The 120,884-nt window shown below is 30.7% G+C and overlaps 2 protein-coding genes across 4 annotated transcripts; one reads left to right on the forward strand and one right to left on the reverse strand.

Annotated features, from left to right (window-relative positions):
• Nucleotides 1-440: 440 nt before the first annotated feature.
• On the reverse strand, nt 441-29,937 carry LOC143064947 (uncharacterized). 3 transcript variants are annotated; one of them, XM_076238180.1, is made up of 14 exons: nt 29,857-29,937; nt 16,647-16,819; nt 15,943-16,044; nt 15,068-15,166; nt 13,423-13,521; nt 12,374-12,472; nt 11,394-11,494; nt 10,436-10,775; nt 7,607-7,798; nt 5,921-6,195; nt 5,165-5,426; nt 4,759-5,074; nt 4,207-4,254; nt 441-3,084 (listed from the first exon to the last, which is right to left on the reverse strand). In XM_076238180.1, exons 2-14 carry the CDS (start codon nt 16,773-16,775, stop codon nt 2,783-2,785), a joined length of 2,364 nt encoding a protein of 787 aa, XP_076094295.1. In that variant the 5' UTR covers nt 16,776-16,819; nt 29,857-29,937; the 3' UTR covers nt 441-2,782. The 3 variants fall into 3 exon arrangements, with proteins under 3 accessions (XP_076094295.1, XP_076094297.1, XP_076094296.1); XM_076238182.1 differs by lacking the exon at nt 29,857-29,937 and adding an exon at nt 25,728-25,807; XM_076238181.1 differs by lacking the exon at nt 29,857-29,937 and adding an exon at nt 18,635-18,771.
• Nucleotides 29,938-34,532: 4,595 nt separating this feature from the next.
• LOC143062581 (epithelial sodium channel subunit alpha-like) lies at nt 34,533-66,021 on the forward strand. The gene is made up of 9 exons (XM_076234244.1): nt 34,533-34,695; nt 52,607-52,945; nt 53,529-53,923; nt 55,222-55,299; nt 56,749-56,840; nt 57,212-57,375; nt 62,648-62,739; nt 64,160-64,235; nt 65,824-66,021. The coding sequence occupies exons 1-9, from the start codon at nt 34,561-34,563 to the stop codon at nt 66,019-66,021; spliced, it is 1,569 nt and encodes a 522-aa protein (XP_076090359.1). The 5' UTR covers nt 34,533-34,560.
• The last annotated feature ends 54,863 nt before the right edge of the window (nt 66,022-120,884 follow it).

Consider the following 120,884-nt stretch of genomic DNA (forward strand, 5'->3'; position numbering starts at 1 on the left):
CATCCACGCAATTTGATTGGTGATTAGTTGAACATATTTTAAATTATTTGCAGTCGGGTTTTTTGTTTTGCCATTTGTTTTTTCGGTTTTCTTTCGACTTTATATTCTGTCGTTTTATTTCTGTTGTTCAGTTTCAAAATAAACAACATGTTTTGAACTGACAGACTAGGATTAAACCCCTGAATTTAGTAAGTAAATGAATTTCTACATGTTGAACAGGGTTTCTCATCCTTTCGGAGCACCTGATATTACCTCCATACTTTGTTGTTGGGTTTCTTGTTGTCTTCAGTTTTTTATGTTGTGGTTTGTAGAAAGTCGTTTGTCTTTTAGTCGTTTTCGATTTTTTAACATGGATTTGTCACCCTTTTATACAAACAATTGAAATAATTCTATTAATACCTTATTTCTAAATGTACACAAATAAAAAAACAACACTGACAAACACTACCGAGTTTTATTATTTCGAAATTAGAAAATAGAACACTAGTCATTAAAACAGTCTAACTCAAACAATGTATAACATCATGTTCTGTAATAACATATGAATTCTGCACAGACATGTTGGAAGCCAATTTTCAGTACGTGAGTATTCATAATAAATAATCAAATTAAACGGTACCAATTTTACTGATCCAGATGCACATTTCCTAACAATGACAATGAGATGTTCACGTAGGAGACAACTTTCTTCAAATGATTCCTTAATCTTCAATGACAGACACAAAACACCATTAAACTTTATCCGTATTTATGATAGTTCCAAATTCTTGATCGAATTTATTTACCTGGTAGGGGTACTTCCGGAGATTGAAAGCCCACAATCAGAGGTTATAGGCCCGATAGTAGTATTCAAATGAAATGGTACCAATACTTATTCACGAGATGACAATGTTATTGATAGGACAGATAACGTATGTTTACATGTGGTATACTTTTCAGGAAATGATATTAAACATATATAGAGCCATAAACAAGGAAATCATTTTGTTTTAAAAAGACAGTTATGTACAAGATTAGAAAATTCGGCCACATCGTGAATATACATTTAAATTTAAAACAAAACATGGGTCCTTCAAAAATGATACAATACTATGTTAATAATGACAGACATAAATTACAGTTCAAAATAACACAATAGCGTTCTATTAATGTTTCTGTGACATGATTGTTTTCGTTCCCCCTTTCTTGAATAACACCGTTGTTATTAATTAATTACTGTACAAGTTCTTTTTAAGAAATGGTTAAAATTTATTACCTCAAGCACGTTTCATAAACTTGTATATTTCATGAGTCGAAATTTACATACGGCAAAACAGATTAGTCATCTATTTTATCTTTTTAAGTTGCCCAAATGACAATAAAGCAATATGTTTTACCCTTCTGTATTTATATATATTTAATTCAAATTATGGATTAGATGATGTTATAACTTGAAGTTGATACTTTCGAGAACTAGATGATGTATTTAATACAAAAATCATTACACAATGTTAAGAACAATCCTGCCGTGAAAAAAAGAGTCCATGAGAAAGCTTTCCAATTTGTATTGATGAATGATATAAAATCTAATTTTAGTACAACTTCCATATAAAAAAATGTGGTATGAGTCCAAATGAGGCACTTCTCAATCCAAGTCACAATTATAGAACAAAACCATAGTCGGGAGCTGATTGTAGATGCATTGTAAAATGCTGACAACTGAAAAACAAATATTAAGTATAAAAAAAACCACGAGACAAGAAATAACTCTCTGGTGGTAAACAAATTCTTTTCGGATGTAGCGTTAATTGAAACATTGAACATATTTTTATGTATATATACATCTAAACAATTGTGTAAAACAGTACTAATAATAAAAAAGGAAACAATAAAGAATTAACAGATATCTGTCATCAGTATGAGTATGATGATGTAAACTGAATCCTACCAATCTGTTCCGATTTAACTGCAACAATCTTTACATGTATACAATTGAATAACTAACAACGCATGTATAATAACTTTAAAAATGACGTTATTTAAGTATTTACATAAGAGACTGTAGATATATGATTCTAAACCGAAAAGTAATATGCGATATGAACTGATACAATTCTAAAATTACACAAGTGGCAACAGTTCTGTTCTTAAAAGAGAGACTGCACAGAAAACATTGTATAGTGTTGTCAGCCTTCCCGATCTGGTAATCATGTATCCTATAAGTATGTGTTTTTTAATTGTTAATTATATTACTGTTAACTAAATCAGAAGAAGAGTTTGAAAGACATCAGTACTAATATCTAAATCATGTGACATTAGACAACGACCTACAAAGCGTAAAAAAAATCTATACTTGTATTCCCCTTGTATAGATAATTTAACAAACGATTAAACAAGTATCTCTCTGTTAAACCAACGAGTACCCTTTTCATCAGTGAGTTGACATCCTTAATTTTATTCTTTCAGTTATATAGCACAATGTAGGAAGATCGGTTACATTTTATGTTAACTTGATAAATTTTACTTTACAGTAATTGGAAACCGACTAAGATAGAACGTTTGATTGATTTTCATTCGGGTGAAATGTTAACTAGCTGCGTTTTGGATGGGCATATAACCAATAAAAATATATTCCGAGTGTTCCTCAATTGGTTTTTCAATCAATATATATATATAAATGTATAAAATCAGCAGCCTCTTCCCAACTAAAATCAATACTAGAATATTATAAAATTATGAACGAAAATAGAATATCAAAATAAATAAATGGTCTCTTATGGGTTATCCATGTACTACTAAATTATCAGTCGAAACAAATTAGCCTTTCTTCTTTGTGAGCTGCTCTGACCTCTGCAGCCTCCAATGCTTTTCCACTTCTTTCTAATGCATTACCCAGAGCCAAAGCTTGGCTAGCATATGGACGCTTTCCCCTCCATTTCCAGAATACTGCTTCACAGAAGTCATCAATTTTAGGGAAATCTCTAGCAAGTGCTGCTACTTCAGCTGGGGTCAATTTTAGAAATGTTGCTACTTCCTGGGCTTCATTCATGTTAAGTCTTTTCGTCAGTTCCTTTAAAGAATTCATCTTAAGAACTTTTATTATACCTACAATCAAATACGTCAAATTTCAGAAAAGATATATATAATTTCAGTGAATATGTGTGTCTATATAAACAAAAGGCTCAGATGCTGATTAGCATAAAACAACATGTTGTGTATAAACGTAGATAAATTCTACCACTGCATCGGATGTTTAACAATATTTATCTACTCAAAGCGGTTAAATTTTTCAAATTTAAAACGTCAAGATTGGTAGAATATCGTATCACTCAAGTTTCGATTTTTGAACCAGTTTATCTGATGCCTAAAAACGAAATGTAAATAAAGTCTCTTATTATTTTCAAATGATCTGCAAAAAGACGTGATCTTTCTATGTGTCGTCGTCAAAGATGGTTATCTTTTTTCATGTCGCCACAAACATAAAACCCGTAGAAAGCAAGAAAATATTAAAATCTTAACCTATTAACGATTGATATCAAACAAACACTCGTTGATAATGAAGAAAAAAGTCATTTTGTCAGAAAAATTATAAATCTACTGAGAATTAGGGAACAGTTATATGGTACAGTTTATTCACGAAACAATCACTTAAGTTCATTGTAACATTATGGATGAGAAGATAGTTTAGAAAAACAATTAAAATTTTATCAAAGAAAGGTCGTGCATTAGAAGTTTTTCGTCATATATTTTCCATCATTTGTTTTTAACATACAGTCACTTTTTTTAATAATGAACAGATACATGACAGTGGGTATCCATTTTCGTTTTGAAATTTTTCACTATAAATTATGTCTCATATTTGACAACTTAACAAATTTCTAACTTGTAAATAATGAACATTACCATTTAAACTTTCTAGTTTCTGTAGAGTCATGAGCTATCGTCAGTTTGCAAGATTTATTTTATTTTGAATAATGTTATAGAACTTGTACTTTGGAAACCAAACTGTATTACCCATATTCATAAATGTTGTAAGCGTTTTTATAAAAATCATCATTTAACTTTTTTCACATTTTTATTGTCTAGTAAGAAATTCAAATTTTAAAGTATTAGGTGGGTGATGAGGAGTTACTACCCATAGTTGAAAATAATAATGACAATTAACCTGTCTTCATATGATTATTTTATGAAGAAAAAAACAAGAGAGCTATATATATTGCTACTTACAGTCATTATCGGTCAAAGGCTGAACTACCTTAACTTCAATGTCTGCAACTGTAAAGACAAAAAAAAATTAAAACCGGATATTAATTTATTAGAAATATATATGTTGAAATGATGTTATTCGGTTTTTTTCTTTGTTGATTTTTCTTCTTCATTTTTCTTTACTTACAATGTATATGCTGTTGTTATCTAATATAAATTATAACTAGAACTGAATAAAGTTTTGAAATAAAGTAACCTGTACATTTCTCATCCTTCAATAAAACCGATGCTCAATGAAGATGTCATCAGTTAAGCTATTCGGGATGTATAAATAATCCGCATCGGAATGAGGACGCTTCATACTAAGTCACATATTTAAAGATTGTGTTCAGCTACATTTCTGTTGCAACAGCTTCATATATGTAGATTTATAGTTGTAACCAGAGGGAATTGATGTTTATTATCAGACTTTTCCAAAACTGAAAGAATGACTATTAAACGCGCAGTAGTCTTCACATGATTTGGCACCATATGATATTATACAAAATCTAAATATAGAAACATAGTACATACTTTTACCCTCACCGGGAGCTACCTTCTCTGGAAGAAGGTGCATGGGTAAGGATGTTAGATTCGTGTAAGTCGTGATTGGATCTCTTGTTATTACTGTTTCTTTACTTTTGAAACAATTTTCACTTTCTGAAACTATGATTGGTTCCTGTTCTGTCTCTACTATTAGTTCAATTTCGATTCGACCAGTCGGAGGATTACGTTTGTCTAATAACTCAGTGCTGAAAATATGAAAGTTATCTCTGTTCGGATGAAACATAAGCCTTTGTGTATCAGATTGCTCTGTTCCTGTTATTTTTATATTCCCGCCGAACTTTACCTGTAAAAGTATAAGAAAGTTATATTAAGCAAATGGTCTCCAAATTTTTCTTTATAATGAAAATCAATATTAAACAGGTAAATTACTTACTCGAAACCACTGATTGATCTGTACTGTATGACACACCCCCTCAACTTTTTGAATGCTAAATTGCTGTTTCTCCCAGTCCTTCTTTCTCTTTGCTGCCTTTCTCTGTAAGGCACATTCTATAACTATTGCGTATTCATCACTAGAAAGCGTTTTTGCCAATGCAAAGAACTCCACTTGTCGTTCGTTGTTCAAAGCTTTTTGTACACTCTTACATACACCGGCCATATCTGTCTCAACTTTTTTCTTTGAAACACCTGTAAATCTGCAAACAAAGAATAGAACTAATTCAAACCATAGAATTTGATCTTTATAAACAAAGTCAGAAAATCATTAATTTCCTCGTCTAGGTTGCACTTTGTACATACAGTGCTATAAATCAAGCTAATACCGAACAATTGACCAAAAAGCTTATAATAGCATCGTGGACTAATATATCGCCATCAGTGGTATCGACCTTGTGCTATACAAAAAGAAAATAACACTTTATAAATGTTATGAGTTTGAAGCGATTTCTGTATCCCCTATCACAAGGAACTTTCAAAACTATATATTCAAAGGTTGTGTAATTAAAAAACCCCAAAAAGGAGCTAAAATTTGAGGAGAAAAAACGAACTACAAAAAACAGTCAAACTTATATATGGTCATTTGCTTGGAGTAGTTGGACAATTTAGTTTCTAAATAATTTCCTTGTTTTAAACGGACAAATCAAAGGAGGTATGGAAATTAAGAAACAATATGGTTAACATATAAACATACATGGAGAAATGCGAGATTCTGAAGGAAGCGCGATTTTTCTCTTTTTTGGCTTCAATGATTTCCCAATCTTTTATTTTCTCGGGATATTCTTTAGACGACGTTAAAATAACAATGTCATTATCTTCATTTGCGGTCGAATGCATTGGTAACTTTACGTCAATTGGTTGCTTAGGTTGTTGGTGGTTACTCATGGAAAGATCAATTACATTTGTAACTATAAATGATTCCCTGTTCGATACTCCATCGTCAATGCCGACATCTTTAGTCTCTACAACCTGTAAAACGTACTATACTTAAATGTTAACAATATATCTTAGATAAATTGCAAATGTCACTCATATAGCGCGCCTAAAGACAATACTATATATATATTTCAAATTGTAAGATACATGTTTTAATCTAAAAATCAATCATTTGCCGAAAAAATGCACATACCAAAAACACCCATACATTATTGAATCAATATCGAACATAATATCTTAAAATACACTTTATTTTGAAAGACATTGAGTGCTAGTGAGCTGATATAATAAAGCCTTGAACCTGTTATAGCTGACAAGGCTTTGCTCATTGTTAAAGACCGTTCGGTGGCCTATAGATGTTAATCATTGTGACATTTAGTATCTTGTGAAGAGTTGATATGAAATAATTCGTTAAACCAATTCATAATAATGACCATTAAACAGATTTAAGTTTTGTTATGTGTGCTATTGTTCGTCTTCTGACCGTTTTTGCCATTGCATCGTCAGTTTGTTTCCGACTTGCAAGATGAGTATGCCTTTCGTTATATTTTGCCTTTCATTAATTAATGTTGATTTCAGTCGTTCTTCCTCATAACTCCTTTTGATGCAGTTATGGTAAAGAAATTATCCGTTATATTGATTGGTGTTTAACGCCACTTTCAACATTAATTGTGTCATGTCGTGGTGGTTAGTTTTAATTTGTGGCGGAAGCTGGAGAGAACCAACGACTTTCGGTAGGATAACTTATCCCTTACAAATGAAATTCACGTGAACATTCACGAGCGTAAAGTGTACTTTTTTCTATATTCGATATTCTGGATGGATTTTGATTCAAGTCAACAAGTCTATCAGTAGTGCAAAATTAATATGGATGGAAAAATTGAATGTCTGTTGAATTAACAATCCAAAAATATAAAAATATGTTGTCGATCATAAAATCACATTTCAATCATCATCTTAATGTCCTCATTGTTGGCATTTTTGTGGTTCTTTTCAACTTGGATTTGTCATGACCCAAAACAAGGAGTTTGATTATATGACATTTAATAGAGCACCTGGAATAGAGGTCTTTAAATCACACACTGATTATTCCTGTTTATCAAATCCATATATAATCGCCAAAGTCAAATCTTATGGAATCATATTCAGAAAAATTCTCATTAACGGGTTACTAAACTATGATGAAGGCAATTCTAGATTAAAGATTGATACATACTTTTTAGCCTGATTTTGCATCTTAAATTTCAAACATTCAAACGGTAACGCTTATGGGTTTTATTTATTTGTTTATACCAACAATACCAGAAAACATATAAGTGTACATGTTAGACATAAAATATAGCTGATGGCCGTCTATGCATAATTTGGAGTGCATGTGTTTCTATAACAAGTTGATAAAGTAATTCAACTACTGAACTATGATAACAATTAAAAAATATCATACATTAAACAGAAGATCTCCGGGAGAATCAAACGTGTCCTTAGGTATATCTATTACAGCATCCGGCTCCAATTGTGGTTGAATGGTCACTGCCCGCTTAGTAATGCCGAATACCTCTGGTTTTTTAACAGTAACAAACATGAATGTAACAACTGCACCATGTTTGATGTTGATAGTTACAATCACATATGTGTGCTGCAAAAAAAAAATCATCAAGCGTCATTGAAAATTGTAATTTACATTAAATAGCAAACCTTCTTCATTCAGAACTAGCATGAACTATTTATAGATTATCAATGGATTTTTTTTTAAACGAGTGGATGATTCTTAGCTATAATCTCCTCGAAGGGGGACTGAATAGCAAGGGAAAAGCCTTATGTTTGAATAGCTATTGATGATATGTTTATTGCAGTATTCCTGTGCAACGTCAATGACGTAGAACATTGAGCTATACATTATCGTTCTCTTTTCTATGTAAAACGCATATCACTCGAGGAGCGTGATATAAAAGTATATTACAAAACAAGAAATATTTCACAAAGTAGCCTTAATATAATAGCTTAGTGCTTGATAGTAGCTTTAGGATCTATAGTCGATAAATACCTACAAATATTTGTAAGACAAAAGGAAATTGTTTAGAGATACTGTGATGTCGCATTAGAATGACGTACATTATAATCCTGAATTTATAATTGTATAAAAGACGGACGAAAGCTACCAGAGGGCCTGTCAAACTCATAAATCTAAAATAAACTGACAACGCCATGGCTAAAAATAAGAAAGTTAAAATAACAACCAATAGTACACATTACACAACATAGAAAACTAAAGAATAAGCAATACGAACCCCACCAAAAACTAGGGGTGATCTCAGGTGCTCCGGAAGGGTAAGCAGATCCTGCTCAACATGTGGCACCCGTTGCTTATGTGATGACAAATCTGGTAAATTGTTTAATTCGATAGGTCACATTCATGAAAGGGAAGGGTGTGTAGTTACGACGCTAGGAACATATCCGATATCATTTGTGAAACGGTTATTCCATAACGGTCAAACAACTCGTGATGGCGTCCGTAAAATTTACGAAGGGATGATTTCAACTTCACCATTTAGAACTCTTGTTTTAATATTTTCCTTGTGAGCAGCAACCTTCTATCAAGAAAATCATGATAGGAAATGCAAGCACGGGAATATCGTATCAATTGGGAGATATATACCATGTATACAGGTGCTGCTGGAATGTTGCCACTTAGAAATGGAAAGTTCACAATTGGAAAGCTGAAATCATCCATTTTGTCGTAAAGTTTTGTTTTCAACCGACTCTCATTGTCAATTTTTAGATGTAAGTCAAAATATGAGGCCGATTTAACTGTATATGTTGTATCCTTTATCTCTAGTTAGATGGGATAGATGCGTTCAACATAGTCACCAAATTTCGAATTAATTAGTGAAAGAACATCATCTATATAGCGGGAAGCAGAGTTAAAGGATATTGCTTACTTCTTATCTTTCTTCCTAAGAAGTTCCTGTATGAAATTAGCCTCATAATAATAAAGAAACAAGTCGACAAGAAGAGGGGCACAATTTGTTCCCATTTTCATGCCGACAGTCTGTTGAAAAACACGTCCTCCGAACGTAACAAATATGTTGTCAATCAAGAAATCAAGCATCTTGATAATGTTAGTTTCAGAGAATTTTTTAATTGAATCAGAGTGATCCTTGACAAAGTAGGATTTATCCCTCCCTAAGACAAGATACTTGTATCTACGTTGGCCATACTTTTTTAAAAAACAAAGCAATACCAACTCTTCCAATTTGTCTTTTAATTTAGAATATGGAATACTTATGTAAAGTGTTGAAAAGTTAAATGTTTTAATTCTATAACAAGATAAAAGAGAGTTAAATAGAATGTACTCTAAAAGATCTTTGAAATTTTTAAGGATCCACATCTGATTCACGCCACCTCTAGAATAGGCAGTTTCAGAATAACTTTGAAGCCCGTCTTTGTTTGCTGATGACATACATGTCAATAATTTGGAAAAAGGTTTCGTGGAGCACTTGGAAGACCAAGCAATGTACTGTTGTTTGTAAGGACACTTATGTAGTTTAGGTATCAAATACAGTGATGGAAGATCAAATTCTTCATCTTTGGTTGAAATTCCAAAGGAACATAGCAAAGACCTATAATTATTCCGTATTTACTCTTTGGTAAGTGTCGTGAGGGTATATGTTGAGTTTCCAAAAGAATTGTCAATACCTAATTCGTTTATCAAGCAGTTTATGAAATGAGTTTTACAAACAAAAACGATGTTGTTTGGGGCTTTATCTGCGGGGACAACAACATATTTGTCATGGAGGTAGGATAAGGTTCATCTGTATTCAAAATAGCTACTTTTCATATAATTATCAGTATGAAATGTTCAAAGATAATGAATATCTGAATGTACATTTAACTCCTGCTACTAGATATGACTTTGGAATAGCATGTAATGCGTGAATACCTGAAGATTTTTCATTTTGATTTGTGACATTTTATTAGACATATGTTTGTTTTTGTTAATCTGGACAAATGATATTTTAACCCAATTTAATTAGTACTTTAATATAATTTTTAAATGGGTTTTGAGTTATTTATATTGCATTTTTCATGTTGTCATTTGTTTGTTTTAACTGTTATCCTTTTAGAGATAACATATGTTAAGCAGAAATGAATTATCGGCATTTTAATCATATTTTTACAAATGATGTATGAAAACTATTCTAAACTGATGTTGTTTGTTATTATATTTAAGAAAAATAATTTAATTAAAAAAACAAATATGGGTTTTACGTACGTTTGTCTCTTCGTTCCTAGAGGAGCTGTCGATATTGACGACATTTCCATTTGGAGAAATGACTTTCAAGGTTTCGTTGCAGCTAGGAATTCCATTAAGTTTTAATTTCAAATTGAATGTAGTACCAGAACTTCCCCATGCTTTACACTCGTATGTATCACTGAACAATTTTTCCTCTTTATTGACATACTTCTGGACATTTATGTATTCTACATGAATTCTAGAGCAGTAGAAGTAGTAGGGTTTGTGTGCTGACTTCTTTGACATCAAAGTCGCTCCTATTTTCTTCATGTCCGTATCACATCCAGATTCGATGTATTTAACATCAAATGCTATGCCACTAATTTAACAAGAAAAATAGCTTGTATGAAACAGGCATGGAGACATTGCATTGCAATGTAGTGCATCATATTACAATTACTTTAACAAAAGCATGCATTAAGTTACAATTACATGCAGTTATCAAAGTAATGCATTATATTACAATTACTTATTTTGTAAAGTAATGCATTGAATTACACATTACATTTGGAAATTTTATTATTAAGGGGGTACAAAATCAAACAGCTTGAAAAAAAAGTCATAAAAAGCATATGCAATAACTGTTCTGTATACATATGTAATGTAAGTAACCAGTAAGAAGTCGGTGCAATACAACATTTACTTTATAACATCAGAAGACATGCATTTCAATTACAAATTTTGCATTACCCTATGCCTGGTATAAAATAATACTTTTGTTATTAATAACTTAAAAGTAATGAAAAATTTTCCATGTTCAATGACTGATCGAAATAAAAGAAATACAAAGAGAAACATTTTTGAAAGCTTGTTCAGATGTTTCATGAATGAGGTTTTGCGTTATATACAAATCTTCTCAAAATATATCCATATTAACCTAAATGGTAATTTTGTAGAATAAAAAATATAAACATGATGATAAATAAAACATACATACCCATGTTTAAATCCCAATAAACGATTATTGTGCTTCAGGAATATATCAACAATAGTTTGATCTTCTTTATCACGTGACTTTACTGCTTCCTCTAACCATTGCTGTCGAAGAAGAAGTAGAAAGATAATAAAGATATATATTGTCATTCTTGTATACATGTATTACAGATAACAAATATAATATGTACGTATTTCACCTTTGCTCAATTTGGATACAACAGTTTCACATGAAAAACAACAATTTACTACAAAAGACTTGTTCCCTATTGTTAATAAATTCCTCATGGAAACCAAAATGAAAATGTTCCCTTTTTAGACAATGCTGTTCCTGTAGTCATTTCTTACGGTATGTATATGTCACAACCTGTACGCTTTGTTCTTTTCGGAAGTCGCGTTTAAGATCTTAATGAACATTATTTATACATCAGGAATTTCTTCACAACAAATTATTTATAACCTTTATTGAACTTTTCCATTGTTAAATGGATTTTGAAAGAAAGTTTGCTAAAAAGATTTCATAATACATCACAATTCAAATGTTACTGTCATATGTTTGATTAAGCACAAAAACTTAGATATGATCAATATAAAATCATTGATTATTTGCATAAAAAACAAAATTATTATGAAGTCCATAAAATATTTCAAGAGATTATTTCAACTTATCTAATAGTAGCCCGTCTGGCACTTTTTGAAACTCATCAATAAAACGTTGTTGGCTTGGACACTTATGTAATTCAAGTATCAAGCTCAGTGAAAGAAGATACAGCCATCTATCAATAACATCGAAAAGAAACATACAATACACTTACGTTTATTCAGGATTACTTCTTCATGTTCTTTTGCTGGTGAAATGAGGGTATATGGGGATGCACGTGAAAGAGAGAAATCAAAATTACTTGTGCATACATTGGTTTTAAGCTTTTGGTTGTTGCATAAATAACGTTGGTTTCAATGGTCTATGTGACAATATATTCTTACCCAGTCTTGCATGACAAGATCTGATCCAAAAAGACATAAAGCTTCGATAATCTTTACATGTCTACCAATGACAGCTAGCTCTAAGCAGGTCTGACCATGCTAAATTAAAAATGATATTATTAGTTTGTTATTTACATTGAAAATTAAAGAACGTTGCGGAAATAGTTTATAATTATAAAAAAAATAAGATAAAATGCAATTTGATACATCCGTTCTGTGAAATCATACAGTTTTGAGAAAATATTGTTACCCCGAAATATTTGTTGCAAGGTCACAAAATACAATATTTATCACTTACGCATCCCGTTATTGTGATATTGTAAAACATTTTTGAATTTTTGTCTTTCATTTTTTGCTAATACATTTTGTCTATTTGCCGTTTTATGTTATTTTGATACATATGTGACGTGGCTGTGTACTATACATCCCGTCGTTGTGTTATTGCACTATTGAAAATTTGTGTATTCTTGTCTTTAATTTTTGGTAACATACTTTGTCTATATGCCTTTTATTACTTCTTTGTTACATATTTGTTTGTTTTGTAGTGATTAAGATTAAGATGTTGATGTTGATAGTTGTACCCCTATTTTTGACATTTTTACCAGTTATATAGAAAAAGAAAGATGTGGTAGATTGACAATGAGACAACTCTCCATCCAAGTCACAATTTATAACGGTAAACCATTAAAGGTCAAGATACGGTATTCTACACTGAGCATTGGCTCACACCGAACAGCTATTATGTCTGTTTGTTTTGTTCACACATCATTGTCAATATAATAATGGAATTTGATGCGACTGTCATACAAGTGAGAGGCATATCTAGCTATACAACCCGTATTAATCCACTATTTTCTACATAAGAAAATCCTGTACCAAGTCAGGAATATGACAGTTGTTATCCATTTGTTTGACGTGTTTTAACTTTTGATTTTGTCATTTGATTTGGGACTTTCCTTTTTGAAATTTTCTCGAAGTTCAGTATTTTTGTGATTTTACTTTTTTTGCACATTTCTTATTTTTTTCATGTTGTAAGTAAAAAGTCATACCAAGTTTAATACATAAACATTCGCATCATTTGCTACCAAAGCGACAACGGCTTTCTCATGACCCGAGCGTGCAGCTTTATGAAGCGCTGTTTCACCATTCTGAAATACAAAAAAAAATGATGTTTATCATAACATAGTGTTGAAGATTAGTAAAAGATATCTGTCTTCATCGTTGCATTGTTTGTGTCATGATAAATCTAAATTATCAAATGTATTTATGAAGGTTTATACCTAAACTAATGTTTTGATGTATATATGAAAGTAGCACAAATGCACAATGTATTTCACAAAATTGTTTTATATTTGTTTGTAAACGCCTTATATGCCTGTATAGTAACTTCTTTAAATCAGAAAATCAAATCCTTATTTTTATGGTACAGGTAGTTTAAAAATATATAAACAAAAATATGTTTTATTCATTGCATGTTATTTGTGTCTTGATTAAACTTTGAACAACACAGACTGTCTTTAAAAAGTAATTTCAATTCATTTAATAATCACACTGGTTTAATCATCAGTAATTTATTAAGCCACTTGTGTGCGTTATGTAGAGAAAGGACGACTCCGGTTCCGGTTGGGTTGCTACATTGAAGACCTGTTGGTGACCTTCTGTTGTTGTTTTTTTTTCTATGGTCGGGTTGTTGTCTCTTTGGCACATTCCCCATTTCCATTCTCAATTTTATCATGGTTATCCTTCCAGGGAACTTAAGATCCCCCCCCCCCCCAAATGTTGATGGGTTTCGTGTTACTCAGTGTTTAGTTTCTATATTGAGTTGTATTGTTTTTTGTGTGATTTTTGTTTTGTTTTTTGTCATGGCGTACTTAGTTTGCTATGACTTATAAGTTTGATACCAACCAACAGTGAGTAATATTTGCATTAAATGAAAATAATGATAACCTTTTGATAAACTGTATTTCCGAAACCTCCATATATGATATATGTTGTCGATCACGAAATAAACAAAATACCAGACTTATTCTTACGCCACAGATCCGTTCAGTATACCTAGCGTATTAACTAATTTCAATATAGAGGACGGCTTTTAATGATTCGCAACAAACACATTAGCAATCAGAATCATTTGATTAAAAAAGCTCATCAAACAACAGGACCGTTTTATTTGATAAGACTGTGCGGTAGTTTAGTTTAGATAGTCTAATAATCATTAATGACGATATTTGTGTAGTTAAGGTAGCGTGTACAAAATAGAAATTTTCAAATATTAGGAAGAAAACAAAAGCTAAGATAAGGCAATTGCATGATTAACATTGAAAATGAAAATAGGAAAGCGCCAAAAAGACAACCCGAACAAAGAGCAAAACACAGCCAAATGCCCCCAAAGGGTCTTGATTGCTATTTGGTCAACTGTAAAGAGTAAGGTCATGAATGAAGAAAAATTTATGATATTATAACCAAAAATGTATGTATAGTTGTGTTGGGTTGTTTTTGTCTTACAACCTCTACATTATTGGCTGCTTCTTCCGTCATACCCGATTATAAAATTCGTTGCAAGTACATGTAATTGATGATTTGACATTGTTCTAAAATTAGAAGTATGTGTGTACATGTTTTTTAAAACTAATTACATAATTAGTCATTGAATTTTTAAGTATACGAAATTTATTGAATGTACGAAATACTTACACAATCCTGTAAGTTAACACTGATACCTTTGGAAAGAAGTTTTAAAATCAAACCATCATACCCTGCTCCGGCTGCATAGTGTAATACATTACATTTTGTCTGAAATACAGAATATCGGAGGCAGATATGCATAATTAGTCTAACATCTTTACGATAATGTAAATAAACATTTTTTTTTTTAAATTGTGTAAACATATTTATACGTCAAGCAGTTAATAAATACATGGTTTCTTATACAAGGATTGTCATATAGATGCATCGACTGAATTGTAACTGATTAACGTTTAACCAATTAAAATCGACAGGACAGTACTCTAAGTACAAGGCATTACCGCATTAACAATTCACAAGGGAATACAGTAAAGCATTATTCAAAATAAAAGAACAATGTTTGAAGTAGACCATTTAAAACAACTATGACCTAATATGTATATTATTTGTTTATCATAGGTAATGATAATGTCTTACATTACTGATTATTTTTTTAATTGAAAAAAAACTCTATAACATAATGTATAGGAAATATATAAAAACATGTATACCACTTCATGAATTTTAGGCGGTCGGAACGTTTTCCTTCTTTTACCTTCATCAGAAACACTCATTTCCAAATATTAACCAAACAGGGACCCAAAAATAACAGTTAACGATATTAAACTAATTTCAAATACAACGTGAGCTATGAAATATAGGAATACAATTTTAAAACATGAAATATATTTACAATATTTTTAAGCCCACTGAATGAACGCTGGTGTGATCTTTAAGCAATAAAGGTATGGTTTATCACCAGGATAGACAACTTCGTTTTTCTATTTTAAAACAATTCAAGAAAGTATGTTCATACATAAAATAACATCGTGTAAATATATTACTTGATCAAGAAAGTGTATATCGGCACCACTCTCCATGAGTTTTAAAGCTGCTTGTTTCTTTTTGTTCTTAGTGGCAAACATGAGTGCAAAACCCTTATTGTCCTGAAAGTGAAACATTTTTCAATATCATTATGTCAAAATTAGATAGGAGTAAAGTATTACATAGAAATTAGATCAAAATACAATTGAAGCATTGCTGTTGTAGTATAGATTAATCTTTAGTTAACTCATCATAGATACCAGGATTGAAATTTAGTATTTGCGACAGACTTCCGTTACATCTACAAAAGACTCATCAGTGATGTTAAAAGTTAAAAAGGCCAAACAATAAAACACACTTATATAATGAAGTGATATATACAACATCGGTTACTTGTTTTTCTGTTTGCACATGATTAACATACTGTAAGGTGTATACTATAACGATAATATGTCCCGTTCTGATTTCATTAGCATCTCAAAAATTCACACGCCTCTTTTTTCACTAATATAATTTTGCTCCCTTGAAATACATCCACAGAGAAGTTGAAAGCACACAAAGCGTTTAAATAAATAGTATGTTTTCCTTTATCGAATGGAACCAATTAATACGGATTTTTTGCTTAAACATCAAATCTTTTTACAAATTAATTTTGCATTAAACATTTATTATCTTGCATTTTATAAATATACTTAAGCTAAGCAATTGACTGCATACAACTAACCTCTTGATTGTCATCTTGTAGAATAGATATTTCTTCTTCTTTAGTAGTTTTAGCCGGGAAAACCTTGGAAGAGAATTTCGATTTAGGTCTGTTTGCTTTGTTCTCAGTCGAAGCTATTTCCGTAGCCATAGTTTAGGTCATATATATACTATTCCTTTGTTTCTCTTTGATATCTGTAAAAATGGAAAGTTCTTATCAGCAGATGTGGACAATGATTAAATAGTTCAAGGACACATATTGTTTTTAAACAAAAAAAGGATTCATGGCAATGATATTTTGAATTAAGAAATCTATATATGTACGAATATGAGATTAAAAACTAGAAGTTCTAACAATAGATAACTTCAAAGCACTATATTATTTAATTTGACGAGGTTTCGAGACTTAACTCTTTGATCTAATTACACTACACTTCTACTCAATTTTTTCCTATCTAATGAAATGGTCGTTTGGTTAATTTGAAAACAAATATATTTGCTGCAACTTTAATAATGCCTTCTTCTCCAATGAGAAAGGTACATATGTTAGATACTTACTGGAACTGTAATCAGATGATTTAAGCTCTAAATTTTGTCTATGAAAATTTAATTATAAAAAAGAAGATATGGTATGATTGCCAATGAGACTACTCTAAGCAAGAGACCTAATTAATAGCTATATGTCACAGTACGGCCTGTAACAATGATCAAAGCCATCACCGCATAGTCAGCTATAAAAGTCCCCGAAATCACAAATGTAAAACAATTCAAACGAGAAAACTAACGTAGGTTGTAGTTATTCATATGGGCACTAATTCAACCCACTTTAATAACAAACTTGTTCTTATACTGTCATGAATCACAGTTTTATTTTTATCAAACTTAGTAAAAACCCGTCGAAATTGCATTAAAAAATTGAAATAACACGTTTAAAAATTTCATGCGTTGAAATCCGAGGATGTATAAGTACCGAAACAGTTGATGAGCTATATGACAAAAAAAAAACTAAATTGAATAGCCAAATTCATCTTAAGTCAACATTGCCTGTGGGAGTTTAAACCTTAGTTTCTTAATAATATCAAAATTTATAAACGGCCAATTTTAGAAAGGTTTGTTAAATCATGTCAGTACCGAAGCTGATGATACCCTCTGGGGCTGATAGTCCACCAGCAGAGGTATCGACCCAGTGATGTAAAAAAATTGAAACAACACGTTTAATAACTACATGCGTCAGCAGCGCATTTCTGGATTTACCTTCATCAGGAACGCTCAAAGTCAAACATTTGAAATCCGAGTATGTATAAGTACCGTTGAAAAGCTATATAAATACCTAAAATAAATAGCCAAATTCATCTTAAGTCAACTTTGCCTAAGGGAGTTGAAACTTTTGCCTGAGGGAGTTTGAAACCTTCGTTTCTTAATTGTTTCATTCAACAACACTTTCCGATATCTTGATAATAAATTTCGTTAAAAAATCAATAGTTTTCTAAAAAATACTGCCGAAATTTACCCAAAGTCACTTACTTTAAATACATCATATTAAAACGGTGATAACTGTCCATTCCTGGATTTAGTTATTTCAGTTTAGTTTTACACGGGAAACTCTACCCTTAAATGTGACAAAAGAGACCATTTTTGCTCCTTTTGGTTTATTTTTATAACTGGGAAAAACTTTTACTAAATTCTTCCATAGATATCGAGATTTCTTTTTTTAAGGTTTAGTACCTGAAAAAAACTTATTTCAAACAAGATAGCACATCCTTATATTTATGAAGATGTAGTTTACCGGAAATTAAAAATCAAGTTTGGTTAACTTGTTGATCCTTTAAATACATTTATTCTAAAAGGTAATCAGTTCAACAATGCAATTAGATCTTTGAATTCTGTTTTGATTGGTATTACTATTTTTGCTATATTTATAAAGAAAGGAGTGTACATGTGTTAATTAAGACCATTCAATTTCTTAATAAATACTGATAAATGAAACATGTAAAAGTAGCCACAACAAACCTTCAAACTTCAATACTGTAAATCTCGCCTTTCTATACTAATGTATACTAGTATACAAATTCGCCGAAAACAACAAAGGTAAACGTTTGAAGCTTGTGAAGAAAACCTTCCTCGATCACCAGACCATATCACATCAATACAAGGCCTTGTTTATTTGTCATTTAAAATATTTTTAAAAAACTTGTTCCATAAGTGTTACAAGGAAAACTATATTGTTCAGTTTTTTCTGAGTAAATTATATTGTCTAGTTTTTCTTAGTAAATGCCACAGCCATTTAAAATTTTAAACAATATACTTCCATAAGTATAGCAACATAAGTGTCTTCCACAAAATAGAAAAATATGGAAAAGACATCAAGGAGCCATTATTGAAGGCACGAATGACAGAAAAATCCATGACCAACTAAAGTAATAATATATAAAAACATTAAATCTCCTTACATGGTACATGTCGTGAATATAGCGCGAAATACGTTCCTATGTTAATGCACTTTTGTTTGTCTACGTCAGAACGTCAATATTTAATTTGACGAGATTTCGAGACTAAACTCTTTGATCCACTACACTTCCACTCATTTTTTTTCCTATTTAATGAAATGGTCGTTTGGTTAATGTGAAAACAAAAATATTTGCTGCAACTTTAATAATGCCTTCTTCTCCAATGAGAAAGATGCATATGTTAGATACTTACTGGAAGTATAATCAGATGATTTAAGCTCTAAATTTTGTCTATGAAAATTTAATTATGAAAAAGAAGATATGGTATGATTGCCAATGAGACCACTCTTAACAAGAGACTGAATTAATAGCTATATGTCACAGTACGGACTGTAACAATGAGCAAAGCCGTCACTGCATAGTCAGCTATAAAAGTCCCCGAAATCACAAATGTAAAACAATTCAAACGAGAAAACTAATGTAGGTTGTAGTTATTCATATGGACACTAATTCAACCCACTTTAATAACGAACTTGTTCGTAAACTGTTATGAATCACAGTTTTTTTTTCTCAGTACCGAAACAGTTGATGAGCTATATGAAAGAAAGAAAAACCTAAATTGCATAGCCAAATTCATCTCAAGTCAACATTGCCTGTGGGAGTTTAAACCTTAGTTTCTTTATAATATCAAAATTTATAAACGGCCAATTTTAGAAAGGTTTGTTAAATCATGTCAGTACCGAAGCTGATGATACCCTCTGGGGCTGATAGTCCACCAGCAGAGGTATCGACCCAGCGATGTAAAAAATTGAAACAACACGTTTAATAATTACATGCGTCAGCAGCGCATTTCTGGATCTACCTTCATCAGGAACGCTCAAAGCCAAACATTTGAAATCCGAGGATGTATAAGTACCGTTGAAAAGCTATATGACAAAAATACCCAAAATAAATCGCCAAATTCATCTTAAGTCAACTTTGCATGAGGGAGTTGAAACCTTAGTTTCTTAATTGTTTCTTTCAACAACACTTTCCGATATCTTGATCAATAAATGTCGTTAAAAAATCAATAGTTTTCTAAGAAAAATACTGCCGAAATTTACCCAAAGTAACTTACTTTAAATACATCATATTAAAACGGTGATAACTGTCCATTCCTTGATTTAATTATTTCAGTTTAGTTTTACACGGGAAACTCTACACTAAAATGTGACAAAAGAGATCATTTTTGCTCCTTTTGGTTTATTTTTATAACTGGGAAAAACTTTTACTAAATTCTTCCATAGATATCAAGATTTCTTTTTTAAAGTTTAGTATCTGAAAAAAACTTATTTCAAACAAGATAGCACATCCTTATATTCATGAAGATGTAGTTTACCGGAAATTAAAAAGTCAATTTTGGTTAACTTGTTGATCCTTTAAATACATTTATTCTAAAAGGTAATCAGTTCAACACTGCAATTAGATCTTTGAATTCTGTTTTGATTGGTATTACTATCTTTGCTATATTTATAAAGAAAGGATTGTACCTGTGTTAATTAAGACCATTCAATTTCTTAATGAATACTATTAAATAAATGAAACATGTAAAAGTAGCAACAACAAACCTTCAAACTTCAATACTGTAAATCTCGCCTTTCTATACTAATGTATACTAGTATACAAATTCGCCGAAAACAACAAAGGTAAACGTTTGAAGCTTGTGAAGAAAACCTTCCTCGATCACCAGACCATATCACATCAATACAAGGCCTTGTTTATTTGTCATTTAAAATATTTTTAAAAAACTTGTTCCATAAGTGTTACAAGGAAAACTATATTGTCCATTTTTTCTTAGTAAAGTTTAAACAATATACTTCCATTAGTATAGCAACATAAGTGTCTTCCTAAAATAGAAAAATATGGAAAAGACATCAAGGAGCCAATATTGAAGGCACGAGTGACAGAAAAATCCATGACCAACTAAAGTTATAATATATAAAAACATTTCATCTCCCTACATGGTACACTCATAATTGACAACTAAATGTCAATAACAAACTAGGTTTAATTGGTGGTCAGACATGGCAAGTACCACCTACTCCAATTTTGGCACCCGTTATATTGTTCATTACATCCCAGCTCTTTTGTTCTAACAGGACACCCCTACCAGATCACCCCAGTTTGAGTTCTTGTTTTGCATGCTTTCCTTTGTTCTTTAACATTTTGGCGGGAATGTCAAATCCACTGTAAAACTTATAATTAATTATACGGAAAAGACTATCTTTTAAAATTTACGTAGAAAAAATCCAGTGTTTATGCTGGGATTCGAACTCAAGACCTTTAGCATATCAACCCACGACACATGCCACTACACCAGGACGACTGGATACCCACTATCAGTTATTTAACATACTTAAAAGAAGAAAGATTTTTTTATAAGTGAGACGAGTTGGTAGACCTTTACTCGGTGGGGTTTAAACCCTTTTCGTTAAAAAGTAAGTTGTCAGATTGATTGTTTAATTTGATTTTACACTTTTTCCAAAAGTGGAATGAGTCGGTTAACAAGTGTGGGTCGATTCTTTTATAAAGTGGCGATCTAGTGTGGGCCGATTGACCAGTGGGGCGGGTTGTTTTATATCTATTCATCGTGTTCGGTGGGTCATAAAGGTATTCATTATACAGTAATATTTAAAGTATATTATAATGGTTGTGTGGCGTTCTAAACTAGATTTTATGAATTGTAAATGGTTTTTCGTCTAATCTTAATCAGCTGGGATGTAAAATAGTTATCCTCCGGCCATCGGAGTGATCTTACACTGACAAACCGCGTTCTCGTGGGATAACTATTACAGACAATTCATTAATTAACCTGTGATCAGTTGCTTTCGAATAAACGAGGAAAGAAGGACACGCTTATAACTGCGACAAATTCAACATAGTTATCAGTGATACATATTTCATGTAAAAGTATACCAAGTCGCATTCATAAATGTGTGAAAGGGTGCATTTAAATCTGAATACACAGGCACAAATGAAATTTTGTAATTATAACTTTTACTAAATGTTTAAGATTAATGTATTAAACATTTTATGGTTAAGAACCAAACAATTTCCAAATACTTATGATCTTTTTTTAAATTAATTTAATTTCATAGTCCCTGGTGTGACATGATGATGACCTACACCTTGCAGTAGTCCTTATAATATTTAAAAATTGAATTGCTTGAATACTGTTTGATCAATGTTCCTTTTATAAATATTGCACGCAAGTTTAGAACAAATACAAATTATCAATAAATATAAAAGTTCCTTTCAGCAAGGTAGTTGTCAACCAGGATGAAGGACGTAAAATAAGAATGCAAACAATTGTTTGCCTAAACAAAGTATACTCCTAGAGTTATCGTTATGGCTATTCGATGTTCCAAAAACGTGGTAGTCTCTCTACATGACGCATAAGATACGTCCTTTATAAAAATAAATCATTTTTTGCAATGTGTTTACACTCAATAACAAAAATGTTTTTATGTTCTTTTCCATGATGGCTGGATTTTTCAGAGAATATTTATTTCTGTAAGATGATTTCATTCGCAATATTTTTATCTAAACTAATATATGTGTTTTTACACGACTTACATTATGTAACATATTTCAATTTTGATATTTAACAAATGACAATGTTATTAAGGGCCTTTTAAAAGTAGAAATAGATTACTGTTTAAGGGTTTTCTGAACAAAAAAGTGCGTGTTAATGTTCGTTTTACTATACAATTTTGTTTTAATTAGTTCTGTGCTTATTTGTGATTGTAATATTATTTTCCAATTTTAAATTCTTACGTCAAAAATCAAGTATGATTATAAAAGCATACACATATACAAATTCACACTGAAATTCAAAACGTAAGTTTAAAAATGAAAACAGCATCTAATATATTATATACATCCGAAGCGCTTTCCTGAGTTTAGCTCGTCAAGAATACTCAAAGTCAGTCATTTGAACGCGAGGGTGTATAAGAACCAAAACAATTTAAGATCTATATGACCTAAAAAGACCTAAATATAATAGCAAAAAACATATTAGGCCAAGTATGCTGAGGGAGTTGAAGTTTTTGGATGATTTCTAAATCTAAAAACGACACATTAAAAAGATTAGTTATAAATCATATCATACTATTGAGCTGGTGATACCCCTATTTAGCGCTTTGTTTGTAAAATCCAATTTAACTTTTGTACATCTCGTCAACCTGAAAAAAGGAAAATCACAAAAATACTGAACTCCGAGGAAAATTCGAAATGAAAAGTCCCTAATCAAATGACAAAATCAAAAGCTCAAACACATCAAACGAATGGAGAACAACTGTCACATTCCTGACTTGGAACAGACATTTTCTTATGTAGATAAAGGTAGTTTTATAGCTAGCTAAACCTCTCTCACTTGTATGACAGTTGCAACAAATTTTATTATATTGACAACGATTTGTGAACAAAGCAAACAGACATAATAGGCAATCGTGTCAAAAGATGGGATACAGCAGTCTACATTGTGTTATAACCTTAATCACTATAAACACATAACCAGTATGTAACAAACAAGCACAAGCAGGCATTCAGACCAATCACATTAGCAAAATTGAAAGAAAAGAATACAGAAATTTACAATAGCACAATAACATTATGACGGGATGTACAGAGCAACGTCATATGTATCAAAAAAAGACAAAAAGGAATTTATACAAAGCATATAAGAAAAAGGAAAGACAAGAATACAAAAATTATCATAGAACAATTGCGCAATGACGATATGGTAAAGTACAGAGTCACGTCAAATGGATATCGACAACAAAGATTAAACAGTAAAAGTAAAATTCATCAAAAACAAACAAAAGAATACTATAACACGTTATTAAGTTGAATAAAACATCAACACCCATAATCTTTATTTTCAAGATAACCGTGTATTATTTGTGATTGTTATATGGAATATTTATCAATAAGATCTTGGTACCTTCCAATGATTTTTTTTATTAGAAGAACAAGGCGTTCTCTGACATATCCCTGGTTCATCAACTTTCTACTCAGACACTGGTGACGTTTCACAAAATCTGAGTTGGAGCTGCAAGCTCTTGAATACCGAATGAGATGGGAAATGTATATCCCATATGCAGGTGTAGGTTCTATATTGCTACTAAAGTGAGGAAAATTTCAAAATTAAAATCGTCTCGTTTGTCTAGATTCAAGTATTCAGATAAATGTGAATGTAAATACGAGGTATAAGTCTAAAAATGAAGTCCTTTCACGAAAAATGTCACTCTCAAAACAGTTGTGGATAAAAGACATTAATACAAATACTTTTCAAGTAAAAATGGTATATTACCGTGTGACTAGCGGTATGTGAAGCATAAAAAAATGAATTCAATGCGAATATTGACATAAAAATTATCCTAAAATTGAGCAACATGAAAATAAAAATACAAAATATGAAAAAATCTATTTTCTTCAGTGTATTTAGCAAGTTTTGAAAAAATAGGATTCCTGACAGTAAATTCCGCAATATAGGAAACTTATAAAAGAAGGACGAAAGATACCAGAGGGACAATTAAACTCATAAATCGAAAATAAACCGACAACGCTATGGCTAAAAATGAAAATGACAAACAGACAAACAATAGTACACATGACACAACATAGAAAACTAAAGAATAAACAGACCGAGGAAATCAAAGTTAAAAAAATTTGAAGCAATTACACAGAAGAACAATAATCCAATCCAGGTTTATTGTACTACCGGTATTTTATATATACTGAAATGAATGTACATATTCAGGAGCATAATAGTTGTTTTCCATTCGTTTGATTTGGTTGAGATCTTGATTTTGCTATTTTATATAGAACTTTTCTTGTAGTTCCATATTTTTGCTATTTTACTTTTACTTGTTAGAATCGCTAATAAACATAAAATGCGATCAGAAACAAGGGATTTTCTCAAAGGTACAAAAGTAAGAAAATATCTGTCGGAGACACTAATAATTTAACTTGCACTGATGAGCAGCCTCACGTTATGGTTAACGTAAAAAAAAAACCACTTTTGTGTTGATATCAAATATAATTTATTGCAAATTTTCTATAGACTTAGCGTAAAAATTGTTGAATTATTCATAACACTCATAGGTTAATCCTTATTTTGAACAAACATTCTGAATTTTCGGTTTAAAATGTTTTCCATCTTTTCTCATTAAGACTTTCAATATTAACAGGTGGGCGATTTGTTTCCGCAGGTAACTCCAGCCCAGCATAAAGGCATTCAGGTTTATAAATAGTTTGTTGTAGTCAGGGGAAAATTATGCTCTTCAACTTCGTACTTTCTTTGGCCTTTTAAAATATGTTTTGATTCGAGCGTCACTGATGAGTCTTTAGTAGACGAAACGCGCGTCTGGCGTAAATATAAAATTTTAATCCTGGTATCTATGATGAGTTTATTATTCATCTGTTAACTTTTATTTCTCTAGATACAGATTTCATTTGATGTTAGATTGCTACAATTTCAACGGTTGTCTTAGCAGATTGATAATTTTATATAATACTTATTCAATGAAGACTATCATGTGTCCATTTAATATATTATGACTATTTGTATATAAGACTATTGAATAGACAAGTACAAAATATCAACAACATACCTTCAGTGGTTAAACATGTCGTCTAATTGTATACTTATATATAAACGGATTCAAAACCTTTTTCAAAGCTAACAAAGGTATAATGTTGATGCTTTGTAAGAAAAAACCTGCGTCGATCACCTGACCATAACAAACCAATACAATTTCTAACTTATTTGTCATTTTAATTTTGTTTGTAAAGAGGACTATTATTTCGGTTTTTCTTAGAAAATGTATGAGCCATTGTATATGCATTCTGAAAATATTTTCCCAATAGTTAAACAATTTATTTTAATTTATAGACTTTAAAAATGTAAAATTTTAAGGAGTCAATAAATTAAGGAAATAAAGACTTATTTTTATATGACAATTTCATTTATAGTAGATTATCCTCATTCAAACTGATTTATATGTATTGTAATTTAACTTTAAATGTAATTCAATATTGTAATCAAATACAAATAATAATAATGTAGTGAAAGACTGTTTTCATAAATGAATTAATGAACGATTTAAGCGCTTTGTCGAAGTATCATATTGTAAACGGACTTTTTAACAAACAAATGTATTAGCATTACTGTTCCTGACAATTAACATTTGTGTTTAACCAGTTTCACACATATTTTGGATTACAGTATTTTTCTATACCTACATAGTATGGTAAATTTTAAATCAAAAATAGAGGCTACGGTGGACGAGTGGTCTAAGTAGCTACTAGCCATTCAACACTGAGGTTGTGAATTCGAACCCGCTCGTGCGGGTGCATTCGACTCCAATCTTAATTGACTAGGATTGTCACTTTTCCTATTTTTAAAAGGTCTTTTGTTTTCTCCTGGCACTCAGGATTCCTCCAACAATAAAAACTGACCGCCGATAAATAGCCCAAAAGCGGTGCTTAAAAGAGGCATTAAAAACACAAAAATCAAAATTGAGATTGAATTAAAGTTACAAAACTGTAGTTTATAATAGAATATGTATGTAAATCAGTACGTTTACAGCTTAGTTGTAAAATAGAAATTAAACCATATCCTCCTCTAGCACTTAGAAGAAAACCCATCCGTTCACGAATAGTGGCAGTATAACAAAGTTAATAGGAAAATGGAAATAATACAATAACTATGCAACCAATATTAAAAATTTCAAAAGATGACTTCTTAACCAACAATGTAAATGAAGAAAATTGTAGCAGAAGAAATAAATGCAAAAATGAACATATAAAATTATGCTAAAATGAGGTGACATGATAGTTAAGATACAAAATATTAAATTGTGGTATATCATATACAACAGTGCAATCAACAGTTTTTGAAATGAAAAGGGAGCACAAAAGGAAACATATGAAATGGATACAATTGTCGACCTAATCACCATGTGAAGTCCACAAAAAGTCATTTTTTTAAAATGAGCAAATAAAATATGTTTAAAGCACCCATTTCTTTAAAATGAATTGTAAGCATGAACTTATGTCAAATCGTTCTAAATATTTAAAGAAAATAAACAAAACATCATTTTTAAGGATGTGAATTTAAGCAAGGATGCAATTTGGGAACTCCTCATTACTGAACCATGGATCGTTTTGCGGTGTGTTCAAACCAATTTTTCTATGATTCAAGATGAATTCAAGATTAAATTGGTGTAACAATATTGTAAATAAGGATATATCTAGGTGAAATCAAACCTGCCAAAATAGGTGCAATTTGTTAGGTGGTGTTCTCTGCAGACTAGCTTTACTATTTTAAAGAGATAAATCTCCGTTAGAAATAATATCCTATTTGAATACAAAATCTTATGATAATAAATACAATCAGTTCATTTACGATAAACATTTATTTTATAGACAAATGATTTTAATTACAAAGAAATGTAATTGATGTTGTATAATTAAATATCAATAGGATGTAACATATGTTAAACACGACTCTTATGTTACATGACAAAAGACTTAAATCATTAAGATTTAATCTGACGAACTTTTAAACCTGTTATCAACCCAATGCCCGTCTCTTTTATTACATTTAAATTAGTATTCAATTGTTTTTTGTGTATAATGTAATTGTACAAAATTTTTCATTCCTAAGAATCCCTTACAGTTTGTAAAATGGACCTATCAAGTTAATAGATGGTATTTATCACAGAAAAAAACTTATCTCACAAGTAAATATCTGGCGTTATCATGGAAAACGTTAGTGGTAGTCATAATCTACAATCTTGGGATTCCCCCTCCTCCATAATTACAGAAATACGAGTCTGAATGACGCTACATAAAAATAAAATGTGCTTTCTTTATTTCATTTTTATCAAGAGATAAATACTGACAAACATTTTTTATTTTATATAAAGAAAAAATATAGTTCTTATAACAGTGGTTAGAAATCAAGTCCTCTCGTTTTACAATCAAACTAAATAAATAACACAAATAGATCACATTATAACGAATGATCACGTATAATGTAGAATAATGGAATCAGTTTTGTGCAAAAGGTAAAATCCTAATAATTCTGAACTCCGAGGACAATAAAAACAGTAAAGTCCCTTATCAAATGGCAAAATCAAAAGCTGAAACACATCAAACGAATAGATAGCAATTGTCATATTCTGGAATTGATACAGGCATTTCCTTATGTAGAAAATGGTGGATTGAACTTGGTTTTATATCTAGCTAAATCTCTCACTTGTATGACAGTCGCATCATATTCCATTATGTTGACAACGATGCGTGAACAAAACAAACAGGCACAATAGGTATAAATGTAACAATAGGGTACAACATTCAACATTGTGTTATCATCACAAAAAAACAAAAACGTAACAAAGAATCACAAAGAAGTGTACATCAAATTTAACAACCTCATTCAATGCTATTTCATTATACAATCGAAGAAATACCGTAATACTTTTTTTTATTTGACGTCATCATGCAATGATATATGTAACTTTAAAATTAAAACTTCATATCACTTTTCATAACCAGACAGGAAATAGATTTGGACCGAAACTCCAAAACAAATTTAAATCGGAAAGTTCCTCATCAAATGGCAAAAATCAAAAGCAAAAACGCATCAGAAGATATAGGAATCAACTGTCATATTCCTGATTTGGTACACAACAAACATTTCTTTATGCAGAAAATGTGTGCTATTTAAAGTTCAAATTCATTGGTTGGTAAATACCCATCCCATTAGGTTTGTTCATTGTTAAAGTATTTGAAATTTCTAATATCAAGTCAAAGTACACGAAATAATTTTGACTGCATTTAAGATTTTTATGAAATTTTATTTGCAAGTATAACATGCGTATTAAACCGAAACAATTGAAAAGGTAGCATTGATACGTCCAAACGTTGTTAAATGGATAGATTTTATCAATTTTTGAAATGCATTTGTTTCACTTTTTTTAAATTATTTTTCATTGTTTTGTACATTTTCATTACAATGATTTGATGATTACAGGTCTTTGGATTAATTTTTCAATAGAATGTTTTATACCTTCATATGAAGAGTTGGAACAGGGGCGTTCGTATAAACTTTCATATTCTGAAATTGACAATGTAACTTTACGGAATTCCCTTAACTTCAAAACGAAAAACATCACGCAATCTGACTGCAGGTTAATGATATGATGTCTACAAATATATAAAATAAAATTGAACGATTATATATATGTAAACTTCTTTACTTTCAGTTGATAGATACGTAATCTACTATTCTTAAAATTAAAAAAAAACATTGTTTTTATTATTATTTTAGTTAAATCGTTCATACAATTAAAACGAAGATATTCGACAAAAACAATATTCCATTTTCGGATTATTCTTCTTACATTACAATAATGATTTAAATATTTCATGGTTTAGTTTCGCAATGTGTCGTTATAGGTAAAACAAATCCGTTCTTTGTTATACGAAGTATTATTGTCTACTCTAGGGGTGGACTGGTGCATGTTATGCGCAATACGAAAATGGAAGTTTTGTAATATAATATCTACAATTCCAACGATAACGCATTAAGATGAAATCGTTTTATAATCTTAAATCAATTTATAAATATGATACTATATGTGTGAATAGAATATATTTCAGTCGTTTAATATAAAATTGAGAATGGAAATGATATTATATAAATTATACAAGTATAAAGATGCAACAACCTACCTTCAGACTTCATATCTGCATTTAAACTTAACGTCTAATTATATACTTGTCATATAATCCTTTGCCAAAAAAAAAGGTAAACTTTAATGTTTTGTTAGAACTTTGTAGTTCACCAGATCATATCGATAAAGATAATAATTTATGTGTCATTTAAATTGTTGTTTTGATGTGTTAAAACTAATAATACATTTTTTAAATTTTTCTCGGAAATGGGTCGACATAATTGGCACCGTTGATGTAATTGTACCACATACATATTCAGTATTGTCAATACTAGCTTTTAAATAAGAGTTATTAAAACAAACGACGAACATACAATGTAGTCGTTATTAAAGTCAATTAGGACAGAAACACCTCGACCAAAAGAAAATTTACTGAAATATAACAGTTTACATCTATTTATTCGTGACTTGGTACAGACAATGTCCTAAAAAAAAAACCACGGTGAATTAAAAATGGTTATTTTTAATTTTTTTAAATTTTATTTTAAAATTTGAAGTTAAAATAGATGCTTTTATTGATAGCTAAGCCTCCCTCTTGTGTGACAGTTGTTTGTAGTTCCTTTATAGGGCGTTACGTTTTTATTTACCTATGTATTTTATGTTTATATTAAAACAAGCGTTGAAGTATACTCTGCATCTCCTTTTATTCATGTCAAAGATTGATTAGTATTCAAACTGATCAAGAGTAATGACATATAAAAAAAGAAGATGTGGTATGATTGCCAATGTGACAACTCTTCAAAAGAGACCAAATGACACAGGTCTTTGTACGGCCTTCAACAATAAGCAAAGTACATACAACATAGCCTGCATATGAACCACATTGAATCACTATGATCCTTGGTTTTTCCCTTCTTCTTCAAATAATGAAACTTTTGATGTGCTCAAACCACTCTCGAATTATTTTGATATCCACAGACGTACATGCAGATAGGTAATTTTTGGAAAAAATATTCTATGGCGTTACAACTTTTAAAAAGGTTGTTATTGCTAAGTATAACTACATATTATTGTTATCAAACCTGGAAAACTTGTCAGATGCTCATACTCATTATTTAGTGTATTTACTTTTATTATACTTGGTACTTTTATAATTAGGACAAACAGCTTGCAATTTCAATTAATTCATAACCCTCCTTGGATATTAAATAATTAAAAAAAATGTTTGGAGGTGTCCCAATATAACGACTTGATAGTGTAAAGAATTTTGTACAAAACTTACTGTAAGATAATTTAATTTAGCTAAAAAAACAGATTTCATTCTCCACTTTTTACATGAGAAAAATAAGTGTGTCAAGTCAAAAATATGAGAGTTATTATCCATCAACATGTGTTTGAGCTTTTAATTTTGCCATTTGATGAAGGACTTTCCGTTTGAATTTTCCTCGAAGTTTGATATTTTGTTATTTTACTTTTTGCAACAGATATATCTTTTTGCATACATATACTGTATTTAAATTTCTAAACAGATTTAAGCGATAGTTCAATTTCAATTCAAAACAAATTATAGTATAATGATGGATCCGTATAATGGTAAAAGTACTGGCGTAAAAGAGAGACGAGAGATACTAGAGGGACATTCAAACTCATAGATCGAAAATAAACTGACAACACCAAGGCTTAGAAAAAATCAAACAGACAAATAAAAGTACAATATGTATAAACTCTTTTACAACTTTATGTTTTAATTAGTTAGTGCTTGTTTGACTTACTTAATCCACTTCGTCCCAAGGGGGACATAGGGCGACTACATAAGAGGGTTTCTTCTGTAGTCGTTTCTGTAACATAATATTTTTTTACAAGTTAGGGGTGTTGGCCCTAAGCTAAACCTTCTACGTGAAGGGTCGGGTTGTTCTGTAGGGGTTTTCCATCCCTTAGACGATTGCTGTTGATAACGAGTTCCATCTACCCGGATTTTCAGTTTGGATTAACTTCCATAGCCTTTGACTATTCCCAAGTCACCCATAAGGCAGTGCTTGTTTAGGATTAGAGTATTTCTCCCTTTTCAATATCGTCCGTCATTAGGTCAAATATTAAATTGAATATAGTATTATATAAAATACAGAATTAAAACATTCTCTTACGCTACGTATATAAAACCGTACGTTGAGTGCTTATGGGGAATTTTAATTAAGCATATTGAATCCTTTAACAAAAATCAATTCATTATCAGATACTGTCTCTATCAAACATTTTCTTTAGAAAAGGGAGAAAATTTGAATAACTTTTTCATACTGTCAGTCCAAAAGTGAAATATAAGTACAAAAGCATATAAAATACAGATTTCAAACTTTATCTTACGCTATTGTATAAACCTTAAACTGAATAACTTTTTGGGGAATTAAAATTGAAATGCAATCATCTAACACAAGAAGATGTCTGTATCAAATATTTTCCTAAGAGAAGGTAGATAACTGAAATGAGTTTTTCATCAATAATTATGTATGTCTAAACAATATCAATTCAAACGGGTGTGGAAGAACAAGTTGATAATTCCGATGACAAACTTGACAAAAAAAATGATATAAATTTACATTTTCCTAACCAAACGAACATTCAACTTTCATGCGTTACCTTTACCTAAAGCAGAATCAAAATATTTTATTCAGACAAAGAGAGGGTAATTGATGAACTAGAAAGGAACGTCGACCTAAGAACACAAAGTGGAAAATTTGAAGCATTAACAAGAAAAAAAGCCCGTAATTGCTTTGAATCTATTAAAAAGAAAGGCGAGTGATACCGAAGGGATATATAAAAACTCAAGTAAAAAAACAATGTCATGATAAAAGAACAAAATAAAAAAAACGACCAATTCTCTTTTTAAACGCTTATATGATGATTTTTCAAAATTATGATCCCAAACCACGAAACATCGAAAATTTTAAAAAGCAATGGCAAACAGAAGGATTGAGTATAGTATTTTTTTCTCAGATACTCAATCCTTCTGTTTGCCTTTGCTTTTTAAAATTTTTGATGTCTTATTGAATTATGTATTTTTTTATCCATTTTTCTATTCGATAAAACACAATTCATTGAATACATACTTCTTAAAAATATAACCTCTTTCCATTTAGAAGCAAAATTGTGTTTTATGTTCAATTGATTGTACTATATCACACTGATAATAACACTAAATCGACATCTATATTTACCGAGAAACAATTTTATAAAAAGCGTGACATAAATTGGAAAATCAATTTGTTTAGAAGATAATTATACGCAAAAATGAAGATTTTGAATGTGATTATGCTGTAATTGGAGTAATATTTGTTTAACCTTAAAAGTATGCACGAGGTTGACATGTAAGGAATCTTTAGTTAATCAGGATTCGTTATATTATTAAATATTATTACAGAATTGCACTAAACGTGTGCGCATTATGCCAAGATTAATAAAGTACTTACAATCAGGTGGAAAGGCCTAAATACTGCAATCCTGTATTAATTTAGTAATGTAAAGTATTACTAGATTTTTAAGTTACCCAAATACGTTATTTTAAGTTGCCAATAAATATGTTTTGTAATTCATTATAACTAATTGTAAAATACTAAAAAGATTGGGACAAAATGATGTTCATAGAAGCGGGGGAATGAGAAAACTCATTTATAGGCAACTGATTATTTCGGAAATATATATTTCCAGCAAGGAATATCTTTTTAAAAATTGATATAAAACAGTATAATGGTAATCTTAAACAGGATGGATTCCAAATGTGAAGAAGGATCTATACTTAGTCATTCGGAGAACCTAAGATCTAACCCATTTTTTTTAAGCTTCGTGTTTCTCGATCTTTGTCCCCAAAGTGCTGATTTTATTTTACAAAAATATTTTCATTATATTTGTGTTTTTCATTATTTCAATACAAAATCGTTGTATACTATTTCTATGTAATATCTCTCTTATCTGGAAGGCAGGGAAGACAATTCAAAGTAATCCGATAAGTTATGATGTGTACCATCATATTGAGTTGCAATAAAATCACTGCTGGTCCTACCCGGATGCTTTAAAACATGAAAGATTTCAACCCGAAATCTTTGTGAAACGTATTCAAATCTTTGTATGATAAAAAAAACAATATTGTGATACTTCGTTTCAATTACCACCATTTCATAATTTGTTTAATTATCTTAAATATTTTCAAGGAATTTCATTGGTTGGCATGTATAAATTGATGTGTTCTTGATCCTGGTTGACAGATATTACAGAAAATAATATTTTCAGTGAATCACTCTCTTGACGATGAAACAAAGTCATTGTAGTTATGTTTATTCCTTTATATTGTTGCAGCAAATTTGATCTTGTAATGGGTTAGTTAAAAATCCTTTCTCAGAATTATATCATATAAATATTTTTCTGTTGACATATTTGTTTTCAATAGGTTACCTGTCCTTCTTTCGCATTTACATGTCATTAGCGACCGTTATAAATATGATTTTATATCATATTACCCGAAAGATTCAGTGTCACTTAGGTTAATTGTTACTTTGAATGAGTATATCAGAAGGCATTTGTGGAAGTCTAAACAAAAGTATTTGATTAATATTTCAGTATTAACTATCTATTACCATGATTACCAACTACACTAAGATCATGGCTGTAAGGCTTCACTTTCATAAATATTGATAGATTTATTTTACAATAAATCACATTTTCTGTAAGTACATTCGCCTCGAAAACAACTATATACGACGTCGTGACTAAAATGACTTTGCAGAAGATAATCGTCAGAAAACTGTCATCTGTGAATATTCCTATGCATGCAGGAGCTGATACTTTTGACAAACCTTTATTTGATGTTCCTATTAAAAATGGATCAACTAATGAATCAACAAAAAAGGTAAAGTACATGTATTTCATTTGATAATGTATTATGGTAAAGTGTCACACCGCCGAACCACATATCATGGTACAATGGTTACTTAGTAAGTTTATACACAAAGTTGAATACAGCCATGAACAGATTCGTATATAGTATATTGCATGTTTTGGCACATATTGTTGCTACATCGAGCGGGAAAAATTAATCCTTTGGAATTAATTGCTAGGTAAAAGATACATTTTTCAAGGTATCATTTTTACGTTGGAATACGATTAACTTACCTTTTACATGAGAGCAACTTTTCCGTGATATGATATGTCTGCTAATTCGTTTCTTGCTTCACTTATATCTGCTGTAAATGTTTGTTTTAAAAATCTTACTAAATTGTATTGTTCTCCCGGATGTAATATGCCAACTTTGATCCAACCGAAAGTAAAGATAACGTTTAAATATAAGAGTAACATACATTTTGATAATAGAATTGCATACGTCTTAACCCTCATATAAGAAAATGATTCCACTAAAGGGACATCCAATGCAGCACATTGACTGTCTAGAGAGGATTCGTTTTTTATCACTATTTTCGGTATTTATCTTTTCATAAAGAAATAACTCATTTAGTTCCATTTATCTATATAAGAGGGACTTCTAAAAACAACAACAATCAGGAAAAGGCCTTATTAAATTTTTTATCGACAATTTTCGCGGTTTGAAAAAAGCACCCATTCAAATTTTCTTGAAGTATATACCATTTGTCAGTGTATTTTGTTTTTGATTTCTTTCCTTAATGAATAGATAACAAACTTTTGAACGATTAACTGAATACTAGAAATTAAAATTGAGAATGGAAATGGGAAATGTGTCAAAGAGACAACAACTCGACTAGTGTCTTCAACCTATGCCAACACTTAATAAAAACCTTTGCCTACTAACAAAATACAATAGATTTTGTTTTAACAATTATTAATTTATAGCAGGTAAAAGTAAGTATTTCAAAGCACTTAATTTTACTCTTTAAAAAATTTAAAAGCAAAAAATATTTTTTTTTGCAAAATAAGGTTGCAATTTAAAATGCAAATAAATAATAAAAAATGATTACTTCTTTGACAACTCACGACACAGGTGTCATCTACATTGTGGATGTCCCTAGGCATAAAGACAATAAATATCCTTGATCTGTGAATTACAAACAGCAAACCAAATAGCAGAAATGGGAGGAATAAGCATTTTTTTCGTCACATCATTTTTGTTTCTTTTTGCATTTATTTTTTCAGACGTAGAATACGTGTTTTCAATTAAAGATTGTAATGTTATATGTACATTTACCTACTTTTAGCATCGAATTTTTCTTCTTATTTTTTTGCAGACGTTAAAAAAAATCTGCAGCAGCAGTTCTGAATCATGATATTTCAACTATTTTTAAATGACAACAAATGACAGAGTTACTCAAGTACATTAAAGGGAAAGGAATATAAAATATATCAAACCTTTGGGTGAGGTTAGATGAGTTTGTCGTGGCGTATCTTCACATATACCAATTGGAGCCATTTTTTTTTTAAATGATGTCTTAAAAACCAATGTTAAAGTATACTATAGCACACTCTTCCCAACAACAAAACACATTATAATAACAAACAGGTCTTTAGATAAACACACTCTATAATGCTACTTTTTTTAAATCCCAAAATATAATACATAATGAAAAAAGGACGGGTATGTCGAAACGTTATCAATTACAATTGATCAGTGGAAACATAGAATTGTTCATCAAATACTGGTCAAATAATGTCGGATTTTATTATTTTCTTGCTTTTGATTTCGTATATTACTTTTTATTCTATTTTTTTTCCTTTTTTTGTTATTGGCAACATAATAAACATCGTATCACCTCTGTCATTTATTACTAAATACTAGACTTATTCCCATACTCCATTTTGCTGGTTCTATTATTTTACGTTTTGAACTCTTCGCTATTTCAAGGAGGTAAACGATTACTATAAATACTTTTATTAATTTTGTTTTCTTGCAACTCGAAAAAGTTGGAGGTTGTTATAGTTTCAGTCAGTCGATACAATTCCAAATAATAGCTTACAACTAAGTTTACTTCAAAGATTGGCAACTTCCATCAAAGAAAAGTCCATCTGGTCTTTATTGATCCAAATACCATTCATAATGACAGTAGATTATTTCATGCTTTAGATAAACCTTTTGAATTGTGTCAAGAAATCTGTTGATGGTTGTCGCTGGCAAAACAAAAAGTCTGGGTTTTCATTATGTTATTCACCGTTAAACAAGTGCGTCCCCCTCACATTTGAAAAAATAGACAGGCAATGTGAAATGATTAACATTTTTGGATGATAATTCACACATTCATGTTAGCTGTGATGAAAACTGTTGTCATCTTAGTCTATCAGTCTAAACAGAACATACAGTTTCGCAAAAAAGTTCCACTGCAATGGAGGCTAAAATTGTCTTTTTTCAAGATTTTTATTCGGAAGTGCTCCTAGGATTGTTAAATGTTATCTATCTTTCCTAATCGACGTCAAGACTTGCATTAAATAGTAATAACGTTGAAATACAAATAGTTATGTTGTTGCTGTTCCGAATACATGAATATCCCTCGCTTGCGTTTGTCCATTTTTACAGTATTTCTTTCTCATTCATTATTCATTGAGTAGCATATTTCTTAAATATTGAAAAGTTAACAAACATTGACAAGCAATTATATGACTTTATGATCAACGTCTGTTTCTTCAATCATTATCAAATGTGTAGTGTGTTAAAACGTGTTAAAACACATTTTCATATTCTATAGGGTGTACATGAATTTACGTTTGTAAGCATCAATAAAAAAAGTAAAAACAGAACACCCAAAACTTTTACTAGGCAAATGTAAAAGTGTTTGAGCATTTATGTAATACAGAATGTGATTTTTTTGTCATCATATCAATTCCAAAGTAATGTCTATCTTCGTTTTACAATTCTCTCACCTACAACAACTTTGCCAATTTAGATAAACATCCTTACAACATCCTAAAAAAATTTGTTGTAGATATAAGGTCCAATGTTTCATTATGAAATAATATCTTTGTCCGTGATATGTTGTCACCTCTTTTGGATAATGTTTCATGTGAAAACATTGTTTATAATATAAAAAAGAAGATGTGGTATGATTGCCAATGAGACAACTATCCACAAAAGACCAAAATGACACAGACATTAACAACTATAGGTCACCGTACGGCCTTCAACAATGAGCAAAGCCCATACCGCATAGTCAGCAATAAGAGGCCCTGATAAGACAATGTAAAACAATTTAAACGAGAAAACTAACGGCCTTATTTATGTAAAAAAAAATGAACGAAAAACAAATATGTAACACATAAACAAACGACAACCATTGAATTACAGGCCCCTGACTTGTGACAGGCACATACATAAATAATGTGGTGGGGTTAAACATGTTAGCGGGATCCCAACCCTCCTCCTAACCTGGGACAGTGGTATAACAGTACAACATAAGAACGAACTATAAAAATCAGTTGAAAAAGGCTTAACTAATCAGATGGACAAAAATAAAAACCTCCTTTTCATGTGACACAATTTATTTTTGAAATCTTCTCTCTTCTCTCAATATACACAATATGCAAATTGAATAACCTCCCTTTAACAAGACAAAATGGCAAACTATCAATCTATGAAATATTGTCTGTTTTTGAACATTTGTTCTTTTCTGAACATTATTTATGGACAAAATTTTATGAAGTAATGAAATATTGGCTTTGTGGTCAATATTTCATAGGACAAGATTATCCTTTACATATACAAAATAATATTTAATAATAAATATCAAATTTTAAGTAAATGAATATCTAAGCAAGATAGAAGGTTTAAAATTACAGTATGTAGTGCAAACGTTGTTTTACGTCAGACATAATGGGATAATCCAATTCAAATCTTCTTTGCAAATTAAACTTCTTTTATAACAAAACAGTTCTTAGACATAAAATCTGTAATTCTGAACTGTCTAACTATTCAATAGAATTTCATAATAATGTGCACGAGATGCTGCGTGTCAAATGTTTTTAAGTGAAAAATGCATTATACTTTCTTCATCTGATAATGGCTTTTAATACTCTAAAGTTAATGAAGTACTGAAGAAATCCAGGAAAAACACTGGAATTGTCGATGCATATAGAATGAGAAATTTGTTAAATATTTCATTAATATTTCATTGAAAGATAATTTTTTGAAAGTAAAATTCAACCTGATCCATGCTCGACCTTAAACAAATAATACATTTCATAGTACAAGCATCCAACTGAGTCCAAGAGTATTCATTTCATATGGTATTCAATCTCTTGATATGAATTGATTGTTTTTACTCTAATTAATTATAAATATGACAGCCATTAACCTTTTCCAATCGTGTATCACAATCATTTTATTTTATTGTGTGAACTAAACGAATAATTAATTGATTTTGAATTACAAATATTAATTTTCCCGTATTTAAGGGTGTAAGCATGTTAAAAGATAAAGATATATTTAAGAAATAAAAAACGAATATGAAAGGGAAAAATTCTCATGTCATAATTGATGCCTGGAAGATTTCAAAGTCAACAAGTGTAAGTAATTTTCTTTAGTTACTAGTATATAGCATGGACATTTTGTGTATGTGTGAGTGTGTGTTGTTGTTGTTTTTATTTGTGAGGAAGGTACCTGATTTTTTTATAGCAATAATTATCTAAATATCGATCGTGCACTCAAAATTCAGATAAGATTTAGAATGTCTAAATATTTCTTTTATCAACAATACATTTACTGCTGGTGCACTATCATTCCCCGGTATCGTCAGTTCAGTAGTCAGTACTTCGGTACTGACATGATTTAACAATCTTTGCTAAAATTGTCCGTTTATAAATTTTGAAATTATTAGGAAACTAAGATTTCAACTCTCTCGCGCAAAGTTGGCTTTAGATGAATTTGGCTATTTATTTTAGGTATTTTTGACATATAACTCTTCAACGGTTTCGGTATTTATACATCTTCGAATTTCAAATGTTTGGCTTTGAGCGTTCCTGATGAAGGTAAATCCAGAAAAGCGCAAGAAATTATAAAACGTGTTGTTTTCAATTTTTTACTGATAAATACAACTGGGCAAATATCTCAACGATCCGGTATTTTTGGAGAAGTTTTGTATGCATTGAGAACTCGTTAAATTGCATCTCAATATCAATGAATGAACCTTCATTATCCAAGAGGTACAATCAAGTAAAAGTAAATATAAATAAATTAATTTGATATATGCGAAAAACGGCGAAAAATTTACATTTTATGGTTTACTTTTTTCAAATAAAGACTTGGATGGAGAGTTGTCTCAATAACACTCACACATATCTATTTATTGCGTTTTTCTCGATATTTTTTCTACAGAATTTGCTTTGATTTGTAAAAAAAATGTTATTGCTGTAAACATTTCTGTTTTATGATTTGAAAAAAGGCTATGACCAGGTTCGTTTATGCTCAGGAAATTCAAAAATGGCAAGAATTGACAAATAAAGAATATGAGTTTGATGTCGTATGTTGTATTTTCCGCTATAGGTGTAAATTTTGAGTTGAAATAATTCAATTTCTTGGAAAAAGTACAGCAAGAAAATTTCAAACCTTTTACAATTTCGATGTTTGAACCGTTATATTCAAAATGTAGGTTTCTAGGTTTTATTCATCAATCAAAGAAATTGAAATTTTGGTAATGGGAGTAAAGTCTGTGTGCAATTCACCCTAGGGGGTATACAAATTGTATGTAACTGCAGATGAACTATAATTTGTCCCCAAAAAATGACAATGAAGCACAACAGAATCGGTATTGTGTGCATTAAATGCCTAGAACAACTTACATATAAATGTCCGGGCAAAACTAAGTTTGGGATAGCAAACCAGGTGACATTTTTCAGACCGCATATAAATAAAAAAAGATTCTGAATAAACAGACAAAACCTGGGGTCAATTTTGATTGGTGACGTTGCAATATTGGCTTTAGTCAAATGACATATGTACTTACCTGACATTTACATACAAAATGAATTGGTAAAATAATGTCAGTACCGAATAACAAGCTTCTCTTTTGGTATTGCCAAGCACGAACAGTCCATTACCGATACAATGAGGATATCAGTATTTGATACTGGCTTTCATCTTCACGACACTCGTATCACAACATTTGGTAATTGATGTCGTTTTTTTTTTTATCTTATTCAACCCCATTAAAATTTCCTTGATGAAACAAATATAAAATGTCTTCAACAATAGACTAGGGTCGATACAAAATGTCGAGATATAAATCACCTTATGAGTAAAAGATCATTTAAACTCCGACAACAAAAACAATGAGCTATGCTCATCAAATTCCCTAAAGGACTGGTTTGAGGTGAAACTAAACGCTCTCATTTTATATCAGTGGAATAATTAACTTTTATTCCCTTTATTTGAACTCTGATAAATAGTTGTCACATCTCCATATCACTGTTTTTACGTATTCAGAATAACGGATAATAAAAATAGGTTTAAAAATACTTAACTTTAATATAGATATGATAGGCAAAACTTACACAGGTACATACATAAAAAATACCTATCGGATTGTCATGGATACTACCAGCAAGCTTTAAGTACGTAATTTAAATATAAGAAATTGACATGTCCGTCTATACTGTAAATAGAATCGGTGGTTGTACTTCAGGCATTAATGTCGCAAACATTGAAATCTTTTCCAATGTTTTAAAAGATAAATCTAAGAATTAACTCCCAAAACGCAATGAATGAATCAATGAAATAATTATATTCTGTATCAATTGATCTTTAAAGCCAAAAGCGACAAATGATTATAGCTATATCTCTAATTTCACACATGACAAAATAACTTTGATCTTACTATGCTGTAATCTGGATATTGCAGGTTTGCATCAAATGATTAAATGTGATGCACAGTTCAATGTACTCCAACTTAAGATTACGACATGCGTGATCAGTTAACGACTTCAAGCTTCAATAAACAGCATCGTTTTGAAATACAAAATAAAATTTAGGCTGCAAGAGGTGCGTAGAATATGGAAGAAACTCTTAAATTTCTTTTTGACAGCTGGTATATACATGACATCAACATAAAAAACCGATAGATCAGAAAAGGAATTAATCATTTCATTTATATTAGTTCAAAATCTTAGTTCTAGAACACCAAAGACGAAACAAATCTTGATTCGGGTATTTGTTATATAATCAAACAGTTTTGAATTGAGTTGTAAACAGCAATACACTCATAAATTGTATATGCAGGTACATACTCTGACAAATACGCCGTGTAAAAATGGGAGAGGGGACACTTATTTTCCATATCTTAACAGCAATATACCATCTGCACCTCCATATGGGATAATATACATTTATGTGAAAGAACGTCTCGTCCTTTTTCTATTAAAGTACCAGAAGATACCAAGTTCATGTTGAACATGTTCCATATCAACATTACTTATAAAGCATGATGGTCTTGAAATATAGATTCAAGGTACTGAAGTTGTTTATCATTTAATTACGAGTTACAACAGTGCTTTTATTGGTTTTTTCATATTTCTAATCTTACTGTTTTGTCCATTTTTTGGTAATATACTTTTGAAGGTATTTATGTATCATGCCATTGGGTATTGTTCTATGATATTTATAAGTATTCTTGTGTTAACATTTTTGCTTATGGACATTGTCTATATGCTATTTTCATCTTTGTCGAAATAGTGATTTGTTATTATAGTGATTAATATTTTAGTATAATGCTGTCCCTTAAATTTTGACACTTTTACCCATTATGTCTGTTTGTTTTATTCACACATTGTTTTCAATAAAATGGACTTCTATGCGACTGTCAAAAAGTCACAGGTTTAGCTAGTTTTAAAACCAGGTTGAATCCACCATTTTCTTCATGATGAAATGACTTTACCAAGGCAGGAAGTACAGCTTTACATTTTGCTATTTGATAAAGGACTTTCCGTTTTAAATTTTCCTTTAAGTTCGGTTGGTTTGCAAATTTACCTTTAACCGATGAACATGTGCTTTAATTGTCAGCTAATATCATTTTTTATATTAGGATTTTAGGGGTCGCCTGATGTCCAAACTTTTATATTAATTATTATCTGTACAAAGAAAGACTTTATTCTGGATGATTTTAGTTAGGGGGAGATACTTCTTTACCTGAAGGGTAAAAGTTTCATTGATTAAATTTAATTCCTAGTCTAAATTGAGTTCATGTAAAACAGCAACATGGAAGGTTATAATAAGTCCTAGCCCCTTTAAGCTGTAAAAAGAAAGATAGATACACATATTCAAATATATCATAAAGGCTTGTGTAGTAGCACAATGAATTAAGTTGAAGATAAAGAACATTTTATGTTACTAGAATGTCCAATAAATACATTATTGTTACATGAATATAATTTGTTGGTAAAAATATACATGATATGTAAAAGTATTTACCAATATGTTATAACAAATAGAATTTTTATATATTTAAACTTTAAATGTATTTTGAGAGCTCGAGTGAACTCTGTTCTGGCTATGGCTTCAAATTTTATCAAATAACATGATCAACTTTTCAAAAACATTAGAAATAAGTTGTATTTCATTTTTTCTCTATTATATATATATACTAACTTGGAGGTGTTACCTTTTAGAACCATAGGTTTTTATTTGAAAATCCAAGTAGCATGAAGGCATAAAATAATTACCTGTGAAAGGTCATTATTTACCTAGAATAAAATGCAAAGTGCACATTCTTAAAACAAGATCCAATTCTATTGATGCACAAGTTTGGAATGTAATTCTATGTAGAAATAGTTTTCTTCTACCATTAACTTCTTTTAAGAAATAAGGATTCTTGAATCTTATTTATGGTTATCGTGTTGTGTTGTTAATTGTAATATATAATTTGTCATCTTCAAAAGTAGTTAACGGTTTATTCTTGACTTTGAATATTAGGCTGAAATGAACACGAAAAACGTCGTAAACAACGGTCCTTTCTTTTGCACCGATTACCATTTATTTGCACAAAATAAATGTGTCATCTGCAGCAAATGAATAAAACAAAAATATTATGTGTATGATTATTTATTAATAAATTAAGCTGTTACATTAACATTATAAATATTTCATTTGTGCCAAAAAATGTATTTAGAATAAATTATTTAGAATTACTGTTCTCTCTTTTCTTTGCTTTATGTATTTTCTGTTCTTCTTTAAAAATTGACAATTAGAATAGAATGTTATATCCCAATTAGAATACAGGACTGTTTAAATATAGAAAATAAGAATATTGGGTAACACAGGATAGAATTTTATACTTCTATTAGATTACATGACTGTTTAACTATAGAAAATGAGAATGTTTGGTAATTTGATGATGGAAAATCACGAACTAGGACGAAGAAAAAAATAAAAAATCGTAATAATCATATAACACGAAAATTGATATTCATAGGTCATAGTACGATTACCGACACGATTTGAATCAACAGAATTGTATACGTTAGCTTTTTTCCAAATAAAATAAAGCAATATGTGACATTTTCTATAGTTAAACAGTCATGTAATCTAATTGAAGTATAACATTCTATACTGCGTCAATTTTTTAATAAGAAACAGGAAAAACATAAGAAGAGAGAGAAAACAATAACTCTGCATAATTTATTTTAAATTGTTCAAAAAATCAATCTTTTTTTCTGCGATAAACATGTCAAATAACATTATTACTTAAATGATGCTACGATAATAAGTTACTTGGAAAGTGACTTGTATTTCTCATACACCGCAACAATTCATTTAAGGCTATGTAACAATTCAGTTTATGAATTGAGAAATGTTGGATTTACCCAAATATCAACGAATTTTATGGATTGTTGAAATACTATTTTGATCGAAAAGGAAGAGAAACTGCTGCTTTAGTCAGAGGTATGGCTAGCTAAAATAACAGGTTCAATACACCATTGTCTACATAAGAAAATGCCTGTACTAAATAAGGAACATGACAGTTGTTCAGTTGATGTGTTTGAGCTTTTGATTTTTCCATTTGATTAGGGACTTTCTTTTTCGACTTTTCCTCGATCAGTATTTTTGTGAATTTACCTTTTATCTCTAAATCATTACACATGTATACGTTTTATGTTACTATTCATTGTCATAATATTTTGTTAATGGAATAAGGTGTTCATTTAACTGTACAGGTTGTATAGACCTTTTGCAATCCGTTCAAGACATTTGAGTAAACTACTTTGATATTATGTATTCTTCTCATTTAGCTTCTATGTAATGTGTAAATATGTACATGTATGTGTCTGTTACTCGTAAACGCATGCATTGTGCATCTGGGTGTATTTTGAATAAACAGTTACATCTATAGTGAGTTTTATCTCACGTTAGGCGTGGTTATACCTCTATATATTAGAAAATAATATCCTACTTTCAAGTACAATGGGATAGAATTCTCCATTTATATATGACAATTCTTTTTTATATTTTTTTTTGTATAACTCAAATATAAGTATTAGTATTGATCAAAGAAGTAAGACCTCCCCATCTCGTAGCTGTTATGTGTACACCTGTTTTCAATTTCTTAACATACACGTATTCGTATAAGAACTTGGAGAGGGTTCATTTTTTTTCATTTTGGTCAACACTGAAAATAGTACATTATAAAATATTGTCTTGAAATCATTAAATCCTGGTAGCCGTTCTAATAATTTAAATATCAGAGATTTTCGTTTGTTTATTCCAGCCCTTGCTTCATTTAACGTCTTTTCTACAATGTTATTTTCTACAACATTGATATTAGAAAACATAATTTAACCTTTTTTATTATATGACACCAGTCACTATCCAAAAGGCAAAGGTATGCCTGGCACAAAGAAAGTCAGAGTATGATTGTAATTGTACCCTAAGTATGTTTTGAAGTTATGTTTACGTCAAATTGTAGATTTTTCTAGTCACATTTGTATTTAGTTAATCAATTCGAAATTAATCAAGTTGCCGTCCTGATTTTTTATGGAAGCTCATATGGGACCTATAAAACTTTAATTGGTGCCATCAAAATTTCTACTTGCTATTATGAATGATACCCTAGAGTTAAACAATAACATATTGATAGTTATAATAATGAATTCTAGAAATAACAGTCCAGAGAGGTCTAATTGGGATGTGAGAATATATGATAGGGGATAAAAACTACCAAGATACAAAGATAACAATCAAAAACCAATGATAGAACGAAGGCAGAAAATTAGATGACAACAATTGAAGGCCTAACAAAATTAACAAAGTCCATTACGCAGACAACTTTATACAAGTCATTAAAAAGGAAAACAGGACAAGATTATGTAAACAACTATGAAAGTAATATAGACAATATAATAGTTCCATGTTATAACAAACGGGATACAACCATTAATTGATTGCTTGTTCGACTGATGTTTAATGTCACTTACAGCACTTTCGTCGCGGTTTATGGGTGGAGAGAACAACCGACCTTCTGTACAAAATAACTGACAGCATAATCTATTATGACTGCAGTCGCGCATACCTTCCACGTGAGGGGCTTGAACTCACATTTCCTGTATGACACGCTTGTGATACAGTAGTAAGAATGTTTTTTTCTTGAATTAGTTCGACTGCTTAGAACACCGTTATTAATTAGAACACCGTCATTAAAGGTATACAATGTCAACTGACAACGCCAGACAAATAAAGGCAAGAGAAGTATATCGCTGTTCAATAGTCATAAAGCGAAAACAATTCCAAGTTACAATCGTAACGAGGGAAACACATCAATTTAAAAAGGAAAACAACGGAACAATATAAACACTGAACTGCAACTACAAAAAAACACTCTCTTACATAGAAACGGGCTATTCATTAACTGTTATATTCCTGACTTTGTACAGGATATTTAAAGAAAAATAGTGGGTTGAACCTGGTTTTTAAAATGACCAATATGGTACTTGTAATCCCTTCCACCCCCATAATATATTTCGAGTATAACATAATTCGAAAGAGTTGAATTGGTGTTACAGGTATGTATTAGCTTTCAGATATGAATGAATTCATATGTGTCACAGATAAGAACAACCCTAAGGGTTGATGGATTGAGATATTTTGTCACCTGAAGTTCTTACAAGTAAACAGTTAGTCACATGCTGAAAATGTCACATGTATGTATGTGAGGTGTATGGATACCGAGTATTTATACTTCAAGACTTGTGAAGTTGATATGGAATATTTGTTAATAATCTCTTGGTATCTTCCGATGAGTTTGTTAAGGAAAAGGACGAGAATCTTTGACATTGGTTCATTAAAAAGTAAAATCCCAAAAACTCCGAGGAAAATTCAAAAATAAAAGTCCATAATCAAATGGCAAAATCAAAAGTTCAAACACATCAAACGAATGGATAACAACTGTCATATCCCTGACTTGGTACAGGCATTTTCCTATGTAGAAAAGGGTGGATTGATCCTGGTTTTATTGCTAGCTTAACCTCACATTTGTATGACAGTCGTATCAAATTCCATTATATAATTTACGATTCGTGAACGGACACAATAGGTAAAAATGTCGACAATAAAATAATGTGTTATCATACATCAGATGGTAAAAATGAAAAACAGTTAACATGATTTAAAAAGAGTGTGTTCTCAGCGTCAAAACCTGTGTATTACTTGAAGTACATACGATAAAACCAATGAAACGTCTCCTCACCATATGCATAGACTGACCTACCGACAAGTGGAGCATTATTTAAATAACACATGGCTGTGAGGGTGATAAAGCTGATTGTTATCCCAAGAAAAAATTGTCAACCGCGGCGAAGCCAATGTTTGACCATGCCTTTTCAAGAGGTACCAATCTGCTCTATCACCCTCTAAGCTATGTATTATTTAATTTATTATACTGAATGTCCTATCATTATGGTCTTTTACGGATTAATTTTATTTTACAGGTATTTTCTATGAAGTCACGTACATAACAACATTGTTTTTAATATTTGATGTAAATTCAATTCATTGTCCTTTAAATTATCAATTTTTGCTTGGTCTGAACGAGAGAGTAACTTTAAAAAAAATTGTCACCCGCTCAGCTTGGTGATAGAATAACGAGAAGTATAATAAAACTTAACGTTCCGTTGGTCGATTTGCAATAAACAACATTACTACTAAAACAAATGAGATTTTTACATACGAATTTTACAATTAACCTGTATCTAAAAATTGGACAGTTTGTTTTGTTTTTGTATAAATTGGACAATTGTTTTTTTTTTTTTTTTTTTTGTATTAATTGGACAATTGGTTTTGTTTTTGTTATTAGATTTTGTATGGAAACACAAAATTATTGCATACTTAATCAAATGTTTAAATTTGATGAAAAGGAATATACTGTTGACTTGGGAAAAAAAGTTCAAAAGACATTATTTATTCATTTTAATTTTCACATTATCTGAGAGACAAATTAGTTTCTCTTTTTAATTTCCCATACTGTTGAGTTTAATAAAAGAGGGACGAAAGATACCAAAGGGACAGTCAAACTCATAATCTAAAACAAACTGACAACGCCATGGCTAAAAATGAAAAAGACAAACAGAAAAACAATAGTACACATGACACAACATAGAAAACTAAAGAATAAACAACACGAACCCCACCAAAAACTAGGGGTGATCTCAGGTGTTTCGGAAGGGTAAGCAGATCCTGCTCCACATGTGGCACCCGTCGTGCTGCTTATGTGATTACAAATCCGGTAAATAGTCTAATTTGGTAGGTCACATTCATGAATGGTTATATGAAAAGTGTTGACAACGTCTATAGGGATAACTATAGAAATGTTCTATGACAATAACATTACAATCACGTAAAACATGGTCTACTAGTCATATCACAAATATTTATTGTTTCTTTATTCATGATACATAAGATATATATCTGGTTATTCGTGTTTTTCAACAAAGATAATTGATCTGTAACACATTTCCATCATTGAGTCGTCATTGTTACCATATAGTGGATATGCTATTGTTCTAAAACTATAATATGGCATATGGATTTATTTCTGCTTTCAAACAATAAGCACTAATAATTCTTTTTATTATGCATCCGAATAAGAATAAAAGTTCTTTTGTCTTTTGTTTTATTACAATTTCTAATACAATAAAATCGGACATGCGTTTGCAAAGAGGATCAAATACATGTAGTATTACGTAGGAGGTATATGGTAACATTCCCATATCCAACTATCTTGGTCATCACGTGACTTTTACCCTTAAGTTGTATATCATTAATGGCCGATGAAAGTGAACTGAATACATAGATAAAACGGTCATTACTTTTTTGTTATAATGTATATTTTCCCTCCCAACCCCGCGTTTAATAGTTAATAAATTTTTACAATTAACTATGTTTTAAGTTTCAGTTCAGAAATATGATTTCGTGCTTCGAAATAAGTTTGAAAATTGAGGTGACATAGCCAATCAGCTTCCGTTGTCATCTTCGTTAAAACTCGATAAAGTTGCAATGGGTCCTTTTTGTAAAATCAATTTTATCAACTAATTTATTGTTACTTATATCCTCCCAACCCCTAAAAAGATCGACAACATATTCATTTAAATGAAATCGCAAACTATATCAGTTCAGGTATTAAACTTTTTGCTTCAAAATTTGATTGAAAAGTTCATATTTTGGCAGTCTTCAGCAATATTTTCAAAATGGCGGCCACTGTTGGAAGTTCACAACGACAATACATGCCGATATTCATTTAGTTATCAATCAAAAAGTAATGTTTCAAATATTTATCAAAGTATGTCTTTTTGTACATAAGAAATTTCTTTTTTCACATGTTCTTCAACATATTTATTAGAGACAGTCTCTCACACTAAAAATAAAGATTTACATGCACGAAAAATGCAGTTCACATGTACATTGATAGCTTGGGGCGACATGGGAATATATATGTTTGAAGATTTGTACGATGGAAATCGAAAAATTGTTAGATGCATGCCTTTTCAATAATTGTCTTACCTTAATGCAGAATAGAATTAAACATTGTTTCCCTCTGTTAAAGTGGATACATGCTATTTTTTTTGATAAAATTTCGAAGCTACATATAACAAATTGGCGACGAAATAATTTTCAAAGTAGACGATGTTCGACACTTATTTTGCACATGCAAATAATTCAATAAGATTTGACTGTTTATATTGCAATTAAATATGACACGTTATTGTAACTCGTATGATAATTAATAATAAAGCTAGATTGTGGAGATATTAATTAAGTCATTAACGTGATCAAAGAAAACAAACATGGCAACGTGGCCTAATCACGATGTAAGTTTTGACAAGACTTTATATATATATTAGTTTTATACGATTGTTTATGAAGTCATGTTATATTCATATTTTATATTAACAAAAGGAAACCATGGATGAATGGTAACAAAGATGAAATAATCGAACCTAATTATGACTTTAATAGTTGCATATGATTATTATGTATATTTCTGAGTCTGCGCTAAGTAAAGATATATCAAGATTTTTCACACGGTGTTGTTTACAAAGCGAAAGAAGCACGTCATATTAGAATTATAGATAATTAACACATGATTGGAAGTACATATAGTATTGATATGACATTCTGAAATTTGAAACACTTTCCTGTCATTTAATTTGTTTTTTCTTTGGGTATAAGTTTTATAACGACTTACTGTAGGTATACATGAATTAGTTTCTAACGTCAAATCTATGTACTTTCGAAGTTGCAAATATTTTAGATATGTGTTTGAGATGGGTTTAAGGTTGCAATTTTTTAGATATAGACAATGCAATTTCCCATTGGGACTGGACTCCTTTTGTGGCTAAACTTGTGTCACCTTTACCATAAAGTTCATGAAAAATTCCCAAGTTATGTCTCTATGAGATTAAACACAGAGATGATATCTTGGAACCAGTACGTAAACAAATAACATATCTATGAATATATCTCCCCAAAAGAGGAATGGCTTGTAAAACAGCTGTATTTACAAAGTGCCATCTTAATATGTATACATTTTAGTCATGTTTTTTTAATAAAAGTTTTATGTACATTCATGTCGTACTTCTTTACTTTTGTCGCGTAAGTTTTGAACAATTAATGATTTTATAAAAAAAACAAATCCATTCTCAATTGTATTCAACCGTGTATCTGTGCATGCATATTATTAGTTTCGATTTATCTCTTACTTCTTCTAACATGATAAATCCCAGTGTCCTTAAATATCTCTTTTGAATTCTTAATCTTTTAGTAAAATAGTAAGAAAAAAATAAATAAAAAAAATTGAATGTGTTTCTCAATCTTTAACATGGATATTCCAATAAATTGCATGTTTTATTGTAGAACAAAAGTGTATCTTTATTTGTTTTTATCAGATTGATCATTCTAACTCCCAAGATATCTGTATCCAGTACTTCATGACGAATAACATCGACATAATAAACACTTATACTTCCAGACATATTGTAAATATTTACGATGTATCTAAGATATTAAATTACTATTTAACCTCCCCATTTATATTTCAATTTAGGATTTTTTCTTAATCACACTTGAGTAAACGACGCTTAAATATTGACTATAAGTATTCCCCATATCAGTATGCTTGGGTAAACGACGCTTACATATTGACTATAAGTATTCCCCATATCAGTATGCTTGGGTAAATGATGCTTAGATATTGACTATAATTCTATCCTATATCAATAAGCTCATATAACAGATCCCATTATTACTTCCTTTCAACAACAAAAAAACGGTTCAAACATACCAGCAAATGCCAGATGATGGTCTCTGTCGTATCAACGTATTACATTACCTTCTGACACGAATAACACGGTTTATCAGATGGATCTCACAAATCACTTTAGGTTAACCCATCCGACCAAAGTTACAACTTAGTTACAATTAACAAGAAAAAGATCAGGAACAATCTGAAGTCTAAACTAACAGAAAGATATTGGCACTACCATTAAGATACAATCTACAAATAAATCTGACAGATTACATCTATGATTAATTAAAAAAAAAACAGCTAGTTTTTATACACAGATTCATAACGTTACCAGTACCATTTAGAAATTAATATTGCTGAAAAGAAGTTAGGAGCCTGTAATTCAGTGGTTGTCAATTAACAAGGGAACAAATCCAGTGACAAGATTCCAACAAGTTATAAAAATGATATCGTTTACCTTACTCAATCATGGATAAACCATATGAAGAAGTAACCAATTGCTTTACATGCATTGGATTACTTTTCCATAAAATAGTTTAGATAGAAAAATCAAAGGATTTGCTAAATTTTATAACATATGCTACTTGATCATAACATTATCAGCTGGTGCCTGGAGATCTTTTAATAAATTATTAAGAAAAAGGAATGAACAAGACGATAAATAAAAAAAAAATTGTTTTATTTAGATTTTTTATTATCCTTTAGTAAAAATTTCCAATAAATGATATTTAAAAATTAGTTTGAAGATGCTATTGCATGTATTTAAAGCAGAAAGAGAGGTTTTAAACATTTTTTTAAATATAAGAAAATAAAAAAGAAATCTTTAGTTATTTCGCTAAGGAATAAAGTTATTTTCATTTAATAACACTGATTTTTTTTACCATGTTACTTCGACTAAATCAGATTTGTTTAAATGTATTTGTCGTGAACCAAGGCCAAAATATATGTATTCTCTATATGCATACTAAGCAAAGTATATATGTTCACAAGTGTGTCAGGAATATAAACATTTTATTGTTTACGTTTATGTTTATGCGTCGTATGTCTAATATTTCAATCGATTTTCTTAAAAATGTTTTTTGTTAGATCAATGGCAATGGTGGACCTAAGGAAAAAACTTCATTGCGGAAACTTCTTTCGAATCTAGCAGGGCAATCAAATGTACATGGTATATCTTTTCTGGCTGGATCTAAATCAGCCCCTTTGAAATGTGTGTGGACAGTCGCTTTCCTTGGTCTTTTGTCGTTCGCCGTATACCAGCTTTATACCATTGGAATGATTTATTATTCGTATCCAGTAAAAACCAACGTGAAGATGGAATTCAAGCCTCTTCCCTTTCCAGCAATTACTATTTGTAATATGAACACAATACGCATGTCCAAAATACATGAAATCAAAAGTGAAACATTGCAACAGATTCTCAATGTAAGTAAAATTGTTGAATTGACTTAAAATGAAAGAAAAAAAGCTACACAGGTAAGTTTCTGGACTTCTTGATTTTTTTCAGGTTTTTCCAGGTTTTTTTTCAAATAAACTTCGGGTTATCTCAAATGAGGATATTTTTACCTGTTTAAAACACAAAATGTATTCATTTTATCATTTAATTAGTTCTACAAGGGGGGATAAACAATTTTATCTATGATGACAAATCGGACAGATTAATTATTGATCATACCAGTATAATTGTCTTAGACAACCTCAAAAGAGATTCTCAAACGTTCAAAGTGTGTTTATTTTTAAAATTACAGATATTACATACGATAGACATAACAGACTGATTCCTCTTTCTTGTGTGAGGAAATAGGTAAAGGAAAGTTAAAAGCGATTTGTTTGATTCCATCCATGAGATCTTAGATACAAAGGCAAGATATGTCACTAGCGAATGAACAATATAAACACATTTCAAATTGTAGTCGTGGTAGAATAAATGTTATATTCTTGTTTTAACATTAGAAATTAATTTGAAAGTAACATCGAATCTAAACAGATTATAGTTCTATTATATTAGGGAACATACGAACAGCCATCACCAAATTATTCAACGCATAGTTCCAAACAGCAATCAAAGACTACCTCGATTACCACATCTGGTCGTACTGCATCATTAGCATCAAAAACAACTGCCTCAACAGCTACACAAATTACCCCTTATTTTGACTCTACATCTGTAGTTCAATCACCTCATGATACGTCTAAATCCCATAATTTTACCACAACCACAATTGAAGCGGATCACAAAGATTATGGATTTGATAGTGACTTCTGGGATTATTGGGATTATGGAGTTAAAGATACAAATTATGATTACTCTTGGGATCTGTGGCAAGATTACTACTCATCTCCCTTGAATCACGATGCTACTCAGTATGAATATTTTCTAGAAGAATACTTGCAGATTGACAGGTACATGTGTAGCTTTGTCAACGTATATTTGTTCCGCCAAACAGAAGTTCCAATGGAAACTTTGTTGTAAACATTGTCGTAATTATTCCTGTTGGAACAAAAGTTATATACCATTTATTCCGTTAGGAACATATACTGTAATATTTATTCCTCTGGAAATAATATTCCAGAATATTCTTTTCTTTTGGAACTTATGTTATGAAGGAACTTCTATTCCGTGACAGCTTGTATACATAATCACATTTCATAGAATCACTTCTAACAATTAAAGGAGACGGACAAAATGCATTCATAGAAAAGTAGCCTATCACAAACACATGTGTAACGTGAGCAACACGACGGGTGCCACAAGTGGAGCAGGATCTGCTAACCCGTCCGGAGCACCTAAGATAACCCCCAGTTTTTGGTAGGGTTCGTGTTGCTCAGTCTTTAGTTTTCTATGTTGTTTCTTGTGTACTAATATTTTTCAGTTTGTCTTTTTAGTATTTAGCCATGGCGTTGTCAGTTTATTTTCAAGTTATAATATGACTGTTCCTCTGGTATCTTTCGCCCCTCTTTTACACTCGAACCTTAAACAACACCACTGGTCAACAAGTAGTCTTTACAATAAATTCATGTTATTTATCTTTTTGAAAAAAGATGATTCACACGCTAAAAAATGTCGGGAATGATTTTTCTTTCACCCTATTTGATTTGGATCAGTTGACTAAAATATAAATAGAAGAACTACAACAAATGTAAATATGAAAAAATACTCAACCATACCGCATCATACAAATTGAATGCCTACAGTTTCTGAAATCTATCAGATGACATAGTCTGTTGCTGTAGAAATTATGACGCCTTACACAAATTATATTTCGGTTGTTGTAATAATATTTTTAGAAACAGGTGTAGCCAATATCCAACTTGACATTTTTAAGTTTAATCTTGATGTCTCTCGAGCTTACATTTATTACTTCTTAGTTAGAACTTCGAGATGGCAACTTGTAAACCAAATTACCTGTGTATGTAAATTTTGAAATGAGAAATGCCGAGTTGGAAGTAAGAAATATAATGTTTGAATAAAAAATGTCGTAATGAAAATAAAAAAATAATATCCTTATCGGTTTCTACTTATTTCCGATTTGTTTCTTACAAGAATTTAAAAAAAAAAAGCACCTGGATGAACATGTGTACGCTAGGTATTACAGTGCAGTATCATAAAACGCAATACGTATAGAAGAATTTTAATGTGGCATAGTTTTGATATAAATGATACATGGGAACTGGTAATGAAAATTTGTATCTCATTTAAGGAAAGAAAAAAAGAAAGTTGGTCATCAGCTTAAAAATATGCTCCTTGACTGCCAGTTCAATGGAAGAAAATGTGACCCGTAAGTTTTAAATCATTTTTGCAAACGAGAAAAACTCATAAACATAAGAGGATGCATGTCTTTTATCTGTGAATACTCTAACGACACAATATATGCTTTCTCAGTGAACATGTTATGAGTAAGTTGGTAATTCAATTAAACGAAAAAAAACTGTACATGTTCTAGGAATATTTAAAAAAAAAAAAAAAAACATTGAAAATATAGACGCTTTGTTAGATTAAAGATATATTCTGTTTGTTCTAAATTTAAAAAAAAAAATAAGAAGTCTACCTTTCAATATACAAATACGTTAATTAGAAAGTAACATTATTAAAACGGCCTAATATTAATATTCTCCTTGTACGTTTCGGCAAAACAGAAATAAAGTTATACGACACATGTTGCTCACATTCTTATCTGAAAAAATCGCGCAACGTGATTGCCGATTTATTTAAGCATTGTTTTGTTCATTTAAAAAAATACAATGAATAGGTGGTAGTCGTTCTGCCTCGTCTGTATTTTTTTCTAAGCGTTTAATGTTCAAAGAATGTCCCTTATCAAATAGCAAAATCAAAACCTCAAACACATCAAACGAATGGACAACAACTGTCATATTTCTGACTTGGAACAGACATTTTCTAATGTATCAAATGGTGGGTTTAACTTTGTTTATAGCTAGCTAAACCTCTCATTTGTCTGTATAAACATACTTAAAGTTATATAATGTTGATGAAATATTGGCCTTAGAACGGAAATGTATGAATAGCAGGTAGGGACATTTTTGCTGTTACTGAGATAGTTCGACTAGAAACTTAGATAGTTCGACTTGGAACTGAAATAGGTCAACTTGAAATTGAGAAGAAACGAAACAATGTATAGATAAAAAAAACATAGTACCAACATAAACACTCTAAAGTTTAGAGCAGTTATGAATTTTTCACTGCAATCAAAACTCAAAAATTGTAGAAGTTCAATAGCATCGTAAATCAGAAATGGATTTTTTCTGATTAAATGCACATCTACATAGACATTTCATTAAATAAAAATATATCATTCTGAAAAAAAACCCTTAGTAAAAACATTGTGATACATAACATAAGGAGCTCCTGCATGACATCAGCTTCATATGAATAAAGGAACAGGTCGACAAAAAGAGTAACACATATTTAATCAATCAAGAAATCGAGTCGATAATGTCAGTTTAAGAGTTTTGTTTGATCGTGATGTTTTACAAAGTATGTTTTTATTTAACAAGGCAGGCCCACTTCTTATTGTGCCCTTAACTTGATTAAAATGGTCGAAATATTGATTTCTACACTTTCAACATTAACTTCTCATGACAGTTGTTGTCCATTCGTTTCAAGTGTTTAATCATTTGATTTTGCCATTTGATGAAGGACATTCCGATTGAATTTTCCTCGGAGTTCAGTATTTTTGTGATTTTACTTTTTTATCAATCTACCTTTACAGATCAATTAAAGATGTTGTTACATATGAATACGGTAACTGTTTTACAATCCAGTCATCAAAGTTTATTGCTGGAAGTACCGGACCACGAAGCGGTTAGTTGTTTTTGTACTTCTAAAATCGTTTTATTTAATGTACTAATGTTCCCACAAGTTAAAGTTAGGTTGTACACAAGCGGTATGTTACTTGAAATAAAGGAAAAAAGTAGCGAAAAAATAATATATAATAAGCCAACAGAAAATAAAAGCAAAACATGACACACCGATACAAATAATAAAAAATCATACTGTTTTCGGTGCAAGTCCTCTCATAGAATAGGAATAATCAAAGTGGAAAATATTCTGAACAGTTTGTTAGTGGGTTTTTATTTTACTGCAAAGAATATTATTCAGAACAGTTATAACAATATAAAGCTTTTTGCTCTGTAAAACACCTTTATTTTATTCGATATTGAAATATGTTTTAGGAATGGTGCTTACAATTAATTTAGAAAATCACGAAGCAATAGAAGATCTTACTGAGGGATATGGTATGAGGATGGTTGTTCATGAACCTAAAAGCTTCCCATTACCCCTGGAAGAGGGATTAACGGTATCAGGGGGATATGAGACTTCAATAGGATTAAAAATGGTAAACACAGACAAAATATATAATTTGAAAGCTTTTAAATTTAGGCAATAGTGCTTTACAAATGTTCGAATCTTTTAAATCGATGAAGAAGAAAATATAAGTCACAAACAGAAATTGAGGAAATCAGAATAATTCCAAATGGAGCGAGACAGGAATGTTCAAATCTAATAAATTGATGAAGAAGAAAATTAAGGTAACAAACATAACTTGAGGAAATCACATTAATTCAACAAGAAGCGAGCTGGTTGAGTATACATGTTAACCCTCTCCTGCTATGCTAAGTTACACCCACCATTAAATAATACTTTAAATGTCTAAAGCTTGAGAGTGCACAACCCTAACTATACACGCATACTGAGATCATTATTTGGGTTTTGCAACGGTCGTCTTTCTCACAACTACAATAGCCAAGTCTGTATTTACAGTTATATGCGGCTCAAAAATTCATCCCAGTTCTCTCGTCCATCTTTACATATTTGAACTTAGTTGGGTTTCTTGGGTTGTGTTTTCATGTTTTCGATCTTGTCGTAGTGATATATTGATAGAAAAATATTAAAAAAAAACATAATAGAAGTCGTATTATTCATGGGCATGTTATGGTTAACGATTATTCAACATACAGATGTGCTACATATTCAATAAAAGTCGTATCTTCTTTTAGTTCTTGAATTCATCAACTAATCTTTTTAATATTTCAATTTCATCCTGATAAAATTTCAGTATTCACAAATTTTATTATTTCGGACGTTCTTATGTTCATACTAAGTTTAGCATAAACCAATATTTTCGTTTCACCTTTTTGTTCCAGTTACTTTTTGTGATTTATTTCAACTGTAGGTTTAGGTACCACAAAAAATAACTTATTATTTTTCTTGATACAATTGGTGTCACTATTCAACAAATCACGAACTAAATACTTTTCAACTGTTCGACAATGAACAATTCTGTTTAAGTGAATGTCGGTAATGTGATTGTTGAATGATTCAGGATTGCCATTTGTCGCCTTAATTCACTGTAGTATTTTCCCTCAAATATGTATAGTGACAGCTTTATGTCCATGTACAATCGAAGCAATACATTCATTTCAGACAAGAATCGAAAGGAAAGGTCAACCTTATGGAACTTGTATTGATCCCAAAGAATACTTTAAGCAGAATGGAATACGCTTTTCAACACAGGTATAAAAGTCATACATCATATTCATATTATAGACTATTTATTGATCGTTGTTTCATTTATTTGTACGTCTGTATTGGTGGATGTTGGTGGTTAAACTCTTTCTGTGGTCTGTCCTGATATTCTTTTATTATACGAACATAAGAAAACTATTGGAAAAGAGAGAAAATTAGTCTGATTCTAATTAAAAACATTGCAACAAATGTTATGTTCATTTTCATCACTTTCAGATAATTATCAACTAAAACACACCCGCGAAATCGCGGGCATTTAGAGCTTGGTTGAAAGTATGTAAACGGTTGTAGGGAGAATTTTTTCTAAAAGATTTTATGTTTGGAGAATTTCAGAAAAGGTATCTAAATTCATAAGTATTTGGAGACCTTTTTTAAGTCCTCTCCTTTTTTTCCAAAGTCCGGTAATTTTTTGTTTTCTGTTAAATTTCATCATTTTCGCGTTTCTGTATACTATAAACATGCGTTTACTATAAATAAAAAGTATTTGCTATTAACTATCAATTTCAAGTTTCTTCTCCAAGGCGATAGCTGCTATATTATAATAAAGAGTCTCTATCAACGCGAAAATAATGGTCCGGTCCCCGAGTACTCTTATAAAAATTATGTGCAAGTTAAAACCGTATTTGCTATTAACTATCAATTTCAAATTTCTTCTCCAAGGTGATAACTGCTATATTATATAGAGAGTTTCTAACAAGGCAAACATTATTGTACTGTCCCCGAGTCACTCCGAAAGTCTTGTATGACTTAAAAGTTGGTCTGATGACGAAACAATATCCGGACGCCTTTATTTTCGTTTTTTCCCCAAAAATAACCAAAACTGAATAGTCAGAAGAATAGATGACAAATTCGACTATGCATGGTACCTATAGAACACAGAGGCATGATGATTAGTTTATTGTGAAAGGAAGAGAAACGACACACAAAATGAGGTTTTCTCGTTTAATAGTATAGATACATTTTTTACTTAGCTTAACCAAAGATTTACATCAATATACGAGTAGCCGCTTGTATGAGTTTTGCACGCAGAAACTTGACAATGGGTGTTGTTGCTTCTCCGCTACTCATAATGCTTTGGAACATGAGCCAGGACTAAATTTAGGTTGGCATGTCATCTACCGACCTGTACATTTGTATAATTGCATGTTTAAACTACGGCTCAGTGTCTCGTCTTTAGTCAACAACATGATATTTATATCACATTAACACGTTCTTCTCCTGGTAAACATGTACGTAATGCCACTGGAAGTTGAACAAAAACATGCATAAACAAGATAACAAGAATATACACCTCAAACAGAATGTTGAATCTGTCATTTCTGGTACCATGTATCAATTTAATGAATAATACCATAAATGAACACAAACATTACCCTATCATGGCTTGTTTTATACAAAACAAAATAAAAAGGGCAACAAAAAACTTTGTTTTGCTTCTGGTAAGTACCGTACTTAAGAAAGAAGTTGGCCAAAACCTGCTCTTGGTCATTCAGTGTTCCATTATAACACTTTAGTACTCATGTATTATGTACATATCTCATATCTCATCTTCAATTATTTATTTTTAAACAGGCATGCATTCAACAATGCTGGGAGAATCTGGCATATGCGAGATGTGATTGCCAAGTTGGAAATGTTCATACTGAAATTGGTCGTTTCAATGACCAAACGGAAGTAAAAATAGAAACACACAAAGGATGTTTTACTGAATCAGGTGTGTACTTATACCCAAAGGTTGTTTGTTTATACTCTAAGGTTGTTTTTAGATATTAAAATTGAGAAAGGAAATTGGGAATGTGTCAAAGAGACAACAACCCAACCATAGAAAAAAACAATTTTAATACAGTATTGTCATCAATACAGTTAGTAAAAAAGTGTAATTGACTAATTTGGAATTTTGTCAGATTTTCGGAATCCTGTGGTTTTATCCATCTGAATGCCTAAAAATAATGCCCATTGACCCCCATTTTTTTTATAAATCTTTTACATGTGTGATAATAAGCCATCTGTGAAAATCAATTCTAATCATTTATTAATACTTTTTGAGAACTTAAACTTGTCAATGCTATGAAAAGTCAAGAGAGAATATCTTACCGCCAAAATTTCTATAGCTAATATCTCGGAAACAAGCATTTTGACCTATATATTTGTTTTGCTCTTTTTATTCCTTTATTAATCCCCTATCAATATAAACTAGTGTTTTGAAAAGCTTATTTTTTTTAAACTGAGAAGCGAAATACCTTAAGTGGTCCGGGTTTTTTTTTCAGAAAAGAGATGCTCAATTGATGTCAGAAGAGATTTGTTATCAGATATAAATAGATATTGTAACTGTCCACAGCCTTGTCTGTAAGTATTACTTTTATTTTGATTGCATGGATTGTTTTGGTTTTTTTTTTAAATAACAGCATACATTTATGACAACTTCTAAATCCCTCTGTTCTATATATAAGTACAAGCTGCCAAAGAATAGAATTGCTCTTCTGAATTTATTTTTCCCAAATAGAAAAAAACTATGCTTCTATCAAAACCAAAGTTCGTGTTCAAATTGAGTTACTGTCCTTTTTTAGAACTAAAAGCATATTATTTCAACATATTTGTTTGAATTGATTGAAAAAATACATATTTAAGAATTTTAAGATACACAAAAACTACTTAAAACTTCTTATAATAAGTACACAGAGTTTAGTTTGATCAAAAAGAAAATATTCATTGATATTTTCCACTTGTATTTAATGTTTAAAATTCCCGAACGAGATTTCAACGAGACTGAAACATAAAAAGAATGCATTCTTTAAGAATAATGATAGCAAAAAATGTCTAAAAAAATACTGGATTACATTGGGTAAATATACTGTCTAAGCAGTATTGGAGAATTATTGTTCAGATATGACTTTAAAAGTTAATGTTCAGATTGTTCAGTTTATGTGATAGTTAAAATTGCTATATTAAGATTAATTGCTTGCGCTATTGGTGATTTTATGTTAACTCATATGGGAGTCTTTTAAATAAAACTCATGAATATTTCCAACAGGGAAAATACTTACACTACTACATTCTCTGGGCGGATATGGCCACATGACACTAAACTGGTAATTATATTATGTATTGAGTATGCATTACACAATCAGAATTGTATTACTTACTAGTATTACATTAATATAATGTCGCCAATTCTAGAAGAGTTTAATTTAAATCTTACCATATGGATGAACCGTTATCCCAGTATGTATATGCGTATCCCGTATCATCATATTATATTTAAAACAAAACTGATCTTCTTTCAAAACTTTATTACCTTAAGTTACATCAGAACCATATATATTTTAGATTAAGCTAACGACTTATCATAAAAACAAAAAGACCATTTTACAAAATACAGCTCTGGTTACATAGACCCATTTTAAAATGGCACTAGAGTATTTCTTTATGGCAGCCAGGGCACTCATTAATATTATATATCATATCCCTTACACAATAAGAAACCTTGTATTTTTATGAGTAATTGCAACCGAAAATAGAAAACGCTTCCGTTGGTCGTTTCAACTCCTAGAATATCAATTTTCAATTGTATGCACTAGTGTATGTTTAGATGATTTATAATTGATATGGTCATTGTCTGTTAATTAAGTGTTCATAAAAAAGCTATATTTGATCGACTTTTAATATCTATGTATATCTATGACTATGTTTACTACGGGTTATATAACCGTCGACAGTCTTCGGAAGGTCACCTTGGTAGTTAATTAGATGGCGACTGAAATAAAATGTTGATGCATAATTTCGAGTTTATCATTTTGAATTCTTTATTTTTGACTTTTTCATTTGAATATACGTTTAAGTATGTTTTAAATCGAAAATGAGAATTAGCGTCAAATTGGTGATCATGAATTTGACGTCTAGTGTCCCTTTAAATTTTTGAAGAAAAAAATATTTCAAGGGAGCTTAAAGTAAGAGGGCTAACTTATAAAGTCAAATGATCAATTTATTACCAATACTTGACAATTATCATTATAAGTAGTCCGTTCATTGAGAACATATTATTATATCTATATAGTATACTTATTTACATTTGTCTTAACTAGAACGAACTAACTGATCAGGCATGTGAAACCTACGAATTATACAATACAACTGGGAGTAATCATTGTGATTTGAGACACTGGCACAGCTTAAGGTAATATACAGTTATTTTATATTACTATTATTATTGCATCAAATGGATGATAATTATTGTTTTTTTTTTTTGTCAAAGTCAGATTTATCGCAAGACAGAGTAGGAGATATAAACAAGAGGCTCTCAAGAGCCTGAATCGCTCACCTGGTAAACAATGCCTTATTGAACAGCAAATATGATGAACAAATTGTGAAAAATTGTCATTAAAGGACATTTACCCCTTAAGGGGTCAATTGACAATTTTGGTCATATTAACCTATTTGTAGATCTTACTTTGCTGATCATTTTTGCTGTTTACAGTTTATCTTTATCTATAATGATATTCAAGATAATGACCAAAAACTGCAAAATTTCCTTAAAATTACCAATTAAGTGGCAGCAACCCAACAATGGTTTGTTTGATTCGTCTGAAAATTTCAGGGCTGATAGATCTTGACCTAATGAACATTTTTACCCCATGTCAGATTTGCTCTAAATGCTTTCGTTTTTGAGATATAAGCCAAAAACTGCATTTGACCCCTATGTTCTATTTAAAGTAAGGGCGGCCATGTTTTTTGACGGATCAAAAATCGAAGCACACACTTTGTGCAGGATAATCTAAGGTACTATCATGCTAAGTTGCATCCAAATCCATTCAGTAGTTTCAGAGGAGAAGATTTTTTAAAGTTAGCAAATATGATGAACAAATTGTGAAAAATTGTCATTAAAGGACATTTACCCCTTAAGTGGTCAATTGACAATTTTGGTCATATTAACCTATTTGTAGATCTTACTTTGCTGATCATTTTTGCTGTTTACAGTTTATCTTCATCTATAATAATATTCAAGATAATGACCAAAAACTGCAAAATTTCCTTAAAATTACCAATTAAGTGGCAGCAACCCAACAATGGTTTGTTTGATTCATCTGAAAATTTCTGGGCTGATAGATCTTGACCTAATGAACATTTTTACCCCTGTCAGATTTGCTCTAAATGCTTCCGTTTTTGAGATATAAGCCAAAAACTGCATTTGACCCCTATGTTCTATTTTAAGTAACGGCGGCCATGTTTTTTGACGGATCAAAAATCGAAGCACACACTTTGTGCAGGATAATCAAAGGAACAATCATTTTAAGTTTCATTCAAATCCATTCATTAGTTTCAGAGGAGAAGATGTTTGAAAAATTGTTAACGACGACAGACGACGACGACGACGACGACGGACGCCAAGTGATGAGAAAAGCTCACATGGCCTTTTAGGCCAGGTGAGCTAAAAAAAAGAAATTTAAAGAAAATATAATTAAAAATAGAGAAAAATCTGTTTAAATAGCAAAATGAGGGACATTCTTAAGGATATTATAGTGAGAGAACATTTGTATTCAATGTATATAATCATAAAGTAACGAATTAAATCAATTAATACATTTTTCTCTTTTTAGTAATAATTTTTTGAAAGTTAATATATACTTTGAAGACTTAAACTATGAAGTTATTTCTGAAGAGCCATTATATGACGTAAGTTATTTTCTTTTCTGTCTTATTTGTATTGTCGTTTTAGTCACTGGTATTTTGTTTGGAAAATGAATTACAGTTTCTTCGAACTCACACACAAATGTAAAAAAATATGTCAACCAGTTTTAGTTGTATCATCAGGGAAGTCAACCTGGATATGGATCCGAAAATTAAACAACGTTATGCATTACATACGAGCCTTTTGTAGACGAAACGAATGTTTTGTGTACACAATTTTAATTTATATATTTAGGATGGGTATATTTAAAAAAATAATTAAAAGCACCAAACTTACCGAGATATAAGGAATGATAGTTATATGTTGATATTGATATATTTTATCTAACTGATTCAACGTTTAAGCTAAATAGTCTTGTATAACGTTCTACATAATCATTATGCTGTTTTTAAAACTAATGACATGATCTTATATAAATCATGTATGTGAGAATAGCTGACATATAATAACTGAACACTTTTTTTATGTCGTCTAATAAGTCCAAAAAAGTAAAGTAATAGAAAAACACACATGTTTGTTATACATAAATGTGACGTTTAAATTTTCTGACTCTAAACACGCAAAGCAATAAATGTGTTTTTTTAATTTGATAGATGCTTTTTGTGCTTATTGTAAGGTTTGTTTGTTTTGAGATTGTAACACAGTAATGTAAACATATTTTGACTATTTTACCGATTATCTTTGGGTTTTTTTACGTATCGTTGTGAAAATACCAGAATTTGATGCGACTGTCATACAAGCGAGATGTTTAGCGCTATCAAGCCAGGTTCAATGCACCATTTCCTACATAAGAAAATGTCTGTACCAAGTCAGGTAGACGACTGTTGTTATCCATTCGTTTGATGTGTTTGAGTTTTTGATTTTGCCATTTGATTAGAACTTATATCTTGAAATTGACTATGAGGGTCGGTTGGAAACAATATTTTACGGCAATCGAGATAATTTCAGCTTCCCAATTGTGACCTTTTAGATCAAGAGTTCCAAACGGTGAACTTGAAGTCATCACAACGTACTTTTTACGGACGCCATCACGAGTTTGTTGACTATTATGGAAGATCTGTTTATAGATGATATCGGATATGCTCCTTATGTCGTAACTACAATCCCGTTCCCTTTTCACGATTGTGACCTACCGAATTAGACAATTTACATGAGCGACACGGCGGGTGCCACATGTGGAGCAGAACCTGAAATCACTCCAGTTTTAGTGGGGTTGTTGTTGTTCTCCTATTTTTGACATTTTGTTCACGCATCATTGTCAATATAATGGAATTTGATGCGACTGTCGTGAAAGTGACAGGTTAAGCGCTATAAAACCAGGTTAAATCCACCATGTTCTACATTTGATAATGCCTGTACCAAGTCAGGAATATGACAGTTGTTGTCCATTCGTTTGATGTGTTTTATTATTTGATTTTGCCATTTGATTAGGGACTTTCCGTTTTGAATTTTCCTCGGAGTTCAGTTTTTTTGTGATTTTGCTTTTTATCTTATTTTTGTCATTCATTTATCTTATAAGCTTTTTATTTATCTTTATTGTTTTGTACTATAAACATCCGATTTGAATTATAGGCTACACAGTTGATATCAGATGTCGGTGGATCACTTGGACTGTGCCTTGGAGCTTCACTGTTATGTATCTGTGAAGTGTTTGAAGCTCTAGTTATGATAGTTGTGGTGATGATTAGGAAAATCCGTGGACATTCAACCGTTTCCATGGTCAATTTGGAGAGAAACTCATTGGATGAATTTCGATCTTCTAAAGCGTAATGAAATACATTTTGGTTCAACATTTCGGTATAAAAGAACGTTTTTACATTAAAACTTACTTGAGCGAGGTCAATGAATCGGTGGCATGTATTTTCATTGATTGGTTGTGTCTGTATTGGTTTCTTTAATTATGTATTCTTATATATATGATACATATACTTACATCATGTATATGCTTATAAATAATAAGTTTGGAGCCTAGCAGATGATTTATAACCATACATTGTTATAAAATAAATACTATTTAATTTTAAAGTCTTTCAATCTTTAAAAAAAAACTCGAAACAGTGTATAGCCTAACTCAATTACTAACTTTTCAAACTGAGTGTAATTTGAATATCAACTTGCAATTCTACCTTTGAGAAAAAATGCACCATATTCTTAATATCTGATACGACTGTTCAAATGCTTACAATGCATTCCTATAAATTGGTTGCCTGTTAGCTCACTAAAGGAGTAGGTCCGGTAAGGACCGATTTTGGCCTCAAATTTCAGGTTCATCTGACGAAAGATTTTGACCACTTTTTAAACACTTAAGTGTCTATTTCATTTGATTCAATTAGTTTATGTGAAAGATTTTATCTGATTTAGTCATTAAAAACGATCCTCAAATATGAAAAATCTACCAAATATGCCGAAAAATGTCACTTTTCAGATGGTTTTTGTCAAAAATGAAAGTGGCCGCATCCGTGTTCATCCTCAACCTTTATATATGTTATGTATTATCATAAAATACAACTTGCATTTCAATATTAAGGATGAACACGAATGCGGCCACTTCCGTTTTACACGAAAACCGTCTAAAATTTAACTAAAATGCTAGAATTGTGAAGATTTCAGTAATTCAGCATGACTTAATGGTGCTAGTACCCGATATATGTGCATTCTATTGTCAAAAACAGCCCATATTTATGTAGCAGAAGCATTCTACTGTCCAATAAATAACTAAAAGTTTACATTTTAACAATTTTGTAAATCTGCTATTTTTTGGGGCCAAAAAGGGGTCTTACTGGACCTACTCCTTTAACCACAATCATTTCTGAGGTATCTAAATGTGTCCGATGACCCAGCCTGCCAACCAAAAAAAGAAAACACAAGCCTAGGGTAGATACAAGTTGTGTCTATTATTTTGAAAACCTGATCAGAAAGTCATTTACTACAATAAAGATGTTATACAGGAAATAGTCCACCTTATTGGAGTTATTGTTTTTGTAATGTCGATTTGCACTATTTTGTGGCATTTTTCTGTATATGGAAATTTTAATACACTTTAGATCACACAAATGACCAGCAATTCAAGATCCGCTAACAACTTAGTTTTTGCTGAGAAAGTTAGTAGACCTTCATTCTTTCTATGAGTGATTGTTCTGAAATACAGAATGTTCTACATTTGAAAATACCTGTACTAAGTCAGGAATATGACTGTTGTTGTCCATTCGTTTTTTATGTGTTTTGTCATTTGAATTTTGCCATGATTAGGGACTTTTTGATTTGTTTTTTCTCTTAGTTCAGTATTTTTGTGATTTTACTTTTTACCCTTTTGTGTTTTGAGCAAATACTTAAGAAGATAGCTAGAAAATAAACAGATTAAATGATTATCAATACAAAATCAACAAAACAAAAGATTTTTGTCATAAATTATATTCTCGTCTATAATGTTGGACAGTGTCCGTTATTGAATTTGCACGTGTTTATTTTGAATGTGCACATAGTCCAAGATGAGAGATGAGCTACATAGGCTCTTTAGGGCATCTAGTTTTTTTGTCTGTATTTTTTTATCTCGGTGGTAATTACCAAAGTTTTTAAAAACAGATTTATGGAAATTTTAATACACTTTAGATCACACAAATGACCAGCAATTCAAGATCTGCTAACAACTTAGTTTTTGCTGAGAAAGTAAGTAGACCTTCATTCTTTCTATGAGGGATTGTCCTGAAATACAGAATGTTCTACATTTGAAAATACCTGTACTAAGTCAGGAATATGACTGTTGTTGTCCATTCGTTTTTTATGTGTTTTGTCATTTGAACTTTGCCATGATTAGGGACTTTTTGATTTGTTTTTTCTTTTAGTTCAGTATTTTTGTGATTTACTTTTTACCCTTTTGTGTTTTGAGCAAATACTTAAGAAGATAGCTAGAAAATAGATTAAATGATTATTTTGTCATAAACTATATTCTCGTCTATAATGTTGGACAGTGTCCGTTATTGAATTTGCACGTGTTTATTTTGAATGTGCACATAGTCCAAGATGAGAGATGAGCTACATAGGCTCTTTAGGGCATCTAGTTTTTTGTCTGTTTTTTTTATTTCGGTGGTAATTACCAAAGTTTTTAAAAACAGATTTATTTTCCAGTCAAATTATCATAACCTTGGCATGAGTCTATGCAACAGGTTTCATTTCAAGACAACATGTAAAACAGAATGTCAGTGACGTCATGCTGTTATGTTCTTAGAAATTGATGACCAAAATAGTGATAAACGGTCAATTTCGATTTCAAAGTTATTTCATAATAGTTTCAATTAAATGCATTGTATTCCATAATACATTTATAACAACTTCTTTCAGATATATGTTTACTCCTTCTATTGAAAGTGAATATGAGAAGTACGTAAACATCTACGAGACATTAACCAAACAACACAAAAATCACAAATGACATCATTAGTGCAATATACGTTGCAAATAATTGACATGTTTCTATGCAAAAAGGCAAGGTGTAAATAACCAATATACGAAGTAAAAAAATTTAGAGAGCATACGAAGCATCTACCAAAGTACAAAATTCTAATTATATCTACAACAAAATCTGTCACATTTAGATAGCATGTTCAAAACGTCTTCTCTCGGCATATAAAGGTAAGTTGATTAAATGGGACGTACAAAAATTCAATTCAAATGTATAGCAAAGCTTACCGTTTAAATGATTGAAAGTGTGAATATACCTATGGTATCTTTCGCCTCACTTTTCAGTAAATTTTTAAAAATGGTTATTGAAAGTTGGCTTGCAGTCGACTGAGATTCTTTGGATATAGTAAAAAGATATTGCAGGCAGAGTTGAACGGCAGCTCAAAATGTTGCATGACTAAACTCTTAATGTGTTATTAATCATTTAACGATATGTTTGGCACTTGCGACCTGATACTTTCTCTGCAAACTACAGTTTTAATATTCAAACTGTAAACAAAAAATCAACAGACATAATTAAATCAATATTATGAAAAATTTACAGGTTACATCAATTTCTCATTTCAGAACTCATAACCGTCTAAAACGGGTGACTTACACGAAATCACTTTAGCTGGTGATCATTAATAAATCTTCCCACAAGAGACCAAAGGATGCGATTTAAATCTTCTTAATAGCGCCTTTTGGTCATCTATAATGTACAAAATCCATACCGTAAAGAAAGCTATTATAATATGATCAGGCGTATTCAAAAAAGAATAATAATAACGGACTGATATAGGTTACACAAAAAGACATTTTATTCAATGAATCCGAATATATCTTTTTTTTATTGCCTTGATATGCACATGAGGAGGGAAGGTTAAAAATTACACTCCTTTTTTTCTAGACATATAAACGGTTTATTCCTAAATATTTCCTTTATACAACAACCTTAGCCGTCCAGGAACAAGCTAAGGATCCCTGTTTACAAAATGAACCATCTATCCAGGGGAAATAGAAGGCAATAAAAATGTAGTCCACCCTTTACCTTGGATTTACAATTAGTGTAAAAAATATATCCATATAATGTTAGAAGCATCTAAATGTTCTATTCTTGATTTTCAAAATAATAAGTACATGTAAATAATAAGATACCCACAACAAAGATGTGCATTTACTACAATAAACATGATAGTTTAACTTTTTTATAATGTTTTTTTATGTTCAATTGAGAAAGGAAATGGGGAATGTGTCAAAAAGCATCAACAACCCAACCATAGAGCAATCAACAGTCGAAGGCCACCAATGTGTCTTCAAGGCGTCCTTCAGCTGGCCCCTTAAAATATGTATACTAGTTTAGTGACAATGGACGTCAAACTAAACTCCGAATTATACACAAAAAAAATTAAATTAAGAAGCATACAAGACTAACAAAGGCCAGAGACTCCTGACTTGGAACAGGCGCAAAAAAGCGGCGGGTTTAAACATGTTTGTGAGATCTCAACCCTCCCGCTATAACTCTAGCCAATGTAGAAAAGTAAACGCATAACAATATGCACATTAAAATTCAGTTCAAGAGAAGTCCGATTCCGATGTCAAAAAATTTAACAAAAGAAATAAACAAAATGACAATTATACATAAATAACAACAGACTACTAGCAGTTTACTGACATACCAGCTCCAGACCTCAGTTAAACTGATTGAAAGATTATGTCTTCATCATAGGAATATCAGACACATTCCCTCCCGGGAGTTAGGGGTTTAGTATCATACTATCATAAAATATATGAGAAGAACATGACCCGTGTCATGTCAACAACTGTTTTTAGATAAATGTGAATAGTTCCGGTGCTAAGACCCTATAAGTGAATCAATATTAAAGCCACAATATGCAATCTTTAATGACCTGACAACAGCTTCGTTACTATATCGCTTCTTAATAAGTCTGTTTAAAGGTTTTGTAAGCTTTTGAGGTGAATACTGAATTTGTGCTTTGTAAAGAATATTACCATAAAAGATTGGATAGGAAATACCTGTACGTTTAAGATGTCTGCATGTTGAGTTATATTTACGAATTATTTCCTTATACCGATGATTAAGTTTGTATAAATTGATAAAATCGATATTCTTATACGATAAATCATGAAAAATGCACTTAGACATAAGCTTATACTATATTTACTGTCTATATTTTTCATTATTACCGACTCCAATTTTGTCTTATCAATGATGTCAACGCCTTTCAAAAGAAGAACAAATTTTAGATTATTTTTCAAGTTTTGTTTCCAGATTTTATAAATATCTTGCGGTGCTTTAGGCGTTTTGTTAAATGTTATTGAATTCCTAATTTTCCATAGTGTCCATTTAAAATATATGATAATTATGTTTAGAAAGTTATCATATTTTAGTTCTCTCGTGTTTTTACCTAACAGAATATCCTTTTCAACAAAAGAATATTTTTTTCCTATGTTTGATTTGATAATTATTTCTTGGAGATTTTTTAAAATTAACTGTGATGTACTACAACTAAAATATAGGTGTTGCAGGGTTTCTATAGTACTGTCATTTTGACAAATGTAGCATTTTCAATTTGAAATCTTCATTTTGTTAATCTTTCTTCAGTATATAAAATTTTGTGCATGGATCTCCATTGAAATTCTTTTACTTTATTTTCAATTTTCAAATGTTTTAATCCCGACCATATATTTTCCCACGGTATATTTGTTCCAAATTTTTTGGAGATACATTTTTATTTAAAACCGTACGAATATATTTGAGTTTTAACTTTGATGGTTTAATTGTTTGGTTGATTAAGTTAATGATCTCAAGGTTATTTAATATCTTTAATTTACTTTCATAATGTAAATTCTGGTTTCCGCAAGATTTCAAAATTTGCACGAAATCTTGAGGAATTGTCAGTTTAATTTTTGAACATTCGGAAATACAATTTCTCCGATCGATCAGCTTCCTACAAATTTCATTACGGCCTTTAAAATCTGTAGTTTCTGAATTCCAAATGTCCTGGATAGTTGTGATATCGCTTTTTAAAAAAGAAGAATAGAACAATAGTTTATTTTTGAAACGAACAGAAGAGTTTCCAAATATTCTCGTATTTAAAATATCACTTTTATTTGAAGGTGTATCAACATTATGAATGAATCCTGACCACGTATTTATAATTTTCTGATAAACTTGTGGCAGTTGGTTCATATCTAAACACTTACATACAAAACAGGCATCATTATATTTTTCATCAAATTTCCGCATTCCAGCTTTTCAATGGCGTCTGCATTAAACGATATACAAGTTTCGTTTGTTTACTTTTGATAAACGTATCTTTACTTACCATTCCCATTCCCCCTTTTATTTCAATGAAACAGCAGACATTTCGATCTACCTGATTATCTTTTCCGTTCCATATAAAGTTCCAAATTATGTTAATGAGCTCTTTGGTATATTTATCCGGAATTCCTCGTATTTCGATCTCGTACGAACAGAGAGAAAGTATCATATGTTTTACTATAAATGTTTTACCTGTAAATGTAAGCTTCATACTTTTCCATACGTTTAGACAATTTTTAACTTTAATTTATATTTTTCTCCAAATATCATAATCATTGTCATCTATTTCATAACCATGACACACCCCTAATTTTTTAACATTGCCTGTGATCCATTTAATTTTATCAAATTTAATCGTTTTCTTATAGAAGCCCCTTAAAGTAAGCCATTTGTTTTCTCATAGTTTATTCTAGAACCCGAAGCTTTTTCGTATAAAGACAAAATTTTAAAAGTATTTTCTACATATTTTTCATTTTTATTACAACAATTACACTACTTTAAATTTATAAACGTCACAACAAATTGGTCGATCTATACGAAGAGTCTGTGTCCTAACTAAGTAATGACATGTTTACCACATCTTAGATTGTGGTTTAACATCTTTATAATTAACAAATGTGACCTATCTCGAATATGACTGTTTTGCCGAGTGTGAAATTGTATTACTATACAACATGTCTCGGTATCTTATACATCCAACAGTAATGTCATTGTTTATAATGTTTCTGTTGTGGTTTATGGTTAAATAATGTGGTAAGTCTTATCGTTTGTAGTCCAATTAATTATACAATGCCTTTCAATACCGTCATTTCCATGATTATTGTTTGGACTAGTGAAAATAATTGAATAATAATGAATTTCAAGATTATATATCCGGTACAAAAATACGTCACTGTTTGTAATGTCCTGTGCGTTTTTCTGTGATGAGTGTTCTTGCGTGTGTTTATGCTGCATTTCTGTCACGTATTGGGGTCAATTTGAATATTGTCATATCAGCGGAAGGTTTGGCTAGCCATCAACCAGGTTCAACCCACTATTTTTTCTTACAATTTCCTGGACCATGTGAGCAATATGGCAGTTGTTATTAAAAAGTTAAATCACAAAAATATTGAACTCCGAGGAAACAGTCAGAACGGAAAGTCCCTGATCAAATGTCAAAATCAAAAGCTCAAACGCATGAATAGATTGTTTCTTCGTATGTTGTCATTGTTTTTGTTGCTCGTCAGTATTTCTGATATTTCTGATATTTCTTTGTTTTCCTCTTATAGTTAATGTGTTTCCCTCGGTTTTAATTTGTTAACCGGATTTGTTTTTCTCAATCAATTTATGACTTTTGAAGAGCGGTATACTACGGTTGCCTTTATTTAGGGAGCCCGGTGGACAAAGATACGAGCATTGAAAAGAAAGAAAAAAGAAAGAGAGAAAATGACTAATAATACAGAGGAGACAACTAAAATTTCAAATAAAAGGCAACAAATTTTAAACGACGAAAATGAAAAGAGCAATAACGAAAAATTACACAGAAAAAAAGGATAATAAATTACCGATCTCATTGTAAATGCAAAAAAGAAAAAAAAACACATATAAACGGACACAGTCAAATTCAAATTTAAATAATTACGATATCAAATGTTTACAATCAACAGAAAAGTGGAAAAAAAAAACTGTCTCATTCCTGACTTGATACTGGCATTTTCCGAAGAAAATGGTTGGTAAAACCTGGTTTTGTTTTGTTAGCTAAACTTTGTCATTCTATGATAGTTGTTTGTCTGTTAATTAAACTAGGAGAGCAATTCAAAAAGACATATAGGTTAATTTGAGTAGACTATGTCATATATCACAAAGGTATTACACAATGGACTTAAACGTTTAAACACACATACAAATAAATCTAACAAAGACTCGAACAAAACCTTGGTAATTGATAGTAAATTTGACAATAACGTCGACAAAAAAAGTTTATGTAATTAATTCAAGTCCACGTATAATGTTTCCCAACTATCTACTTATATGTTATCAGTTATTTTTGGTTGAAAGTTTATTAACAAAATTGCAGCTAAAATAGTTTTGATTGTTTATGGTACATACCATAAAATATGTAGTATGTACTTTCTTTGTACAGTAGAATTCAAGTGAAATATAGATACAAGGATGAACAAAATGGACATAACACTGTAAAAACCTATTGCAACCGAATAACAGACGAGGCCCCACCTGCACCAGCAACGCCCAATGTAAATAAACACAATAGCGTGATGCATGAATACCCTATCACGTCATCCACTAAAAGGAACATTATATCACGATGACAAATAAAAGCAAAGCGACTCGAATGCCTTTAAAACGAAGCTATTGCTCTGAAGGGTAAGTAGTTCCAGTTCAATATGTGGTATCCATCGTGTTGTTCTTGTAAGTAAAAAAATATACGTACGGTAGTAATCAAAATGATGACAAAAGGTGAGGTTTAAGTCAACGACAATTTGAACATAAGAATGATACTTTCCGAAACATATATTCTGTAACGGTAAACCAAAACATGATGACTTCCGTTAAACTGTCGAACGGATGATCTAACCTCTACCCCTGGTACCCGATATGCAATTCTTTGAAAGAAATTGCCCTCTATAAAGGACAACATTGTCGGGAACGCAGTTCCTGAAATATCGTATCCACTGAGAAATATCTACTCCATATGCCGTCACTTCTGAATGTTGTTACATAAAAATAAAAAGCCCACAAATGAAAAATTTAATCGTCCTTTATATTGTATAGTTCGTTTCTCTCCATATTTTCAATCATTAATTGCTTTCTAAGATAGGAGAGTATCCTGAAATTTAAGTTCCTTTACGGTTAGATGCAGTCAATTATTTCATAAATGTTGAGTCACTCAGCGACAGAACATCAGCTGCATATCAGAACGTGGAGATAAAAGATGATGTCAGCTGGTTTTTTTTTTCCTTAGAAGACATTGTACAAAGTCTGTCTTATGGAGAATACAGGTTGGTAGGCAGATGGGCACTGTAATTTCCAATAAGAATTCCGATTGTGTGATGGAAACAAGTACTCAAAACGTAACAGATATGTTGTAAATAAGTAAATCGCTAATTTTCGTGATGTTTAACGCTTTGACTAACTCGGCTGTGAATTTTTATTTGCTGGTTTTATTCTGTAGTTTAGTCACCAGTTCGGTTTTATCATGTATATCTATTATATAGTCATTTTATAAAAAAAAATCTGTTTGCTAAAGAATGAATTATTCTAAATAATAAGGATGTTCTTATCCCAGGCAGAAAACCCTAGCCGTATTAGGCACAACACTTTGGAACGTTTGGTCCTCAATGCTCTTTAATTTTGTACTTGTTTTGACTTTAGAACTTTTTTTTCATCTGAGCGTCACTGGTTAGTCTTGTATGGACGAAACGCGCGACTGGCGTATTAAATTTTAAACCTGGTACCCTTTGTTAGTTATTTTTCTTGTGTTTCTCTGTCCTATATGTTCTCCCATTTATTTGTATTTTAATCCAGTCATGTAATGATGCCATTTTAATGTTATATTTAACATTGCCATAAAAGCGCGAGATTTGGCATGCCACAAAACTAGGTTCAACCCATCATTTTTTGTCTTCAAATGTCCTGTACCAAGTCAGGAAAATGGCCATTTTATATTATAGTTCGTTTCTGTGTGTGTTACATTTTAATGTTATGTTTCTGTTGTGTCGTAGTTTTCTTTTATTTGATGTGTTTCCCTCAGTTTTAGTTAGTAACCCGGATTTGTTTTTTTCTCAATCGATTGATGAATGTCGAACAGGTGTATACTACTGTTGCCTTTATTTCAATTTCATTGAACTTGTTGTTCGAATCATTTTGGATTTTACGACATATTAATTTTTCATTCTTCTTATTTGTATTACTTTTGGTTTCAAATATGTTGATCTAGAGAATCATTATTTGTCGAAATATGCATATGGTGACGTAAGTTGGTACCGTTTATCTTCTTGTATTTGCGTTGGCCATTCTGAATGAAACAAAGTAAGAATAATTGTATCACTCTGTTTTGCATGAAAAAACCTGATATTTGACGAACATAATTTGATGTAAGTTTTCCAGCATATATTGATTATTTTAATGTCCATTACTGATTCATTCCTCCCCTGTAGTAGGTAGTTCAACGGTAACTCTAAATCTAAGTTTTGATTTGCTGATAACATATAAGTAGATAGTTGGGAAACATTAAACGTGGACTTGAATTAATTGCATAAATTGTTATTTCATCCCTGATAGTATCACAAGTCCTGGAGTCAACATTAATGTGTTGACAGGAGAATTTATATGTTTATTTTAGGGATGTCAGCGAGTGCTCGAGTATCGATTACCAAAATGGTACTCGACTAATCATTTTACTATTATACTGTTATTGCTTTCTTAAGTTTAAACAAAAGATATTTTTATTGAGAGCACCACCCTGGACGTTATATATTATTCAATTTTTTTTTTTAAATTAGAATACGATTCGAATGTTTGCATTTAACTGTCATTTAAAATACCTTAAAACAGAGGTATATGTAGGATATATGAACAAGAGCATGTTTCCAAGGCTTACAATTTTAGCTAATCTTTTTTTTTTCACTCGCTAATATTCTTACTTGTCCACATAATAAGTACATGTATAAAATATGCTATTAGTTATGGTCTAACATTATTTAGACTATAATCCAGTCCTCGGTAATAATGTTAAGGGTTTAACGATCATACGACAACGACCTACAGTACATATAATTGATCTAACTTTGGGTTTCTATTTTGTTAATGTATTACCGAGCAAGTACTCGAGTATCGCTCGGTAAATCCCACGAGCAATCAATAAGTAAATCTTCACCGAGTTGACATCCCCAGTTTATTTCTGTTATATTTACTTCTGTAGACATGCTGAATAATTCGAAACACTACTATTTTTTTCAACCACAGGGAGAGATTGCCTTAGCCGTATTTTGGCATAACTTTTTTGAAGTTTGGTTTTTAATGTTTTTCAACATCGTATTTGATATTGCCTTCCAAAGTTTTTAGAATTTTCCGCGGAGTTCAATATGTTTTTAATTTTACTAAGAGTGACACGGATAATTCGTATCGCATTTCTGGTCTATCCTATTAATATTTTCTACCCCTAATGACTTAGCCCAAGTGAAACACATTTTTTGGGACTCTCTAGTTGAGTGCTTTTTAATCTTTTAAGTGTATTGTGAAGTGTTTTGTTTATTTAGCAACTGATGGGAATAACACCGACATAAAAGACCGACTATATGTTTTGTGTCCTGAAGTATAAGTCTGGTATCATTTATTTTTTCCTTAACAAAACTTTTTTATAAAGGTGAGTGAGATCGTTGAATATTGCTTTTAGTGCAACTAACTAGTATTTGATTAAAGTTTATTACCTTGACATATAAATAACATAAGATTGGTATCCGGTTATATTAGAACTTATGGTTCTCCATCCTATTGGTACTTTAAAGAGGACGAAAGATACCAGAGAAATTTGCAAACTATGTGTCCGAAGCTCAGGTACTTAAAATTGCGATTTTTTTTACATTTTGAAAGAAATCACATTTTTTTTAAAAGATACAGCATGCAAAATTATCAGTTCAAAGTATTATTGGAAATATTTTACTTCATAAATGTTTTTAAATATTGTCAAAACATTGTGAATGGTAACTCAATATTGTAATGCCACTGTAGGTAATCAACCATCTGTAACCTCTGCTCCAACATTTGCACCACCTCTTCCACAAGTATATGAGTAGCTATGCATTAATCCATATGTAATATCAAGATATCTCCAAAACCTACTCCACATGCAAACCTTATAAATTCAGTTAGAAAAATGAAATGAAGATATCTCCGAATGTGTCTGTGCATTGCTCAAACATGGCAAACATGTCTGTGTTTACTCAAACCACATTATTATTTCTAACAACCAGACTTACGAAACTGCAAGTTTAGTTTATTTTATAACCACTATTCAGCCGAACTGTGGTATTCAATAAGAAGGATTCACTGAACATGCTTTGTATTCACGCACACAAAAACATAATGCACCGCTTCCAAAGACATTAATGTGTCGTTTTACAAAACAAAGATTAAGAACAATTATAATATTGAATTGAAGCTAACATTTTTAAATTGGTCACCAGATTAATGAACAAACAAAATGACAACATATAAAATCAGGAAAATTAGATTAATTATTCCTTAAATAGTCGAATGATTGACATGTTCAACACTTGTTTGTTCATACGTTAATAATACTGAATTATATATTATGTCAAGCAAAAATGTCTAGCTGAAATATAATTTGAACTATACATCCATTCCTTCCGATGTTCATAATTTTGTAAAAGAAAACGTCTTAATTCTTGACACCATGAAAATGTTAGATTAAGCTTATTAAACAGCTAAACTTAACATTGTCCAAGAGCGTGAGAAAATAATTTTGATTGCTGACATATTTTCCATCATTACATTGCAAAACTGTCAGCAAATCCATATCTTTCTACTCAGAAGTGAGTATTGTGACTAACAGTGTGTCCATGAATGAATTAAATATTCGCAAAAACTATTTAACTTCATATGAAGCGAGTGACCGGTGTAAAATAATGTTAATTCAATTCTGAAAACATATATCATAAACTTAGTTTTCTTTGAACGATTTTATCATTATTTTCCCTTAAATTTTGTACAATCGTCAAAAAATATTTCATTCGGTCAGTGCTGTTGTGAAAATATGGCAGCTAATTAATGGTCGAGTTTTGAGTTGGACAAATTATAGAATTGTCTTGAGAAAAAAACTATATGTACATAAGTTTTATAATAAAAACTAGCCATTAAGTTATAAAAAATAAATGCATATTTTTTTTTAATTTGAAATTTCATATGACTTTAATTTATGCCTAGTATACTTGATAAGGTGGGCTTTTTTATCTGTGGATGGACAGTGCGATTTATAAATTTCGTACATCTGAAGCGCTTTTCTTGGTCTATCTTCATTAGAATCGATTAGTCAGTTCATCTATGTTCAACTAGCCTGAGAGTTTAAACATAAGTTTTTTATTGATTTCTTAATTTACCTATTCCTTTCTTAATTTACCAATTGGAAGTGTTGGGGTGCTTACTTAAGATGTGTCGTGCAAGTAAGTTAGGCATAATTTAATTTTCAACATTTTTTAATGAGAATGGGAAATTTAGTTTGTTATATGTTTTCTTTTTTATTAACATTAAAAGATTATAATTGATACTGTAAATACCTACACATTTTATCCACCGACGACAATGTATTTTTGTGATATGCATATCTAGACATTTTGTTTTGCACCTTAATATTGTCTCATTTTATCTTATTTTGAATAAAAGAAACCCAATAGGATCAATCGAGATGCTAATCAAACAAATTGAGGATTCATTAGAAAAAAAGGAAAATAAAAAATGATTCATGACTGCAGATTGATATTTAATGTTAATCGTGACTGTGAATCACTTATCTAATCCCATTTGATATACTTCACTTGGTGGTTTTCGTGTTGCCTAGTCTTTAGTTTTCTATGTAGTGTGTACCGTACCAACTTTTTTCTTTGTCTTTTTTAGCCATGGTGTTGTCAGTTTATTTTGATATGATTGGACAAGTTGAAATCATCCCTTCGTACGTTTTATGGACACCGTCACGAGTTGGTCGATCGTTATGGAATCTCTGTGTCACATATGACATGATAGCGGACATGATCTTTTATTGCAACTAAAATCCAGTCCCCTTTCCGTATGTGACCCACCGAATTAGACTTATTACCGGATTTGTACAAAGATGAGTAACACAACGGTGCCACATTTGAATTATGATGTGCTTACCCTTCCGAAGCACCTGGGATCCCCCCCCCCCCCCCCCGTTTTTGCTGGGATTCGTGTTGATGGGTCTTTAGTTTTGTACTGTTTGTTTTATGTACTATTGTCTTTCTATTTGTCTTTTTCTGTTTTAGCCGTGGCATTGTCAGTTTATTTTCGACTTATGAGTTTGAATGTCCCTCTGGTATCTTTTGTGCGTCTCTTAAACGAAAATCCTATCAAAGAACAACAGATTGTCCACAGCAGTAAATTATCAGAAAATATCAAAGGATCAATAAGAGGATATTAAATCAAAAACCATTATCTCGCTAAAAAATATCTTCATAAAGAACTTTTGAATATAAATCTCAGACAAAATAACTGAAACTCTGTTTGTTATAATACTAGCTCCAACGACTTTCGTTCAAAAGAATGGTCAGAGTACATGCAAATATCAAATATGACTTATCCCCAGATGTGTTCTTGTCACGAGCAACCCACGTGAGCCATTGTAGGATCAGTGATTTATACGTTCCTGCGTACTCGAAATAAGGATTAAAATTGTTTTCAATCATTGGTGTTTGTATAATTTTAACTAAATTATATTCTATGTATTCTTATACCATACAATTTGCAACCATTAAATTGCTGATTTAAATAAAAACAGTTCCCAATGACACATATGTATATTTTCAAGAATAATCGAAAGAAAGTTGTATACATTGTAATATATTGTGGGTCTAATAAGCGTTTTATAAGAGATAGTTCAGTCAATCTAGCATAAATTTGACCCTAACCCGAAAGTAATTGCAACAGAAGATTTTTAAGTTTTAATCTTTAGCAATATACCCCAAATAAACAATCAACACAGAAGAATGGATATTCAGGTAAGCACGTGTATAAATTTGTAACAGGTACAATAAGATATAGTTTATCTTGATGACGGCGCGATGTTTACGTTTGGTTTTCCATTCGTACTTACGTATCGCGGAGAACGCAATTATACGAGAAAGTTCACGCTGCATACGAAAAACATATCTAAATTTGGACAAATTATAGAATTGTCTTGAGAAAAAACTATATGTACATAAGTTTTATAATAAAAACTAGCCATTAAGGTATAAAAAACATATGCATATTTTGTTTTAATTTGAAGTTTCATATGACTTAAATTTATGCCTAGTATACTTGATAAGGTGGGCTTTTTTATCTGTGAATAGACAGTGCGATTTATAAATTTCGTACATCTGAAGCGCTTTTCTTGGTCTATCTTCATTAGAATCGATTAGTCAGTTCATCTATGTTCAACTAGCCTGAGAGTTTAAACATAAGTTTCTTATTGATTTATTAATTTACCTATTCATTTCTTAATTTACCAATTGGAAGTGTTGGGGTGCTTACTTAAGATGTGTCGTGCAAGTAAGTTAGACATAATTTAATTTTTCAACATTTTTATGAGAATGGGAAATTTAGTTTGTTATATGTTTTCTTTTTTATTAACATTAAAAGATTATAATTGGTACTATAAATACTTACACATTTTATCTACCGACGACAATATATTTTTTTGATATAATATCTAGACATTTTGTCTTGCACCTAAATATTGTCTCATTGTATCTTATTTTGAATAAAAGAAACCCAATTGGATCAATCGAGGTGCTAATTAAACAAATTGAGGATTCATTAGGAAAAAAGGAGCATAAAAAGGATTCATGACTGCAGATTGATATTTAATGTTTATCGTGACTGTGAATCACTTATCTAATCCCGTTTGAAATACTTCACTTGGTGGTTTTCGTGTTGCCTAGTCTTTAGTTTTCTATGTAGTGTGTTGTGTACCAATTTTTTTCTTTGACTTTTTTAGCCACGGTGTTGTCAGTTTATTTTCAACTTTTGAGTTTGAATGTCCCTCGGGAATCTCAGAAGGATGACTAGAGATTCATAATTCAATATCAGGAATATCCGATTCTTAAAACGCAATTTTTTTAAAAGCGATCAAATTGTCATATGATTTGAGATGCTGAAATCATCCCTTCGTACGTTTTAAGGAAATCCTATCAAAGAATAACAGATAGTCCTTAAAATATCAAAGGATCAATAAGAGGATATTAAATCAAAAACCATTATCTCGCAAAAAAAATATCTTCATAAAGAACTTTTGAATATAAATCTCAGACAAAATAACTAAAACTCTGTTTGTTATAATACTAGCTCCAACGAATTTCGTTCAAAAGAATGGTTAGAGTACATGCAAATATCAAATATGACTATCCCCAGATGTGTTCTTGTCACGAGCAACCAACGTGAGCCATTGTAGGAGCGGTGATTGTATACGTTCCTGTGTACTCGAAATAAGGATTAAAATTGTTTTCAATCATTGGTGTTTGTATAATTTCTTATGAACTGTTACTGTTGTCTTGGTTCATTTGGTTATGGTGTTGTCGTTTCTCTCAACTTATGGTTAGTAATGATCCTTTTAATTATTTTACTCTTTTCACTCAGTGCAAGTCTTGTACGAAATAATTACCACCTATTAAAATCGTAAATTCTATTCTATGTATTCTTATACCATACAATATGCAACCATTAAATTGCTGATTTAAATAAAAACAGTTCCCAATGACACATATGCATATTTTCAAGAATTGTATACATTGTAATATATCGCGGGTCTAATAAGCGTTTTATAAGAAAATATGCGAATTATAACAGCTTATATGACGACATTGAATATCGTATTGTTGTTATCTATTGGCTGATGAATATTGACAACAATGTCTTTTGTGTGAATGTATTAGATTAGGGCCTGCACAGAGGTGGTTCAAAGTTAAAAAAAAAACCAAAAAAAACATGTTCCATGAGTTCTACTGTCCCTCTGGTATCTTTCGTCCCTCCTTTCTTTCAAAGTCATCTTATTTACATATTAAATGTAAAATGTCAAGTTAAACGTTGCTTTAAACGCCAGATGGAAAGAAATGCACAAAGTTGAGGTCAATTCCTGAAAAACTGAAAATAGTTTACCAAAGTGCAGGTACGTATCGTTTGATTACTACAATACCAGTATATTGCATTGGTTGCATGATAATAAATAAGATATGTGTTATTTTTTTTATCAATTACGTAAACCTGATTGTGATGCTGAAGATCAAACACTTTGCGTTACATAGTTTAAAAATTACTCTTCTAAATACTTATTAATATTATATAAATAATGGAATAAAATAATTTCAATAATAAATTGCTAAGTTGAATTGTGACAAGATCGTTGTACACCGTGTTGTACTACGGTAATGAAGTAATTATTATTAAATCTGGACGAATTATATTGAGGAATTACCATTTCTAATTGATTCATGCTTCAATATTGTTAATAGTATGGAACAGTGATACTTACCGAATTTCTAATTTACATTAGTAGAATATAATTGAAACTGTGAATATTTAAATATTGTATACTGCATGTTAAAAAGTAGTGCTCATAATCTTCGATGACATCACAAATATTACATATTTGACTGTCCCTTTGGTATCTTTCGTCCCTCTTTTACATAGAGGAGTTTTAGTTATTTTCCGAGAGAAAAGTAATTGTTTGGTTGGTAAAATGTAGTGCAGAAATTTCCATCTTAACATTTTGAATTTATTATCTTGTATATAATAAAAGATATAATTTAGCACTTGTTGTCTTTTGTTTGTGTTGTTTTCCAAGATAAATATGTTGTCCCATTTTTGAAATCCTATTGGTTTTTCATAATATCTATTTAAGAGGGAGATGTAAATGTCTTTGGAGGAAATGTTTTTAAGTGATACCATTTTTCCTTTTTTATCTTTAAATCTATATTCGGAGTCAATGGCAACTTTTGTTTTTATTGATTCTTCTTTAGTTAGCTCTTGTAAACACTGTTTTGGTATTGCTTTCATTAATTTAGAATATTCTTAAAACCAGTTAGCATGACAGGAAAGTTTATCTAAGATCATGTTTTGATTAAATTTTCCTTTATTATCAATAATGTCATTTAAAAAAAGAATTTTACTGTTTATCCAGTTTTTGAAAATGAGACATTTACCGTTTAATTTGATATTTTTATTGCCCCATATAAGCTGCTGTCTAATTTATTTATATGATAGATGATCTGATTCTTTTTCAGATTTTGAATTTATCCATGATATGATTATTCTTAAGTAAAATTGTGGAATTAGTTCTTTCAGTTTATAGACCAAATTAATATTCTTGAAATTCATTTTAAATATAAGGAATTCTTGTCCAAATTTATCAAAATAAAATTTTGGTAAGACTTTCCAATTGGGTGATAGATCTTCGTTATCGATGAGTTTTTTCGCCCAACTAATATTTATCGCTTCTAGATATTTATCTATGTTTATCATTTTAAGCCCGCCATCATGGTTATTTTTACTTATTAAATCCCTTTTAACTTTTTCTGATTTATTATTCCATATAAAGCTGTATATCAATTTTTTAAATTTTGCTAGGTATTCGTTATCAATTTCGGTTACAGATGCAACGTAAGTAATATTCGGTAAGATTAAGATTTAACAAGAGTTATCTTACCTAACATAGTTAAATTTCTTTTATTCCAATCTTTAATTATATTTTCAGATTTTTCGTATTGTCGTTGCAAGTTTAATTTTTTACACTCATTTTTATTAAGTCCAAAGTATATTCACAAAACTTTTAAAGGTTTTTATGTAAAATTAATGTTTTCAACTTTATCTTTGCAGGACTTTAAATTGCCGAGCCATATTCCTTCTGTTTTATTTCGGTTAAGCTTTAGGCCTGAAAGTGATCCAAAAATTTCTATAATATTCAGAGTTAATGACACTTCTTGTTTTGAATTTAAAAATAAAGTGGTGTCGTCTGCAAGCTGGCTTAATTTTAAGGTATGGGTTTTATTATCTAGTTTAATTTGAAAACCTTTAAATCTTTTATTTTGTCTTAATCTACTAGCTAAAATTTCAACAGCAATTACGAAAATTATAGAACTCGCGGGACAGCCCTGACGGATTCTGCGTTCAATGTTGAAGGGTCTTGAAATCCAGCCATTATTTAATATACAACCCTTTATATCTGTGTATCAAGTATTTATCCACCTCAAAAGAGATTCCTGGAAACCAAATTTCTTTAAAGAACAATACATAAATTCCCATTCTAGCGAGTCAAATGCCTTTGTGAAGTCTCAAAATAGGATTGCTCCATCTACATTTTTTCCGAATAATCTATAATATCTTGGATTTGTCTAATATTAAATCCAATATATCTGTTTTTTACATAACCGTTTTGATCACTATGAATGATTTTATGCAATATTGGTTTCAGTCTTTGTGCAAGAGAGTATGCTATAATTTTGGTATCTACATTTAGTAAGGTAATTGGTCTATAATTATCTAAATTTAATGGGTCGTTTTTCTTGTATATAAGGGTAATTAATCCTAGTTTCTGAGAATTTGTCAATTCTTTTTTTTTCATAGCAATTATTAAAAACATCTACAGCAAAGTTTTGTAAGTTGGACCAGAAAGCTCTATAAAATTCAATTGAGAGACCATTGATACCTGGTGTTTTATTAAGTTTCATTTTAAAAACAGATTGTGTACATTCCTCTATTGTCAGGTTGCCGTCAATGTCATTACCTTCTTGTGTACTTAATTTGTAATTTATTTTAGTTTTTTCAATATAATTTTCAATTTCACTTAAATCAGGGTTAGTTGACTTATATAAATTGACAAAGTAATTTCTCCCCGTTTCTAATATTTTGCCTTGATCTTCTGTTATTTCTCCTTTACTGTCCCTTATAGCAGTAATGTTTTTCCTTGTTTGTCTTGATTTTTCTAATCCCAAGAAAAATTTTGTATTTTTTTCGCCCTCTTCTATCCATTTAACTCGTGATCTTATTTGTGCCCCTTTTATTTTATCTGAATATAGAGTTTGTAGCGTTTCTTCTGTTTTATTTATTGAATCTATTATATTTGGCAAATTATTATTTTTTCCATCCAGGTTGTTATCATGAATTTCATTCAAAAGTATAAGTTTTTGTTCGAGTTTTGTAATTTCGTCTCTTTTCTGCTTTTAATTTACAATGTTCTATATTTTTCTCTCTTACTTCTATTTTAAAGAGATCCCACACGATTGCTAGACTTTTTTATTTCTTAATTTTTCATATTTATCTATCAAAGTATTTATTTTTATTTTGTATGATTCGTCATTAAGAATACTGTTTAATTTGAAGTATCCCTTTCCTTTGTTCCCTTGACAATGATTAATTTTAAGTGAAATCGCTAAGTGATCTGTATATTGAATAGTAGCAGGTCGTATATCAGTGCTGAGTACTCTTGGTCTCACATCTTGACTAACTAGAAAATAATCAATTCTACTAGCTACTTCATTATTTTTTCTTTTCCAGGTATATTGCGTTTTATTTGCAAATTTCTAAAATCATTTTGGGGTCAAATAAAACTATTACTTGATAAACTTAAAATAGGACATCATATCATATCAATTAAATCACTTTTGTACGGATACAAAATAAACGATACAAGTTATTACAGTATTAATGATTTAATAACAATTATTCTTTTTACTGTATACAAAGAATACTATATATCCGAACAAAAAACAAAACAAATTAATATGTTTGAAATTTTCAAAAAAGAATTTCTTCAATATCACGAAATATTGATAAATAAAGAAGGCAAATATGAAAAATTCCATAATCTGGTTGCAGCAAAAATTAAATTAATTTCATAAATTAGAATTTATAATACATCATGCTATCATATTTCTATTCCGTTACATACATGTCATTATTACTATATATATATATATTGATCACTAACAAGTACTAACTTATCAATGAAATGCTATATACTAACGTTAACGAGGCCGGGATAAGGTACCGGTACTTCATGTATCTCTAACAAATGTAAAATTCAAATAAAACATTATAATTTAAAAAAAAAAAAATAAAAAAAAATATTGTATGCTGTTTAGATAGATTTATGTCTAAATATATGAATTTTTAATTTACATTAATAGAGTGTGATTAAAACTGTGTACTTTATAAACTTATCCCGTTAAGATACTTGAAATAATTGTTAGATTATCATTTCTTAAATTTTTGATAAAAGTTGCTTCGAAAGCAGCATCATTAGAGATTCTAATTTTGAATTAAGAAGATTGGAAATTCGTAATCCAATGAAGCCGATCATAAGAAACATCAGAAGGAATCAAAACTAGTGCTTAACATTTAACTCATAACAAAATGATAAGTAAATCAGGTAGAAGACCTACTCAGATATTGAACAAGAAAGCAAACATAAAGAAAAGCTTTTCAACATCCAAGATTCAATATCTTATGATTTAGTTGATTTAGATTTTTATTAGCAAACATATAAATATATAAAATGTATTTACAGATCATTTATTGACTCTTCGGATTTTGAAAGAGTTTCTATTGAATAACCTCATATAAAACAGATAATTTATAAATATAACCATATCAATAATTATTCATTTCTACAAAGAAATGATGACTATCGGGATGATAATAACTTATCGGAGGAAACCTTGCAGTCATCCCACAAAACACATCAAATGAAAAAAAAAAAGAAGTGTGAAATGTCCCATTGTTATTCTTTTTGATGATACAGGTTTCTTTTGTTTCTTTTACAAAATATTAGAAAAAAATAAATAAAACATCCATTAAATAAGATTAAAAAAATTGAATTAGATAAACAAATACAAAAAAAATATTATGTAATATCAAACATATCACAATGCTTGGAAGTCTTGTAGGGTGTTGATATGAGTTTCAACACGAGTCAAAGTCATGATTTACTGATTGAATTTTTGTAAACTATTAATTGTCAGATTTTGACAGAAGACATATTTGTATCAGTGGTTGTATTTAAGAATTGAAAGCTTCGTTTTGTAAATGTATTGGGTTGTAAAAGCGTTGACCGATGTTCATTTTGCATGAAGCGCAAAAATGTGCAAACGGTCAAGGCTTTTACAACCCTATAAGTTACTAAAAGATACTTATAATTACATTTTTTATAAGATCATGAAATCACAATTTCTATCAGGTTTTTCTTCTATCTTTTATTTAACTGTGCACTTTATTGTGTCAGCTCGTATCTTCAATAATAATACATTTCATTTTGAAATGAAGGTTTCTTTCAGAATGACGCGAGATTGCTGTTAGCCAATCAAAGTAACGTACTATAATGAAATATATATATATATATATATATATATATATATATATATGTAATGTGATTGACAAAGTTGCATGTCATCTTAACATTAGAACACTATTTTATTTTTATTTTTATCTTTCGTTGTATAACTTTATTTTAATAAACATTTTTTTTTGTTTTTTTTTTTTTTTTTGCTGTGTTATTATTTATGCATTCGTTTTCCTTAACATTGTAACATTATATGTCATGTTCATGAAATTTAGGGTATAAACCTCATTCAAATATAAACATATAACTTCTCTAAATACCAGCACAACAATGTCAAATCTGAACATTTCCGGAAGAAAAGTTTTGGTTTTCACTCGTCGGGATACGAACTCATGCTATCGGGATATCGAGACAGCACCGCTTGCACTGTGTCCATCACTCAGGTCCACGCGGCTACCTAACTTAATAATTTATTTGATCCATTGATGGATCTGTCGTAGAGTTGTGACTTGTTTAGTCGTAATTATTTTTTTGAATATATCATACAATTCGTCTCAAAATTGAAAGAGAGTCTTCGGAAATACTTTGAAACTGTTTACTCGCAGAGTGATATTAATGGTATCAATATATCTGGATTCTAAAAAACATTACAAGGAACTTCTGGATAATTTTAGATATCGATCTTTTTCTCAAAAAAGTTCCATTAAAACTTTTGATTTTTCAACACTGTATGAGATATTGAAAAGTGGTCTAAATGAAATAATCCACAATGCGTTTGATCATAAAAATGTTAGCGTATGCTATAAACTTATTACTTAAAGAATGACTGTAATATTTTTTCTGTCTATGAAGAAATAACATAAAAAATGTGGTGCACACTGAATAACGCGCGTAGCGGGTTATTTAACAGTGTGCACCACATTTTTTATGTTATTTCCAATAGACAGAAAAAATATTACAGTCATTTCTTATAATTTAATTCTAAATTCCATTTTAAACCGTAAAAAACCATGAAAAAACGTTGATGACGTCACGGTCACATGACTAAATTATGTCTATGGGCTCATAACAAAATAATGTCAGCCAATCAGAAGACGCGTTACATCCAAAATTAAATTATTTGTTAATAACATACATCATATTTTGAAATTCGTGTTAATATACCCACTTCACCTGCATATGGGATTACATTTCCCAACTTATTCGATATTCAAGAGCTTGCAGCTGCTACGCAGTCTTTGCTAAACGTCACCAGTGTCTGAACAGAAAGTTGATGAACCAGTGTGATGTCAAAGAACGTCTCATCATCATTTGACGTGGCTCTGTACATCCCGTCATTGTGTCATTGTGCTACGGTAAATATTTGTATTCTTGTCTTTTATTTTTGCTAATGTGTTGCTTTTTTGTGTGTTTCTTTGTTACATATGAACTTGATTGGTACACATCCTTTCATTGTGTTATTGTGCAATGGTAAAAAAAATGTTCGTGTCTTTCATTGTTTATTGTATGATTTGTCTATATGCCTTTATTTGTTAAATTGTTAAATAAGACGTCGCTCTATACTTGTACATACCGTCATATTGTTATGGAAAAAATATTTGTATTCTGGTCTTTCATTTTTGCTAATGTGTTTTGTCTTTATGCCTTTTTATGCTGGGTTTTTTTTACACATTTTGTTTGTTTTTTGTAGTGATTAAGATTATAACACAATGGTGACTGCTGTACCCAAAAATTTGACATTTTACCTATTGTATCTGTCTGTTTTGTTCAAACATCGTTGTCAATATAATGGAGTTTTATACGACTATCAAGTGATATATTTAGCTATCTATAAAACAGTTCGTTCCACCATTTTCTACATCAGAAAATGCCTGTACCAAGTCAGGAATATGACAGTTGTTATTTATTCGTTTGATGTATTTGGGCCGTTTATTTTGAAATTTGATTAGGAACTTTTCGTTTTCAATATTCCTCGGAGAGTTTGGTATTTTTATGATTTTACCTTTTACTATAGATATTTAGCTAATCTGCAATCAACTCCATCAGCATATCAAATATATCATGTACTGTGTAACAACTCTAGATTCCACTATCGAGGAAAGGTAACACTAGGCCACCGAAAGCTCAATTATTTATTTCAGTCTAGTTGACCGGGTGGTGTAGAGTGATGGACACAGTTCTAGCGGTATTGCATCGATATCCCAATAGCATAAGTGCTAATCTCGGCGAGGAAAAAAGAAATATTTGCTTAAGCTAATTTGCAGATTTAACATTGTTGTGGTAACATTTAAAATAGTTATGAATTTAAATTGTGTGTTAGCTATGTATTACCTTCTCTGATGATCCAATGGATTGATCATCCGTAGAGTTGTCATTTGTTTAGACGTTTTTAAATATATATATGATTATTTATTTTTAGCATTAACCTTATGCACACATGTATCCAATTTCTAGCCAATCAATTCTGAAACGATCATTAACTCAACAACTCGGTTTGCTTTATAATTACATATTGCATAGCCTCCTGTGTGAATTGCTTTAGACATTAATGATAGAATTTATAAACGATTTGTGTTTGATTTAATTTCTGAAATGTGATCAAACTTTGAAGTGGTAAAACCTCTTAATGGATAAAAAATGTAAGGAGCTGAAATCTAGAGAGGTTTGGCAAGTTTGGCATCAACATACAAAGGTAAGAAATATTGAATAGATATGAAAAAATATTTTCCGTCTTGTAACTAATTGAAAGTTTTTGGAAAATCTATATTTTTTAAAACTCAATTAACAAAATTTGTTATCCAGGACAAAATTAGAGCCATCTTTTCATTGCTGTAAATGCAGATATTAGAATTCTGCAATGCTTAAAAATAATAATATTTTAACTATAAATAAACAGGCTTATATACTGTGATGATATCCTTTGTGCAAATGGCTCAGTGACAGATGTGAATTGCCAAATAATCAAACCTGAAATACCATTTTACCTTTTTTATTTTAAGGGAAATTGAATATGAACGAAAACGAAATCCAAAAAAAAAAAATATCTAAATCAAATTGAAATATAATTATAATAAGATTATAAAACAATAAAGAAAGCTGTTTCCCTATTTAAAAGTACATTATTTTATATTTTACCTTTTTTGTGTGTTATTTTAGTTCACACTTTGTTGTCAGTAATTGAATTGTATGCGACTGGCATACAAGGGAGAGGTTTCGCTAGCTATGAAACCTGTTTTTACCCACCCTTTCTTCACAAGAAAATGCCTTAACCAAATCAGGAATATGACAGTTGTATATTCATTTATTTGAGCTTTCTATTTTTCCATTTGATAATGGAAGAGGGACGAAAGATACCAAAGGGACAGTCAAACTCATAAATCTAAAACAAACTGACAACGCCATGGCTAAAAATGAAAAAGACAAACAGAAAAACAATAGTACACATGACACAATATAGAAAACTAAAGAATAAACAACACGAACCCCACCAAAAACTAGGGGTGATCTCAGGTGCTCCGGAAGGAATTTACGTTTTTAGTTTTTATAAAAAGTTATCAAAGGTACCAGGATTAAAGTTAGTACGCCAGACGTGCGTTTCGTCTACATAAGACTCATCAGTGACGCTCATATCAAAATATTTTACATACAAAGGTAAGAAATATTGAATAGAAATGAAAAAAATATTTTCCGTCTTGTAATTAATTGAAAGTTTTTGGAAAATCTATATTTTTTAAAACTCAATTAACAAAATTTGTCCTCCAGGACAAAATTAGAGCCATTTTTTCATTGCTGTAAATGCAGATATTAGAATTCTGCAATGCTTAAAAATAATAATATTTCAACTATAAATAAACAGGTTTATATACTGTGATGATATATCTTGTGCAAATGGCTCTGTGACAGATGTGAATTGCCAAATAAATTTAACCTGAAATACTATTTTACCTTTTTATTTGAAGGGAAATTGAATATGAACGAAAACGAAATCCAAAAAAGATATCTAAATCAATTTGAACTATAATTATAATAAGATTATAACACAATAAAGAAAGCTGTATCCCTATTTAAAAGTACATTATTTTTTTTACCTTTTTTTCTGTGTTATTCTAGTTCACACTTTGTTGTCAGTAATTGAATTTTATTCGACTGGCATACAAGGGAGAGGTTTCGCTAGCTATTAGACCTGTTCTTACCCACCCTTTCTTCACAAGAAAATGTCTTTACCAAATCAGGAATATGACAGTTGTATATCCATTTCTTTGAGCTTTCTATTTTTCCATTTGATAATGGAAATTACGTTTTTAGTTTTTGTAAAAAGTTATCAAAGGTACCCGGATTATAATTTAGTACGCCAAACGCGCGTCTCGTCTACATAAGTGACGCTCATATCAAAATATTTAAAAAGCCAAACAAGTTCAGAGTTGAAGAGCATTGAGGATCCAAAATTCCAAAAAGTTGTGCCAAATACGTAATATTAAACTTCGAGCTTACTGGCATGTAAAATGTCTAAAGATTTGAAGAAAAATGCGACACAGAATTTTAAAAAGTATACTTATTTCTGAAACATTTTGATCATCTGCAGAATGTTTTTAAACTAACAACACCGTTTGTTCAAATGTTTGAAATAACATCTATCTAAAAGTTCAAAATTTGCATTATAACAGCTTTACTAAAATAATTATGGCCACACTAGCAGTTTTTAATTGTTTTATGTGCGAATTTTAATTTTAAGCAAAAAATTGTTAAAGACTTAATTCAGGTTAGATAACCGGCAAACGTGAATTGACTTCTCCATCCTTCATTTAAGAGAATTGAAAAGAATTGGCAGACAAAGCAATGCCTCATGGTTTGTTGAACTAGTCCGACGATTTTCATTAAAAAAATGGCCAAAGAAAATACAAAATCCTTACTATGCAAATAACTCACCAATTAATTTTTTTTAATTAAAAACTGATATCACAAGAAGACTTTTTTTAATTTTACTTGTTACGTTTATTGGACGTGTTTTTTGACGGACTGTCGGTATACTAGTACAAGTACACTAGAACCTTATTCAGAATAATTGGTCTATTTGTCTCATGACGCAGAGTAAAACTGTTGTTTCTCAAGGAGAACGACAAGCCCTAGGTTTATGCTTTGGCGTAATGTTCCATATACATAAATCATTTAAGTCCCCACCATGTCGTTCGCACTAATATAATTGTTGTTAAAATAAAAATAAAAATCACAAAAATACTGAACTTCGAGGAAAAATTTAAAACGGAAATTCCCTAATCAAATGGCAAAATCAAAAGCTCAAATAAATGATACCATAGATACAGTTAGGACTGTTTGCATATATAAATTGACAGTAAGCATACATTGAAAACTAAACAAAATGAATTAATTATGATTTTCTCGTGTGAACTTCAATTTTAAATACCTACATGATACGATATTCCAGGGCTTGCTTCCTATTATACCTTGTTCACACGCAAACTGAATTAAAATCAGATATTATAAAATGATATTATATAAAGTGTTTATCAGGGTTTATCATAGAGGAATTGGATCCAGATTGCGTTTACAAGTGGTTTTAAAAACTATAGTTCTTATTGCTTCGAATCACGTTAGTTTCGTTTGATATTTACACAATCTTGAAATTATTACGAAGCTAATATTATTTGATTCTGTTGGGTTGTCTTTTATTCGAATGGTTAGAATGAGATATAGAACATGTCCCGGACAGGACATCATATCAAATTACAGTATGGGTATTCAAGACCCAATTGACAAGTATTGCTTTATAAAGGCAACAGTAGTATACCTGTGTTTAATTTGGCGTACTTTATAATACTGCCCAGCACTCTGTTCCTTGTTTTTTGTAAAGGTTGAAATTGAATGAATGTTTTATATTCAGTTTGAATACCAGGGAAATTTATAAAATTCATGAACGCACATGAATTAATTGTGCTCCAAATATTGCACGCAAAAATAGTTTGCACCCTGCTTTCGGGATCGAATATATTTTTGCGTTTATGTGTCTATTTAATTCTAGGTTCAAATCCGTTGGTAGTTATTCTGATATTTAAGAAATTATATATTTAAATATTTCGATTCTAATAGGATAAATACAGTCATTAAAAGTCTGAAGCGAGGATAGGTTTGCCTTTGCGTATTGCTGTTCTATTTTACCCCTGTTAGATAAATCTAACAAAAAAATTTAATGAATCTGTAGCTTGAATGAATTATGTTTTAGCTAGCAAAAATATTTTTAATTCTATAATTTCTCAGACACAACATTTGCCGTTTTTAATTTACATTTTTCTTGTAAGCTACAGTTAAAATCACTGTTAACATTTTGTAATTAAGGAGCCGCCATGTTGACTTGCTGCAATCAGTAAATGTTTGAATAATGTAATAGAATAGAAAAAAAACAACACCTTCCTACGCTACATAAAAACTTCAGCTTTGGAGTTTTCATTCGTATGTCGTCATATTATGAAATAACGTAATGTGCCAAAAAAAACCAGTGGAATTCCACGGAACTTTACTCAGTTTGAATGAGTACATTTTCCGAGCTCAAATGTTTTGATTCTTTTTTTCGGTCATTATTATGTACATCTCATATTCTGTGCTTAGTATAGAAATAATTTAAAACGAAACGTCCCTAATCAAATGACAAAAAAACACATCAAACGAATGGACAACAACTGTGATATTCCTGACTTGGTACAGGCATTTTCTTATGTAGAAAATATATCGAGAAATTTATCACAATTTTCTTCACAAAGCGAAAGAAGCATGCGATATAAGAATACTCTATATTTACAAATATAAAAATAGGGAGATTCGGTATGATTGCGAATGAGACTACTCTTCACAAGAAACCAAATGAGAAATTGGTCACCGTTAGGCATTCAACATTAGCAAAACCCATACCACATAGTCAAACCCATTTAATCTGGAATATAATATATGTAAAAGCAAAACTGTACTATTTATGTTTGTTGTGTCGTGATACGGAATGAGATGTGAGTATTTTTCTTATATATTTTTGGCTGTTCACAAGGAAAACAACTGTTGATCCCATCGTTGTTTAGTTTACCGCTAAGGAATACGTGTGTCATAAGTGACAGCGAGCATATTTTTAATTTGAATGTAAGCGCAATCCAGAGAGAAATCTTGTGGAAAACTCCCGTGCAAATACCGAAAGATGGACCTCTTTAATGTTTTACCCTTTTCCCGCAAAGACGCTATTAATTATAAATTCACAAGAACACATTAGTATTTTTTAATGAAAGAATTGTTGTTTTCAATACAGCTAACATTTAGAAAAGCAGGCAATGGGAGGTTTTATTATTAAAATTGGTATATATAAATTCCGTGTGTACCAACTCAATTAGTTTTACAACTGGTTGTACACCTCACTGAAATATCGAATTTCAGTTTATCACTCAAATGCATCCGATCGTTAATCCAATGTACCCATTTAGTGCGACTATATCGAGAAGACACGTTAAAAAATAGTAACAACCTATTCTTAAATCTTTGAAAAATAGATTAAAAAAAATATTTAACGGATAGCATATAAAAATATTTTAGTTTGATTTTTTAACCAGAATAGGCATAATTGAATATAATCGCTATAGTCACACGAAGATAATATTTGATTATTGAAAAAGTATCTGACAATGAGCATACAAGCGTACTTGCAACCTTAGTTCTTGAAAATTTATTTATTATCAGAGAGTTGAACTTTATTAAGAAATGTAACAAAAACTCTGGAAGTTGATGACTAGTATTATGGATTTTGTATGTACAGAAGCTTCTAAGTGTTTTTATAATTATGCAGCTAACATTTTTTAAATATCATGATGACAAGCATCAAAAGTAATCATTTCATTAAAGAATGAAAAAAGATATAATGTATTTGCATGTTTATTTCAAATAAAAGGTTAATCGATAATTTATTTGACACGTTCTTTTGTGGTCAGAAAACGACTTATAATAAGTTTGGTATTTTTCGTAAGAATAATCGCTTTTTCTACTCTTCCCGTGTCATCGGTTTTCCAACCTGCTCCTCCTTTCATCGAATGCGACTTACCACAAGTTACTTACTTGAGTAACAACACGAGAGCCACTATTGGAACTTGGACAGACTACCGGTTCGGTGAATCTGATTGGCAAGTGTTGTTAAGTTCAATAGATGTTGGTAATAAACAAGACGATTAAACAATACCCAATCGAACATAGTTAATTTTTTCCGCCTTTGTACATGGAACAATGTGCTTGTCGTTGTTCTTTGACTGGTTGGTGGTATTGTTTATTCGTATAATTTTACCTTTATCTCTCAATGAAAGTATTGTTTTAATGATGGTATATCCAGAAACCACTGGACAATTATTAGATTCGTTTTTTTTGGGTTTTTTTTTAATTTAATGAGAATGTTCTGTGTAATTTTTTTTCATAAAATATTCATTGAACTGCATTAAGATTTTTTCTTTCCCATCCATTCCTTTCTACATCTACTGTACAATCCGCCTTTGTACATGGAACAATGTGCTTGTCATTGTTCTTTGACTGGTTGGTGGTATTGTTTATTCGTATAATTTTACCTTTATCTCTCAATGAAAGTATTGTTTTAATGATGGTTTATCCAGAAACCACTGAACAATTATTAGATTCGTTTTTTTTTTGTTTTTTTTTATTTAATGAGAATGTTCTGTGTATTTTTTTTTTCATAAAATATTCATTGAACTGCATTATAATTTTTTCTTTCCCATCAATTCCTTTCTACGTCTAAACATGATTCAAATGTATATAGTGGACTTATTTATCCTCTGTAATAAATGGGAGTATAGTATCATGGGTGTTGCCGTTAGATATATTTTCGCGAAAGTAAACATCAATTATATATCAAATACTGTCGATATCAATTGTAAATACTACTAGTATGAAGATATATAATATTTATCGATCATTCCTAAAACAGTTGACAGAGATTTAACATAATTAATATATATTTAATTTCGGTAAGAATATAATTAAAATAGTTCACAATATACTCATTATATACATTGATAATTCACGAAGTCTATGAAATGGTGACTTTGTACTATTTGAAAGTTATCCGCTGAATTTTTTTGGAAAAAATACCCCTTTGTTTTGGGAAAAACAATGGCAAAATATTTTAAGTACTTTAATCTAGTATTTAAGATTTACACGTTAAGTGCCGATATAGAGACTGCAAGTCCGAGGAATGATCGCCAGCCTATAAGCCAGTATTTTGGTCCTGGCATATAAAAGAGAATTCTGTTTTATTAAATCTTAGATATCATCGTTTTTAATTTAACAATGTACCTCCTTCGTGCATATTTCTGATTGCCTTTCAGGTTTTTGCTTTATTTTTGGGTTGATGCGCTCTTCGGCGTTTGTTTTATCCTTTGGATTTTCAAGAAATTATGCCATGCAAATTCGTTAGGAGACATAAAAGAGGGACGACGCCGTGGCTAAAAATGAAAAAGACCAACAGACAAATAGTCTAATTCGGTAGGTCACATTCATGAAAGGGAAGGGGATTGTTATTACGACGTAAGGAACATATTCGATATCATTTGTGAAACGGTTATTCCATAACGGTCAACCAACTCCTGATGGTGTCCGTAAAATTTACGAAGTGATGATTTCAACTTCACCATTTGGAACTCTTGGTTTAATAGCTTCCTTGTGAGCAGCAGCCCTCTATCAAGAAAATCATGATAGGAAATGCAAGAACGGGAATATCGTATCAATTGACAGATATATACACCGTTTGCAGGTGCTGCTGGAATTTTGCTACTTAGAAATGGAAAGTTCACAATTGGAAATCAGAAATCATCTCTTTTGTTGTAAAGTTTTGCTTTCAACCGACCCTCATTGTCAATTTCTAGATGTAAGTCAAGATATGAGGCCGACTTAACTGTATCTGTTGTATCCTTTATCTCTAGTTCGATGGGATAGATACGTTCAACATAGTCACCAGATTTTGAATTATTTAGTGAAAGAACATCATCTATATAGCGGAAAGTAGAGTTAAAGGATATAGCTAACTTCTTATCTTTCTTCCTAAGAAGTTCCTGTATGAAGTCAGCCTCATAATAATAAAGAAACAAGTCGGCAAGAAGAGGGGCACAATTTGTTCCCATTGGAATGCCGACAGTCTGTTGAAAAACATGTCCTCCGAATGTAACAAATATGTTGTCAATCAAGAAATCAAGAATCTTGATAATGTCGGTTTCAGAGAATGTTTTGTTTCAATCAAAGTACAAAGTAGGATGTATCCCTCCCTAAGACAAGATACTTGTATCTACGTTGACCATTCTTTTTTATGAAACAAAGCAATACCAACTCTTTCAATTTGTCTTTCTAAGTCGTTCAAATGCGGTTCTGGTCCAGTAAATGGTTACCGTTCATGTTAAAACTACTACAAAGTTGATGGCTCTGCTGGTTGACTGTAAGTTTCCGAGGATATGACCGACCAAGAAGCTAGTAAAACGTAAAAAAAAAACAACAAAAAAAACAACAAAAAACGGACTGCCAGGAAAATTCAAAACAGTAAGTCCGTAATCAAATGGCAAAATCAAAAGTATCGAACGAACAGATATCAATTGTGATATTACTGATTTGGCACTTAATGTGAACAATGTGGATTAAACCTGGTTTCATAGCTAGCTAAACCTCTCATTTGTATGACAGTCGCATCAAATTCCATCATATTGACAACGATGTGTGAACAAAACAAACAGACATAATAGGTAAAAGTGCCAAAAATATGGGTTCATCGGTCAACATTGTGTTTTCGTCTGAATCACTATAAAAACAAACAAATATGCAGCAAAGATACACAAAAAAACATATAAACACAACACATTAGTAAACATGAAAAGCAATAATACAAAAATTTGCCAAAGCAAATAACACAATGATGGGATCTATAAGTACAGAGTCACATCATATGTAGCAAAAAAAAAACACGAAACGGCATATAGACCAGGCACATAAGCAAATAAAAAGACAAGAATACAAAAAATTTACCATAGAACAATAACATAATGATGGGAAATACACAGCCACGTCAAATGGATATCACAAAAAAACCCAGACTAAACAGTAAAATTTATATTGATAAAAACAAACAAAAGGATACTATAACAAGTAATTGGGATGATAAACAACGTCAGTTCCCAGAATCTGTACTTCAAGACCATCGTGTATTATTTATGACGCTGACACGGAATAATTATCAAACAAGGTATCGGTACCTTTCGGTGAACTTATTTTAGAAAAAGGACGTATCGTTCTTTGATATACCCCTGGTCCATTAACTTTCTTCTCAGACACTGACTACGTTTACAGAGTCTGAATAGCAGCTGCAAGCTATTGAGCAACGAATAATTTGAGAAATAATTTGGACCTGGCTAGAAAAACAAACAGGTAATAGGTACTGTTTGGTCGTAATTGTCTGGTCATCGTTCTAAATTAGGGATTTGCATAGGGTGTTGGATTTTAAAATTATTTTGGCTTCAACCATCACTAAAAAGACATTTATATCGGAATGCGCATCTGTTGTAGTAAACATTTAGAACCGTTATTGTTATTGGCTAATACTGACATCCAATTATAAAACTACACAATGATACATTGACTTATAAAGGAACACCAAACTACACTTATATAACAGAACGGTATCTCCTTAAAAAAGGTAGAACAAGGAAACATTTTCTATTTTATGTCTTTCTATGTTGATAATACAAAAAATTAACGCATAGTGTATTTCGAAGGAATAATTGTTAGACATGTTCGGTGAATTTAACAGCAAATGTACTTCTATCGCTTTTTTAATATCAGCTCAGAATAAGGAAACGTTTAAATATATAATACGATCATCATCGTTCATGAAAATAAAAACATTCAATGTTTACAATTTTGTAATTTTATGAAATTATTTGAATTAGAAAATTGTGGTAAGATAAAACTAACATTTATTTTTATGATATTGGTTAGTCAGATTTTATAAGTAATAATGTTTATTATCTTACCTCCTATACATTTCTAGGAATATGATTGGTTAAAAGCGTCCTCGTGGAAACCGTGTATATTCAATATTAGGTTAGTTGGGAGGCGGGGCTTATTCCATACACGGTTAGTAGTGGAGTTACGTCCCTTTATTTTCCATATAAGGTAATAAGGAGGCGGGGCTTATTTCATACACGGTTAGAAGTGGTGTTACGTCCCTTTAGAAAAACAAAACAGTACTGAGAAAAAATCATAAAGGTTTCAACAGACGAAGAAAGTGATAATAAAGTGAAATAAATCCAGAAAACACATTTAAATCTAACAAGTTGTCATTGTTGGCATCATGTTAACTACATGCTAACTGTATTGAAGACTTGCTCATTTTGATAGGTCACTAGTTTTACACGTTAAGATAGTCGGTAAGATAAATTCGTTACATAGTGTGCTAGTGACGTAATACGGTATATATGGGGTCAGTAAATTCCATATGGGGATTCGAGCTTCGCTCTCACCCCATATGGAATTTACTGACCCCATATATACCGTATTAGGTCACTAGCACACTATGTAACTAATAATACATTTCAAGACAAAAGCCTATTTAGGTATTGTCAAAAATATTTGTCATTTTATTGTTTCATATTTGTCCATGACAAGTATCTTCAACCTGTAAACTATTACATCAACAGGCTCAAACTTCTTCATCGTCAATCTAGATAAGTATAATTTTAATGCTCTTCAACTTTGTACTTGTTTGGCTTTACAACTATTTTGTTCTGAGCGTCACTGATAAGTCTTATGTAGACGAAACGCGCGTCTGGCGTATTAAATTATAATCCTGGTACCTTTGATAACTATTTACACCACTGGATTGATGCCACTTCTGGTGAACGTTTCGTCTCCGAGGGTATCACCACACCAGTAGTCAGCACTTCGGTGTTGACATGAATATCAATCATATGGTCATATTTATAAATTTCCTGTAACAAAACTTTGAATATTTCGAAAAACTAAGGATTTTCTTATCCCAGGAAAAGATTACCTTGGCCGTATTTGGCACAACTTTTGAAATTTTGGGTCCTCAATGTTCTTCAACTTCGTACTTGTCTGGATTTATAACTATTTTGATCTGAGCCTCACTGATGAGTCTCATGTAGACGAAACGCGCGTCTGGCGTATTAAATTATCATCCTGGTACCTTTGATAACTATAAACATTGTCAAAAGTAAATAAATCTTATGTTAAAAGGCAAACCATTTATGATAATCTACATTTTTGTCTGTTAATATTCATCTTGCAGTTTAAAAGGATTGTGTAATGATTCCTTAAAATATTCATATGAGTGTAACTTTTTAATATCAAATAATTGTTCCATAAAATTGACAAATTGAGACAGACGGCATTGATTTCGTTTTTTAGAAAACAAAGTCTATGGTTTATATAACCCATTGTTTCACTGGCTTACATAATCACTCGAAAACCACATCAATGAAACAGTTTTGTTTTCTTTATTGTTCTTACAAACCTAAATGAACAGACGTGAACTATTGAATATTTTACTAGGGTAGTGTTATGAATTATATGAAAATGGTGTTATAACAGGATATTTGAAATCTGATTAATTTGAAATTAATGATAATTATACGTTATACGTTGTGAACTTTAATTTTGACATTGTTATAGATAATAGTGACTTAAAGCATTAGCACTCTCCTAGAACCTATAAATGTCATCGACACAATGAAATATGCATTTTTTGTACTTGACGCACCAACTGCAATAATCGAGAGTCCAAGATTTATTTCCAAATCATTCATTAGAGAAATTTGATTGCACAGTTCAATGATTTGTCTATACATGAGAATTCTGTTTGAGATTAATGTCTTTCGGATGTCGAGGATGTTGACGAGAAGTGCAATACATTTCTTTACATCGAAAGGGAGAGCATGCTATCTAAATATGTTAAGGTACTTAACTGTGGCAGGCCACGGTTTGACAATGAGATAGGAAAAAAAACATTTGGAGAAGAGACCTATTTTGACAAAAAAAGGTCGTAAGACATAAAGATAAATAAGATATTAGTAGATATAAATAGCAGAAAAGAGTACTAGTAACTAATTTGAAAACTGATTAGCTACAACAGAAAAGTTAAAAACAAGATTGAAAAAAAAATTTGGAATAATTATTGATGTAATTTTGTTTGCACTATTTATATAACTGATTATTATTGACGATGAAAGAAGAGAAACTATAGTGTTTGGACACGACGAGAAATGTGAACTTTTGAATAAGCATTTTAGTATAATTTGTATATTCCATCAGGAAGAAAGGTTTGCCTACATAAAACTGTCATTGATTAAGGAGAAGTAGTTGGTGTATTTAAAAATAATATCATAACGAGGCATCTTGACCTAACATTATCAACCATACATTCTTGAAAAATATGCTCGCTGAAAAAAAGTACCAATCCCTTAAAAATAATGTTAAGTATTTTGTGTAGTATATTTCAATGTATTACAAATTATTACTGTTAATATCTGACTTACCCATATGACAAAAATAACATATTGCAGATGTCATTGTATATTTATTTTAAAGAAAGATAGTCCGTTAACGTCTTTTAGACCAACATCACTTATAAGTTGTGAGAGAGAACTAATGGAGAGAGTTGTTTAAAAGCACGTATCAAATCCTTTACAAAGAAATAAACTTGTTTTGTAATATCAGTGTGGTTTTCGGCCAATAGTTATCAAAGGTACCGGGATTTTAAAACTGTTAAATAGTACACAAGCTAGAATTGCATAGCTGTATTTTTAAAAACTCTTGAAATTAACGAAATCCGCTGGTATGTTTTCTGTGACTATCTTTAGTATCATAACTTATGACCTCACGATCAGTATTTTCTTTTGTGTTTACTTTTATGTAAGTCACAATGTCACAAATAAACTCCAAATCACCTTTGCATGCAAATTTAGAATTGGCTTATCTAAAACAATACTTCCTGAGAATTTAAACCGATACATGTTTTATACATTTTAAATGTTGCTAACACAACGAAAAAGTAACATCACTGAAATACCAAATGCCGAGGAAAATTCAAAACGGAAATTTCCTTATCAAATAGCAAAACGAAACTCAAACACATCAAACCGTATAGTTATAGCAACTGTCATATTCATGACTCGATACATGCATTTTCTTAAGTAGAAAATGGTTAATTAAACTTTATTTCATAACGAAATGGTCTTGAGCGTGATATAATTATTCTCAGGTATCTTTTAGCCAAAAGCTGCATTTATAAAATTCTAAAACTTACTCCTCAATCGAGAATGAAAACCTAAATGTTCCTTCATGAGAAGAAAGTATTTTTAGATACTTTTTTTATGACTATAAAGACCTTGTTTGGTCCATGAAATTTGAAAATAGTAAGACGAATGAAACAATTGTGTTCTGAAATAAAAACGTGAAAGCTTAAGGAATATGAAGTCAAGTATTCCGATTTGACTTCGAATTTTCACCCAAAAAAAGAAAAATGAAAATATCATAAATGTTAAAACAAACCGGTATGAAAAATACAAAGTAATTCATCATACAACTGTGGCTATATAAATCTTCCGATAAGTATTGGCATCAAGAATAATGAAATCAACTACTGTATGTCATTGATTTGGCTAAATTGTTACTTGGGCAATGAACAACCGCAAGTAAATATAAACTACGTCTGAACTTTGTAATGTTTCAGCTAGTGTCTCACAGTGTTTTTGTTAGATCCTCTTTTAGTTATTTTCATTTTTCAAAGTCATAAATAGAATTAGTGACTGGTCACGACTTGGTTGGGGCTTATTAGGTTCGTTCTTATCAATAGTTAATGATTTTATAACATAAAAACTTAATTATATATCTGTCACGATGATATTGCAGTATGAAATCAAATAGTTTGAATTTTCATATAATCATAACATTTAACCTAATTGAAATCACAGAAAAAACTAACTGTTCATTGATGAAAATTTCAGACAATTTTGTGTTTGCATATATATTGTAGCGTAAGACATTTTGGAACATGCAATTACCACAAATTCCGGTTTAGGGTGCAAAGTGGCAATATTGATAAATATTTTACCATAAGGTTAACTTCAGTAAAACAAGATCTCTCCTGAATTGTTCATGTTCTAACATAATTTCTGCAGGCAGTTTTCCAAAAATATTGTAAGTCTTATAGTGACACATGATAATAAGGAATGCCCCAACTACAAAAAATAGCAATCTGTATTTCTGTTTCTGACTATCTTAACTAGCATACTATTTAGTACATTTAATGTAAAAAAAAATGTAGTTTCATGCGTAAGTACAGTTTAATAATCTGAAAAAGGTTGAAATATATTCTCATTCAGAAAAGGTCATATAAATACATTTGCTAGTGTAAGTTAATAACATTAAACGCACTATGTTTATCAGAGTAAGGCTACTGTAATATGTTCTAAATGGCAGTGGGTGAAATGGTGACGTGACACGATAGTTTTTATCATTTTCTTTCTTGAATGAAATGAGATACCAATCAATAGCGAAAACGCATGTCGTCCTATGTTATGTATCAAAATTACTGGTTATCTAACTTGTGTATTTCAATACCATTTTAATCTATTCCATACAAGTCAACATAAATAATTGATTTCATTGGTTTTTATATTTGATCACATACATCTAAGACTACTTAGATTTTTATCGTTTTTTTCCCTTTAGTTTCTCAAATTCGTCCGGGACTACTTTGTTTGATAGTAATCAGAAGGAAAATGTATGTCTTTGAAAAATACGTCCATTAGTGCATATGTTTTTGTGGCCTTATATCGCAAATAATCATATACAAACATGGGCATTTAACTTTGAGACTTTACTCTCAAGCAGTATGTATCATGTTATAAATACATCAAACTTTTAATCAAAATGCAACATTTTATACGGTGTCGTCTTTGATACGCATGAGAGTTGCATGACCGCACGGTTAAATTACGTCTTAGTCGTAAATCATTATGGAATATGATACTGGATTATAAAACAAAATGGAAGACTAAGTGATGACATAACGCATGTGACGAAAAAAAATATCCAACGTAGTAAATTTAATAGAATTAAACCAAGTTTCTCCTCGATATTCACAAGAGGTTTTAAACGGTCAAACTGTCTTCTTTTTTAATAAAAGAGACAAAAATTTCTTTTTTATCTGATTCGGTGAGTAGTTTTGCACAATTATGAAGTTCAAGATTTGAAATTCTGTGTTTAGCTCTATTACGCCATTGCAGCCCCAGGAATTAAGTATATTCGGATGAATTATGTTTAGTCATATTTGCAAGTGCTTGTTACGTGTAAAATCTTAATCTCATACAGAAAATGTTCAAACTGTGTCCAGTGACGTTTACATCACGAGTTGCGACAAATATAAATGAATAATCAACACAAACAATTATTGTAAGTAGTGACTCTGTAGCTTTTCAGAGGGAAATTGCGCCCTTTAACACAGTTTTACTTCAGACAAAGTAGTTAGTGTTTTATTTTTTCATTAACTTTCGTTATGAGTTTTGTGATTAATTACATATCGTGAAGCCAATTTGATAATATTTGGTAGATGCAGGTTTTGAATTGCTAAAAGTATGGATTTGAAATGTGTTATTTAGGTTGGCCCAGTCAGAGGTCCCATGGGAATCGTGTAACACTGCAATCGTTTGAAGAGATTTCAATATGCCGTGTGCATAGTGTTACCTTTCCTATATAAACAGTCAACGAGTCACGGTACAATTAAAAATTAAAACAGGTACACGATTCAAATTTGATTTTTTGTTGCCTTTCTTGTAGAATATCAGCAAAAAATATCGCAGCAGGTTAAAATGAAGATTGTAAATTTCATGCAACTATTTATTCTTCTTCTGTTCAGTCTACCGAGGACTTCGATCAACTGGACAAACATGATATTTTTTTAAATATAATTTTGATAATTTAAAAACTGATTCGAAGTAATATAGACATTTTTGTTTAACCAACGAAGCAAAATAAATCACCTAGCTGCGCCAATACTTCAATTGTTGACCCCAAAATGGCATATATCGAAGGCAGCTAGATGCAGTTAAAATTGGTTTTAGTTAGTATACATTTTATCTAAGCGCATGACATTGAAAAACAATATCGTTTCTTTAGCAGACAGTCAAAGTATCATAACTCTTCTATATATTAAAAAAAGAAGAGCATTTTAAAACTTTGTGGTATGCAGCAGCAATGCTCATTCTCAAACATTTTTTTCTAGTACGATTTCATTTCATCTCATGCAAACAATTTGAAAAACGTCGTACATGACGATTTGTTTTCGAAACAACTAGTTATTCACACAAACATACGAGTCATTAATCTTAACCACCTTCTAACTTACCGTGAAATTATACTAATTGTACAATATCATTATTCTATGATTATTTAATTATTCTACATAAAACTGTTCAAATGTGAAAACCACATAATCCATATAAACCACATAAAATACAGAAGCATACATATTTGTTTTTCTTACATAATAAATACATTCATAGATATCCATTTTTTCTACAAACCCTAAAGATGTTTTCATACAGTAATAACTGTTAGAATCGAATAGTGGTAGCTTGCTTTTCACTTATACAAGAGGTGGTGGTTTTAATCCCGAGCTGGATAGAACAAAATATTTTACATAAATTTAACGATACCAATGTGTCACATATCCTCATTTAGACAATTTAAGTCTCTTAAGTTATTTTAGAAGCCAAAATGTTTTAAAAACCCAAACTTATTTATAAAATGCTTACAAACATTATAGGGTAAAAAATATAGCCTAAGTCGGACAGGAAATCAGAGCTTTGTTAAATACTCTTGGATCTGATCTTGTTAACTATCACTTTAAACATGTATAATTGTCAATTTGCTATTCAATGAAATGGGGAAATTTTTTTAAAATGGCTTAGGTGCATCATCTTTCATCCTTCCTAGTATGTTAAAATTTACATTAATTAAGGAGGAAGGCACTGTGTAACACCGAACGTTAACACGCTTTACTTTAACCTTATATTTACAAAGTCATAACTTATTTGCAAAATATTTAATGAAATTTATCTTGGCACTTTATTCTTGCATACAGGTATTTTCAATTGAATAGTTGTATTTCATTTTCCATTCCCTGTGACTACAATAGTTATTGTACAAAGTTTCAATTTGCAAAGATCGAGAACTTTTACTCAGTTATACGCTCAGTACTTCCTTGATGTTAGTGTTACTAAATTGTTATTATTATCATTTATTTGAATTGTTATTAAGATCATATCACAACATTTAAGTTTAGCAGTGGGAATACTCTTGAATAGCAAGCAAAATTAAAAACGTATCTCTTCAAGCGGTTACGGTGACAAAATCAATAGTTTCTTTTATAGGTCTGTATTATTATTAACTATACTGATTCAGAGATATTTCGACATTACTATCATATAAACATTTTAAAATAGTCTGCTTAAGTATTTTATCCATGCTTTTTTTTTTTTAATTTAATGTTTTTTAAGAACTTTCTCAGCGGAGTCGAGTGATATGAAAATTATCGCTAGAAAGTAAAAGGGCACGTGGCGTTGTCAATAAAATTTACATGAAATTGAAAACGTCGTCCTGATAGGTAACATAGCGATAAACAGATTATCGTTTGTCATCTCAACTCGGTTGTTTTTTTCCACTTTCACCGTACCGGCTCGAGCGATCAAATCATTCTCGTTGAGATGACAAACGTGATCTATAAATATATTTATTTATAACAAGTCTCAAAGCGTACAACATCACCAAAACATAATAATAAAATGAACAAATGTAAAATATTTCGGATATAAAGTAACCTTCATCAGTATGATCACGATGTAAAATGAATCATATCAATCTATTCTGATCATAACACTAAAACAATAAAATGGTTTTTAAAAACTTCATTTTATTGGACCAAAATACGAACCTTGATAGACCGTCCCTACTCCTTTAAAGAATTATTACAATGTGGTATTCTTTAGAATACATTACAAAAGTATGAATTTCTTACATATTAATTAAATACCTGTTTCTGATTTCAACTAAAACAAAAAAGTTCTAGCTTGGAATTTATTTTCCAGTGATCGGGCTTAATGTGATATTTATCTATTCCTTCGCAAATATTGTTTTTAGATTTGCAGTTAGTTGTTTCTTTATTTTATCTTCCTTGATTTTTAAGATTTATATATTTTCTCGATGCAAGGTAGTTGGAACATAAGTTTCTTTATAATTTCTAAATTCATCAACGGAGGTAAGAAAAGTATGTTTTAAATCATGTCAGTACCGAATCATCGACAACTAAGCTGGGTAAGTTTTCAGTAAAATGGTCTATCATATTCTGTATGTGCCTGTTCAAATTCAGGAGCCTGTTATTTAATAGTTGTCGTGTGTTGTTGTATGTCCTGTTATTTTTTGTGTTTTTATCCAAACAAAATTGAGGGGCTCATTTATATTATTTTTTTGGGGGGAGAGGGGGAGAGGGTCATATTTTATGTTTTGCTATGTGGTAACCTCTGTACATCATACACAGTCCATTACTTATTTTAATTTTTTATTTATCCTTAATTCTGGTGTTTTCATATAAAGGTTGATTAATTGATGTCAAAGAATTCAAAAGATTGCTGATTTCATTTCAGTTTATCACGACGACTATAAAAGAAACTAAATTATCTTTAATGCCTAAAGGAATGGCATAAAGTTTAAAGATAATTTATATGTTCAGACACGTCATCTTAAATACGCAATAGATTGTATCATTTAACAAACAAACATTAAGTCATGATATCATTGCACACAATGACGACTATGACATATCCATCAAATGGTTACTATAGGGAATCAAACAACGTCAATCTACGGAGCAATACGAAAATAATACAATCGGACATCTACAGGTAAACACATGGTCTTCAATAAAATTTCTACCATGGATTACGTCAATTCCTCAATCGTCCCAAATGGTAATAAGTCAATAAATTTCACAGAACTACAGATTCTACAAAACTCTCAGGGTAAAATAAAGAAATAAGACATAACTCAAAATAACAACTGAAACATTTTCTGACTGCAGATATTCTTTTGAACATATAAAGGGTTTTAATTAAATTTTAGTACTATACAAGTCACCTTTTTAAATGATTTAGTTTTAAAAAAAAATAAGTTCATAGAAATCCCCAAAATTCAATTCATTTAATAAGAAAAAGTTTATCTTTATAAAACGGTATAAAAGAGGAAGAAAAACTGGCACACCTAACTATATCGCTTCAAACAATGTTCAGTCACTGCGAGCACTAAGTACTAAAAATGTTGACAAAACAATTCAGACTGAGGATATCTCAGATATTTTTAGACTCAAAATATGACCAATTCAAGTGCCAAATATTTACTGATTTTAGCGAAAAGTAAAACTACAAATTCAAATCAATGTAAATTTCAGCGACATAATATTTATCCATTTTCTAGTATTTGTCTTTAATGTAAATTGTGAACTAATGATATTCAAAAATGCACAATATTGAAATGTTTTATGTTCTTTTAAATGCAGCACTTAAAGTCTGAAAGCTTTGGAGTAGTGATCTCATTTGAACCATTTGTTTTTAACTAAATATTAATAATCAGTTTTATAATGGAATTTGTATTCTTTGCTAAATTTGAATGTGCTTTTGTTTCTATAAATTGAGGCGATATTTGTTTATCGATGGCGATAGTAGTTTATCGATGTTCAAATCTCGAAAATCGATTAGGAAAAGACAAATCAGATACCAAAATCACGCATCATGAAGTATTTTGTCTGTACTAACTTTTCCGTTTTGTTTTCTACGGCGTGATAAAAGATTGACAGTGTGAAGGTTGAGATATAGACTTATTACAGGATAACTAGAGTTGTAAACATGTGTTAAATTGGATACTAGTAGTCTTTGAACAGATATACGACCTCTCGCTCTATATTCAAAGTATATATCGTTTAATAGACTAACCTACATTTAAATTATTGAATTAAGTAAAAGAAATACTGTCTCATATTTATTTGTCCGAAGTTGTGAACCTCTTTGGTGGATGCCTTTTATAACATTTTAACGTTTTACTTTTTTGGTTTATATGAAATTTATTCACAAATTTTCTAGAGTCTGGCGATTTAAAAGATTGACAAGGTATAAACATTTGACTTTTATTGAATATGGTATTGGTGACCTTTAGATATTTGTTGGCTAAATGGATTTGCGTCGTTATTTTGATGTTCGTTGACCTTTCCAACTTATCTCCTTTTAAACCCTAACACACTCGAGTACATACGCGACTGCTTTGACGTATAAAGTTTTAATTGCATTTTTCGCTGTGTTATGGTATTGTTAAAATATTTGCAATCAAAAGAAACGATTTTGAAACAAAACTGTCAAAACAGACATCTACCTTCGACCTTAAAGTTTGCATGTCTGTGTGTCATTCCACGTGAATATTAATATTAATCTGCGGTTCATTACGTGAAACAATATTATATAAAAGAACTCAAAATAAACAACCTATACATTCTATTGCACAAAATCAAATAAATATTAATAATGCAGGGAAAAACTTTTCGAGATGGGAATTTAATTAACTGTGAAATTAGTATTTATTCGTCATTGAGAAATTTATTGTTCCCTGAAGAGAATGAAATAACCATTGAGTTAACATTAAATCAACATCAATTAATTCTAATAAAAATACCCTTATTTCAAGTGTCAGGTTGGGAATATGTAACAATACCAACAGTAAGTGGTACATTTGGACCCCCCTGTGTTTATCCTTTACACTGGCACTATTTGTACTCTAACGGACAAAGACGCCCCTTTCCTAACGTGTATATTCGTAGTTGTACATTAATGTATTCTACTGTACGCAGCATTATGCAAAAACCGAACGGAATTTGTAACTATTTACTAATTTATCGTGTTTTTTTTATATTTCCAGGCAAACGATGAGGCCATAATGAAAAAAGATTCAAAGAAACATACTAAAATCAGAAGTCTGCTTGTAGACGTCGGATCTGAATCCAGCATTCACGGGATTTCCCGAATAGTGTCTGATCGGCCGATATTCCTACGCTTGTTATGGCTTATTGCCTTTTTTGTGGCACTGTCGTTCGGGTTATATCAAGTGTACACAATCATACATTTATTTTTAAAATACTCTGTCAAAACCAATGTAGAGGTTCGGTATAGTCCTATTGCATTTCCAGCAATAACCATATGCAATATGAATATCATTAAGAAATCCGAGTCTGGTAACCTTGGAAATCAAAATTTGCAGCGCATTTTGAACGTAAGTATTGTACACGCAACTGCAGATATTGAAGATATATAAAAGAACTTCCTATCTATCAATAAATAAATTGAGCATTAAATCGGCATCAATATAAGAAATTTGAAAAATGACTATTCGTTAACGCAATAACGTGTTTCTGTAACTATTCATGGCGTTTATCCGTTATTCGAAATACACAGTATCTCCCTTAAAAATTAAAATTAAACAATAACGATAATAAGAATTCGACGGTCAACATTGAAAAAAAAATCAACTTAGATATAGTGAACTTGTTTGTCTAAAATCCGAATTTCGAAGTTAAAATTTTTTAAAACGCCTTCTTATTGTTGCAAACAGACAAAAATTAGGATTTTAAAAATTAAATATATTATGCTAATAAAAAAAGAAATTACAACAATTCCAGAAATAAAATGTATCAGTTAAATTAAACACTTTTAATGTAGATAATTTCAAAGGAGGTCTCTGTTGTAAACACGACAACGATGTTGGAATAAACAAAATGTTGTAAATCCTGTGCTCATATTAAAAAGCAGAAATTGCAACAGATTCTACAAAAGAGAAAGCTTTAGTCAAACTCAAGACTCTGTGAGTTGAAAATGCCAAAGAGTGAATTGTCATCCAATTCGTGATTCTGGTCATGAAATGAAAAAAATGTCAATACTTTTAGAATCCTTTTGATTGACTTAACATATATAAAGTCAAACACAAAAAGATATCGCTGGTATTCCATTTTCAGCCTTTGCCTCCTACAATACATGTAAACAGAATTATCGCCATTATCTAAAATAACTCAGAAATGCTCTGAAAAAGTTTAGCTGTTTTGATTCTTGTATTGAGGAAATGATTCTATGATTAATTTAAAATGTTTTGGCTACAAGTAGACTTTTTCGTTTTATTTTTTAACACAATTTATGGATACTGTAATGTTTATTAATCAAAAGAAGAGTATTGCAATTCTAGTATTGCGAACGCTATGTTGAAATATTTGTATATCATAAACATTATATTTTCTAAAGGGATCATCTTCTTATTCTACAACACTACCAACATTGATTCAAACTTCAACTACGACAACAACTCCTGGTACCCAACAACTAACAACTACTACAACGCAAACTTCCATCCTGGGTCTACCGAATATAATACCGACTGAAATCTCTATCCCAGACTTGAATTTGAACTTGTCAACACTGTTAAATGAGGATGCCTGGTCTGATTTTTATGGGAGTAGCGACCTATCACAACCAGAAGCAGGGAAGTTGCAGGACGATTACATTACTTACCAGAACTTCAAAGACGAATATCAGAAGCTGGAGAGGTATGGTATTCACTAGTCATAATAAAGACTTAATACACCTTCAATTATTTTCAATACTATATTTATTTTCGTGTAGATTCAGCACATATTATGTAGTGTGTAACTTTTTAATAAACCTTTATATGTGTGGTTATATAACAGTGATGAATATCTGTTGTACCTTCTTTTTTTTTTGGTGGGGGAGGGGGTAACTAGTTTTAATCTTCGAAGACCCAATGCCAATGATATTAACCTGCTTCGTAAAAATCATGACACATTTGATGACTTATTGTATACCTACAAGTCTTTAAAATTAAATAGGACAATAGGACAGATGCATTAGGATTTATGTTCTAGTCAGTTAACACGGCTAACTATTTTAAAAACTTTATATCTGGATTAATTAACTTATTTGCTTAGGTTCTAGTAAAGGTATTTGTGTTAAAGCATTATTTTAGGAGCTTAACATTAAGTCGCTGGTTTTGCGATATACACGTGTATATCCTTTTCACTTCACTTTCTTTAATTTGATTTTACAGTTGTTTTCCCTTAGTTATAGATAATGCACTCAATCATAATTTTATTATTAATGTAGTTGATATGTAATCGTTATTTAGAGTAATTGTGGTCGGTTGGCTATACTTAAAATATTATATTTTCAACAAAAATAACTTGAATAAAAACATTTTTCTTTAAATTAATTTTCTCTTTCAAAATAAGACAGTCTGAGGTTAATTTTGTGCCAATTAACAGTTCATTTGTGCAAAATATATCTTTAATTTTAATTTTAATTTTGAGAAATTATCAATTCCCCCCACCTTAGTAGCAAAACACCAACCTTGATATGGGATATGCATTTCCCAACTTATTCGGTATTCAAGAGCATGCAGCAGCTACTCAGACTTTGTACAACGTCACCACTGTCTGATCAGAAAGTTGATCAACCATGGGTATGTCAAAGAACGTCTCGTCAATTTTCTGAAATATTTCATCAGAAGGTAGTAAGAACTTGTTGACAAATAATACACGATGGTTTTAAAGTATAGATTATGGGTGCTGACGTTGTTTATCATCGTAATAACGTGTTATAGTATTCCTTTATTTGTCTTTATGAATATAACTTTATTGTTTAGTCAATTTTTGGTGGAATCCATTTGACATGGCTCTGTACTTATACATCCCGTCATTTTGTTATTTTTCTATGACAACTTTTGTATTAATGTCTTTATATTTTGCTAATATGCTTTGTGTATATGCCTTTTAGTGTTTCTTTTTTTTTTATACATATGACGTGACTCTGTACTTATTCATCCCGTCGTTGTGTAATTGGTGTGATAATTTTTGTATTCTTGTCATTCATTTTTGCTAATAAACTTTGTCTATATGCCTTTTTATGTTTCTTTGATACATATGACGTTGCTCTGTACTTATTCATGCCTTCCTTGTGTTAATGTGCCAATGTTTGTTTATATATTTGTTTGTTTTATAGTGATTAAGATAATAAGACAGTTTTGACTTCTGTACCCCTATTTTTTTTACATTTTCACCTGTTATGTCTGTTTGTTTTGTTCAGACATCGTTGGCAATATTATGGAATTTTATGCGACTGTCATATAAGTGAGAGGTTTGGCTACCTATGAAACCAAGTATAATCCACCATTTTCTATTTAAGAAAATGCCTGCACCATGTCAGGAATATGATAGTTGGTGTCCATTCGTTTGATGTGTTTGAGCTTTTAATTTTGCCATTTGATAAGGTAATTTCCGTTTTGAATTTTTCTCGGAGTTCAATATTTTTGCGATTTTACTTTTTTTCATATGCGCAACAAACCAAATTTCATTTGTGCTGAAATAAAACGTTTCATGTACGCTAAAATATTTTATCTGTGTCAATAATTCAGATAGACATTGAATAATAAGTATAATTCTAGAACATAGTTTCGAAAGTTTTGATATGATAATAAAACTGTAACTCATAAATAACTTTCATCAATAAACCAAAATGAGAACATAAAACACTGACCGTTCTTGACCGTTTCATTCAATGTTTATAAAATGATTTTGCTGAGGTTCTGGTTTTGCAAATGTTTGTGATACATTTATATAATTTGTCCCCGTTTAAAAAACAAAAGAGATATCCTAGATGTACCTGTAAATTAACAGACGTATTTTCTCCGAAAAAATTATGTCCATTTTGTCACCTCGACTGTCAGTTTTGTAAGAGATATGAATCTGAACTCACTTACTTATCTAATGGGGATTAGATACGTCTACAATATTTCTTATACAAGACTCGTTCTCAGGATAAAACTTATTTCAAAAGTTTTCAATATGTTTAACCTGTAAATTGGCGCAAAAGCAGCATTTTGTTACGCAAAAGAAATATAACCCTGTTGTGCAAATAAAATACTACAAGTTTTATTTAATTGAAGCCAATGCAATGTACTTGGTGGAGTTTTCTGTCTTTATGTCTAACCATGTTCTCTTTTAAACAGTTTCTTAAACAAATATTTTTTGGTGTTACTTCAACTGTCAGTATACTATTCTTTAATCTTACAATATCTTTGTAGACACATAAAAGTGAATGCAGGACACCAAATTGAAAATATGCTCCTGGAATGTACTTACGCTGGACATAAGTGTGACAGGTAAGTTAATCATTTCAAATTTAGAATTCGCTACCAGTGAGTACAAAGGAAAACCATAGAATACAAATTTTTATGGGATAAACGAATAAGAACAAAAGCTCATCTTACAATATCTTTAATGTGTATTGTAGACTATACTAAAGTTTATAATGACAATCTTATTTCTTATCTCTTTTTTTCAAAGTTTGCCAACACTATGAACATTGTCTAATATCAACCATCTCTCTCTTTTCGAAAGTTAACTAGAAATACTGACGTTCAATGGTAATTAATGCAGGACACCTTTGACATTGATTTCTCTTATTTAGAAAAAAATCTATTTTACCAAAAAGGCTGGCCGAAAGCATGAAATCCATATTAACAATTCAGGTAATTGAAACCAGGTTCATAAATGACAATCACAAATATGATAATCTAAGTAATTTTCTATTTTTAGACCATCAAAGAATATTGTTACACCTGACTATGGTAATTGCTACACTCTTCAGTCTCGAAAATATATTTCTGGAACAAGTGGACCAGTAGGAGGTAAAATTATATTGTAATAGTTTTGATGTGCACTTTCAATCACTGTGTGTTTATTTTCGGAAATTTGTTATTCACTATAATATCATATTTGATCATAGAATACCTTTGTCTCGTAAAACGCAGTTGTTCCTGGAATTTATATGTATTGCATCTCAACTATCAAAACTTAGAGTTGCATATTTGATATTTATTAGTGTTATATTTCACATTATGATTCAGTTGAAGTTTATGAGAAAGGTCATCAATGTAAACAAAAAAGACAAATAACGAAATGAATAAGGAAACTTAGTTCATACTGTATATGTGTGATACCATTTCAGGAATGACATTAACCATAAACCTGGAGAATCACGAAGCAATTGAGACAATGACAGAAGGGTTTGGACTACGACTGGCTTTACATGAAGTTGGTAGCTTTCCATTACCTCTGGAGAAAGGCATGACAATTTCGGGAGGATTTGAAACATCACTAGCACTTAAATTGGTTAGTAGAAACAGTAATATCCTAACCAGAAATATACTGTGTGTTATGTACTCCTACGATATTTGGGTAACCTAATAGTGATTGAGTTTTAGAAATATAATCATTTGAACTTTTCCCAAAAGAACTGTTTAGAATTTCAAAAATATACTAATTCCAGGTCAGAATTAGACAACTGTACTGAGAAACCTCTTATCTTGTCAAGTGACTTCAATATAATTAATTCTTAATCTAAATGAACTGATGGTTGTATAACCAAAACAAATATAACTTTTATAATGCAGATTGAAATTGTCGCAATGGCTAGCTATCTAAGAACGAAAAAACTTATGTTAAAGTTTCGTAAAACTTCACATGTTTAAAACATCATCACAATGGTGTAACGTCTGCAGAAGGAACATTAGCTTACCTCTACCACTGCGTATATATAGTTTCACCACTTGTAAATATATCGCTTTAATAAGGTCGGTACTGAAAAAACTTGGATGAACCTTAGTCAACAAGTGAAGACAATAAAAATGTTTAACCAATCAACATACGTACTTATAGATCTCGGTCCTACGTTTGAGAAACTGAATTGAAACTAGTAGTTAAATTTTTTAAGGTCCGGAAAAGGATACGAAAAAATGGTTATCAAATATCTTTTCAAATGTCGACAATATTCAAAAGGATGAGACGCTTATACTGAACATAGTTTTATAACATATTCAATCTTATATGTTTTCAAAAAATTTAGATTGATTGGAAAAAGCTAAGATTATGATACATTTGTATATCATTTCTAATATTTTAATGTTCAAGCAGTATTGTTCTACACACAATGATCAATACACCTTATGAATACTTCAGGTTTATGATGCAGAAAACCAGAAACAATAAAAATTAAATCATAATTAAAATCTGAAGTAGTTTATGGTTTCATTTGCATATGATATTGTGTCTGAAATTATGCAAATGAGGAGTCATCTGCACTTCTTGCTTCTTCTTTGTTTTACAGACGACCATTAAAAGAAAGGGGGCTCCATATGGGGACTGTGAAGATCCAGTAGAATATTTCAAAAAGCATCATGTTCGTTACACAACACAGGTTTGCGCAATTTTTTTTTATCAAAACATTGATTTTGCTTTATATGATTGATTTTATAATCCTATATTTTGTACAGGTTTGTCGTTACCTATTGGCAATTGTTTTCTTTGGAATGTCTATTATATTTTTATTTTTCAGAATTTCCCTGATTATGACTCTCTTATCATTGGTTGTCAATAAACATTCGTAGCATTAGGTCAAATATAAAAATCCATTATAGATATACCAGGATTTTGTATGCCAGACGCTCGTTTCGTCAACAAAAGACTCGTCAGTAACACTTAAATAAAAAAAGGCAAATTAATGCTGAGTTCACACGTAATTTGAATTCGATTCGCATTAACTAATTCGAATTAGTTTAATTCGCATTCAAAACGTTGTACGTCCTAACGTCAACTCTAATTCGAATTGTAATGCGCGTCAAATTCGCTTTACTGTCCAAACGACGTTAACTTTTAATTCGTATTAACAAAAGCGTATTTCTAATGCGAATTGAATAATTCGAATTAGCCAATTCGAATCAATTCGAATTAAAAAAGAAGAGTGTGTGAACGCGATTAGCGAATTCGATTCGCATTCGATTCGAATTCAATTCGAATTAAATGTACGTGTGAATGAGGCATAAATACGAATTTAAAGAGCAAAGAGACAAATACAGCTTAAGTTTTTTATTCCTGTGGAAGAAAATCCTTAGTATTCTGAAAAAATCAAAGTTTTATATAAAAAAAAAAATCATTTAAAAATAAATGACAAAGTGTTTCAAAGTGCATCTTGCTTATAGACGCAAAATGTGTCGACACTATATTTGTGTTTTCTTGGTTAGTTCGGAACTGAGCTGACAAAATGGTACATAGAACAACCTTTGTAATGGAGATGACCGAGCTATTAACAGAAAAAAAGCACATACAACGGCAAAATACATACATAAAAAATGTTGGGAATGAAAACATTTTTTTGTATAGCATTCTCTTAATCCATTCATGTTATTTATATTAAAATTAGTTGCTCAAAGAACTTCATGAAACCAATATCAAATTACTATCTAATCCATGTTCCATAAGTTTGCCTATCACACATTCATTCTTTTACTTGAACCAATGACAACAATCATCCTTTTCGGTTTACTCTGTTACTGTTTTGAAGGGTTGCATACAAACATGTTGGGAAACTCATGCAGCAGCACATTGTGGTTGTATGGCTGGATATTTGTCATCAGAAATCCACTTCTACACGGATCATAGATTAAATGTGAAGGAAGACGCCAATGCGACTGCCACCGGATGCTATACAACAGAAGGTAAAATATATGTATGTTTAGAGTTTTTAAAATATGTATGTGTGTACCTACTATCATACTATATCATTTGTTTCATATCAGTTTTATTTCAAGATCTTCAAGTTAGTAACAAAACAAATGATAACCCATAGATTCTAATTTAAACTTCTTTAACTGCCTCGTTTTTTTGTGGTTGCGTGGTTGTATCGAGTACGGGAAGTTAAGGGTTCGAACTCCGGCGGATAAAATCAAAAACTTGACAATAAGTATTCGCCGCTTCTCAACTCAGCACGCATGGTAATGGAGTATCAGCAAAAACTGGTTGGCTCGGAGTCGGTATAATGTGTTACTGTAAGGTTGTGGGGACATGTCTTTCTGCCGACTGCTTCCTTGTGAACTAGCATGTTAAACATCTTACTCTTATTATGTCGGTCTAGAATATTTTCATATCACATTTCCATGTTCTTCGTCTTGAATATGCTTTTAAATTACCAATGGGCGTTAAACAATCAGCCAGCATCATCATCGTCGTCATAATCAATTTTCTTTCGAATGCTCACTTTTGAAAAGATGTGTTTATCGTTCAACCAATTTTTAGAATGACAAAGATGTTTGGTCGGTTAACTTGTTGCATTTCTTAATACTTTCATTTGCTGACCTTGACAATGTCTCTATTCTATTTTGTCAACAATACAATAACTTGTTTACTTCCGAACCGAAGAAATCACATTTGTATGAACGAATCGATGTTACATGAATCAAGAACTGTTTTAGGTTTTCGAGGTCCATTAAGGTCCTTACGTACTTTTTGTTGATTTGTTGTTTATCCTGGAGAAAATAGATACACATATGAATACATTGTAAAAATGTTGGAAACAAAATGTATAGTCTGGTAGGTAAAGAAATAACTCCCTGAACCCCCAAAAAGATTGATTGATTGATAGATTGATAGATTGTTTGATTGATTAATTGTTGGTGTTTTAACGCCACTTGTAAGCTCCATTTTGAGCTATTTCGTGGCGTCCAGTTTTTATTGGTGGAGGAAGCCGAAGTGCCTAGATAAAACCACCGACCTTCGATAGAAAAACTGACAATCCTAGTCAATTATGATTGGAATTGAGTGAAAAAAAGATTGACAAAGGGCGTTGACGTGTGCACTTCTATAGTCAGTATATCATTACCATCGTCTGATTCTCAGTTAAGATCAAATAATGTTAATCAGTATATTTTCATTTCAGAGAAGGATTGTGTTGCAAAACTACGACCTGGTTTTCTCATAAGTGTATCTACATATTGCACATGTCCACCTCCGTGTGTGTACGTATAAAAATTCAGTTGTTTTAATGATAATAATAGTCCTATGATCTAATGATTACACAAAATAAAATACTTAAAAATGAGCTTAAACGAAGATAAGATAACTTTACGAAATTACAAGTGAATAAAGATTTATTTAACGGCAACCAGTTGACAAAACTGCACTGAAAAAGCCTTTTTGATGACTATAATACATTACGATCGAATGATAAAAAAAAAGTAAAATCACAAAAATACTGAACTTGGAGGAAAATCCAATCGGAAAGTCCATAATCACATGGCAAAATCAAATTACAAAACACATCAAAAACGAATAGACAAGAACTGTCATATTCCTGACTTGGTACAGGCATTTTCAAATGTGGAAAATGGTGGATTAAACCTGGTTTTATAGCGCTAAACCTCTCACTTTGATGACAGTCTCATCAAATTCCGTTATATTTACAATGATGCGTGAACTAAACAGACATAATAAATAAAATAAGGGTACAGCAGTCATCATCGTGTAACAATTTTAAATGGAACAATTTAACAATTTGATTCGCGTGTCTGACGTCAGAAAATTTTATACGTCACATATATTTGTCATTCAATGTATATACAAACAATTTTAAAATTTCACATGGGCAATGTTAGCATACAGGGTTAATAATCGAAAGTATGTAAGAATTAATTTCAGAAATAGACCGAGATTTAAAATAGTCCAAAAGTTATATAGAATTTATAAGAATCCAC

The sequence above is a fragment of the Mytilus galloprovincialis genome, chromosome 2, assembly GCF_965363235.1.
Source record: "Mytilus galloprovincialis chromosome 2, xbMytGall1.hap1.1, whole genome shotgun sequence".
In the NCBI taxonomy this organism is placed as follows: Eukaryota; Metazoa; Mollusca; class Bivalvia; order Mytilida; family Mytilidae; genus Mytilus; species Mytilus galloprovincialis.

Bases quoted from the DNA above. Each gene is read 5' to 3' on its own strand.
- LOC143064947 (XM_076238180.1), bottom strand. From the start codon at position 16,775: ATGGCTACGGAAATAGCTTCGACTGAGAACAAAGCAAACAGACCTAAA. The intron at 16,045-16,646 runs GTTAGTTGTATG...TTTCACTTTCAG, and splicing joins TACAAGATGACAATCAAGAG to GACAATAAGGGTTTTGCACT. The intron at 6,196-7,606 runs GTATGATATTTT...TACGTTTTACAG, and splicing joins CCGGAGATCTTCTGTTTAAT to GTTGTAGAGACTAAAGATGT.
- LOC143062581 (XM_076234244.1), top strand. From the start codon at position 34,561: ATGACTTTGCAGAAGATAATCGTCAGAAAACTGTCATCTGTGAATATT. The intron at 55,300-56,748 runs GTAAGTTTTAAA...CTACCTTTACAG, and splicing joins AATGGAAGAAAATGTGACCC to ATCAATTAAAGATGTTGTTA. The intron at 64,236-65,823 runs GTAAGTTATTTT...TTTGAATTATAG, and splicing joins CTGAAGAGCCATTATATGAC to GCTACACAGTTGATATCAGA.